The 142500-nt window shown below is 42.1% G+C and overlaps 8 protein-coding genes and 1 long non-coding RNA gene across 9 annotated transcripts in view; 4 read left to right on the forward strand and 5 right to left on the reverse strand.

The window, feature by feature from the left end:
• LOC306752821 (inositol polyphosphate-4-phosphatase type I A-like) overlaps positions 1-3437 on the reverse strand; it is a gene marked incomplete at both ends in the record, with an annotated part of 15656 nt that extends 12219 nt beyond the window's left edge. Inside the window, 7 exon segments of the mRNA XM_079236626.1 lie at positions 9-99; positions 343-454; positions 1150-1229; positions 1499-1615; positions 2392-2510; positions 2688-2732; positions 3323-3437. Coding sequence (XP_079092752.1) covers positions 9-99; positions 343-454; positions 1150-1229; positions 1499-1615; positions 2392-2510; positions 2688-2732; positions 3323-3437 — 679 coding nt within the window.
• Positions 3438-3443: 6 nt separating this feature from the next.
• On the reverse strand, positions 3444-13942 carry LOC306752822. The gene is made up of 3 exons (XR_013771230.1): positions 13821-13942; positions 7752-7826; positions 3444-3563 (listed from the first exon to the last, which is right to left on the reverse strand). It is a non-coding gene; the product is annotated as an uncharacterized lncRNA (long non-coding RNA).
• A 1069-nt stretch (positions 13943-15011) lies between these two features.
• Positions 15012-23566, forward strand: LOC306753090 (sodium/hydrogen exchanger 2-like). Its single transcript, XM_079236927.1, has 13 exons — positions 15012-15131; positions 15576-15901; positions 16507-16644; positions 17566-17816; positions 18435-18652; positions 19287-19486; positions 19683-19772; positions 19852-19922; positions 20024-20191; positions 20549-20654; positions 21626-21742; positions 21826-21919; positions 22654-23566. Exons 1-13 carry the CDS (start codon positions 15059-15061, stop codon positions 23022-23024), a joined length of 2223 nt encoding a protein of 740 aa, XP_079093053.1. The 5' UTR covers positions 15012-15058; the 3' UTR covers positions 23025-23566.
• A 3189-nt stretch (positions 23567-26755) lies between these two features.
• LOC306753102 (inactive dipeptidyl peptidase 10-like) lies at positions 26756-88580 on the forward strand (the record flags this gene model as incomplete). Its single annotated transcript, XM_079236939.1, has 27 exons — positions 26756-26815; positions 66791-66905; positions 67028-67123; positions 73277-73371; positions 75736-75810; positions 77453-77505; positions 77657-77738; positions 78835-78955; positions 80116-80270; positions 80901-80998; positions 81094-81217; positions 81309-81347; positions 81445-81552; positions 81641-81732; positions 82273-82320; positions 82397-82515; positions 82634-82681; positions 83254-83352; positions 83458-83527; positions 84149-84277; positions 84354-84419; positions 84884-84938; positions 85652-85751; positions 86164-86222; positions 88011-88083; positions 88213-88286; positions 88443-88580. The coding sequence occupies 27 exons, from the start codon at positions 26756-26758 to the stop codon at positions 88578-88580; spliced, it is 2391 nt and encodes a 796-aa protein (XP_079093065.1).
• A 7100-nt stretch (positions 88581-95680) lies between these two features.
• On the forward strand, positions 95681-98347 carry LOC306752799 (tubulin alpha-1C chain-like). Its single transcript, XM_079236605.1, has 3 exons — positions 95681-96082; positions 96753-96901; positions 97019-98347. Exons 1-3 carry the CDS (start codon positions 95719-95721, stop codon positions 97991-97993), a joined length of 1488 nt encoding a protein of 495 aa, XP_079092731.1. The 5' UTR covers positions 95681-95718; the 3' UTR covers positions 97994-98347.
• Positions 98348-101561: 3214 nt separating this feature from the next.
• LOC306752848 (tubulin alpha-1C chain-like) lies at positions 101562-106454 on the reverse strand. Its single transcript, XM_079236665.1, has 4 exons — positions 106373-106454; positions 103848-104070; positions 103133-103281; positions 101562-103015 (listed from the first exon to the last, which is right to left on the reverse strand). Exons 1-4 carry the CDS (start codon positions 106373-106375, stop codon positions 102041-102043), a joined length of 1350 nt encoding a protein of 449 aa, XP_079092791.1. The 5' UTR covers positions 106376-106454; the 3' UTR covers positions 101562-102040.
• Positions 106455-112751: 6297 nt separating this feature from the next.
• LOC306753086 (nuclear receptor subfamily 4 group A member 2-like) lies at positions 112752-116336 on the reverse strand (the record flags this gene model as incomplete). Its single annotated transcript, XM_079236923.1, has 6 exons — positions 112752-113421; positions 113562-113740; positions 113956-114155; positions 114244-114401; positions 114497-114626; positions 115467-116336. 6 exons carry the CDS (start codon positions 116334-116336, stop codon positions 113174-113176), a joined length of 1785 nt encoding a protein of 594 aa, XP_079093049.1. The 3' UTR covers positions 112752-113173.
• Positions 116337-120127: 3791 nt separating this feature from the next.
• On the forward strand, positions 120128-136784 carry gpd2 (glycerol-3-phosphate dehydrogenase 2 (mitochondrial); the record flags this gene model as incomplete). Its single annotated transcript, XM_079236498.1, has 16 exons — positions 120128-120229; positions 122594-122765; positions 123279-123403; positions 123498-123595; positions 124357-124520; positions 127822-127986; positions 128101-128245; positions 128743-128936; positions 129330-129464; positions 129545-129720; positions 131695-131826; positions 131908-132066; positions 132527-132639; positions 132736-132814; positions 132900-132998; positions 135457-136784. The coding sequence occupies 16 exons, from the start codon at positions 120128-120130 to the stop codon at positions 135580-135582; spliced, it is 2184 nt and encodes a 727-aa protein (XP_079092624.1). The 3' UTR covers positions 135583-136784.
• Positions 136785-141029: 4245 nt separating this feature from the next.
• Positions 141030-142500, reverse strand: part of LOC306753180 (fibronectin type III domain-containing protein 4-like) — a gene marked incomplete at both ends in the record, with an annotated part of 19045 nt that continues 17574 nt past the window's right edge. Inside the window, 2 exons of the mRNA XM_079237038.1 lie at positions 141030-141071; positions 142242-142408. Of these exons, the coding sequence (XP_079093164.1) occupies positions 141030-141071; positions 142242-142408 (209 nt within the window). The remainder of the gene's footprint in view (positions 141072-142241; positions 142409-142500) is intronic.

The following is a 142500-nucleotide window of genomic DNA, read 5'->3' on the forward strand; positions in this document are numbered from 1 at the left end:
GGTCGCACCTGAGCGCAGCAGCGTGTCTTTGCTTAGCGAGGCGTATTTTATCCGGACTCCCATGGACTCTGTGAGGCTCTCGTCGACGGACAGCATTGTCTGTAGACACACACACACACACACACACACACACACACACACACACACACACACAGTCATCAAACCGCCTCCACGAACAAAACCCACTAACGCAAGTCATTCTGAGGCTGTGCGACATGTTTATTATGACTTATTGTAGAATTATGAAGCGCGACACACAGATGCACGTAAACAGGAAGCACTACAACCTCCAGCGCTTCATTCGTCATCAACAATGTGCAGGAGTGACATGTGACCTCTCACCCGGCCGTTGATGCTGTCCGGCAGCCGGCCGGCCAACATCCTCTGATCCGCCCTCTCCTCCGTCTGCCAGGCGGCGACGGTGATGTTGCCCACCCGCTGGTTCTCTGCTGATCTGTCCACGGAGACACATTTACTTCACTTTCTTTCACGTGAATGAGACAAAAAACTACTACTGCGAAAAAACTAATATATTTAATTTACAAGGACTCAAAGCAGAAAAAAGTACCGAAACCGTAGATTTCTCCTTTCAGGAAACATATTTAAAGAAAGGGAAGGAAGGCTGTAATTATTAAAATAAATAAATATATATATATATATATATATATATGCGCGCATGTTGTTCGTTCTTTTGGTTGGAAGCGTAATAGATGCAAGTTTAAACTTTGGGCATAACAAATATTATTAGATAAGACAAGATAATCCTTTATTAGTCCTGCAGTGGGGACATTGCAGGATTACAGCAGCAAGAGACACAGTAAAATAAGATAAAAAACAAGTAATATAAATAAACAGTAAAGAATCCACAATAGCAGTATTATATACACAGATAGAATACAAATGTATTTAAAAATGTATTTATATTGCACCAGTTGAAGTAATTAAAGTGATTGAAGTGTTTTTGTGGTCTACTAGGATTATCATTAGGATGCAAAAGTCTCTCAAGAGGTATAAACAAACTGAATGATTTACCAGGTTTTTAAGTCGCTAAAAGACACGCGTCACATCTCAGTATCTATTTCTAAAAATAATTAAAAGCATTTTCTTGAGGCAGAAAGAAAGAAAGAAAGAAGCGAGAAGAGTTGTTACCTCAGTTCCAGCTGTAATCTGTGGCTCCTCTCTTGCAACAACTCTTTAACAGGAAAAAGTGCCGAGCCCAACATGTACATCTATAGAGACAGAAAGAGTTAGTGTATGTGTTCAGGCTCAGCTGTTTGCGTATCTCTTCTTATCAGACGTGAGCTCCAGAGAACAGATCTGTCTCTGCTGAGCTTTTTGCTTTTGTGCAAACAAAAAGTCCAACTGAAGAAAACCTCTTCACTTCGACTCGGAGGTTAAATATGAAACATAAACATGAACATGAACATAAACATGAACATGAACATGAACATGAACATGAACATGAACATGAAGCCTCCTGCAGGCCTCGGGGTCGTACCGTTCCCTGCGAGCGGTCCTTGACGTCGTAGACGGCCACCTTCACCTGCGTCTGCTGGTTGATGTTGGACTCCTGGAAGAAGGCCACGCTGCTGAGGAAGATGGGGTTACTGGTGCCCTGTGGGCAAAACCAGTCACACCAGTAGCGTTACTTCAGGACCAGTTTAATTAGAAGTTGATTTCAAAATCACTTTGTGCTACAATTATGCCGTTAAACCCTCAGGTAGTTAAAAGGTGACCGTTGCATTGTATATTATGCTGGAAACTATTCTGTTGCGGTGGGAATTATCACCATTTGATGGTATTTTATAAAGTCTTTTAGCTTTTTAATTTTCGCATTATGTTTTGTGCAAACCAGTGTCTTGTTCCAGCATCAAGGGTTTTGCTGCTTTTCTTTGCCTTAAGAGGTTTTGGTCTGTGCTCAAATTAAAGAAGCACGTGGTCGACGTTACGCAGACAATTTTATGACATTTCATGAAGCAAACTATTGATATTTTTAGAAGGACATTCTTAAAATACCATAAATAGTATTCTTATTAAATTATAACTACAGTTAATGCAATATTATGATGCTTTTTCATTAGAATGCATAACAGTAGGAACTAAAAGATACAGAAAAAAAAAAGTAAAACACTATTCCTAGTGTTGTCTCTTTCTAGTTAAATGTGATTTAAAGCAACGAGCTGAGGGCAAACTATACTCTTTTTTTTGTTTAATTGGCAAAAAAAAAGAATCCTAAAGTGTGTGGTTGCAGCTCAATGTATTCACTTCTCTCGTCCTCCGCCTCCTGATCTCCAGTAACAGCGTAGGAGAGGTGGAGTCAGAATTACACATATTTGACCTGTACATGGTCACATGACGCCCTACACCGTGACTAAGGGCTCGGAGTCTGACCTCGATGACCTCGGTCTGGGCGTGCTTGGTCCAGAAGGCCTGCGGCGGCGTCGTGCAGCTCACCGCTACGAAGCTGTTGGGTTTCCGATCCAGAGCCGGAGTCAGCAGGTCTGTGCAGGCTGGAACAAATAAGTGAGCCGAGAGGCATGAACACAGCCTTCTGCGAGATTAAATGTGCATTATATGTCCCTGTTTAGTCTGGAAATATATGATAAATAGACAGAAATTCTCATCTGAACTGAATCGATGAGTCCAAGCGACTCTCATCAGCTAAGAGCCTGAAGAGTGTGACTCACCCACGCTGAACTCCAGCACCGGCTCATCTGGGTCCTGACTGTTTCCTGGAAAGCAACCAACACGTCACCAAAACAATCTGATACGCACAATACATTAGATATTAAAGCCAACACGGACATTTATAAATACCACAAGGCGGTTTTATCAGAATTGTTGGTGCTCAAAGCCTCTATAATGATATTTACATGGCTTAAACCCGATTTATTTAAAACGCTTTAACATCTGGCTTTGCTTTGTGTGATTTTTTTAAATCATTGCTTGTATAAGCAGCCAAAAAATACAATCACAAGATCTCCAAATAATGAAATCAACACACAACATCTAAATGTAAAATATATAATATTTAAATAGAATTGGAGAGAATGAGGGACAGGAACCAATAAGAAAAGACGTACACAATACTAAGAAATCACGAGTACAAGTGAAATAAAAGCAGGAAATGACAAAAATGATCTGGTTTCCGCTTCTCAATTGTGAGGATTTGCGTCTTTTCTCAGTTTTATTTTATTGTAAACTTAATCTGAAAAACAAGATAAACATTTGTATCTATTTTTTTGCGACAATAAGCTCTAATCAGGATGTTTTTCTTGTGTTTTACTTCACTTTTAGATGAATAAAAGCTTGTTTTCCTCACCTGCGAGAGCCAAGCCGATCATCTCGCTGGACAGCTCGAAGGTGCTGGCCCGGTACACCGACCACGGCCTCTGGACGCGGGAGCCGCGGGAGCCGCGCTCTCGGACCCCCGCCATGCCTGTCCGGGAAGAGCGGGCGACGGCCGGCGGCCTGAACACACACCCTCACGCGCGCGGTCACACACTCCCATGGGAGGCGACCCGCTGTGGGCGCAGATCCACGTTCTGCTCCGGAAAGCCGATCTAGATGAGGAAATTAGGCATTTTGAATTATTAAAACAGTAGACATCTAAAATCTTCAAGTTCAACATTACATTTGTTTGCAGTCAAAGAGGGGGAAAGCTTTGTTTCTGGGTATTTGTGACACAAAGAAAAGAGGAAATATCACGGCTGTAAAAAAGGCAAAAACTGAAACTTGCATGCGTGAATTCCAATAAATTGATGTGCCGTGTGAACGTGTGAAAAGGAAAGTATGAGGAGAAGACAAATAAGGAACAAAGAACAGAAAGTGGTATAAAACTCATCAGGTCAAATGATCCAATAGTTATTTTCACATTCACCACAGACTGCAGCATGTGTTCATGTTCCAACCACGTGTTTCTCATTTTATATCAAACAAGAACTTTGAAATGTTTGCGACATGTCGAACTTCATAAAACCGGCTGCAGAATGTGTGAATTTGAATGAATGTTTAGGAGGAAAACAGGTCGTTAAGTTTTAAAACCCATCAGTAATGCAGCCGGTCTTCTACCTCGCTATCAGGGTGCAAAGATGCAAACACATTTATATTTATATTTATATACACACAGTTTCTTGCTTCAGTGGGTTGATTTGCATCCGAGTGTGTCATCCCACGTAGAAACTTATAAATTAGCATTTTATGTGCCTACTTCTTCTCCCATATGACGATGTTGCTAAGAGACTGGAGCTTTTTCTTTAGGTCCTCCACTTTGTTTTTGAGTTTCTTCCTCCTCCGTCGGCGTTTTTTGACTTTATATCCACGCGCCTCCGTCTTGTTTTGGAAGTTTTTCACCTAAAAACACTCACAAATCTAAAGTGTTTTTGCTCTGTTCCTCCCCGAAATGCCTGAATCTTTTGGGATCCATCTCCCTGAAGGCTTCAGCCTGTGGAGAAGCAACTTGCTGTCGCTCCTCTGTCCCATTTTGGTGACAAGCAATTAGCCCATTTGCAGCAAGGTAGCGAGCGCAAGGGACGGTAGCTGTGGTCTAGTTCCACAATACGTTGTAGTCTATTCCAGTCCCTCAATGTGTGTCAATAACTCAGGTTTAGGTCATTAGGTTATCGTTTGTATTGAACTGCAGCTCACTGGATTCTTTCTGCAGCGACATTTGTCTTTTCTGAGATTAAGCTCCGTTAGAAGCTGGACTCTGATAACTATTAAATTACAAATAGTTACAATAATTTGTTTCAACTCGGCTCAAAGCTCTAAAAACTCTTTCTGTCGCACCGAACATCTCCTCTCGTTAAGCAGCAAGCAGACGGACGGAGGGGGGCGAGCAAGTCAAGTCTTTCTCTGCGAGCAACGCCGTAAAACCTTTTGAGCCCCGATTTTTGTGAAAAAATTATATTTTCAACAACAAAAAAACACATTTATAACATATTTTGATCATAACTATGAACATCCAGCATGATATGAGCAAGATTTCCCCAAAATAGCTTTTCGAGCCGCAACCTACAGAGGAAAAAAATCACTATAAATATCAATACATCACAATAAAACAAAGCCTTGGCCTGTTACAAAGGAGTTTTAGTCCAGAAAACTGTGTCGTTCGGTTCAAAAATGGAAAGGTTATAACCTTTATGCCTAATATGCTAGGATTGGTGCATGCTGGGTATTATTCTTTGCATAAATGTCTGCTTAAGACGCGTGACGCGTTCTAAGTAACCTCCCCGATCACGGAAGCCGGCAGAGTCGTAAAAGCCGAAGGAGAGTAGGCGGGAAATCATACTTTATTAGACTCCTACAAGCTCATAGGGTTATGAGGAAGTGTTTTATATTGAAATCCGACTTTGTAAAGTGTGCTTATCAGTTATCAGCCTGTGGGCCCTTTTAGCTGCCTGAGTGTTTAGTAAATAGAAACGAGTCCAAAGACGTTGCATTGCAGAGGCAACTATCCAGTCTTTGCACATGAATGGCGATAGAAACATGTTCTTTTTGATCTACAGCAACACAACGCGTGCAGGAAGACAAGCTACAGGTGTGTCTGCTCCTGCAGGTGTTGTGAGCGTCATCACTACAGACGTGTGAATCCAAAGGATCAAAGAGATCTCAGTCGTCACGGCTCTGGTTCCTCTAATGTGTATAAGCTTCTAAAATAGGATTCCTTATGCAAAGACCTGCAGCCGGTTTAAACCCACATTTCTTCTCCTTTAAGCACTTATAGCAGCGAAAAATGGAAGCACAAGTACAGATGTCTCATTCCTGGGAATGATTAACACTTCTAATATAACCTGACCTTCAGAATAAAAGCGGTGGGCGGTGGGAAAGTTTCATAAACAATGCAAAATGTGTTTATGATGATGTTCGTTAGTTTAGTTAATCTAAGAGATGTCAATTAAAATCTATAACAACCCACACAACCCTAAAACAAGTCTGTCAGTGCAGCATGCGGCACATCAAAGTATTTCCAGTACTTTAGTTTGCCTATAAAAAAAACAAAATATATTCTGAGTGGAAGATGTATTTCCCCGGTAAAAATAGGTCATTCTTTCTGGGAAAGGTACAAAACACAGATGCCGTGTTTCTGCCTCCCTCTCACTCATCTCTGGTCTTTGTTCCCAAACCTAGAAAGAACTTTCCAGCATCTCAGCCAACTGGAGATACATTTTCCACTCCCAAAGCCAAAAAGAACAGCTTAAGACGAGCTTCCTCATCAAAAAGGTGGGTTTCTTCCCATCATGCATTGCTCTTTAGGGAGATCAACATCCTGACTTTATTTAATGTTACAGGGCTGAGTTCTGTCGGTACAATAAAGGAGAAATTTGACGTATTTGTGCCTTATATAATAAACTATATTGAGTTTTCCTCTGTGTATCCTCACACGTTCAGCACACGACCTGCAACAGACGACAGATTTAACACCTCAAATCAATCAAGTCATTTGGCGTGCCATTGTTTACTATCTCTCCATAACAGTCCAGGGATGCCAAAAATAAAATATCACGAGCAGCGAGCACGAGGAAGTCAACCTGAGCTCACAAACTTGACCGAGGGGGAAAAGCCGCCATATAAGGGCGCTCCAAATATAGCCCGACGTGTCAGTGAATGTGTGTGTGTCACATGAATTGGGGCACACACACACACACACACACACACACACACACACACACACACACACACACACACACACACACACACACACACACACACACACACACACACACACTATAGGCCGCAGTAAATCTGGGCCAGAGCTCCTGACACATAAAACCCCAATCCAGGATTCACAAAGTGGATTCTGGCTTATTATTAAGAGTATAAATAGGCTTAAAGATCCTCTAACAATAGCATTTACGGAGGGATTTAAAAAGTTAACTTAACAGGTTTTATTATAAATTCCACAACATAAAAAAAACCTCTTAAAATGTAAAGAATTCAGTCACCAAAAGAACCTGAATTACTCAAAAACCCTAATCTGGATAATTGCATTAGAACTCTGCAATGAATGTTGCATGTTTGAGTTCTTTACTATCGGAGGTGACTTGGTTTACGTCCATGCAACAGTAAAAGGAGTGGAAGTGGGTGGGAAGCGCGTGACCTTGACACTGGAGGTCGCAGTGAAATGTTGCGGCGCGTCCAGAGAGTTTCAAACAAGATTCATCATCCACAGGACGAGCTTCACGAGATCCTGCAGGAGAAGCAGGAAGAGGATCCCGGAGGTGAGCTGACGTATGTCTCCTGATGCATTGTGGGAGTGTTTGAAGCTTCTCTCTTGAGAGTGAGAGTCTGCTTGACCATACATGGTGAAACCCTGTTTTACAGCTTCCCCGAGCCCAAGGTGTGTGTGTGTGTGTGTGTGTGTGTGTGTGTGTGTGTGTGTGTGTGTGTGTGTGTGTGTGTGTGTGTGTGTGTGTGTGTGTGTGTGTGTGTGTGTGTGTGTATGGTCGCATCTCCTTCTCAGACTCCTTCTCCTAAATTCGGTTCTTCCTTGAGGCTATTCATGCAATATGCAACAAACTGAATAACTAAATAAACAGGCAGCAGATGGGACTAAAGCCAAAGCAACTTTTTATTTGTTTGTTTTTTTAGGAAAAATATCAAATGTTACTGATCTGGAAAAACTGTGAAGGACATTTCTCACTGTTCTTACATTTTATACAGGCCAGTTTTTGTGTGAGTTGTCAGCCTGTAAATATGATGTTTCCTGAGAGAGTTTATGGGCTCAATGATCTTTTGCTTTATCTACTCACAGTCTATTGGATGAAGGAGAAGAGGATGTAAGCTGATCCAGGGTCAGTGAGGAACGGGTAGCAGAAGTTCACGATCTGAAAAGAAAACATGAAACGGCAGTTTTACTTCTGAAAGAAACGATCTCTGCAAAAAAGGTCCAGATTTTAAAACTTATTACTGTTTTCCACCATTCATTTCAAGCTTGTTTTTGTTTTTTGTCCACATAATTTTAAATCTTTGAATAAATAAACGAGGAGTATTTGTCGGTCGGACATTTTCACTCACTTTCTACCACGGGAACAAAAATAAAGATGGACGTGTGGTTCCGTCAGAAACAGATTTGCCCCCGTGTAGCTCTATTGAGCCAATAACAGAGGTGTTCTCTGTCCCTGTGTGTGTGTGTGTGTGTGTGTGTGTGTGTGTGTGTGTGTGTGTGTGTGTGTGTGTGTGTGTGTGTGTGTGTGTGTGTACCCTGTGGGCTCGGCATTAGAATAAAGCATGAATAATTTCTTTAGAGGGACGGAGCAGCTGTAGCCCTTTCACATGAAAAGGAGAATCACCCACACCCTGCGACACACACACACACACACACACACACACACACACACAGCTATATTGAGTTTCGCCCCCTCACTTTCAGCCACATCACCAACTGTCTAACTTCTTGGACCCTAAATACACTGCAGCGTCAATATTGTGATTGCATTCAGTTATTGATACATCAATGCTGGTACATTTACACAAAGTAAGAGATATAGATTATATATATATATATATATATATATATATATATATATATATATATATATATATATATATATATACATACATACATACATACACACATATATATATATATATATATACATATATAAAATCTTCCCAGTTTACATTGAGAGCATTCACTCTAAACTCATCAGACCCTGCAGTGAAGTTCATCACTGTCACAGTGTTGAATGTGTTCACGCCAATGAAGCACAAAAGGAGAGTAAAGGCCTCACTGTGTGTGTGTGTGTGTGTGTGTGTGTGTGTGTGTGTGTGTGTGTGTGTGTGTGTGTGTGTGTGTGTGTGTGTGTGTGTGTGTGTGTGTGTGTGTGTGTGTGTGTCTTCTTGCTCAAGTGAGCGTCGCTTCCTGCAGTTGTTTCAGGAAGTGTCTCAAACGAGTCGCCCGGCTGTAACCTTCAGTCTGCTTTCAGCCTGTTGCACAAACACCTGGCTTCATGGACACCATCTGTAACGTGCGTCTCCTCTGAGTTATTATATTTTATATCTCTGGTACGCATGTACATGCATCGACTTACACCTTAACCCTAAAGACAAGTCTTGACCACTAGACAGTCCTGTAAAGAAGTGAGGATTCTTAAAGTCAATACAAATCATATTGTTTAGAGGATTAAATAGTATATTTACACTTTGAAACCAGCAGCATTATTACCAATCTCACAGAACAAGTGAAAGTGCAACTGCATGGGAGCAAATGATTGAAACCAATGATTTAAATGCCAGTGAAAAGCCACTGAACGCAGACCAGTTCCTCACCGCTGCTGCTTAACACATAGCTGGGGGATTTCCTGCCACAGACCGTACCTGGAAACAAAACTGAGGGTTGAATAAAACTATTTAAAAACTGTCTGAATCTGTTTAAAGAGGCGGAAGCAGAAGTGAGCCGGTGTGTTCAGAGTCTCTTTGATTCTCCCTGATGGAAAACTGCAGGCAGTTCCCACAAAGTGAAGGAAGCAAATCGATGATATTGATTGTTGCCCTGTTAGCATGCTGAACATCAAAGCACAGACAAAACTGATGATGGGGATGCCATTCAACCTGCAGGTATTCTGGTCTTTACGCCAAATTAGAATGTTGCCCTCAAGATGAAAAGCCAGAGGATCAACACGTATTTTACAATTGAATGACTGATCAATATCATTATCGTTGAAACATTTCCGTCTGCTCAGGAACAAAGTTATGATGTTTTCTGTATTTCAAGGTGTTGTTCCTCGAGTAAAACAAGTGAAAAGTTAAATTATTAACTAATCAGCTAATGAATCATCAACAACTGCTTACAGAGGAGCGAATGTTTCAGATTGCAAATGGTAGAACGTTTGAAATGCTTCTTGTAAAAGACAAAGAACCCTAATATATATCTCCTATAATTCAGAAAAGGCTGCCCTTTAAGAATGTAAGCGTTGCAACGAGCTCTGCTTCATGTCTTTTGTTCACATGAGAGCATCTGTGCCCCAAACGGTGCCGAGCAGACATTCGTCTGTTTAACATCACAGGGTTGCAGGAAAATAAAAAGAAACAAACAAAGCTCGATGTGTCACACAAACGTGCACACGCTCTTTTATTAACTAACGATGTTATCCTGCTACATTATGAGCATGTTTGTTCTGTTCTGGCAAGCCGACCGGTCGGTGTGACACAGCTTTATTTATTTATTTATTTATTACGTGCATTTAATTTCTCACTTCTTCGGTTTACATTTATCTGAACTTGGTTCAGTTTCAACTTCAAGCAGGTGAAGGGTCGGCGATCTACGAGGCAACAGCCTCACAAAGACAGCACTAGACTGTGGATGCGCACTAATGTCCCGCTCGGTAGTGAGCCGTTTCATTACATCCTGCAGCCGGCGTTTAGGAGACACACGATACTCTTTGAGGGGAATCAGCCGCTGAGGCGAGCAGAAATAGGCCACTAGGACTACAACTTGGTGAGTGGAAATCTTCACGTCCTCTGGGGCCACGATGAATATATATAACGGTAAAACGGAGAGGACCAATACCTGTGCCTCATGAGGGCGCTAACAAGAATCAGATGCAAAAAAATGAGTGGATATGTCTTTTTTTTTTAATGAAGAAAAAGCCGGAAAACTGCAGAATCTGGTCGCTTACTATTCTCCCAAACAGCCTTCTGAGGCCGCCCTTAAATATATGACGGCAGTCTGTCTCATGCAGACCTAATCCCATCACCAGAGCTCTCATCTCTGCAAACAAACTCTGCAATTGGTTAAAAAGACAACTCGGTAGCATCCAGCATGATTGTGCGTTTTCTCCCAAATGCCCACACACACACACACACACACACACACACACACACACACACACACACAGACACACACACACACACACACACACACACACGTACCCAAGGACGTCTGCCTCCGACGGATGTAAACAAACTGACGCTGCAGACGACGTCACGAGGCAGAGACTGCAGCCAGCCGGCGCCCACTCCTCTTCCTCCTGCTTTCCATCTCTCTCTCTCTCTTCCTCACTCTTTACTCTCTCCCAGTTCGCTGCTTCACAAACATTGAGGCTAATTAACTCTTTCCCTGCCTGACCAGCAGCATCTCTTCTACAAACACTGAACATTATAACGGTCATAAAGGGAGGATTTATTGCAGGATTCTAGAATGTTAAATGTGTAAATACAAGAAGACATTACAGATCTTCACTAAAGAAAAATAGGCAAAATATTGATGTAAATCAGGAATTATATAATCATCGAATCAATAAACAAGATTACAGATCTGACTTCTTTGGTATTTTACAGTCTGATACTTAATGCAATGGACAAGTTTATATCTGCTAAAGGCTTCCTGGATGAATGTAATCAATTATCAAAAAGTGATTGCATATTAGTTTTCAACTTGTCAATAAATACAATTGCTTGAGTTCTACATGGAAGAAGAAGAATTTGTTGTTCTCTGTGCTGTTGCAACTAAATGACAGGAAACAATCTAAACTGGTCATATCATAGGCTGTATTCTAACTATATTGACATAATAATAATAATATTTTTTACAGTGGAGAACACAGAAACTGAAGGGACATAAATCACTTCTTTTTTTGCCACACACACACGTTTCACTTTCCCTTTTGATGCTTCTCCATTTCCCCCCAGAGCCAGAAAGAAGCTCATCAATAATTAACTTGACTGTTGCATGCGAGCATCAGCAGTGAGTGTGTGTGTGTGTGTGTGTGTGTGTGTGTGTGTGTGTGTGTGTGTGTGTGTGTGTGTGTGTGTGTGTGTGTGTGTGTGTGTGTGTGTGTGTGTGTGTGTGTGTGTGTGTGTGTGTAAACCCTCTCAGCCGCACGCTTCTAGAAGCATCCGCATTGCATCTTATGTTCATAATTAAGCATAATTGTGTGACAAATTGTGTGGAAAAAAACACCTAAAGAAGAAATGTCTGACTGCAATATTCCTAATTTGAGTCTTGCACATTTATTCCTTCTTCTCATTTTTTTTTTGGAACAAATAAATGAGAAAAATAATATGTATTTTCTTTTACTGTGATGGGAAATAAACAGTTTTGGTGTGAAAGTCAACGTGAATCAATCCTGAAATGTAAAACTGTTAAAATGACTTGTTTATGTAATTTCTGTTCCAGCTCATCAAATGGAAATATTTCAAAATAAATATATAAAGATGCCACCATTTCCATTTGTTTTATTCTGCATTAATGGATTTTTCAACGCATTTGTTGTCGTATTTGTGTTTATGAAACAAGCCGACTGCATATCTGCATTTTGACAGATGTTTTGCTTCCTGCTCAAAACATAACGACGAGACCGATGAGTTATGAACCGATCCATTTCGGTTTAAAGAGGATGACACGTCTCACGACCCCGATCCGCCTCACATGTCACTCATCATCTTTCTCATCCTCCGTCTTTTAAAAAAAACAGACGAGGAAACGAGACCAACGGCTGACTAATGCTACTGAGAAACGTCTCTGTGTGTATGACGAGCGCAAGAAAGGCAGAGGAAGACACGGATGATCTGGAGCCGAGTGGGTTTGATGAGTCACCTCAAACACACACACACACACACACACACACACACACACTCACACACACACATCACACTTCATCAATCCAGATCTGAGTGGGTAAACAATAAAATATGCTTCGCCTGCCATCTGAAACCGGCTCAATCAAGCTAATTTCCTGACTGACAGACAATTAACCAGCAACTATTTTGATAACCGGTAAAAAAAAATGCTGAATATTTCCTGGTTCTGCGTGAAGAAGAAGAAGAAGAAGAAGAGGTTTGATGATGATGATGCAGACGGACTTTTGTTGACCAACTGTTGAATTTAAGACAAGAAAAAGGAGATTCAGTGACAAAGAAGTGACTGCCATGTTGTTTTTAGAGTAAGGAGAGAGAGAGAGCATATAGGCCGCATTAGTATGGTGTAATCCCCAAACATATGACTATAAATCAAGTCATGTGATGACACCTGAGGCAGTGAAATAAGGCGGCCAAAGCCTTTTAAACTCTCAAATTATGAAGTGTTGTTGGTTCCCTTGCTCAAAACTCTCACTTCCTGACTCAAAACTTCCCCACTAAGGGCCTCGCTCTGGGGCGGGTCACTCTCCTCCTCTTAAAAAGAGCATCCTCAGCTCTTGGAAATCGACGTCCAGATGACCTTGACTCTTTGCACAGCGAAACTCAAAACCACTCTGAGAGAGAGAGAGACTGCAGTGAAATGTGTGGACAACATGCAAACAGACACAGGACATGTGTGTGTGTGTGCATGCACAGTCAGCATCACACACACATATTGCACAGTGAAATAAAGACCTATCTGTGTGTGTGTGTGTGTGTGTGTGTGTGTGTGTGTGTGTGTGTGTGTGTGTGTGTGTGTGTGTGTGTGTGTGTAATGCTTTGCAGGCTTAGGATGCCATGTCATAAAATAAGGATGTCACAATCATGACGTGGCAATAAATACACACATTTGAGGGCAAATGCAGACCTTTCCTGTGACGTTGTGTTACGTAATAATAGCGGCAGCAGTGTCTCTCAGCCTGCCACACTCAAGGAAACACCTACAATTACACATTCACGTTTGAATACGTCACAACAGAGGATTATTCTGCATATTAAAATGGTGCTTGACCCTCATTACAACCCATATTCAGCCCTGTTAAGTTGTTGCCCCGTCCTGCTCTGGCGTTAGTCTGCTATTCTCAACATGTTCCGGTGTTTTATAAGTTACGTGCCAAACAATATGTGCACAATATCTCTTGTTTACCTACATGAGTGGCCACAAAACCCGCCAAAGCTTCGTATTCTGAGTTCAAACTCACCGTTATAACCCGCTACGTGCCGGTCCGGCGGCGTGTTGTGCCGAAATTTCCGTTTTGTCGGATGAAAAGTCAACAGTTTAGAGGAGTGTGTGTCCACAAAGTGCCGCACTGTTCTCTCTTTCTGGCTGCAGTCGCAGGCAGCAGCGTTGACCACGCCCCCTGCGCGCCACGTCGGTGACGTCATCACGCAGGCTCGCTCGTACGCACGACGTAGATATTTTTTCAAAACAATGAAAGAAATACATTAAAAACAACGTATAACTGTTTACTGAAGTACTGCTCTTAAATATTATTTAGATTTTACATTTTTTTATACATTTTTATATTGCTGTTTTAATGCAAATATTGTACATTTTACATATTAATATATAATTTCGTGTACTGCTATTGGCTAAATACTATTCACTACAAACAAAAATGATAATATGGAATTTTATAATTATGATAATTGAACTTTTAAGATGTCCATACATCCCAATACTGTTTGCAAAGTAGAGTTGAAGTTTATCGCCATCATGTGGAATTAATGTGGTATTACACGTCCCAATACTGGCACATAAACCAGCTGCTTCCATGTTTGTTATGGTGAATTTAAACACTGATTCACTATAAAAACATATTTTTAAAGAGTTGGATTTGTGTAAATGCAGGACTATCGCCCACAGCTATTTTTTTTGTGATGTCACCAAGAACATGTGGTTCTAATGGCCGACACCCAGAAGGCAGGGCACACAGGTGAAGAGACAAGCAGGTTCTGCAACAGTTGAAACCAGAGCTGAGTTGCACCTCAAACAGGATCCCATTAGGAACGCTTCAAGAAAGAGGACTTTCATTTAATCTAAATGACTCCTTTTTCACGTGAGACTTTGCTATTTACCTGCTCTGGGCATGGACTGGAGTAAAGGAGGTTATTTTTATCGGCCTAAATGACAACTAGTTGTTTTGAATGGCAACACCCTGCTGAAGCTGCACAATAGACTTTCAATGGGACTTCAATAAGACACAGTGGAACTACTTGAGCTCTGTGTTGACCAGTGGAGATGGGGTCCATGAGAGGAGTCTTCTCCGTGCTTCTCCTCCTCCTGCTCTGCTGCTGCCTTGGAGGAAAATGCGAGCTCCAGGAATCAAAACCTTCAGCGCAGCCGGAAGTCCAGACCGGTGTCGAACTTTTCCCCAACGTACTGGATGAGGCCCAGCCTTTCCCCGATGAGGAGAAAGCCCGCCTCCCCGTGTTCACCATGGACTACCCTCGGATCCAGGTCCCCTTTGAGTTCACCCTATGGGTGCTGCTGGCCTCTTTCGCCAAGATCGGTAAGTGGGGATGCATCACTTTGGTTTGTTTCACTTTCTGGTCGAAAGTACTCACATACTCAACTTAAGTACACATTTTTTAGGCACTTGTATGATATTTAGTTAAGTTTTCTGATACTATTTTAAGGGAAAATACTGAACTTTTTACTCCACTACATTTATTTCATTACTTGCTCTTTAGATTCTGATAAATAATACAACATAAATTCAACAAATAAATGACTATGTGACATTATTGATGAAAATAAAACTTCATTGATGCCCAGGGGATGCATGATGATACATACATTGGCCATTCTTCATGATCGTGTACTTTTACCGTTGGTATATTTTGACCCTAATACTTTTTTACTTTTGGTAACATTTTGAATGCATCACAGCAGCCTAAACCTTTGGGAACACGTCCAGAACACGAGTCCAATCTTCTCATCGTTTTCTCTGCAGGTTTCCACATTTACCATAAAATCACCATCTGGATCCCGGAGTCCTGCCTCCTGATTTCCGTGGGCCTCATCGTGGGCGCCATCATGCACTCGGTGAAAGAGGAGCCCCCCGCGGTCCTCAACTCCAACGTCTTCTTCCTCTACATGCTCCCGCTCATCGTCCTGGACAACGGCTACTTCATGCCCACGAGGCCGTTCTTCGAGAACATCGGCACGGTGCTGTGGTACGCCGTGGTGGGAACCCTGTGGAACAGCGTCGGCATCGGGATTTCCCTCTTCGCCATCTGCCAGTTCGAGGTGTTTGGAGTTCAAGATATCAACCTGCAGGTCAGTTAGATGCACAGGAAAGGTCAAAGGTCACGTGCAAGATTGTATGTCATTTAGCTTTTATTTTCCTATTGGAGCAAATTTGTAATATTGTAACTTTTGAGGGGAATTCGGCCCAGATACTATCTCTCTAATGCGATCTTCAGTGGGCTGAGAATGTCACAAACGACTACGTTTACCAACAAAACTAAGAAATCCCGTCATCATACTACGTCTGTGGGCTTTTGAGGGATTTTCCTCCTTGTTTTCATGGCATTTTGGGTTAAAAATGTTAGGAATAAAAAGCATAAATGTGATGTAAATAGCTCAAATGTTGCATCAAAACAAACACACAATAAATTGGAAAATGTAATTCTTGAACTTACAAACAGCAGCTGTGAAATCGATATTACCTAAAGATCTAGTTCAGCTGTTCAGGAGCTTTTTAACCACGTGTGTGCATGTGATGTGAAGCTGTTGTTCCTCAAGGTAATAAGTAAATAATAAACAAGTACTCATCTGCTCACAAAGGCCATGTCATGTGATCAAAAGCCTCCTTAGTGTCTCAGAAAATGGGAAGTGATGGATCTGGTCTTCACCTTTGCTCGCCGCTCACTCTTCTCCAGGAGAACCTGCTGTTCGCCTCCATCATCTCGACCGTGGATCCCGTGGCGGCTCTGAATGTGTTCGACGACATCGGGGTCAACGAGCAGACGTACATCGTCATATTCGGGGAGGGACTCTTCAACGACGCCGTCACTGTGGTGAGAACAGGAAATGTGCTCCAGAAAAATAGATCGCTTTGGGCGTCAAGTCATGGAACACTAATGAGATGAGTGGATATAGTAATATATGTAATATAGTCTCCTCCTGGTCTTAAAGCTTCTCTTAGAGTTGTGTTTCAATATGGGTGTAGGTACAGATCTGAACATAGCAAACTTACGGTATAATACAAGGATGTAATGTATTAGGCTACAATGAAGCATCCTCAAAAGTGTTTCCAGTTAGAAAACTTAAAAAATGTGATGATTCTTGGATGAGTTCTGCAGAAATATGGAGCGTTCTTTCAGTGGATTTATGGATGTTTATGAATGCACAGTCCCAAGGATAATAATACCCTCGGAAAGTTCACTGAATGCAAAAAAAAAACATTTCTATGTGTTCAGATTTGTTATCTGGCAAATATGCGTGTGAGAAACCTTTGAATCCTTCTGCAAGGCACCCCTCAGCTGAAGGCTGGTCTACTTTTATCGAGTGAAAGAGGGGGAATAGATCACTAAATACTGGCGGCGGGAAGAGACTCTTTGACTTTTGGGGGCTGAACGTTTCTCTGCTTGAATATCGTCTTGCCTGAGGGAGTCAACATGCAGCAGACCTGCAGGTTTCCCTCTCGTTGGCCTGTTCCTCTTTGTTGAGTGGAAACATGCCCGCAATTGGGAGCCAAGTTTCCCGTCACATTTTCTGGCACTGATTGTCTTCACGTCTCCAAAAGAAAAGCGTGTATTAAAAGCGTCAGACTCATGTTGGCACATGACCATCAGCCTGTGTTTTAACAGTTTCAACATTAGTTTAACTGGTTCAGATTCTCGACTGGTTCAACCTGCTGGACCACAACTGTGTGAGAACTGTTCACATGCAGTAACTTGATGGACACCTGCTGTGTTAAACTCATTTTCTTTCCCCAGGTGCTTTACAACATGTTCACCTTTCTGGCCGCGTTGCCCGTCGTTGAACCCACGGATGTGTTGGTGGGCACGGCGCGGTTCTTCGTGGTGGCGCTCGGCGGCATCCTCTTCGGCCTCCTGTTTGGCTTCATGGCGGCGTTCACCACGCGCTTCACCCACAACGTCCGTCAGATCGAGCCCCTCTTCGTCTTCATGTACAGCTACCTGGCGTACCTGGTGGCCGAGTGTTTCGCCATCTCCAGCGTGATGGCGTGAGTTCAGGCCCAACACAAACATCTACGCAGGAAGCAGCCGAAGAAGTGTTCGGATCCTTTACTTCCATAAAAGAATTGATACCGTAATGTGAAAACACTCCAATATAAGTACCTTTATTCAGACAAACCCTAAAACAGGATCACTTTTTTTGCCAACTTGAGTTAACTGATGAAAGAGTTTCAGCTAAGATAAGAGCTGATCAGATTCTTTACGAGCCAAGAAACTGCTTCACAATAAGATACTAATCTCAACCCTCTTGTTCGTGCAACTTGAAAAACTTGCTCGTCCACCTTTCCAAACCCTCCAGAGTTCAAAGTGTCATGTGACCGATCTGTCATTCACGTTCACGAAGGTTGACAAGGTGGTCGCACAACTTTGCCTCTGGAGCAGGAGAGGAAAGGAGATGAAGGCAAAAGGTTTCAAGAGCTCATTTACATTTTTCAGATCAGCCGATGGGTTTTTAATTTGCTTATTTAGCGTAAGAAGTAGTTTCACTTTTCACTTTGTCAACGTGTATAACTCTACTAATACGTGGAGGCCAGTATCTAAATAAAATATTTCATCATAGAAGTCATTATTGTCTGCTTATAATATATTTTCCTTCCTCCCTGCAGCCTTATAACATGTGCCGTCACCATGAAGTACTACGTGGAGGAGAACGTTTCCCAGAGGTCCTGCACCACAATCCGCCACGTTGTCAAGATGCTGGCCACCATCTCCGAAACCCTCATCTTCTTTTTCCTGGGCGTCGTGACCATAACGACCGAGCACGAGTGGAACTGGGCCTACATCCTGTTCACGCTGCTGTTCGCCTTCATCTGGAGAGGGATTGGTGGGCGGGTCTTAAATTAACAACCTTCTAAAAACCAATCCACCCCTAGGGGGGGCAGACTGAGCGATTGTTATATAAAACTCTAAATCATAGCTTGTTTTATGAAAAAAATAGCCCAAAACTGCTGTATTTGGATGTATTGAACACCATAAGGTGAAATAAGTGAAATTTATGGTTTGGTTTTCAAAATGAAAATGTCACAGATGTGTACAAATGCCCATTTTGGTGACCTCGCTTACATTTTCTCTGTACTAAACCCTCTAAATTTGTACAGCTTCACTTTATCAAAGTCAACCTTTGCAGAGAGAATGTTCACATATTGAGCTATGATTTGGGTTAGAGTTGGACCTTACAGCTGCATCATTTCAAAGGAATAATCATCCTGAAAGTGATTTTTTTTATAGGCGGACCTGAAACCTTTTAATTTTTTTCTGTGTCATCTTCATTTACTTCATTTACTTTTATTATAACACCAACATTATTCTCAGCCTCAGTGGTTGCAGAGATACACCCTTTTTGGTTTTGGTATGCAACTGTCGAGCAGAGGCCTAACAATAGATTTGTTTTCAAAAGGTAGAGTTGTCAGTCCTGTCCCCCTCCAAAAGTCCCGTTCTTAAACCCAAATGTCTTGCAGGCATCCTGGTCCTGACCCAGATCATCAATCCGTTCCGAACCATCCCGCTCAACTTCAAGGACCAGTTTGGCCTCTCCTACGGAGGCCTGAGAGGGGCAATCTGCTTCGCTCTGGTCTTCACCTTACCCGATAACATCAACAGGAAGAACCTGTTTGTCACGGCTTCCATCGCCGTCATCATATTCACCGTTTTCCTACAGGTGAGTCATACGGCTGCTTTATAATATTATTTATTGGAAGATTGAAAGTGACCAATATGTATTATTATAAGCATGTTAAAGGGACATGTATTTAGCGTTGACATTTGATCGTTTATGTAATAGTAATTTGGTCATACATTTAATTTAAACCATTAATTACACACAAAATTAAAGCTCTAATAATTGGTCTTTTCAGGGCATCAGCATCCGTCCAATAGTAGAATATATGAACATCAGGAAAACCAACAAGGACCTGAACAACATCAACGGGGAGGTTCACACCAGGGCAAGTCTCCTCCTTACTCTTTCTTATTTTTTAGTTTAGTCCAAGTGTGAGTTACACTAATTGTTTTTGTTTTGTGCAGATGATGGAGCACGTCCTCAGTGGCGTTGAGGACTTGTGTGGGCAATGGAGCCACTATTACTGGAAGGACAAGTAGGACCTGTCTATTAGTGTTTGTTTATTTGAGATAAATTTGGGAAAGTTCCTGCAGATTCAGTAGACAACAAGTCTCTATTTATTTGTCTTTCCGCCAGGTTCAAGAAGTTCAACGATCGCGTTTTGAGGCGCATCCTGATCCGAGACAACCGGGCCGAGTCCAGCATCGTGGCTCTGTACAAGAAGCTGGAGCTGCAGAACGCCATCGGGTTACTGGATGGACCCATTGGGGACCTCAGCGCGGCGCCGTCTATCATTTCTCTGCAGTACGTTCATCATCACGTCCTTATTATAAGATCTTTCTGTCAAATGGAAAAAAAAAATACTTTTCTATAAGATGCCAATAGCCAATATACATTTTTTTCTCTGCAACCCAAACGCCCAACCTGGCAACCCAAAAGTAGTACTTATTACTGCATTATAAAAGTTATTAGTGATGGACTATCTCTCTGAAACTGTATCTGCCACCTAACCGCATGAGTGCATCAGCTGAATGCATGTAACTAAATCTAATTTGGCTCCAGCTGATGATGCTGTCTCTCCCATCTTTATGTCGATAGCAATAACTGAACAAGAGCGTTTACATTTCCATTTTGTTTATTGCTCTCGCCTCCTCCTGTCAGAGACGAGAGGAAGGAGGCGACTCGACCCAAGAGGAAGTTCCTGGCTGCTGACGTGAGGAAAATGCACGACATCCTGTCAAACAACATGTACAAGATCCGACAGAAGGTAACAAACACCGGCAGAGAAACCTTTCTGAAGAGTCAATTATACTTGTAATACGATTTAACACTGTTTTACCACTTAAATTCCCATTAACTTCAGGTTCTATGATTATTTTATGGACATTATGACCTCAATATGTTTATTTCCCATGCTCTTTCATTTTCTTTGACAGTTGTATAAACCTTGAATAAAACACTAGTAGCGATGCAGTTAATGTGCTCAGATGCCTTTGGTTGAAATCTTTTAATCCTTTTAAAGCAATAACATTAAATATGAATGAGCAAGGTTTTTAATTGGTCAGAAATAATGAAACACAAGTCAGAATAAAACTGTATTATTCTGTTGTATGTCTATTCTGCTCTTGCTTCTAGAAGTTAGCTTAGCAGATAGCTAACAGCAGATCCCTGAAATAAACACCCAGGAATCTGGAGGAGAGTTTGGGGTTTTTCATGAGAATCTTGATTTTGTAAAAATGTGGAAACAACATTAAATGACCTTACAAACTGACCATATACATGAATATAAAGCTATGGTTTAGCATAAAGCCATCATGCCAGAAAAGTAAGTAGCCATTAACATGAGACTCTCCTGACCAGTTAGCGTCTAAGCTAATTTTAACATTGATGTTAATGGTGAAATGCTAATCGCGATTAGCATCTATTACTACAACACAAAGGTTATAATAAAACAAAGATGCAATTACATTCTACACCACTTGGTGTCTCTAATGCAACACATACAAATGTGGGTCAGAGCAATGTCTCTAAACACTTTCTGACCTTTCTCCTCTTTTGCGCTCAGACTGAGGCCCTGACTGAGATTTGTTGCTTGTGAAGATGTGCATATTTTTGGTCACAAACATATTGTTTCATCCTTAAAAAATGCTCATTAAGTTGGGACGGTGTATGTGGGATTGAGTTAAAAATGAACTACAGTGCGATGAAGGAGACATCAATGTCATACATGTTTTCCAGACGATGGGCTACACCACCAAATACAATCTGCCCGACGACAGCCGAGCCAGGGAGATTCTGATCCGCCGCCACGCGAGCATCAGACGCAGCGTCCGCGCTGAAAGCTTCCGCGACCTGGTGGGTTTCTGTTTCAGAGAACATTAAGTGAACGATACTTAACTCCACCACCTGCTTGACCTTCACTCTTCCTCCTCTTCCAGCCGTCACAAAACATCCCCAAGTCTCAGAAGTACTACTCGCTCCAACCGGGAGGAGATCTGGAGAACGCCTTCGCCCTCAGAAGACGAAGTCCCGGTGAGGACTCGTTTAACCTTCCTCTTGTGTTAGCTTTCTGTTAGCATCTTTTGTGTTAGCTTTCTGTTAGCATCTCTTGTGTTAGCTTTCTGTTAGCATCTCTTGTATTAATGGGTCGGTTTTGACCCGAGTCTTAAATCAGCTGTAAAATACACTGAAAACAATGATCTATCATCCAATTTGTTTCACATCTCTTGGTTAACTTGATAGGCTTCCTTATCCATAAACATATTGTTGTATGTTTTAATATTTTTGGTGTGGGCCTCTAGGCCTTTTCTTTGTCAGGATACCTCGATTTCAATTTAAAAAAAGGTAAAATGAACCTCAAGAGAATCATATAAATACATAAAAGGTTGTTGTGTTACCTGATCACTGAGGGGTATTAGAACACATCTCTTAAATACATTTGTTTTATATATTTTACTTCAAGAAAAAGGCTAAAAAGGCTTTTTTTTCAGCAATATAACTTTAATACAAACACAAAGTGAAAAACAGAACAAGTCATAACACAAAATATTGATTTGCAAGGTCAAAAAAACAACAACCAATCAAGCAAATCTTGTTTGGTTATAACACAAATTTTTATTTTTGTTGAAAAAGAAGTTCCTGACAAAGTCAAAAAGCCTTGATGCAGTAAACACATGTGGTTCTTTTATGCATTTAAAACCTAAAACGGGTCGGTGCCGACCTTAACACAAGAGAAAGGTTAAATGAAGTGAACATATTTGTGTTAGGTGGAAGTGGAGACGTGGACCGTCTCTCAACCTCCTCATCCCGCTCTCACGTCCCCATGAGGACGCTGAACACCATCCGGGAGGCGGGGAATGCAGGACAGCCAGCCGCCTCGTCCCAACCACAGTCCCCACCTCCTGGGGCGGAAGCTCTGGACAAGAGGGGTCCTGGAAGTCTGGAGGGTCCCCGAGGCAGGAAGGCACCCAAGAGGCGTCTTTCGGATCGGGTAGACATGGAAGGAGACCCCGCGGACTCTGAACCAGTGCGACCACCCCAGCTACCGCCACCTCGTGGCTGGGCCCCCGAGAACCTGGACCCCCGAGCAAATGAGACGCTGCTCAGGGACTCGTCATCGGGGTCAGGGAGACGATGACAGACTTTTACAAAGAGGAAGAGCTCCAATGAAGCAGGACTATAAAAACTAGAAACACAAAAGGTCAAAATATGAATGAAAATAATAATTAAAACAACTATTTATTCATGTCAATGTACAAAGCATCATCTTTTCTGGTGAGATGAATCTGAGGTTTGACATTATTTTTCCTCTCACCATTGTTTTTCGGCAGCTTTTATGTGTTTCGATGTCATGTTTGTGTGTGTTTTTGTGGTATTGGCCAATAAATGGGAGTCAGCAGAGTTATTAGTTTACTTTTTAATATTCAAATATACTTTTTAAAACATTTGTTTAAACAAATGTTGCTGAAAATACTGTAATGAGACTAAAAGTGAGTTTGCCTCATTTATTTAATCGAGTACAGTATTTAAAAAATAGATTCTGGACACCAGGAAGTGTCCAAAACAGACTTTACGAAATCAGGGTCCAAAGTAAAGTTGAGTGCTTTAAGTATATTTTAGTTGAGTGAGACTTATTTAAATGTAATTTAACTGTTGCCATAGTGTCATAAACTATGTTCCTGCTCCTCATCTTATCATTGTGTTGTTATTGTCTAACCTTCAGTGTTACATAAAACAAAGTAGATTCCCTTCAGGATATGGATCCAGTTACATCCCCTGATGCATTGGGACGTGGAGTTATATTTCAGTATTGTACTCCACCGTTGAACCAGAACATTTGAAACCAGTCAGAAGACCGACAGACTATTAAACTCAGGAGAGACGACGTGAGAGCACTCTCTCCTCTCGTTGGCTTTAATGCCCTCTTTTATTAGTCCATCCGACTCTCTGACGGCCGTCCACACCCGGCATCATCTTTCAAAGTTTACATCTCTAAATCTGTTTATCTGCCAGGCACAAAGAGCTAAAGCTGGAAACAATATATTCTTCCTTACAGCGCTTTGTGACAATCCTATTTCTTAAATGTGCTCAAAAAGAAGGCGTTCAAAGAAGCTATCTTCCTGCATTTAGTTTGCAAAAAAATTACATTTTTAAAAATAATTTCTATCTTTGTGTTGTATCTAAGCAATACGGCTGGTTGCTGCACTAAAACAAAAAATACTTGAAATAAAAGCAGAAGATTCACTTCGAGGACAATAAATTCTTGATAAAGAGATTTTTACAGTGTACTCATGATTGCAGGAAATTAAAACACATTGTATGTCTTAGCATTTATTATTAATAATAATAATAATGCATTTCATTTTTATCGCATTCCTTCAAAGAAGAAAGAAAGTCTTAGCATTTACTAGCTAACGAGGAACAACAGTTTTCATTAGTTGAAGTGTAAACTCTCCCCAATGGCAGATGTTCCACTGTGATTATTGCATTTCATTATTTACTGAAAATCACCTCAGTAAGTTTATTTATATTTCCTGTGTCCAGACATTTTTCTCATGTCTGTTCATTGTTATGGGTTCATTGCATCTTAACAGAGGATTTTAACTAAATATCCACTCATTTAATGTAAATACCTAATTTCTTGTTCCTCTATTTGAGAGGAATGAATCATGCAGAGTTTCATGTAAAGTTCTGCATTTTTACTGGATGAATAACTGAGCTATTACTTGTTAAATGTTATGCATAGGGCATCCATTCATCAGACTCATTCAAACAAGGAATACAATTACTGTAAATGCTGTATAAGCAATTTTTTTTATTTCCACCAGTTAAGTCTAATTAATAACTCCTGATGTAAAGATTAGAGAACCATAGTTAATGCCTTAATTTGAAGAAGTCGCTTGAAGCGTTGCATGCAACAAATTAGATTACAGAATTAAACGAGCTCCATGAAGATAGAGGGCAGTAAATACACAACTTCTAATAAACAAATTGAAACAAAGAAAATATTTCTTCAGAAATCAGTTTTTAATGCAGAAACACAACTTTACATGAGAGCAAATAACACAAAGTTGGGACATTCAAAATGGTGAAATTAGAACATAATACTGTTTTTATATGGAAATATATTAACCGAAAGAATCCTCACCAGAAAATCCTAAATAATTGTTTGTATGTGCAGCTATTTTTTTATTGTGCTATTTAAATACACATACATGTATATTTAAAGAATGACTGTTTCACAGTTTTGTATGTATATTCTGTGTCCCAGTTTATTTCCTGTTGCAGTGTTTGTGAATGATGATGATGATGATGATGATGATGGTGATGATGAATCAGCTGACAGGAAGTAAACATGGAACCAAGCTGTTGCCTCGCAACACAATTCCTTTCAGACAGAGCTTAGAGCAGAGACAGTATGAGGACAAAACTACGTGTTTTCTTCATATATTAAACACGTAAACATGGTAAAAAACAAAACAATCAATCAGCTCGATACAAATCAATAAAGATGTGGAAATAGAATATTGGAAATGCAATAGAAACTGAGTCGGTGAGAGTCTCTAATGTTAAAAGTGCCGAATGAAAGCAATCATACTGTACAATAAATATGATCAGTGGCATGGAAAATATAGCCAGCTCATCAAATATAAATCATGGCCATACATTTTTAATGGCGACAACATTTTACTGTAACAGATAACTATAATTCTGGGAAAGACTTAACGTGCATGCACACATATGGATGAAAATAAAATAAAATGAATGACGGCATCAAATTAAGTCCACGTGTTAATATAAATAGACTAAATAAATCAGAAAACATATCAGAGACCTGGGGGTAAATTCACAAGGTGTATAAAGTAATTAAAATGAGCTCCACTTTTACCAGCTGCAACATTAAAGTAATATATACATTAATGCATCAACTATAATCCGACAATATAATAAATATTATTCTGAAATGGACCGTTATGCGCAGTTAGAATGTTTACTTTTGGTACTTTAAGTATATTTAGACAGCACTGCTTTTGTACTCTTACATAAGAAACATTTTCAATGCAGGGCTTAGACTTGTTTATTTTATTTAACTTGTATTGATCCAGGATGGAAGGGTATTTCTACACAATATTTCTGTTGTATTGCTACTTTATAAGTGATCTGAGTACTTCTTCCACCTGTGCATTAAATACATAACACATGTATTCTGTCTTCTCTTCCACATCTACTCTTTTCCCATAAAGCTAATTATCTTTGATGCTTTTTTAATGTAACAAACGGCAGCAGGCTGTTTAAGTTTAAGCTCAACATCGGCGTGAACATCCTGTCAAAACATCTTTCATCCGAACGCTAAACCTCCTTCTGCGAGACGCTTTTGAAATAGAACGACGGCTTCAGATGTAGAAAAGCTCGAACCAAACGCCTGCAAATATCTTTGCCTCGAGCGCATTTGCATGCTGATGAAGAAGCGTCTTGGTATGTGGGAGGCACTGGCAAACATCCTGGTTTATGAACTGTCTGTCAGCTGCATATGAAGCAGCACACACTCGCTGTAGTGGGGAAGAAGAAGAAGAAGAAGAAGAAGAAGAAGAAGAAGAAGAAGAAGAAGAAGAAGAAGAAGAAGAGCTGAAGATGAGCATTTATTGCCAGAGAGAGAGACAAAGGAGGAAAAACAAGATATGTATTTGAATGTTTCTCCTCTGGTGAACCTTCAATAACGACGAGGAAGAGCATCTCTTTGCAGCCTTCAGCATCACTTTCTGCTTTGGTCCACTGGGAGCCGAGAAGTCGGGAGGGAAACTTTACGCAGCTTTAGGGATTTTATTTGATCAGATTCAAGGAGTATTTTTGTGAAATTGAGACGCAAAGATGAACCAAACTGCGTCCGTCTCTCATCAGATTGACTGTAAGCCCATGAAGGATGCCAAGGTAGGATGGATTTGTTCATGTTGCACATCCTTTTTCACACTTATTATAATCACTGCACCTTAAATATAAAAGTTGCCTACATTCTGACTTTATTCTTTGTGTTTTTTGAACCCAGCTTTAAATCAGTTGTTCCATCCATAGTTATACAGTTGTTGATCTCTCAGGGGCCTCGCCAGGCCGGTTAAGAAGAGGGAGGAGGGACCGATGACGCTAGTAAACAGTCAATAAAATATGTTTTTCAAAGGTTTGGATCATCGCAGACCACAAGAAGGCCTTGATCATACAAAATTATATGGTTGTATTGTCCACAACAAGTTATTTGATCAAATGAGTCATTTTGATCATGCATATTCTATTTTAATAATCATATTGAACATGTTTCACGTGTCTCTGAAATTGCTGTCCGCCCTGTCATTGTGGGGTAACTTCCCCTTTAAGAAACCCTCTGATGTTTTCAGTGACATCACTACCACCAATGTGTCTTTCTTCACTGAGGTGGCATGTTGCAGACTAAGTATTTACACTTATATTTTGTAGTTTTCATCACATTATGTGTGTAGTGTTATGTTGTCAAGCTTATCATGTCCACTGTCATAGTGAAATATCAATTCATATAAAAACCTGAAATTCTGAATCTATTTGTTAAACAGCACACAGTCACCTTGCTAACCATGTGCTCATTAAATGCTAACATTAGCCAAAAAGGTCAACTCTGTCATTGTCTACCCTGTCAGCAAGCCTTCCATTGTAGGGTGGACATTATTTGCATAATTTCATTATTATCCAAATACTTTTACCATCAAATAAAATCTAATGTTGAGAAAGGGACTAAATATCTTTCTGAAAATGTAAATTGTATCTCCACTTTGAATTTGTTCATGACAGGGTAGACATATGTGGCTGTTTGCATGTATATTGTCTACATGCAGTTAATTTATAAATTTTTTTTCCAGAGCTTAACCAACATGCATTTCTAACAGCATAACATTTACTTAATACATTGCATATGAAGTTCAATGAAAAATCATAGCTTTTTGGGGGTTTAGCTGTAGCTTTAGCCACGGACAGACAAACACAAGCACAAACTCACACACATCGTTTTTTGTGGATGATACAGTAAAACGCAGAGACGTAGTGACGGCATGAAGGCTCGGCCGTTCAAGAGCTTCGTTGTTGCTCAGTTTATGCAAAGCCAGACAGAAATCCAGTACAATCCTGTTCTTCAGCATGGAAATAGTCTGTCAGGAAGGTGTTCAGGAACTGGGAACCACAGGTAGCAGGACTCAAAAGCAGACACGAGGCTCGGTAGTCGGGTGCAAAAACAAGGTTTTACTTGAGCAAGGTTCGGTACACGGGGAATCAAAACAAGCAGAGGGAGGGGCAACAACTCACTGGGGAACAAAAACTGGTCGAAGCACGGGAAAGGCAAACTGTGGGAAACTGTGGTAAAGTCATCGGCACAGAGCAAGGCGTTGACACCGAGTAAAGACACAGAGGAAGGCACCGAGGAGGACGGTGTGAAACGAGACAAGGTGAGACAAAACTACCCAGGAGATCTGGACGCTATTTCTCGTACCTAGCTTACTGAGTTAGCGGGCTAATTGTCAGGATAAGATAACATAGGTCTGGCTTTCTCGGTTTCTCGAAGCAAGCTTAGATTAATCACCATAGCAACACATCCAAAAATGTAAACCTGCTCCCGGGCAGGCTTACTGAAATTCACTGGATAAGCTGAACACTCCCACGGACAAAAAAGGCAGCTCCCTTCCTCATTGATGAAGGAGCGATATTAGTTATATTAGTTTTATAGGGAGAGAGTTCTTTCAGATCACCAGGATCCATCCTTTACATTATCATGACTTCCTGTACGCGGCGATATAGATTTTGCCGGCAAGAAATACTTTATTTACGAGAGCTTCTCGAGCCGCGGACATTGATCAGCAGCGCAGCCGATCGCCCGTCTCAGACATAGACTCTCACCGCTGCATGCCGCTGTCCTTAAGTTTATTTAGTTCTTAAGAAACTTATGGATGTGTTGAAAGCACTCATAATTATATGACAGTGTTATTAGTACACCATACATATCATTATTGTAGAACATGATTAAGGTGATCATGATGAGAATACAGAGAATCACACATCATTTATTTTCACTGCTTCAATTGATTGACTTTCTGATTATGAATAATACATACATACTGATCCGCTCATACACAGTAGTAAAAGTTGCGTTCACGGCAACAACGTTGCAAAACTTTAGAATATTCGTAACGCGTTTGCTGTGAATGACTACGGTAATGACTTCCTCATATGCCTTCATGATCATCTCCTGCTTCTCAGTAGATACATAAAAAAGAGGTTCCTCTGAGTTTATTTGCCATTGTACTGTTAGAACATGGTGGTGTCAGTGCTCCATTATTATCCCTTCTGAAGAGGAGCGGGCGCATTTATCCAGATGACTGACGTCTGGCTAGAATTAACGAGACCGTTTCAGCACGGATCAGTCGTGAAGAAACCCAGATAGCCTGATGTCAATCATCTCGCTAATTTAAGATGGAGATTAGGACATTTGCTTGACTTTGTTTAGCCAGGTACGAGAACAGGGCCCTGGACGCTACAGGACGAGGTTAATTAATGCAAAGAAACCTTACATTGTGGTGCACTTTTTGGTTTTATTCATTGCCTTTTTGAAGAACTGAAAGGGCATCCCAAAGCCCCCCCAAAACAGTAATATATACTGTAAAATGAGATGCTTTGATGCTTTTCATGTGCATTATTTAGCCTGAGTGGTTTTAATTGTGTCATAAATCACAGCTCAGTAAACCACCGTCTGGTTTTAGCTGCTTCATAAATAAGCCGCTGCCTCTTGAGATACATTAGCTGTATCGGAGAATTTACCCACCACAAGGCGGCTGTTGCTGATGGAGAGAACTTCATTATTTATGTATTTATTTTCAGTGTTTTCATGGCTCGATTGGCTTACATGACCATTGAGAGTATTCAGGATTAGCCCATGGTTCAAGACCTTTGAATCACCGCCCATATCTCCAAATATGTGCAGCGACACGAAGTGGCAATTCAGTCTGATGGGGCCTGGATTTCCTCACAGGGTGTAAAACACATTTTTGGGACATTACATATCCCATCAAGACATGCTTCAAGACGTGTAACACCTGGGAAACATCACTGATGAGGAATAAAGTAGAAGAAGGTGAAAGAAAAAGCATTTGGAAGCGATATAAAAGGGTCTGCCCACACAGCGACCTGCTGGGGTTGAAGAGCGACCCCGAGTTAATTCACTTCCTGTGAACACTGCAAAATGAAGACGAAACCGAGCGGTTGCAGTGACCCTCCAGCCGGTATGCTGGAACAAAAAACAACCCCCAAACGGCATTTACAGCTCGTCAAACATCTCAAGCTCAACACAAATCAAAAGGTGCTCCGGAGGCGTGAAATCTAAACATAGTCATCATCAAAGCAGAAGCAACAAGTAAACTGACAGACGTCGAAAAAGAGGCACTAAATATGCATCACTAACTCCTTTAAAAAAAATCTGAAACAGTGCTTGGCTCCACAAAATGAGCATTTGTGTATCAATAACTCATCATCATGTTACTTTAAATTCTTGCATGCTCGCAAATCCCATTTGCACAGTCAGGAGAGTCTCCAGCTCTGTTTTAAAATGACAAGACACGTCTTCTTTCATCTCTACGGTGTTTAAATCCTGGTGATCGGTTAACACCTTAAAGTATGAGTCAGTAGCACAACATTAAAATGTCTTATTTTGTCTTTTTAATGCCGTGTTCACACCGGACGCGACGCGAATTTGCGGCGCCGCGTCCACCGCGGAAGTTTACTCGCGTGAGTAGAAAGAGGGCGTTCACACCAAACACGAATTCGCGGCGCGACCAAAGGGGCGTGGCTTAGCTCTGTTGCTTGCCTCTCTGAGAGACAAGCGACGAAGCTTTCATTTCCGCTATCGACCATGGAATAAATAACCACTAGTTCTGCTTTATACTTGTTGTGGAAGTCCCAAACATGTCGGAACATGAAACGCCCTCGTATTTGGGTTCATAACATCATCCGTAGCCGCACACAGCTCGGTGAATTTCACCGACTCCTCCAGGAACTGCGTCTCGCGTATCTCCGTAAAACGATACCAACTATGCCATCCACCATGGAAATAACCACCAGTTCTGCTTCATACTTTTTGTGTAAACTCCACATATGTCGGAACATCAAACTCCATGGTGTCTGGGTTCATAATATTATCAGTAGTCCCACAACAGCGTCTCAATGAAGCCGCTGGTTCAGGCGGAGCAGCAGCAAATTTGCGCCCAACGCGTCTGTGGATTGACTTTACATGTAAACTGGTCGCGCCGCAAATTTGCGTCACGTCCGGTGTGAACACGGCATAAGAGTCTAGCCTTGAATTTAGAGAGACATTAGGCCTGGTGTCACGGAATAGTTTGTAGTACCGCAAATATATAAATACTGCAATATTTTCATCATTGGGCAATAAGCAAAATCCCCATTGTGTCACCTCCTTTGGCGATAAATAGTGACGTACATAGCAGATATTTATAGAAATGCAAAGCTTTGAGATTCTGTCTTTATATCAGTGTTTATTTGACCTTTTACCTAATTTCACTGAGAGAAATTTTAGTCCAGTCAGGATGCCTCCTGGACGCCTCCCATTAGAGGTTTTCCAGGCACGTCCAACTGGTAGGAGACCCCGGGGAAGACAGAGGACACGCTGGAGGGATTATATCTCCCGGCTGGCCTTGGAACGCGTCGGGATCCCCCAGAATGAGCTGGAAAGTGTTGCGGGTGAGAGGGAAGCCTGGGTCGGCCTGCTGAACCTGCTGCCACCGCAACCCGACCCCGGATAAGCGGCTGATAATGGATGGATGGATGGAATTTTAGTCCACAAACAGTTGGATTTTTACTTCTTCATTTTATCCATCCATCCATCCATTATCAGCCGCTTATCTGGGGTCGGGTTGCGGTGGCAGCAGGTTCAGCAGGCTGACCCAGGCTTCCCTCTCACCCGCAACACTTTCCAGCTCATTCTGGGGGATCCCGAGGCGTTCCAAGGCCAGCCGGGAGATATAATCCCTCCAGCGTGTCCTCGGTCTTCCCCGGGGTCTCCTACCAGTTGGACGTGCCTGGAAAACCTCTAATGGGAGGCGTCCAGGAGGCATCCTGACTAGATGCCCGAACCACCTCAGCTGACTCCTTTCGACACGAAGGAGCAGCGACTCGACTCCAAGCTCCCTCCTGATGTCCGAGCTCCTTACCCTATCTCTAAGGCTGAGCCCGGCCACCCTGCGGAGGAAGCTCATTTCGGCCGCTTGTATTCGAGATCTCGTTCTTTCGGTCACGACCCAGAGTTCGTGACCATAGGTGAGGGTTGGAACGTAGACCGACCAGCAAATGGAGAGCTTCGCCTTCCGGCTCAGCTCCCTCTTCACCAGGACGGACCGGTACTTCTTTATTTTAAGAAAACCCAAATGTATGTGACAGAAATACGTAAACTTATTAGTAAATAAAGTTTGTGATATTTTTACTTTTTGCTTTGAGGTTCCTCCTTTTATTTTTTTCAAAGCAAACAACCCTAAAACGTGTGAAACTGAACAGATTGCCGTCAGTTCCCAATCGCAGTCAAAAATTCGCTGAATATTATCATTAACCCGGTGTCGTCGCTGCCATCTGTTACTGTGGAGTAAAAGGACTGTTAGCATGTTAGCCTTCGAGTATTTCTGTGCCTCATTTGCTAATTTAACCCCTTCCCACAGCCTGAATAATATGATCATACACTGAATGGTTGTCACTTTAAATGATTTGTTATGTAGAGTTGAGCTGGTTGCATTTGCACATCCTACACTATTCTGGTGTGAAAGCTGTGTGTGAGAAGAGAAGTCACGCTGCCAAGTTCCTGACTTGCACACGACAGTGTTGGAGGAAGTATTCAGATGCTTTACTTCAGTAAAAGTAGAGTGCTGTGAACATACTCCACTGCGAGTAAAAGTCCTGCATCAAGTATTAAATTAGAAAAAGTTCAATCAATCAAAGGTAAAAGTACTCATTCTGCAGAAAAATCTTTCCCTGTGTGTTTTACTATTATATATACAGGTAAAAGCCAGTAAATTAGAATATTTTGAAAAACTTGATTTATTTCAGTAATTGCATTCAAAAGGTGTAACTTGTACATTATATTTATTCATTGCACACAGACTGATGCATTCAAATGTTTATTTCATTTAATTTTGATGATTTGAAGTGGCAACAAATGAAAATCCAAAATTCCGTGTGTCACAAAATTAGAATATTGTGTTAGGGTTACATTTTGAAGATACCTGGTGCCACAAACTAATCAGCTGATTAACTCAAAACACCTGCAAAGGGCTTTAAATGGTCTCTCAGTCCAGTTCTGAAGCCTACACAAACATGGGGAAGACTTCAGATTTGACAGCTGTCCAAAAGGCGACCATCGACACATTGCACAAGGAGGGAAAGACACAAAAGGTTATTGCTGAAGAGGCTGGCTGTTCTCAGAGCTCTGTGTCCAAACACATTAATGGAGAGGCAAAGGGAAGGAAAAACTGTGGTCAGAAAAAGTGTACAAGCAATAGGGATCACCGCGCCCTGGTCAAGATTGTGAAAAAAAACCCATTCAAAAATGTGGGGGAGATTCACAAGGAGTGGACAGCTGCTGGAGTCAGTGCTTCAAGATCCACCACCAAGAGACGCTTGAAAGACATGGGTTTCAACTGCCGCATACCTCGTGTCAAGCCACTGTTGACCAAGAAACAGCGCGAAAAGCGTCTCACCTGGGCTAAGGAAAAAAAGAGCTGGACTGCTGCTGAGTGGTCCAAAGTCATGTTTTCTGACGAAAGCAAATTTTGCATTTCCTTTGGAAATCGAGGTCCCAGAGTCTGGAGGAGGACAGGAGAGGCACAGGATCCACGTTGCCTGAAGTCTAGTGTAAAGTTTCCACCATCAGTGATGGTTTGGGGTGCCATGTCATCTGCTGGTGTCGGTCCACTCTGTTTCCTGAGATCCAGGGTAAACGGATGGATCCAGAAACTCATGGACTCCATGCCACGCCGCATTAACGCAGTAATTGAGGCAAAAGGAGCTCCAACCAAGTATTGAGTATTGTACATGCTCATATTTTTCATTTTCATACTTTTCAGTTGGCCAACATTTCTAAAAATCCCTTTTTTGTATCAGCCTTAAGTAATATTCTAATTTTGTGACACACAGAATTTTGGATTTTCATTTGTTGCCACTTCAAATCATCAAAATTAAATGAAATAAACATTTGAATGCATCAGTCTGTGTGCAATGAATAAATATAATGTACAAGTTACACCTTTTGAATGCAATTACTGAAATAAATCAAGTTTTTCAAAATATTCTAATTTACTGGCTTTTACCTGTGTGTGTGTATATATATATATATATATATATATATATATATATATATATATATATATATATATATATATATATATATATATATATACATTTAAGTCTGTAGCATTTGGGGTGACCTATTGGCAGATATGGAAATAATATTCATCTAAATATGTTTGCTTTAGTGTATAAATGCCTGACAATAAGTTTTTTGCGTTTAGAATAAAGCGTTTATATCTAGTACATGAGTACTGTGCTAATCCTATTTCTTGGTCCCAGACTGGTCTGCACTACTGTCTAAGCTTATGGAGGAGCTTTTTATTTGATGTTAGTATTTAGTTATTTTATTCACAAGTAGTATTGTTTATTATTCTACATGTTTGCTCATTTAGGTTTGATTTTTTTTAAATATTAAGAGTGTTTTCATTTGGTAGTCTTTTTTTTAGTTTAATTATTTTGTTTTTAAGTATACTTAGTTTTTTGGTTTGTTTATTAATTGGGTATACACTCTGGGCATCTAGGGTTATTTATAGGAGTAGGCAGGTACAGGACCAGCAGGCCTATGTTTTTTAACCAGAGCAAGAGAGAAAGAAACAAGTTCCATTGTTACTTTAATTTTTTTGTTTTGTTTATTTAAATTTATTTCAAATATTATGATTATTATTTAGTTGTTTATGTTTGTTTTGTTAAATAAATTATGAAAAACACAGTATCCTGTATGGGCAATACATTAATTTGTAAAAAAAAAGAGAAAAAAAAGATTGTATTCTAAAAGAAAGAAATAGAAAGAAAAAAGGTTAAACAGGTCATAATTCCGATTAACATCTATTTCTTATTGCCATCCTGTTGTCATCAAGGATTTAATCAGTATGACATTCTGTAGGTCACATTACGTTTGATCACATGACCTGCAGACACCTGAGGTCACAAGTGCCTTTGATGTTGGCACATATCGAAGCTGGATATGGAGGCATTTTCAAAACTCCATTAAACCAGAGACACAGCGCTTCAACAACAGTTTAGCTACTTCCAACCAATACTTCAAGCATTTACGAGACATTTGGACAATTTATTCATTACAGAATACAGATGTCGAACACAATGGACGTACAATTCCACAATTTTGAAAGGATTAACCTGGACAGGGAGAATTGGGAGATGGTTGAATTGAAGAAAAAGAAACAAAAAATGTCTGAAGAGGAAGTAGACCGTAAAACTTTGGAGCAGGGGCAGAGTACATGGGAAAAGATTATGAGTCAAGATCAGGAGAGGAACTTTCAGATCCAGCTCCGCAGGACCGCTTTAGCAGGAGATCACATCCTGCAAATGAAAGAAAAGTCACTGCTGAAAGACCAAAAGAAACAGGAGAGCAAGAAAGACTTAGAAATGCTCGTGACCCTGGATGAACTCCACGCGCAGGAACTGAGACGGCAAGAGGAGCAAAAACTTCTGCGGAAGAAGATCGAACACAAAAACTGTCTTGAGGATATCTCCAGAAAGAACACCTACAGAAAGGAACAGGCAGAGATACTTTTGACGGAGGAAGAGCAAACCAGGCTGGCTCACATTGAAATGGAAGGGAAACTCCTTAAAAGAAAATCTGATGCAACAGTCAGGTTCACGAGGCACCGGTTGTCTGCAGAGACTGTGATTGAAAAGCTTGTGACCTTAAAGAAGGAACAAGCTGCTGCCATAGCTGAGAGGGAGGAGCAGAACCTTGTCAGCTGTTTGGCCAAGAGACGGGCCGAACAAGTGAAGCTGCAGAAGGATGCTGAGAAGAAGGCTGAAGCTCTTCAGTCCATCTCTGCCCACAGGCAGAAGATGATCCATGAGAGACAGCAGAGGGAAGAGGCCGATCGTCAGAGCAACGCGGACTGGCTTCAGGCTCAGAAAGACGCCGACAGCTCATTCCTGGAGGGGAACAAATCAAAGGCACAAAGCACCAGAAAAGAACAAGTCCAGATGCAAAACTTCAATGACTCCCTGAAAGCTGAGAAACGTCAAAGTCAAATTCAGCAGGATCTGACGAGGCTGGACCCCGGCACGGCAAGACACACACTCGGTGGAGGAGTGAGTCCTAGCTGTGGCGAGGGAAGTAGTTACATCACTGCAGATATCGCCGACACCACATTGATCAAGTACGGCAGCGCTATTAAGAAACGGCAGGAGGACTGCAAGAAACTGGAAGAGATAACATTCACAAATCCCGACTGCAATGTAATCCTGGAAGAAAACAAAGCTGTGGATATAAATGACACTAATGAACCGATGGAACAGGTCAAGGTGCTCACCCAGGTGCCTCTATGTCCAACTCCCCCACCAGCAGAGCTGAGGAAAGACTCCCAGAGAAGCATTCGGGTTAGAAAGCTGCTCAACAGGCCTAAGGCTGTGTCTGCCAACCACAGTTTAGAAAAGAGTCATCTGGACAGGGAGAATCAGGTGATGGCTGAATTAATGATCCCGAAACAAAAAATGGCTGAAGCAGAAGAAAGGCGTAGGACTGTGAAGGTGGCGCTGAGTACATGTGATAGAGTTCTGAGACAAGATCACGAGAGGAACCTTCAGTACGGGCTCCACAGGCATGCGTTGGCAGGACAACACCTCCTGCAAATGAGAGAACAGGCACTGCAGAAAGCCGAAGAGGAATGGCAGAACAAGAACGATTTGGAATTGCGCAGAAACATGGATAAACTCTACGCACAGGAACTGAGACAGCAGGAAGAGCAAAAACCTCTGCTGAAGAAGATGGAACACAAGAACCGTCTTGAGGATATCTCCAGAATGGACTCCTACAGAGAGAAACAGGCAGAGATACTTTTGATAGAGGAAGAGCAAACCAATCTTGCTCGCGTCGAAATGGAAGTGAAACAACTTCAAAGAAAAGCCGATGCAACAGCCTGGGTCACGAGGCACAAGTCGTCTTTAAAGATTGTTTACGATAATCTGGCATCCTTAAAGAAGGAACAAGCTTCTGCCAAAGCTGAGAGGGACGAGCAGAGCGTTTTTACCGGTTTGGCCAAGAGACGGGCCGGACAAGAAAGGCAGCGGAAGGAAAGGGCTGAGAAGAAGGCTGAAGTTCTTCAGTCCATCTCTGCCCACAGGCAGAAGACAATCCAGGAGAGACAGCAGAGGGAAGAGGCCGAGCGTCAGAGCAACGCGGACTACTTCCAGGCTAAGAAAGATGACGACAGGGCATTCCTGGAGGAGAAGGAATTGAAGGCACAATATACCAGAAAAGTCCAGCTGCAAAACTTCAATAACTCCCTGGTAGCTGAGAAACGTCAAATTCAGCAGACACTGACGAGTAAGGGCAGCGGAGATGAAGGACACACACTCGGTGGAGGAGTGAGTTTTAGCTGTGATGAAGGAGGCGGTTACATCACTGCAGGTACCGCTGCCATCCAGTTGGCCCATTACTGCAGTGCCAAGGGGAAGCAGCGGCAGGAGCTCAAACAGGAAGTCGTGAGCAAGATTGGACAGATCGATCGCTCTACGTTCACGGATCATACCCTCGGTGGAGGAGTGAATTTTAGCTGCGATGAGCGGAGCGTTTGCATCACTGCAGATACTGCCGGCACCCCGTTGACCTATTACGGCAGAGCTAACTGGAAGCGGTTCAACAAGCTTCCCCCCATTGCAAATAGGTTGAGGTAGTCCAAAAATATCGGATCTGGATATGTCTTGTCACTTCCGGTCTTTCCTTCACATCCTTCTCCTCTCACCCCATAGGGTTTTCTCCAGGTACTCCGGTTTATCTCCGGGTGATCCGGTATATGTAGGGCCTTCTCCAGGTGATCTGGTAGATGTAGGGTTATCTCCGGGTGATCCGGTATATGTAGGGTTTTCTCCAGGTGATCTGGTAGATGTAGGGTTCTCTCCGGGTGATCCGGTATATGTAGGGCCTTCTCCAGGTGATCTGGTAGATGTAGGGTTATCTACGGGTGATCCGGTATATGTAGGGCCTTCTCCAGGTGATCTGGTAGATGTAGGGTTATCTCCGGGTGATCCGGTATATGTAGGGTTTTCTCCAGGTGAGCTCGTTCATGTAGGGTTATCTCCGGGTGATCCGGTATATTTAGTGCCTTCTCCAGGTGATCTGGTTTGTGTAGGGTTGTCTTCGGGTGATCTGGTATATTTAGTGCCGTCTCCAGGTGATCTGGTTTGTGTAGGGTTGTCTCCGGGTGAGCCGGTTATCCCGCACACTATTGATCACTGCAAATAACAACAATAAAATTTAAAAAAAAAACAGAAATCAAATGTTTCTACTTTTATTTTAGGTGTTTTAAGTGACTCACGTGACCACACACACAATTATGTGTGCTGAAAAACAATGGAAATATTAGGTAAAAATGTTTACTGTATTATGTCTGTCAATATTTCCAAATAAATAAAAAAAATATCCTATGGTGCTTTCAGTTGATTTAATGGTGTTAAACTAAACCTTAACTTCTTACGTTTTGAGCTAAATATCGTTTTGATTATTAAAGTTATAGCTTTAGTCTGCAAAAGGACGCTAATACCGGTGAATTAGCCGTGCACCGCTGCGCCGTTTAGTGGCTAACGTAGTCCGAACCAGGTCTCCTTGATATGACTGTGGTTTCTATTGTGATCAGGACATTGCAACACATTGCAATAGGGGAGAAATAATGCTGACTGATTTTTGATATGCACGGGGATGAGATGACTCGTCAGTCCGTCATGTAGCCTGCAAGAAACATCGTAGATTATTCACAGAATATTTTTGTGTAGTTTATTTACTTTTAAGGAAAAGTTGTTTATCAATACCTTCTATGAAGGATATTACCCCTCTAGGGGCGTCCGGGGGCATGCTCCCCTGTAAGAAAAATTTAAATATTCCATATTTTAAAGCATCGATCTGATGCATTTTGAGATGCATTTTTTGCCAACCTGGGGAGAGCTGGAGAAACTTAACTTCAGCCATGAGTCAAACATTATTATGGCCTCCTTACTAAGTATTATGCAAGCCATTTCATGCCAGCCTGTCACTGGGTCTAACATTTACAGTCAGACCTGCAAACTCATGAGGGGTGAAAAAGGTGACACCAGCGGGGCGGAGGGGCAGTGACGGGCAAGTCAGTGCCGAACAGCGCCACTCGTCGAGAAGCTGACAAACTATAATCATTATAGGTTTTAATTCTTCTTTTGTCAATACCCAAGTGTACACACATATATATATATATATATACACACACACACACACACACACACACACACACACACACACACACACACACACTACCGTTCAAAAGTTTGGGGTCACCCAGACAAATTCAGTTCAGTTTCTTCGCAATTTCTCGCATGGAATAGTCTTCATTTCTAAGAACAAGAATAGACTGGCGAGTTTCACATGAAAGTTCTCTTTTTCTGGCCATTTTGAGAGTATAATGAACCCACAAATGTGATGCTATGCATAGGAAGGCCAGTTGTATAGCTTCTCTCACCAGCATAACTGTTTTAAGCTGTGCTAACATAATTGCACAAGGGTTTTCTAATCCTCCATTTGTTTTCTATGATGAGCAAACACAATGTCCCATTAGAACACTGGAGTGATAGTTGCTGGAAATGGGTCTCTATACACCTACGTAGATATTTCATTAAAAACCAGACGTTTCCACCTAGAATAGTCATTTACCACATTAACAATGTATAGTGTATTACTGATTAATGTAATGTTATCTTCATTGAAAAAAACAGTGCTTTTCTTTGAAAAATAAGGACATTTCTAAGTGACCCCAAACTTTTGAACGGTAGTGTGTGTGTATATATTTTGTAGACTTAATACTTACAATATGCAATACTGCTCTACTATCCTGAATATTGTTTTGCTACAACTACATTTCACTTCATAATATTACACTTATATGGCATAATATGTATAATGTACTAGCCTTTTTATTTGACCATATTATGTCATACTGTTATACCACTTTACTTTGAGGAGACGTCACTGTTAGTCTAGAACACTGGATAATGTTTCCACCAGTAAACCTGAACATGCACACCTCTCTTTGTGTGACAGCGATTATAACCACATAACTCTATAGATTATAATTAACTGGAGGATACACTTTTTCCTACACATAGATCTTAAACCCTTAAATATAAACAGTAGCCCGGCCACCCTACGGAGGAAACTCATTTCATTTTTTTTAAGTTGGATAAAATCTCCACTTGTCCTCTCCTTATATGTAGTCAGGTGTCGGTAGGTAGACCTGTCTGACGTCACACGCTGCCATGGACTCGTCGCTGCCAGTAATCTTACTTGCTGTCTCTCCAACAACGTTAGCTAACGTGATAGCAAGGTGACTAGCTTGCCAATAAAAAACTGGTGGGAGGGAAATGAAGCCGCTGTTGACATCTTCACGCTGATTGGCCAAGACTCGACACGGCAAAGATCTTCTATTGCTAAGATGATCACAACCTCAGTTTTTTTCCCGTGTCCCACTCCAATCTCAGAAACGCTGGACAGTTGACCCCCCCCCCCCCCCAAAACAAAAACTCTTCGGCTCTACACAATTCACGTAGGTTACCTATTTTGGTTTCAAAACGGGGAATTTCGCCAAAAGGTGAGGGATTTTCATGTCTGCACTAGAGTGCGGTCTAAGGGGCCGTTCACACCAGACGCGACTCTCAAAAACGTGTCGCTAGCAAAACCATTGTTTCCCTATGGTACGGCGCGCATAAAGCAACCATTCCCATTAAAACCCAAACAATATATATTATTTTAGACCTACTGCATACTATCCATCGTTAGTCAGCATTTTAAATGTATCAGCTGGTTCTTAGTATCTCTGTGTTTTTATTTCTGCTCACATGGACCGTCTCAGGTTGGACTGCTTTGAAATACAATTTTCCAAACCAAGGTCACTGCTGTGAAGGCAGCAGCCCAGAGGCGCTCACAAATAAAGCCACTCCGTCAAACTGGATCATCTCCACATCAACCAGATCAACGTGCATTCACGTATTGGTGAGCTCTTGTTTTTTGTGGATGATACAGTAAAACGCAGAGACGTAGTGACGGCATGAAGGCTCGACCGTTCAAGAGCTTCGTTGTTGCTCAGTTTATGCAAAGCCAGACAGAAATCCAGTACAATCCTGTTCTTCAGCATGGAAATAGTCTGTCAGGAAGGTGTTCAGGAACTGGGAACCACAGGTAGCAGGACTCAAAAGCAGACACAAGGCTCGGTAGTCGGGTGCAAAAACAAGGTTTTACTTGAGCAAGGTTCGGTACACGGGGAATCAAAACAAGCAGAGGGAGGGGCAACAACTCACTGGGGAACAAAAACTGGTCGAAGCACGGGAAAGGCAAACTGTGGGAAACTGTGGTAAAGTCATCGGCACAGAGCAAGGCGTTGACACCGAGTAAAGACACAGAGGAAGGCACCGAGGAGGACGGTGTGAAACGAGACAAGGTGAGACAAAACTACCCAGGAGATCTGGACGCTACAGAAGGAGGTTAATTAATGCAAAGAAAACCTTACACTGTGGTGCACTTTTTGGTTTTATTCATTGCCTTTTTGAAGAACTGAAAGGGCATCCCAAAGCCCCCCCCAAAAAACAGTAATATATACTGTAAAATGAGATGCTTTGATGCTTTTCATGTGCATTATTTAGCCTGAGTGGTTTTAATTGTGTCATAAATCACAGCTCAGTAAACCACCGTCTGGTTTTAGCTGCTTCATAAATAAGCCGCCGCCTCTTGAGATACATTAGCTGTATCGGAGAATTTACCCACCACAAGGCGGCTGTTGCTGATGGAGAGAACTTCATTTTTTATGTATTTATTTTCAGTGGCTCGATTGGTTTACATGACCATTGAGAGTATTCAGGATTAGCCCATGGTTCAAGACCTTTGAATCACCGCCCATATCTCCAAATATGTGCAGCGACACGAAGTGGCAATTCAGTCTGATGGGGCCTGGATTTCCTCACAAGGTGTAAAACACATTTTTGGGACATTACATATCCTGTCAAGACATGTTTCAAGACGTGTAACACCTGGGAAACATCACTGATGAGGAATAAAGTAGAAGAAAGTGAAAGAAAAAGCATTTGGAAGCGATATAAAAGGGTCTGCCCACACAGCGACCTGCTGGGGTTGAAGAGCGACCCCGAGTTAATTCACTTCCTGTGAACACTGCAAAATGAAGACGAAACCGAGCGGTTGCAGTGACCCTCCAGCCGGTAAGCTGGAACAAAAAACAACCCCCAAACGGCATTTACAGCTCGTCAAACATCTCGAGCTCAACACAAATCAAAAGGTGCTCCGGAGGCGTGAAATCTAAACATAGGGGCCGTTCACACCAGACGCGACTTTTAAAAGCGCAGTCGCTTCAAAAACGCCTTGGCAAAAACGTGCTTGGCAAAAAAAAAAAAACAGCCCGGTGCGCCTGTGGCGCGTGCCTTCGTGTGCACCCGGGCGATAAAATTTAATTTGCAAAATGGATTCAAGCAGACGTCGCGCTCTTGCCCTTGCTGTGTTGTGGGATGAGGAGGAGGAAGCCCCCCTCCCCCAAAAAGCGGAGGTTTTGGGTTCACGACATTTAAAAAAAAAAAGGAAAGAGTACGGTGAATACCACCATATATTCCGGGAATTGTGTCTCGATGACGAGCGCTTTCAACAGTACTCTCGACTGAGCAGGAGTCAGTTTGAGCGTCTCCTGAGCCATGGTGGGGCCAAGCATCGCGAGGCAGGAGACCAACTGGCGGGAGACTATCAGCCCATCAGAAAGGCTGAGTATTTGTCTCAGGTGAGTTTCTTCCAATAAATAAAAATATATAGTATATAGATTAGATTAATTAAACTTGAATGTCATTGCATAGAGTACAAGTACTGAGAGAACGAAATGCAGTTAGCATAGAACGAAATGCAGTTAGCATCTAACCAGCAGAGTATTCACAATGTATCGTGGTAATATATAAATAAATAAATACATAAGATATATACAGATGAGGTATATACAGTATGAAATAATATATATGTAGTATGAACTATTGATAGTATAGCTGTTTGGACCACTACACTATCAACATCAAAGGAAACACTAAGCTACAAAAATGTATGCATTCAGTAGGTATAACTGAGCATTGTTTTGTGAATTGCAGATATCTCGCCTCTGGAGACTCCTTCAGAAGCCTGGGATTCAGCTACCGCATCGGCTTTTCAACTGTGGCTGGTGTTGTGCAGTGTGTGGTCACAGCCATCTGGGATTGTCTGGTGACTGAATACATGCCAGTACCGACAACCAGAGATTGGAAGGAGATTGCTGGAGGTTTCCAGCAACTCTGGGACTTCCCAAATTGCCTCGGCGCAATCGATGGGAAGCATGTCCAGATCCAAGCCCCAGCCAACACAGGATCCCTATTCTATAATTACAAGGGGCACTTCTCTGTTGTGCTCTTGGCTGTGGTAGATGCTCACTACTGCTTCTGCATCGTTGATGTCGAGGCATACGGGAAGAGCAGCGATGGAGGGACCCTGGCTGCGTCTGCCTTTGGGAAGGCCTTATATTCCCAGACCCTTCCACTCCCCCCAGATGTCCCTCTCCGTGGTGCTGCGGATCAGAGCCCGTTGCCCCACGTGTTTGTGGCAGACGAGGCGTATCCTCTGCGGAGGGATCTCATGAGTCCCTACCCGGGACAGAACAACAGTAGAGAGAGGAGGGTTTTCAACTACCGGCTGTCCCGGGCCAGAAGAATGGTAGAATGCACCATCGGCATTCTTGCCACACAGTGGCGGCTGTACCGGAGAGTTTTGGGGGTGTCTCCACAGGTGGCAGAGAAGGTCATCAAAGCCACCTGCATTCTCCACAACTTCCTGCACTGGGAGACGGAGGACCGTGACCTTCCCACCCTCTCCGCTGTGGGGCAGAGAGCTTTCCAGCACCTGGAACGGGTTGGCAGCAACAATGCATCACGAGAAGCCCAGGGTGTGAGGGAGAACTTCACCACCTATTTCTCCTCTCCTGCTGGTGCTGTCCATTGGCAAGACGGCATTATTTAAATATTGCTATTGAAAGTAATAAAAAAAATGTACACACAATCTAAATGCATCTTTGAAATACTTGTATTTACATTCATTACATTGACATGAGATACTTTCATTTAAATTCATTACTAAACTTTTATATCAACAATAATTGATATACTAACAAAAAAGAAACAAACCGCTACAACAAAGGAACATGTCACCACTGCATCCCTTCATTTCATTTACATTTAATTCACATATTTAACATTTAACGAGGTCCAAATTCTGCTTCATGGAGCATTCTCTGGAAGCCCATGCGGATTTCGGACCTTGTGACATTATCGAGCCTCTGGAATGCGGGTAAAAGGCTCAGCAGAAAGTGCTCGTCCTCATTAACGGGCTTGTTTAATGCCCCAAGGTACTCCGTTAAGGTGCTATTTTTCCCAGGTGCAGCAGTGGAGGCCTTGCAGGAATAGGGATGGGGTCTCTTGGGGGTGTGTGTGTGTGTGGAGACTGACTGCAGTGTCTAGGACTGCTTCAGAGGTGAGGAGAGGCTGGGTAGAGGGTCCTGGGCTCTGTGTGTCACTCCATGATTCCAAGAGACTGCTGCAAGCAAGTAAACACATTCAAAATTACCCATGGTGTAAAGTTTTGTGAATACAACTCCTCCTGTTAAGTCTCTTTACTATAGTGTCAGTTACCTGGGGTAATTGTGTCAGCTCAGTGTTAGACTCCACTGGTATCAGATGAAGAGTTATCTGTTAAAAGACAAAGGACAGTTTGTTTAATAAATAAAACAAAAATGCAGGTAATATGTGTGAATTGATTAATGAAGAAGTCTAAGAAATCCCTACTTCTGTATCATCCTCCATGTTAGTCGTGGTGGCCCTCTCCTGTACATGGGGTTCCATGAATGCCATGATCCCCATGTACTTACATCTAGCTTTCTTTCCTCCCTCAGCACCACTTTTTCTGGGCCTCTCCTCTCTCCTCTCCTTAATATATTTGTCCCTGAAATATTTCCACTTTTTGTTGCACTCACATACTACACTCACACACACACACACACACACACACACACACACACACACACACACACACACACACACACACACACACACACACACACTTAATTTCCCTTGAAAAGTATCCATCTATCTAATCTCCTGAACTCCCCTTTCCTGCAGCACTGTCCCATAGCTAACTAGCCAACTAGCCTATTTTAAAAATATATTTATAAACGGCATTATACTCACCAGAGAGATTCACCTGGCTGCTCACACAGGTCCACGCATGTGTCCGCCGTATGGTATTGCAGTTGTATTTAGACTTTGAATTGTAAAGTTCTTCGTAGTTGAAGATCACTAATATGAATGCCTCGTCGGAGGTTGCCATTTTCTTTTGAAAATCCTGCTGTTCATACCACACGAAAACAGGAAGGAAGTGGTAAAGTAATAAAGCCCGCCTCTTGCTTCATCCGATTGGCTGCCCTGGCCGAGTGTGACATTGATGAGCTGTGCGACTCCGCGCTAAATTGAGAATATTTCAACTTTTAAGCGCACCGAAAAAACGCAAGAAAAACGCGTTGCGCGGCATTTAAAAAGCGCGCATGAAAGGCGCGCCGTACCATAGGGAAACAATGGTTTTGCTAGCAACGCGTTTTTGAGAGTCGCGTCTCGTGTGAACGGCCCCTTAGTCATCATCAAAGCAGAAGCAACAAGTAGAAACTGCCAGAAGTCCAAAAAGAGGCACTAAATATGCATCACTAACTCCTTTAAAAAAAATCGGAAACAGTGCTTACCTCCACAAAATGAGCATTTGTGTATCAATAACTCATCATCATGTTACTTTAAATTCTTGCATGCTCGCAAATCCCATTTGCACAGTCAGGAGAGTCTCCAGCGCTGTTTTAAAATGACAAGACACGTCTTCTTTCATCTCTACGGTGTTTAAATCCTGGTGATCGGTTGACATCTTAAAGTATGTGAGTCAGTAGCACAACATTAAAATGTCTTATTTTGTCTTTTTAAGAGTCTGGCCTTGAATTTAGAGAGACATTAGGCCTGGTGTCACGGAATAGTTTGTAGTACCGCAAATATATAAATACTGCAATATTTTCATCATTAGGCAATAAGCAAAATCCCCATTGTGTCACCTCTTTTGGCGATAAATAGTGACGTATGTAGCAGATATTTATAGAAATACAAAGCTTTGAGATTCTGTCTTTAAATCAGTGTTTATTTGACCTTTTACCTAATTTTATACACCACAAAGTCCACAAACAGTTGGATTTTTACTTCTTCGTTTTAAGAAAACCCAAATGTACATGACAGAAATAGATAAACTTATTAGTAGATAAAGTTTGTGATATTTTTACTTTTGGATTTGAGGTTCCTCCTTTTATTTTTTTCAAAGCAAACAACCCTGAAACGTGTGAAACTGAACAGATTGCCGTCAGTTCCCAATCGCAGTCAAAAATTCACTGAATGTTATCATTAACCCGGTGTCTTTGCTGCCATCTGTTACTGTGGAGTAAAAGGACTGTTAGCATGTTAGCCTTCGAGTATTTCTGTGCCTCATTTGCTAATTTAACCCCTTCCCACAGCCTGAATAATATGATCATATACTGAATGATTGTCACTTTAAATGATTTGTTATGTAGAGTTGAGCTGGTTGCATTTGCACATCCTACACTATTCTGGTGTGAAAGCTGTGTGTGAGAAGAGACAACCCTGTCTCCTAAAAATTACGTTCCCCCAGAACTAATACTCATTCCCAATTACGTTCGATCAGAAACGTATCTCCTCCCTGATCATGTTTGTGTTTGACGTATTACACATACGTTGATTAAACACGTATGTTGATTATACATGTATTTTTGTTTTATGTTTTTATGTTTGTGTTTGACGTATTACAAATACGTTTATAATCGTGTGTTTGTGTTATTGTTTTCTTGCTTTATTTAAGCATATTTTAATTTTTAAACTCTGCGGAGAAAAAAGAAAAGAGGGGCGGGGTGAGGCCAGTGACAGCCGGCCAGTGACAGCCGGCCGGGCGCCGGCCACACCGGGAGCCCGAGAATCGGCCGCACCGGGAGCCGAAGACCGTTTGCCTGCCGTTGTTAGGACGGTAATGGGCCGGTCTTCAGACTGCTTGCACCGGGGCTCGGTCTTCAGACGCTTGGCGTTGCCGTCAGGCCGTCGGTAACAGCCTCCTTCACGCCGGCTCCGGTCTTCTCTGAGTCGGGTTGTTTGTGAATGCAGCCCAAAGTGTGTGATAAACTCCATCTAGTGCAGTAAACCACTGCGATCATCAGCAGACACTCGGATCTCTGTGGTCACATCAAGTGCAGAAGCTGACGTAAAAAAATATTGAAACGGACGGAAAGAGTCACGGGACCCAACATCCGGTTTTCAAAATACTAACTGATATGAATGTGGTGCGGCCGACTCTCGGGCTCCCGGTGCGGCCGGCACCCGGCTGTCACTGGCCTCACCCCGCCCCTCTTTTCTTTTTTTCCGCAGAGTTTAAAATTTTAAATAAGCTTCATTATAATACGGGTAGATCAAATCAAGCATTCTGATTGGTTGAGAGTGAGTCACAAGGTGTAGTTTATTCAGCCATAAAGTACTGTCCAGCCTGTTTACATTTAGAGCGTTCCACATCAGTGCGCACTTAAAATAACAGGTAGATTTAAATTGCGCGACCGTTAGTTGTCATTTCAAGCTTGACAGTTACCAAACCTTTGATATTGTAAACTTTGATATTGTAACGTCCGCAGTAACGACTCAGACGTTGGTTTCCTTAACTTGCAGGTGTATTGCTTGAGTGTTCACAGTATTGCAACGGGGCTCTTCGCTAACAGTAACGCTAGCTCAAACAGAACAGCTAACAAGCTCACGTAGCATCCCCCACACTAGCATAACGAACGACAACACACACGTCACTTCCTCCCTAAAATGAGATGAGGAATGAAAAGGGTTGGACCACAAAATCATGATAATTTCTAGTGAGAGATAATTACGTCGGTAATTTCCTGACGCGAGGCAAGTTCTCTAAACATCATGGAGGAGAACAATGACGGAGAAAAGACGAACAGAAGCAGCGAGAGCACTTCTTTACATCAGTGGCTGCGTGTCATCCTCCACCCTGCTTCCAACCGGCCTGGTCAGTAAATCACAGATTTACTGACCAGGCAGTCAGTTTTATAGTCCCGTATATTTTCTCTGTCGCTGAAATGCGATACACAACGTTTGGTGGCTACAACTATTTTGTGCTGAAAGGGAGCTTACTATTACTATTTATAAAGTCGCAGGTACCCGTATTATAAAAGCAACAAGGTACTCGAGGCAGTACTGTGTCTACAATAATGTACTGTTCAAGGGAGTTGTTAGGCCCGGCGCGCAGCGGAGGGCCGGCAAACCCTTGAACTGTACATTATTGTAGACACAGTACTGCCTCGAGTACCTTATTGCTTAAATAAAGCAAGAAAACAATTACACAAACACGCGATTATAAACGTATTTGTAGTACGTCAAACACAAACATAAAAACAATAAAACAAAAATACATGCATAATCAACATACATGTTTAATCAACCTATACGTGTATAATCAACGTATGTGTAATACGTCAAACACAAACATGATCAGGGAGGAGATACGTTTCTGATCGAACGTAATTGGGAATGCGTATTAGTTCTGGGGGAACATAAGTTTTAGGAGACAGGGTTGGAAGAGAAGTCACGCTGCCAAGTTCCTGACTTGCACACGACAGTGTTGGAGGAAGTATTCAGATGCTTTACTTCAGTAAAAGTAGAGTGCTGTGAACATACTCCACTGCGAGTACAAGTCCTGCATCAAGTATTAAATTAGAAAAAGTTCAATCAATCAAAGGTAAAAGTACTCATTCTGCAGAAAAAAAATCCCTATACTTACATATAATATATATATATATATATATATATATATATATATATATATATATATATATATATATATATATATATATATACATTTAAGTCTGTAGCATTTGGGGTGACCTATTGGCAGGTATGGAAATAATATTCATCTAAATATGTTTGCTTTAGTGTATAAATGCCTGAAAATAAGTTTTTTTTTGCGTTTAGAATAAAGCGTTTATATCTAGTACATGAGTACTGTGCTAATTCTACTTCTTGGTCCCAGACTGGTCTGCACTACTGTCTAAACTTGTGGAGGAGCTATTTATTTGATGTTAGTATTTAGTTATTTTATTCACAAGTAGTATTGTTTATTATTCAACATGTTTGCTCATTTAGGTTAGATTTTTTTAAATATTAAGAGTGTTTTCATTTGGTAGTCTTTTGTTTAGTTTAATTATTTTGTTTTGAAGTATACTTAGTTTTTTGGTTTGTTTATTAATTGGGTATACACTCTGGGCATCTAGGGTTATTTATAGGAGTAGGCAGGTACAGGACCAGCAGGCCTATGTTTTTTAACCAGAGCAGGAGAGAAAGAAACAAGTTCCATTGTTACTTTAATTTTTTTGTTTTGTTTATTTAAATTTATTTTAAATATTATGATTATTATTTAGTTGTTTATGTTTGTTTTGTTAAATAAATTATGAGAAACACAGTATCCTGTATGGGCAATACATTCATTTGTAAAAAAAAAGAAGAAAAAAAGATTGTATTCTAAAAGAAAGAAATAGAAAGAAAAAAGGTTAAACAGGTCATAATTCCGATTAACATCTATTTCTTATTGCCATCCTGTTGTCATCAAGGATTTAATCAGTATGACATTCTGTAGGTCACATGACGTTTGATCACATGACCTGCAGACACCTGAGGTCACAAGTGCCTTTGATGTTGGCACATATAGAAGCTGGATATGAAGGCATTTTCAAAACTCCATTAAACCAGAGACACAGCGCTTCAACAACAGTTTAGCTACTTCCAACCAATACTTCAAGCATTTACGAGACATTTGGACAATTTATTCATTACAGAATACAGATGTCGAACACAATGGACGTACAATTCCACAATTTTGAAAGGATTAACCTGGACAGGGAGAATCGGGAGATGGTTGAATTGAAGAAAAAGAAACAAAAAATGTCTGAAGAGGAAGTAGACCGTAAAACTTTGGAGCAGGGGCAGAGTACATGGGAAAAGATTATGAGTCAAGATCAGGAGAGGAACTTTCAGATCCAGTTCTGCAGGAACGCTTTAGCAGGAGATCACATCCTGCAAATGAAAGAAAAGTCACTGCTGAAAGACCAAGAGAAACAGGAGAGCAAGAAAGACTTAGAAATGCTCGTGAACCTGGATGAACTCCACGCGCAGGAACTGAGACGGCAAGAGGAGCAAAAACTTCTGCTGAAGAAGATCGAACACAAAAACTGTCTTGAGGATATCTCCAGAAAGAACACCTACAGAAAGGAACAGGCAGATATAGTTTTGACGGAGGAAGAGCAAACCAGGCTGGCTCTCATTGAAATGGAAGGGAAACTCCTTAAAAGAAAATCTGATGCAACAGTCAGATTCACGAGGCACCGGTTGTCTGCACAGACTGTGATTGAAAAGCTTGTGACCTTAAAGAAGGAACAAGCTGCTGCCACAGCTGAGAGGGAGGAGCAGAACCTTGTCAGCTGTTTGGCCAAGAGACGGGCCGAACAAGTGAAGCTGCAGAAGGATGCTGAGAAGAAGGCTGAAGCTCTTCAGTCCATCTCTGCCCACAGGCAGAAGATGATCCATGAGAGACAGCAGAGGAAAGAGGCCGATCATCAGAGCAACGCGGACTGGCTTCAGGCTCAGAAAGATGCCGACAGCTCATACCTGGAGGGGAACAAATCAAAGGCACAAAGCACCAGAAAAGAACAAGTCCAGATGCAAAACTTCAATGACTCCCTGAAAGCTGAGAAACGTCAAAGTCAAATTCAGCAGAATCTGACGAGGCTGGACCCCGGCACGGCAAGACACACACTCGGTGGAGGAGTGAGTCTTAGCTGTGGCGAGGGAAGTAGTTACATCACTGCAGATATCGCCGGCACCACGTTGATCAAGTACGGCAGAGCTATTAAGAAACGGCAGGAGGACTGCAAGAAACTGGAAGAGATAACATTGACAAATCCCGACTGCAATGCAATCCTGGAAGAAAACAAAGCTGTGGATATAAATGACACTAATGAACCGATGGAACAGGTCAAGGTGCTCACCCAGGTGCCTCTATGTCCAACTCCCCCACCAGCAGAGCTGAGGAAAGACTCCCAGAGAAGCATTCGGGTTAGAAAGCTGCTCAACAGGCCTAAGGCTGTGTCTGCCAACCACAGTTTAGAAAAGAGTCATCTGGACAGGGAGAATCAGGTGATGGCTGAATTAATGATCACGAAACAAAAAATGGCTGAAGCAGAAGAAAGGCGTAGGACTGTGAAGGTGGCGCTGAGTACATGTGATAGAGTTCTGAGACAAGATCACGAGAGGAACCTTCAGTACGAGCTCCACAGGAATGCGTTGGCAGAACAACACCTCCTGCAAATGAGAGAACAGGCACTGCAGAAAGCCGAAGAGGAATGGCAGAACAAGAACGATTTGGAATTGCGCAGAAACATGGATAAACTCCACGCACAGAAACTGAGACGGCAGGAAGAGCAAAAACCTCTGCTGAAGAAGATGGAACACAAGAACCGTCTTGAGGATATCTCCAGAATGGACTCCTACAGAGAGAAACAGGCAGAGATACTTTTGACAGAGGAAGAGCAAACCAATCTTGCTCGCCTCGAAATGGAAGTGAAACAACTTCAAAGAAAAGCCGATGCAACAGCCTGGGTCACGAGGCACAGGTCGTCTTCAAAGATTGTTTACGATAATCTGGTATCCTTAAAGAAGGAACAAGCTTCTGCCAAAGCTGAGAGGGACGAGCAGAGCGCTTTTACCGGTTTGGCCAAGAGACGGGCCGGACAAGAAAGGCAGCGGAAGGAAAGGGCTGAGAAGAAGGCTGAAGTTCTTCAGTCCATCTCTGCCCACAGGCAGAAGACAATCCAGGAGAGACAGCAGAGGGAAGAGGCCGAGCGTCAGAGCAACGCGGACTACTTCCAGGCTAAGAAAGATGACGACAGGGCATTCCTGGAGGAGAAGGAATTGAAGGCACAAAGTACCAGAAAAGTAAAAGTCCAGCTGCAAAACTTCAATGACTCCCTGGTAGCTGAGAAACGTCAAATTCAGCAGACACTGACGAGTAAGGGCAGCGGAGATGAAGGACACACACTCGGTGGAGGAGTGAGTTTTAGCTGTGATGAAGGAAGCGGTTACGTCACTGCAGATACCGCTGCCATCCAGTTGGCCCATTACTGCAGTGCCAAGGGGAAGCAGCGGCAGGAGCTCAAACAGGAAGTCGTGAGCAAGATTGGACAGATCGACCGCTCTACGTTCAGGGATCATACCCTCGGTGGAGGAGTGAATTTTAGCTGCGATGAAGGTAGCGTTTACATCACTGCAGATACTGCCGGCACCCCGTTGACCCATTACGGCAGAGCTAACTGGAAGCGGTTCAACAAGCTTCCCCCCATTGCAAATAGGTTGAGGTAGTCCAAAAATATCGGATCTGGATATGTCCTGCCACTTTTTTCTCCGGGTACTATATGTAGGGTTTATCTCCGGGTGATCCGGTATATTTAGTGCCTTCTCCAGGTGATCTGGTTTGTGTAGGGTTGTCTCCGGGTGATCCGGTTATCCCGCACACTATTGATCACTGCAAATTACAGCAATAAAAATTTAACAAAACAGAAATCAAATGTTTCTACTTTTATTTTAGGTGTTTTAAGTGACTCACGTGACCACACAAACAATTATGTGTGCTGAAAAACAATGGAAATATTAGGTGAAGATGTTTACTGTATTATGTCTGTCAATATTTCCAAATAAATAAAAAAAATATCCTATGGTGCTTTCAGTTGATTTAATGGTGTTAAACTAAACCTTAACTTCTTACGTTTTGAGCTAAATATTGTTTTGATTATTAAAGTTATAGCTTTAGTCTGCAAAAGGACGCTAATACCGGTGAATTAGCCGTGCACCGCTGCGCCGTTTAGTGGCTAACGTAGTCCCAACCAGGTCTCCTTGATATGACTGTGATTTCTATTGTGATCAGGACATTACAACACATTGCAATAGGGGAGAAATAATACTGACTGATTTTTTATATGAACGGCGAGGGGATGACTCGTCAGTCCGTCATGTAGCCTGCAAGAAATATCGTAGATTATTCACAGAATATTTTGGTGTAGTTTATTTACTTTTAAGGAAAAGTTGTTTATCAATGCCTTCTAAGAAAACACATATGATCGTTCTGAAATAGAACTACTTGGTAAGTTTAGGGATGCAACACATTTTTTTGTCACTAGAGAGCAGTCTTACACAAGACTATAGTCTGCACTGCTGTCAAGGCTTGAGGAAGGAGGAATTAGTGACTGCATTTCTCTCAGAAATGTAACGGAGTAAAAGTACCATATAATATAAATACATAGGGGTTAGGTATGAGTACCTTAAACTGCACTTGAATACATTACTTGAGTAAAATGTACTTTGTTATTAAGTTAGTACTGAAATAAAGCAACCATTCCCATTAAAACCCAAACAATATATATTATTTTGCTCCATACTATCCACCGTTATTCAGCATTTTAAATGTATCAACTGGTTCTTAGTATCTGTGTGTTTTTATTTCTGCTCACACGGACCGTCTCAGGTTGGACTGCTTTGAAATACAATTTTCCAAACCAAGGTCACTGCTGTGAAGGCAGCAGCCCAGAGGCGCTCACATCCCTGCACGAGAAGAAGCCGTCTGTATTCAGAAACAGCTGAACACTCTGACATGTGAGAAAATTTCAGGTCTCAGATACGCAACGTGGCGTTCAAGGTCAGGGTTGCTTTTCATTATCTACTCTGTACTGAATCGTTAAAGAAATAAGATCACCTGAAACACATGGCATGCTACAGACAATTAATAATTTTGCAAGTATAACAAAAACACAGAATTGAAGGTAATAAAGTAAAATCACAAAATAAGTCATATAAAACATACAATAACATACTGTAAAATGCACAGTGTATTGTAATGTTAATAAAAATCTACATTTTCCTCGTACATGCAACATAAACGGTATGATAAATCACATTTACACCCCAAAATCTTGATTTTTCTTCACAGTCAGTATTCGCCAGTAAAGGTGTGACGACAGTGAAAGAACATGCAGATTTTAAGTAAATGGCCAATCACAATCGGTCCGGTATGGAGCTGAATAAAAAGCACTGAGACAGAGATAAGGAGCAGCTTCGTAACGCCTCCGACTAATAACATCTTTCCTCTTAATCAGTAATGAACTGGTGATCCATGGCTTCGCTCCAGGTGGTAATATGTGAGGTTAGGGAGCCAAAAGAGTGAATGTGGAGACTGTAAAGAGCTCTTACTTTGAGAAAATCCTTGTTAATCTCCACCCTCAAATCTTAATTGGACTTGAGTTACCTCAAAGGAATTTAAAAATGTTTTTACAGTTGTGATAATACAACTGTTCTTCTTGGCAAACACATTCTATACAATATTTATTTTAAACCCACTATAAACTGATTGTCCTTTCAACACAGAAACCGGGTGAATTTGGCTCAATAAGCCTCAAATTCCCCCTCGACACAGAATTAGATTATCAGAGTAACGACGCCAAGTGAAACTGGGTTGGCTGAATTTTTTTTTATACTTATATTAATGACACCATTTTTTTAAGTGGTAACATCAGAACAGAGGGGTTTTGTGAGTGTGTGTGTGTGTGTGTGCATGTGTGTCAGACGTCTGTTTACACTGAAGAGAAAAGTCAGGCAGAAAAGACTCTGCTGGCAAGTGCAGGAGGGGAGGCTATCTTTTCCTGGCTTGTTGTGGGTTTTGCTGGAGGAATGCATTTTCTGTTGTTTTTGGACAATACTGCCCACTTTTGAGGCTGCCGCCTGAGTGTGATGCTCCACATTTCAGTGTTTTTGACTGACGAGACGTCGACACGATGGACCCAGAGCTCAGGTACCCAGAGGTGAGGCGTCAGTGCGCTTTTATTTATAGAAACCACAACACTGTGCTTCTTGAAGGAAGGCGTTGAGTGAGTGTTTTGACATGCGGGGCCTTCAGCATGGCTGAATATGTTAATGCAGAGAGAGAGAAAACGTCCTAAAGTTCTTGTCATAGCCGGAGAATCAGCGGAGAAGAGTGACGCTTGTGTTTTATCGTAAAGTCCCAGGAGAGTCTGCTGCCTCCCGGGAGAGTCTAGGCTCGGAGAAACAGAAACGCATCCTTTGGGATTTAAAGTGTGTCAGCCGGTTGTGTGTGTGTGTGTGTGTTGACTGAGAGTGTTGACTGTGGCTTATGGGAGATTTGAACACAGCACACTGAGGTTGCACGGTGCACAGAGCAGCCAATGGAGAAACAGGAAGCGCTCGTCTCCGCTTTATTTGGGGAGATGTGGGCGTCGGTATCGCGTGACGAAGCAAAGAAAACTGGAAATGAGAGCAAAGATTGTATCCAAAACAATAACATGTTCATGCCGTTCTGTTTGGGCTTTAATTTATTTCATCTTATAGCAATTTTCTAATTGCTTGTGTTGTCCGAGCAACGCTCCCAAAATTCAATTTTAATATCACATAAGACAGAGACAAGCAGCAAATTTGAGCAATTTTAAAGCTGCAAATGTGCAATGCTTGTTGTTTTTTGTTGCTTAAAAGTTGACAATCAATTAAAATAGTTTCCAACGATAACATTTGTTTCTATTTATGGTTGCTCCTGGAGGTCTTTGTGTCTGACGAAGACCTGCAAACTAATGTGACTAATAACTAATATCTCTGCAGGCCGAGACGTCAGTTTGTTTTTGACTGTTTCTCTGGACGCCCGGCTGGCTGAAGCCCCGTGGCGTCCTGCCTGCTGGTTACTGGGTCAGTTAGGAAACCCTGACCTACTTTTTTCTGGGTCAAGGTAGTGGATCTGTTCACTCTGCGGTCCACTGACTGATTTGCTTCGTCTTTCGGTCACGGAAGCTTCTATTAGCGGCCGTGTTTTTTCAATTTTCATCTAGAAAGTTCACGCGTGGTTTCGTTTTGGAAACCTGCCGTGTGAATTAAAATATGCGTGTGTATTTTCATGGTGGTGATTAATCTGTTTTGCAGGTACCTGCTTTCATGTGCCAGCTGCACCACTCCCACACACAGCTTATTGTCTGCGCCTCTGCTGTTTGCAATTTAGCATTTTTATAAATGGACATTTCGGCCTTGAGCAGATTTAAAGCATTCCTCTTCTGCTGCAAAACACACGGAATATGAATTAAGTGCTGTTAAGTGGTGTTTCTTTTATTAGGATTATTTACAGGTTGGTCCTTGAGTCTATGTCATTTCTTTATGAGCTGTCAGACAATGACTTTTGCATTTTAGTTGGCTCTTTGGGAAAAGCTTTTTTTTTTTTTTAGAAACTGGAGGAAAACGTGAAGTACAATCTAAAATATTATATTCACACCATTTCCCTCTTATTCTCAATAGTGTCAAAGCTATATATATATATAAATATATATATATATATATATATATATTTGTTTATATATTTATTTATATGTATTTACAAGGGACTACAGATGCAAATTAGCTGTAGCTACAATCTGGTACAGTGCATCAAATGGTGACATTTATGTTTTAACTGTACATGGTCCCTTTTAAATAGGGCATATATATATATTATTTATTTATTATATATTTGTATGAAAACACTGAAACAACAAATATATATATTGTTAAATTTGTTGAACATTATTCAGCAACCTCCTCCTGCACAGCCACTTGCTCAACACCAATAGAAGACGAGTCTGCTGCCCCCTCAGCCTCTGGTGTTGACAGGACCTGATGAGAATAATAAAACAAAATGATATAGCTTTGCATGCAGCTTTAAACAATGTTGTTTGTTAAATTAGTCAGACATTCTTCACACTGTGCACAAACCTCCGCCGGCGCATCCATGTTCTCAACACTGATAGGTGAGTGCTTGATTGACACCTCCACAACACATGGGGCTACCTCCACCTACCAAAAATGTAAAAGAATGAACTACAGACTAATACAATCATGTTTCTTTTCATGGTGTCATAATTAAGTAAAATTGCAAACATGTCATTGCTGCTCGTCACTCAAACTGTACAACACACATTTAAAACAAGTCATATATTGCATGATCTGAAAAGTTTGCATTTCATAAATAGCTTCCCTTTGCTCATTACCAAGGTAAACTCTTTAGTAATATGACTTTAAATAGCTTCAAACAAACAAGTAAAGTGTGCAAGCCATTACCTTCCTGCCCTGCCCAACATGTGTCCACTTGGAGGCGTCAGCTTGAGGCATGCTGACTTCTGCCACAACAATGATTTGTGGAGTAATCGGTGGCAGTGATGGAGTAGGTTCTGGTTCTGGTGCTTTGTCAAGCGTTTGCTGATAATGACAACAATGTCAATTGATTATATAGCTGAAAAGTAGAAAGTGTCAACCAAACAATCAAAGTGTGCAAGCTATTACCTTCCAGCCCTGCACGACTTGTGACCACAAAGGCGGGGCCATCTTGGTGTGGCACGCAGCCCTTTACCACATCAACGATTTGTTGAGTGGTCTGTGGCGGTGATTGTGTGGGTAGAACCTGTGGTGTAGGTTCTGGTGCTGGTGGTTGGTCCAGCGTTTGCGCATAAGCGTGTTTCTCCAGCAAATCCACCAAGATCTTCATCCCATGGGTATCACTGAGGTGTATACCATCTCTAGCCCAGAGTTCCAGTCGGCCCAATGGGAAGTACTGCGCAATAGAAAAGTACTTCACCTTTTGCAGTGCCGCCTCGGAACGAAACTCCTCTCGCATGTGGTTCTGCAAATCCACAGGCATTGTGAGTCGTGGAGGAAAGTCTAGAACAAAGACGTTAGGACAGCGACAGCGGACGCTGGCCAGGAGTTTGCCAAAGTCGGCTCTTGACTTGGCGATGGGCTTCCAGGATGTTAAATTGTTGGTCGGTGCCAGGACACAGATTGCGTCAGGTGTTTGCTGTAGCGGAGCAGCATGCTCAAATTCAGCTGTAAGCTGAGCTGCGTCGGCTCCTGGCGTTGACGTGATGCCGAAAGAAAGCCTTCCTTCGCGCATCTTCACAAACCCATCTGCAACAGCTCGCAGATGGGAGGCCCCAACGAGAAGAACAAACTGCAATAACAGAAGGGTGATTTTGAGAATTCAAATAGCTCTTCTACGGCAGTAGTTTGTGAATAAATTGTATAACAGTGGTACCTTCTTGTCTGGAGCCTGGGCAGGAAAAATCACATCGTGGTATTTTCCAGTCCATTGGGAGGTGTCCCATCGCAGCACACGGTGACGGTACCCAGTACCGTCTATTTATAAAAAGATGAAATTAAAGCATTAACCCCAATGTAAATATATAATAAACAATTACGCATATGCTTACATGTAAACATTTACAAAACAGAGGAGGGGAAAGAATTGTGCAACAAAAAATCATATTAGGAAAACATTTATGGGACCAAAGATTCAATACATGCATGCATAACTGGCATTTCCACGTTGTTGTTGTCATGAGTAACTCTGATTTTTCACTGTAAAGTATTTGTACAGTCAAAAATACGACAGCCCTGCTTTTTTTGCACTGGTTTCACAGACATACACATATCATTGTATATATATTGTGTTTATATATATATATATATATATATATATATATATATATATATATATATATATATATATATATACACATATCCTTGTATATATAATATGTTTATAAATATGTATTTCATATGTATACAGTTATATATTTATATAGATACACATATAATTGCAAAGAATTCGGTCAAAAGTAATAAGACACCGCTGTAGTTCAAAGTAAAAGTAAAAAAAAAATCTTAAGTTATAAATCTTAACCTTTCCCTCAGTCAAACTGATTTAATGTGACTGTGAATAAATAATAAAATAATAAATATTGCTCGATAGATCCTCAAAACTGAATTATAACTCATGTTTAATCGATACGGAGACATCGGAGCCAGCGGATCATTTCAAAAAGTCCAGCCGAGATCAGGCTGCTCTCGGCGGGCAGCAGAGCGCTGACGGCCCGTGCTGCGGGGCTCACGGTCCGCGAGCAGGACCTCAACCCGTCGGCGTATCTTTTTAAGTCGGCTGATTCTTGGGAAAGCGACCACAGATTTGATGCTTAAACAATTAACTTCTCGCCTGAAAACATCCTAAAATTAAATGTTGTGACTCAACAACGGTAGTATTCAGAGAATGTCAACTTTCAGTTGTGAGTTTTCTCATCCATCATTGTTCCCCGTTTGCTGGTCCGAAATGCATTCTGGGATATTGGCTCTCTCAAGTACGCTCAGGTGTGCTCTGATGCATCCCCGGTAAAATGGGCGGATCCGGGCATTTTCACCGTGCTTGGTGAGAAGCGGACTTTTAAATTGGAACAGTACTTGGGCCGCGACTGATGGCGTTTCACGAGTCCAGAGAACACGAGTACAGAGAAGAACGCTGATTGAGAAACGGCCAAACAGAGGTTACCTACAGGTGCACCCTTATCACCCGTCCGCCGGAACCAATAAACATGCCGTCAGTTCCATGGCGTTAAACTAGCGTTAGCACAATGGCCGTAGTATTAGCAGGCTTGTTTAGCTTCGTTAGCCTCTTGCTGATGACACACTGTTTGTCATTGCCCACAGGTGCATGCGCATCACCCGTCTGCTGGAACCAATGACTTAGCCGTCAGTTCCGTCTACTTGCAGTGCGCACGGCGTTAAGCTAGCATTAGCCTCTAGTATTCGTTAGCCTCTTGCTGACTACATGCCGTTTGCGATTAACGTGCTCTTCTTCAAGTTACGTTATATACAAGTGACGTTATATACCAGTATTAGCAACTCACGTTACTGTAACAACGTTGAAAGATTCACAACATGATAGTACATACAATTACCCGTAAAACATCGGGTTACTCACCGATAATACCTTCGGCCAGTGTCAGCGTTAGTTTCCCGCTCTAGTCAGCTAACTAGCCCTCACCCCGCTAACTTCTGCTAGCTCCCCGACAACCACCGAAGGTATCGGGACCAGGCTCGACACCCGACTTGGGCAGAGGGGACGCGGGCTGTGGCAGCGGGCAGTAGCAGCAACGGTGGCCTGTAGCAGCAGCGCGAGCTAGCTAGTGTAGCTAGTAGCGGCGCTAGCTAGCTTTTTAAACACTGTTTGGTATGAAACGGACAAAGCGTTTAGGAGAAAAGTGCAAAATCGTATTTTTCACTAAATCCAAGATGGCGGAAAATATTCATAGGCGGACTTTATGGGTCTGAGAGGCTTTTTTGTAGAGCAGGTGGAGATGGACATGTGTGATTTTTTTCAAGTCAAAAAAACATTCTGGGCAAGGGGCGTCGCCGGTCCACCGCTAGAGAGTCATTTTTTGGAACTTTTTCCCCCGGCTTTAATACATCACGTTTTTCACCAGGCCTAACAGGTGTTCCAAATTTGACGCTCGGACCCTAATTACAAGGCTAACAGCGAGGGTAATAAAGTCAGAATAACAGGTGGTTTTCACAGCATGGAAGCAGCGTCGGTCTGAAGAGCTCTTAAGAAGACAATCACGTCCAACTGAGTAACATCGGGCTAATTAAGTGACACTTTCCTCCAGACTTTAACCAGCTCTTATCAGGCCTTCACCTCGGATCCTTCTGGGTCAATAAACCCACTTAGGAGCCTTCCTTATCTAAAACACACTATTAAACCATGTGTTGCTGGCTCCAGACTCACAGCCCTGCAGGTTAATTACATTCACCTGGCGTCCCAGGTGTCCAGCAGCTCCTGATTAGGCAGCAGAAGTGGTTTGGAGGTCTGAGGAAGAGGACTCCGCACTGTTTAGCCGTGCGACCCATAAAAACCTTTAAAATAAACCTTTTTAAAAAGTGCTGACTGCTTGCTGCCTCTGGTACAGGCTGCAAAAATACAAGTAAAAAAGTTGAAAGGTTAAAAGTGAAAGAAAAACATCTTCAGGGGGTTGCATTTTTTCATGTAAACAACCTAATATGTGACAGGAAACGTGTGATTTAATCGTTCTAACCTTCTCCAATCAATCAATACGATGGCGATACAATAATTTGCCTCCATATCAGAAGCTGCTACAAAGCAAACGCACACTCACAAGTCATCGTTTAAGCCAGAGGCGCGGAGGCCGGTGCACAGAAACCCGTGCACACGCAAACGTGCACGAATGCTTGGAGTGGTAACGCACGAACAAATGCAGTCGCTGGCTTGTTGTCTGAAGAGTTCAGCCTCTGGGACGTTCATGAACTTCCCAAACGCCCGCAAAGGTCAGAGAGAGAGCGATCATTTCCATGTGCTCTCTGATTCCCTTGTTAAATATTTAATGAAGAAGAGTCCAGCACGAGCTTTGAGGATCTTATCCCCGCTCTCTTCCTACCTCCACGGCTTCTCTCCTCCACCCTTATACGCTCTCTACTTCTTCCCTCTCCACTTTTCTCCAGTCTTCACTCGAGCAGAAACACTCACCAGTAGCCCTCCTCCAGCCTTCAATCCTTCAAAATGTATGCCTCAGGCTCTAGGAGGATGATATAATCCAATGTAGTACTTTTACTTTGGGCACTTTAAGTACTGCTGGTACCTTTCTGCACCTTAAAGTACAGTAAAACGAGAAGATGCACACATAAAGGGACTAATACCCACTGGCTGCTTTCTCCTGTGTCGTCCATTTTTTATTCCCCCCACCTCCTGTTACCCTCATTATTTTTGGATAGTTGGCTGGAGGTTTGTGTCTTCGGGGCTTTTCTGCGTGACACCTATCAGTTTGCATCCAGTCACTTGGCAGCAGGGAAGGCCAGCTGGTTACGGTTATCTGCTCCATTGTCTCGCTTCGTTTCCATTCCGAGGAGATTTCACGCGCAGCCTCGGGCGCGCTTCATTCTCCGATGACGCGCACGGCGATAAGCCGGTTACATAGTCCCTGAAGTGATACTGTAGGAGTAGTGGATGACATCATCAGGGGTAAAAATACCACAAAGGGCAAGATCGAGTCCCTCTGGGAATATTACACTGCAATACAAATACTTAGAAGAAAACTATAAATATGAATACCATGTGATGGGATGATTTCATAATTAAATGAAGACGTGTGCAGCATCATGTGTCAGTAATAGAGTCATTAAGCAACAGATGTGAGTTTCAGTTTAATTAATGACTAAGATAATGACCTTTTAAATGTTTTTAGCTCCTGTTGCAGCTTTAATGAATCAGTCTGTCTCTGAATATGAGTTTATGGTTGGTTGCCTTTTGGAATTTATCTTCCTTACCGGTGATTACTAAGTACATTTACTCAACTACTGTTATGAGCTACTGGAGGTTGTCGGCTACTTTATACTTCTGATCCACTACAAATAAATTGTAATTTTTATTTAACTACTCCAAATACTCCACTGTATTATTGAATACCTTTAGTTACTAGTTACTTTGTAGATTAAAAGTATATTTTGATGGCTGGACTTCAAGATCTTTGTACTACTACTACTACTACTACTACTACTACTACTACCACTGTTTCTTACTTATTTTATTCACGAATAAATTGCTGTTGACGTTTCAGTACTGTTTATTGATTCCTATTCAATATATATATATATATATATATATATATATATATATATATATATATATATATATATATATTGAAAGGATATATATATATATATTTATATATATATATAGGGTTTTAATGTATATTTATATATAGGCTTTTATTTTATATAAATATTTATTTATATATAGGCTTTTATTTTATATATTTATATATAGGCTTTCATTATATATAGATATATTTGTGTATATATATATATGCTTATATATATATATATATATATATATATATATATATATATATATATATATAAAAAAATTACAATATTTATATTGAATAGGAATAGCAGGCAGGGACACCGGATCTTTACACACATTCACAAAATAAAAGCCTAAGACAAAATAATTCTATCAAAATGTAAATTGAATTACTAAAGAGTTAATCTAAAATAGGTCTGGTACTATTCTTCTATTAAACCACAATATATATTGTAGATCTTTAAAAACAACTGCATCGTTGTGTTACCAGAACAGCGAAACCCTGTATTTATTTTGAAAGCGCCACCCGGAAGCCGTCCACGTCATGACGCACTCTAGCTTGCCGCTCGCGCCGCTAAATTGCCGCGCCGACAGGTTTGGGATCTTATTACCGGGAGAGCCGCTGCAGTGAAGGACCGGGACCTTCTCACCATGACGGCGTCCAAAGACCCGACCAAGAAGAAACCGAAAGAGGCGCCGCAGGACGAGGTAGAGACCGGAGAGCTGCTCTCCTTCCATTCATTCATCTGAGAGGACATCCTGTGAAGGACACCACGGGGAACTATGCCTAGAGGATGGGGATATTATAGTCATTCATAGTATATTTAAATAACCTGCAAAAATGCATCAAAGTGCATTCATTATTACATTTTTCTCTCTCTGATTTGTCCTCTTGTTGCATGTAAGCAATGATTTAAGGTGTAGATTTATTAATGCAATTCATGCACAGACTATATGAGACTTATGAACTGCTTTGGTGTCCAAATATTGTCGCGTTTTCAGGAATGAGTTCAGTCTAAGTTGTCAGTTGTGTGTCTAGCAGGTCAGCTGGTTGATGATGTCTGTGTGAGTTCACCTGTCTGGACCTTCATACAGTTGTGTAGCTGCAGAAAACCCTTTATAGCAGAGTAATGACGATTTTGATGTAGTTTAAATAGTTGAGTATGTTCATGGGGAGAGCTGAAGGCATGCCATTTTCTTTATTGTTTCAAGTTTTGCAAGGAAATCATATTTTCAAAGGAATTAAATTATTTGGCAGTTGTGTACATAGAAAGGGATTTAAATATTGAAGAAACACAAGTACAATTAAAAGACGCATGTAAATACAAGTCGAATAAAACAGTATCGAAATAATGTAAAATCTAATAAAGCAGGGGAGTAAAAGTGCAGTTAAGAAAGTATACGTCAAACTCTTTGAATTTAACTTTTATTTTTGGTTAAAAAATAAGTTCACATTTATTTCAACATTTTTATCCCTAAACATGCGTGCACTTATGTGTTTGTTCAGGTAAAAACCTGCATGGATTTCCATCTAAGAGTCTTCTCTCCTCTTCACATTGTCGATCCATTTCTGAGACTTTATCCCGTTAACTCAATACACACACACACACACACACACACACACACACACACACACACATAAACACAAACACCGACACACACTCTTGATTTCCTCGCCTGCTTTATTTTCCACTAAAGTGAGTCTGATCAACAGACTGTTGCAGTGAAGTGTGTCTGCTAAACTTGCTTTTGAGACACACACACACACACACACACACACACACACACACACACACACACACACACACACACACACACACACACACACACAATCAGCAGTGGGTTGAGCCTTCTCTGCACACCACTGAGCCACCGACTGCTCTCTGAGAATTAGTTCAACATCTCGGAGCTAATTCTCCGCATGCTGGCTCTCTCTCTCTGTGTGTGTGTGTGTGTGTGTGTGTGTGTGTGTGTGTGTGTGTGTGTGTGTGTGTATGTGTAAGAATCAGTGTCTCTTGCTTCATTAATTAAACAGTTTCCTCCTCACCCAACAGAACATGAGATACAGATTGTTCGGGACACATTTGTGCCTTTTTATCTTGATGATTATAATCCTTCATTGACTCTGAAGTCAGTACTATGTAGTAGTAGTATTAGTAGGATTAGTACAGTGTACTCTTCTGTGTACATGATGTTCTTCAATAGTTTGTAGCTTGGAAGCCAAAAGGATTCAGGCGGTTTCAAAAGACGTATGTATATTAAAGTTCCTGCAGTTTTTGTGCAGATTAAACAAAGGGTGATATGCTAGCTGTTTCCCTCTGTTTCCAGTCTTTGTGCTAAGCTAAGCTAACCAGCTGCTGGATGTCTTTATATTCAGTGTGCAGCCTCAGGGCCTCGATTCATCGACCGTTCTTCAGATTAAATTTCTTCCCCAAACCCACTTTTCATCGTTATCTGAAATCTTATTTGGCACATTTACACTCAAATGAGTGCTGTCAGGTGTACAAATATAATGTGTTGTTGCAGTTTGTGCAATTGCATAATATAGCATTTTAAAATGACATTTTCCAAAGGCCAAGACATTGTGAAAACCAGAGACATAACCACCGTTTTCCATGTTTTATTTATCTAGAAGTCAGTTCCCATCAGAAGATGTTTCTGTCTCCAAAAGAAGATCGAATCCCTTTTTGCTTGCTCTCTTGTCCACATTGAGGTTTGACGCAGGAAACAGTCGGTGCTTCTGTAAAAGAGTCGACATTAAATTGGACACGTTTGATGTGAGGAAGAGGCTTCACACTGTCTTCTTTGATGTATCACTCTGTCTTTTGCTCAAGCTCTGAAGAATGGTGAATCAAACACCTTATGACAGCTACCTATTATAGTTCCCTGCAGCGTCGCTGCTGGACAGCTCGTGCGCGGCCCGGCTTCTCGGCAAATCCGGGGGTTGAAATAAAGAAAACCCTCATTGCGTCATTTTGTTCTCTTTTTTAAAGTCTACAGGTAACTTTCATCCCTCTCGCCTGAAGCGAGTGAACAGAGGAGTCCAAGAGGAATGATGTAACCGGTCGCTTCTCCAAAGGGTCACAGATGTCGTCAGAAAAGTTACAGATTTAAACGCCCGGGAGTCTTTGGTTCAGATGAGAGCGTCGACATGTTTCACGTTAAACAAACTAAAGAAGATTTATTCTCTAAATCAATTCATCTGGAGACGTCTGCTTGAATCCTCACGTTTTAACATCGAATTTCGCCTCGTCGTATTCCAGAGAACTAGTTCCTCCAGAAATCAAGTTACCTTTTATTCCACTTGCTTTCTTCGACACTGGTCTTATAATCGGATGTAGGGGTTTGACTGTGGCTCAGTGGTTAGCATGCCCGTCTTCCAATCAGAGGATCAGTGGTTCAAGCCCCGGTTCGGCTAGTCCTAGTCGATGTGGCCTTGAGCAACACACGTAACCCTTAATTGCTCCCCGTTACTGTGTATAGAGCAAAAATGTAAGCTTTAGATAATAATGTACTTTTTTTTTAATGAAGCGCAGGATGTTCTTTCTGTGGCAAAGGGAGAAGTAATACAGGATTACGGTAATCTGTCAACAAAGAAAAGAAAAAAAACTAAAAATATGTATCTTTTTGAATTAACTGAGCTGCTGGTTTTCAGATGCCTCTGAGAAGCACAAATATGCATCAAACCGCTGTTGAAGACACATCTGACTGACGTCCACCTGTCGCTTTTTCTTGTTTTTTAAGTCAAAACCCGCTGATAAAATATGGTTGTCATAATATAATCCTGCACATGATTGCACCGATGCTATCTTTGTAATGTTTCCCCGTGTGTGTGTGTGTGTGTGTGTCTGCAGGAGTTTGTGGACGTCAGCCCCGCTCAGAGAAACTGGAAGGGCATCGCCATCTCCCTGCTGGTGATCGTGGCGGTCTGCTCGCTCATCACCATGTCGGTGGTCGTGCTCACACCCGGTACGTCGTGGCGTGTGTGTGTGTGTGTGTGTGTGTGTGTGTGTGTGTGTGCTAGTTCTTTGGGGACGAAGCGGTTGAGAAATAGATTTGACTTTGAGTTCACTGTGCTTTTTTTCTCCCAGCGGAGCTCCCCAGCAGCGGCCAGTCCAGGCTGACTGTGGCGGATCTGTACAAGCCAGAGTTCACCGTCCACGACCCCGAGGCCACGTGGATCAGCAGTGAGTACTGCAGAGAGAACAATAGCATTCACCAAACCTATCGATATGACATTTGCATTTTGCAGCAGTACATTTTGTATACATCGTCTCATTGTTGTCACCGTCCTCTGTCCATGTGTCCATGTGCAAATATCTGAGGTGTGGACGGCATCTCGATGTGCAAACAGCAATATGGCCGTCGCATGTGGTGACTCTGCTAAAAGCTTGCACTACGTCTCCCAGAATGCACTTGACCGGTCCCCAGACGCATTTGGCATTCAGCTGGAAAGTGACGACAAGATGAAAGAAATGAGAGGAGACATTCATGTCACCTTGTGTTTTAGCTGCAGTGCATTCTGGGTGATCAGTCAGTTGAGCCGCAGAGCATTTTGTTGCTTGTGAAATCAACTTTTAATTCATAAGAAATGTTGAAGTTATCGTCTCAAAAGTGGCATAGTCTTGCTTTAAACGGTGAAGCTGTGAGGAGAAGTCGGTAATTAAGGCTTCAGCAGCAGAATAAACGTGGCGGATAAATCCAGCGGTGTCGCGTCGTGCAGAGAGTCAGAGGCACGGAGGTGAGTGGAGCTCAGGAGGAGACCTGGGAGGTGAGGACAGCGTGACATTGTGAGGAAAGGAGTGATGATGATGATGTAACAGAGGAGAGCAAAACAGTGTGACAGCAAAGAGGTCACGTCTGAGAGACACGGTTTGGTATTTTTATCTTCTGGAAATGGAATATTTGTGCTGTCTTGTCAGGTGCTGGGAGGAACAGCTGGTCATGTCAAGTTAAAACAGTGTCAGGTTGGACGGCTGGTCTGAAATCAGTGGGGTTTTAACACCTTTTGCTCTCGTTTCTCACTGAGAACAGACGTTATGAGAACACGGCGCTGACTTCCACTCACATGTGAGTTTAATGAAAAGCCAAATATGGTCCAGATGAATCCATCAAACCTCATGAAGGCCACGGTTCTCCCACCGGGTCGGAGGAAAACCAGTCAAGTTCAGAGCCCTGTGGGAAGAACAGTCAGACTCCATAAACTGTAAATTACAACCTTTTATAAAAGGATCTCATAGAGAAGGTAAATCACATTTCATATAAAGAGCTGGGACACTTTTAGGAATCCATGATGTATTTGAGGTCACATGCAGGTTTTTAGGGAGGTATTGAGTTTGCAATTCATAATAAGTATGTTTAATTTATAAATGCAATGTTTCAGTTGTATTTCCTGTAAGATCTAAGCATTTATAATCAAATTGAATCACGAATTACTGAAAGTTGAAGTCCACTTTGATAAAATAAAATCAGAATACATATTTTTGCATTGACTAACTAATTAGATTTAATAACAACAGATAGATGTAAATATTCAATGTTTGTTATGCAAGACATACACTATTTTGCAGCCAATTAAGAGTTTCTTTCAGCCCTCAGGATGTTGAATTTAGTTAATTTTTTGAATCTCTCTGTTTTTTATTGCTACACTCTTTCGCATAAACCCCTGCTGACCTGCACATTCACACACAGATGGCTTCACAGTAGACGGGAGCGTCAACAGCCTGCAGAGCCTCAGGGTCGTACATCCTCCCACCTTGGGATGAACCATATTAAATAAACAATAATAATAAAAACAGCAACAACAACAACAGGGCTTATTGGTGTGCAACGGTCACAGGGAACTTGATCCTGTGCTTATTGCATCTCCGCTACATACGCATGCAGGGTTTAACTAGGCCTGGATTACATTTAATATGAAACCCCAGCCTTTGGAATAATAAAAGCAGGCCAGTGAAGATGCATTTATAAAAGAGAGTTGACTCAGAATGAGCTGGATAATCTGCTCTTTTCTGGTAATTTATTCCAGAGTCTTCAGCTCGTGCAGATGCAAACCGGCAAGCATGAAAAATAAAATATTTGAATCGTGTCTCTAAATTTTACTGGAAGCCAGAGGAGTTGGAAAGCTGCATTAAAATAGCAAAACGTACCTGAAGTTAATGCACCAATACATCTCTTCTCCCAAAGATCTACGTCTTCGGGGGACGTCAAGAATAAAGTTGAAATGTTGAGAATAGGGTCAGACTTTCAGTATTCGCGCCAGACATTATACAAAATAAATGATTTATTAATACGATTATTTATTTTTAGTCAAATGTCGAGAATAAATATCAAACTTTTGAGAATAAATCAAACTACATACACTGACATTTCAACTTTTATTTTCTATCTTTTGACATCAAGGTAGCGCCTGCAAAAATAAAAGATGGCGGACATTTGCACACCGAATGGCAGCAGATAGTCGTGTAACGTTCACAGTAAAATGCAGTAAACTCACAGCTCTCCCGAGGTTTTTTTCTGTTGCTTCCACTCGAGTCCGCCGACCTTTCTCGTCCCCGATCTTCCACGTCGCCAACACCTCCTTCATCTCCTTCACCCGTTACGTAAGATGGAGGTGTCGCAGCTGTGGCCCCCGGGGGACTTTGTTATTTATTCTGTTTACCAAGAAAGTGTCATTCCTCCTCGTCGTTCATACGCTCGTCCAAAATGTGTAGGATCTCAAATGTCATTTATCTGGCGTCTCGACAGCGGAGACAGATTGTGTTTGCATTCGAGCTCCGAGAAGAAGGACGGAAAAAAAATAAGAAGATCAAGACAGAAAGAGGAAGGAAAAGAGCAGCTGTAGCTGCAGGAGCTGAACATGACACCCACATGATAGCTTTAATGGATAGTTTAGGGGGGAAGATGACTGAATATATGTCCACAACACCTTTTCTGGGAGTGGGACAGTGAGAGATGATACTAATGACTAGTCCTGTGGCTTCTCATTAAGGGCTCTGCTTGGGACGGACCCTATCTCTCTCACACACACACATGTGTGTTTAAGTGTGCTTGTGAGGACCGTGTTTCTATCCTTGAAAGCGGGGACACATATTTGATCTCAACAGGATTTCAGGGTAGCACTTTGTAATAACTACACACTATTTAGCATTAGTAAAGCATGAATAAACACTTAATTCATCATTCATAAAGCATTGTTCCAACATCATTATTATGCGTACCATAATAATAATGTTAAGGATTTATGGATTAGTTAACATCTGCTTTTAAAACGTGTTTTAATACTGCAATAATTGGTTTGCATTTTATATTACTAATTTACAAATGTGGAATCCATCATTTAAATAGTATGAAACCCGATTTCAGATCACAAGTCGTCACCCAACTCAGTTGTATGAGGCTTAGTCAGCGTCTTTGAGCTAATTGTTTGGTGTTGTATGTTTTTCCCTGCTCGGTGTGCAAATCAGGTGCTTTTGAGTAATCGGATCGATAGCTCTGTAATGAAATGATGGATTGACTATATATACATATTGTTAGCTCGCTGGTAGCGGAAGGTTTACATCACCTGGGAGAGTAAGAAGTAACTTGTTTGGGAGCACAATAATGAATGTTTCAACCCAACAGGGTCAGCTGTCCCATTATTACCTGCTTTTATTGAGATTGACGATGAAGTTGGGAAATTACCGGCCGACGTGTTTCGTGGTGTAAATCTAACGTGGGCCGGGCGATGAGAGCCCACGAGTAGACGAAACGTGGTCTGGGCCTGAATGTACTGCTGGGCCTCTTGGAGGTGTTGTGGATGTAATTCAAACATGTCTGTGATGGAAATCTCCCCTGACAACCTGCAACTCATTTCCTCTCCTCCAACATCTGACTCTGGCTTCGATAGTCACTCGGCCCTGATTTCAAGAGCACAAGAGACACTTACGGAGGAGAGACGAGAGGAGCTCGAGGTCCCGAACACTTGGAGAAGCCAAACAATATGAGAAATAAATGAAGATTCGAGATTAGAGCTGCTTGCCGGATATCATGGCGATAAACCTGTTAGAAAAATCTCACATTAAATAGAAGAAGAGCCTCTCTTAACAGCATGTTCGCTTCATATGTTGAGATAACAAAAAAAAAAAATCCATATTTATAGTTGTTTTGTCTTTTTTGCACCTTCTGTCAAATATCAATTAAATGTCTGAAACAAGATTTGTAGTGAACAAAAGCTGGTGCTGATTTTAGCGTTTTATTTTACGATGTATAAAATATGTCAGTAAATATCCCCCTCGGGAATTCTGAAGCTTTTATTTGACTTAAAAAAGGCCGTCATAGCTTGCAAAACAAAAAAAGTTTAAGTATCATAAACGTTTGTTTATCTAATCAAGTCAAGGAAAAAACAAAAATACTTTGGGGAAATGTAATGCAGGTTAAGTATATTTGGTCTCCTTGTTTCCTGATCTGTTTCCTGTTTCAGTTTCAAAATAAAAGCTTTGGCATTATTAGTATACAGAAACCCATCATGGGCTTTTAGTGTGGCCATGTTTGCACTCATCTGAAGAACAATAACACGACAGATCCAGACCTGCAAAGTGCAGGAAATAGAAGGATTACATTGTTAAACGTTGAGATGGAAACAATCACATTATGCGGACTTGAATACCAGCTTTTATTTGACACCTATGAAGACAAATATCAACGCTCTGCAGGCCTCGGTGTCGGCGGTGCAGAAGCATGAAGCGGTCCCGTATTTCATACTGCTTCTTATTCATGATCTTCAGTATTATGGATGCTACACTGACTCTTGAACCAGATAAACATATTTCAGTGTATGGTTTCGTTGATTATTTCTGTTCCCAGACGCCGCGTGTTCACAGGGTCAAGGTCACAGTGAATTATTCATGGAGTCATATTCCTAATGTACCGTTAATGTAAGCGGAGCTTGTTTGTATCAGATGAAGAAAACAATCAGTTTTCTTACATAAGAGAGACATATAGTGTGTGTGTGTGTGTGTGTGTGCGTCCAATCAGAGCGCGGCATGGATGAGTGCTCCACGCTGCTTAGCTCGTCATCCGTGATTGCTAATGAGGTTTGCACAAACAATAGGTTGCATCTTTAGCAGTGACCCACACGAGTAAAACGGCATGAATAATACATTCGTTGTGTTGTGTATAATATGTGGTGACAAGAAGCAAACAAAACAACCAAGAACAACTCTTTCTAAAACCACGTTTAGTTCTTATTGAGCTTTCCAGTGTTGAGAGTGATGCTACTGGATTTTTATTTAAAGAAAATTAAACACTTGTTTTCAGAAGATCTAGATAATTGAAAAGGAACCAACAAAAAATAATTTATTTGATGCTTTTTCACATGCATATGTACTTTTTCACACTTCTTTATCAATGCACATTCACGCCTGTTCTCCTGCAGCAGTGAGTGGTTTTCTTCTTCTGCAATCAGCTGCAAATTCACTCCAAATGAGTTTAAGGAGTCCATCAGGGAGGAGAGGGAGGAGGCACAGCTGCTCCTGGATCAGTTTGATGAGGATCTTAGGGACGGGAAACAGTTTGGTATTCAAGACGTTTGAAGTGGAATATTACATCCTTACATAAAGAGTGTGTGTGTGTGTGTGTTCCCAGTGGACAGACGGTGAAGTTCAGAGCGATGGCCGATGAAACGACAGACTCCCCAGAGGAATGGAAATCACAGAGGAGAGAGTTCTTCTTCTTCTTCTTCTTCTTCTGTAGAAGCGGCAGCTGCTTCCTGTTTAGAAAAACAAAGAATAGCATTAATTATCATATGTCTGGCCTCACCTGCTGATTGATCTCATTTTATTTTCACCTTTAAGTCCACCACATGGAGATCCAACATGTAAATCAATGCATTAAATGGCATTTTATGTCATTTAAACACAATTAAAAACTGTTACATGGATTCATTTACCATTAATATGGTGCATTTTTGTTTGTTGAAGTAAAACATCTTGTAAAACTGTCAGAAACAGTACTGGGAGTCTACAGTTCATTTAGACATGTTTAAACAAAAAAAAAGATATGCGACATTATCATGTATGTTTATTTATAATAATTGCCTTTCTACGGTGTGTGTGTGTGTGTGTGTGTGTGCCTAAAAAGGGGTTAACGCTTAAAAACCATGTCTAATGAGTACAAGTCTTAATGAGCACAATTAGTTCCACCTGTTCAGCTCAGCTCTATCTCACTGCATCATAATAAGATACACATTTTACACATGCAGTGTTTGCACGTTGTGTTTTTCTGTCTTACAGCTGACTTCGGTCGTTCTTTGAGCCGCTGTTTGTGTTCATGAATACGTGTGTCTGTGTTTGCGCTCTCAGATTCAGAGGTGGTGTACAGGAACCGCGACGGCCACGTCATCAAGTTCAACTTCGCCTCCAACGAGACGGAAGTCATTCTCACCAACAGCACGTTTGTACGTTGTTTTTAAACTCCTTTTTTAAGCTTTTCCGTTATTCAGAATATACATTTTTTATTTTTGTACTACTATATAATTTGTTGCGTTAAAGCCTCGTTGCAACCAGTTTAGCTATTCCTGTTAGCATATAAATGCTATTTGGAAAGGAGGACACAGTCATGTTTAAATATTAATATTTGTATTTGTTATATATTATTTAAAACTAAGCAGCAACCACAGGTCCTGAGAATTGTAGCGGACGCAGAAGTGCCAGAAAACGCAGTTCCTAAAATGGCCACTTGGGGCTCCAAAAGGGAGTCGATCCCCAAATGACGAACTTTACAGCAGAAATAAACATTTACAGCCTGGTACACAAAACATGTTTGTTCTCTATAGCGAGAGCCGGGAGGAATTATTATAAAACTCCCCCTTTTTAATAATGTTAATGCTTAAAATAAGTCATAATTAAGGGCTGGGTCGCTTTGAGTGACAGGTGGGCGTCGTCTCCAGTCGCTAGCTTTCTCCTCAGCTCCTCCACCGACCCACCTCTTTAACTCAACTTAAACTTAAAATGTTTTATCTTGCAGTCATGTGTTTTATAGAGTTCCCACAGGCTTTAGCATCCATTACAGTACATAAAACATAATAAAATACGAGTAATACCTGTACTAAAATGTTCCACACATGCCCGATATACCACAAGCCCCATGTGCTAACAACGGATCAATATTGGGGTAGTTAGCTGTTATTTTGTGCAGGATTATTAGTACATTTGACACGGTTTATGTGAGAATATATGCGTCTGAACTTGAAGTGATTGGATCCCCAGAGTAAAGAGAGGAAACGTCTCAGAGCTGCCGGCAGACTCACAATATGATAATATCCCGCTGAGAGCGTCGCGTCCCAAGAGCGCCGGCTTTGTGGACGCTAAATCTGCTCGCCTCACCTCAATTTACCTCAATCCGCAAGAAGAGAGCGTCTCGGTTTGAAACATAATGCCTGTTCGCCTTCTTGTTACGCAATCACTGAGCAGTCAGGGAAATGACCACATTTTCTTTTAGATCACCTTGTAATCTGATTATGTTTTCAGTTATATTGTCAGTGTAATTTAAGCAGGACTGCTTGTTAAAAGCAGGACAGATTTACTCATTCTTCTGCTCTCACCTTCTCTGTGAAGCATCTTTTTTGGCTGTTTCCCTTTTGCAGGAATTTAGCAGAATTGATTTAATGGTTGCATAAAGGGGATTTGATGAGGATTTCTGGTCCTGCGCTAAAAGCTTGTCAGACTATGCAGCAAAACCAAAAAGCAGTAGTGAGGAAGGTAGGAAGTCACTGATTTGACCCCCAAAACATGTTAAACGCCACCAGCTGCAGCACAGGTCCAGGACTAGAACTCAGCTGAATTAAGGACTTTTTAATATGTATTATTGCGCATAAAAAAACACTTTCAGAATTTACAAGTGCAAGAACCAACATTTGTTTGTTGGTCCATACAATATCTGTCCACCTCGTCCTCTCCAGAAATGTCACAACCTGCTGTGGCTCCCTCCGCTGTGGCGTTATGGCCTTTTTAGTTGCTAAATAATTGGTTCTACATGCTGTGTTTTATGTCATTGTCATGGAAGTATGAGGAATGCTCGCTGTCACAAAAAGAGCAATCTCCACCTGTCGAAGATAAATCAGCTCACGTGGAGATTCACTTCTTTTTTTTCTCCTATTTTCATATTTTCTACTAAAATGAGTTTGCACGATGCAAATATTTCTATAGTTTGGATCTTCGTGTCGGCTTTTCCTCTAGAAGGTGGATATTTTAGATTTTTAGTGAAATGTCTCGTCAACGATTGAATGGATTGCGATGAAATTTGGGAACAAAAATTAATGTATTTTGAACAAAAACCTGAAAAAACTCTTCAGCCTTAGCCGCATTTTGTGTTTGGTACAAATGTGAGCACGCGAACAGATGTTGACCAATCTTTACTAATATTTAGACTAATAATAGTTCCAAAGTAACAAGTCATTGTTCAACATTCTGGACTTTCATATTAGTTCTACTTATTTACTTTGTTGCTGTCAGGTTTATTTGTGTAAACAAAATCTAAAAAGTTCAATGTATCTACAAAATAGATGTATCGGTGTATCAATGTATCGGTATATCAATGTAACGATGTATCAATGTATCGATGTATCAATCTATCAATGTAACGATATATCGATGTATCGGGAAAAGTTCATGTCTCTACGTATTTACTTTGTTGCTATCAGCTTTATTTGAGCAACTTTGTCAATGAACGTCATCAAGGGGTGAAAAGAAATGTAAAAAGAAAAGTGTAAAGTCTAAGAAATCCTCAGTGGTTCAACTAATTTTTTTTTCTTTTTTGTCAGGTGGCTTTTAAGGTGGTGAAGTACTCGCTCTCTGCAGATCTGAAGTATGCGCTCTTCGCTTACGACGTCAAACGGGTGAGTTTCACGTTTAAATCCTGAAATCAAAAGCAACAACTTTGCATGAACCCTGTGTTTGTAATGTCATTTCTTCAAGTGCTTCATATTACTAAAATATGTACAACCTCAGCAAAAAGCTTATATACATCAGTAAAGCATGATAATTCAGACAAGGATTAGAAAATAAAACAATCTGACATGTTATAAACCTATAAAACAACAGATTTCCAAATGCTGTTTTTTAAAAAGGTTAAAAACTCACAAAGGGTTGTTGTGCTTCGATGAGCGGCCGCTTCACGCTGCGACCGGACTCGTGCGTCGTCCTCTCCGCCTTCACTTCCTGGCAGGCTGTTACTTACACGGGGGCTCTTTCGCAATACCCCAGAGAGCTGTCACTCGCGCATTAGCATGCACAAGCAAGCCCACCCACTCGAGCGTATTTATGCTCTTTTTGTTGTCTGAAGAGCACTTTGCTGCTCTCCGTTTCTTCAAATTGGAATCGACTTGAGTTAAAAAAGATGAGCTCCGATGAGTCGCTCCAACAGTCGGGAGGACCCGGTTCCCGTTTTGTTATTTTCTCTCACGCGCGTGTTTTTCTTTGTGCATTCTCATTTTTTCTGCCCGTTAACATCCATTCATCCACAGAGAGGCTTTCTTCTCTCCGCACATTCAAGGTCTCATTGATTTTCACATTTGTTTGCAAAGAGAGATTTAGAAACCGGAGGAGGACGTCTGTGTATCTGTAATATCGAAACCACGTCTTCTCTTTCTGGAAACGTTATTGTCTCACTCCTCTTCTGCTTAATTGATTGCATTCCAGTTTTTATTAGTTGCCAGGGCAACGTAAAATCCCCTCGAGGTACGATTAACGCAAACCTGCTGAGATTTTCAGCTGCTGAAGATTGAATTTTCTCAATTCCGTGCTGTTATTAAGGATGAAGGGAACTCGGCTGTGAGGCGTTTGGTGGGGGGGGTTTGGTGAACATCCCAAAACGTTTCTATAGATGTCTCAATTTGTGGAAATGTGGATAAAACGATAACGATGCCGAAACTAAATAGTTGCTTGTTGTTCAGTCTCCTGGAAAAAGCAACACTGGATTTAAAGATGTTTTGTTTTCCTCTGCAAAGCTTCAGTGCCGGCTCAGAGTCATTATCCTTTTGAGAAATAAACCCAATTTCTCACAACTTAATGCAAGAATGGACCGCTCACTTCTCAAGTTTGCACCAGTCAAAGAGTTGTACATCTCTGCCGATCACAGATATGTTGAATATTGTTTTTGTGTTTGATTAGTGTCGTAATATATCGAGTGACCGAGATTAAAAGTTACAAAGTATAACAATTGATACATTGCTCGTTACATTGCACAGTTATTGCCTTCTGGAGTTGTGTTGCCTAATAGTTGCACAGCGTTACACACAAGGCATTGTGCGTTTCCTCAAAGCGTGATACGAGGCTGATATGAAACATATTTTTTGGTTCCTGTGGTTTGTAGAAACAAAAAAGCCAACATTTATTTTTCTTGCATGGACAGTTTTACAATTTCAATAAAACTCCCCCTAAAGAGTAGGGAACAGTAAGTAGTACATTAAAGGTTTTACAAAATAAACTGACTGACTGGATGATTGTTGGCATGAATGACGAGCTGAACTCTCGTTGCAGATGTACAGATATTCGTACACGGCGTCGTACATCGTCTACAACATCTACACCAGGTGAGCCGCTGGTTTCCTCCACCGGATTCAGAAGCAGATGGTGGTTTTTACTATACTTTATGTGTGTGTGTGTGTGTGTGTGTGTGTGTGTGTGTGTGTGTGTGTGTGTGTGTGTGTGTGTGTGTGTGTGTGTGTGTGTGTGTGACAACAGGGAGGTCTGGGAGCTAAACCCACCGGAGGTTCACAACGCGGTGCTCCAGCATGCAGCTTGGGGAAGACAAGGACAACAGCTGGTGTGTTTCTCTTTGTTTTGTTTGTTTTTTATGTCTTTCTTTCTATCGCTTCTCCGTCTTTCTTTTTAAACTCACGCTGCCTGGTCCGTCTTCTTCTTCTTCTTCTTCTTCTTCTTCTTCTTCTTCTTCTTCTTCTTCTTCTTCTTCTTTTTATTCGTCTTCTTCTTCTGTCTGTTAGTCACATTACACTTATGAGGTCAATCAAACACAGGACTTTCACTCAGGCGACCACTGTTCATGTCCCATGTATTTCACTAGTTTTGTTCCATAAACATTGCTGTTAAACATAATTATTTGAACCCAATCCATTGCCTACATAATACCAATAGGTTTTGCTGTGTCATCAAACCTACGTTGGAAGTTTATTTTGGGAAGACCGCATGCATGTAACGAGCAGAAACTGTTCATATCCTGTGAATACAGTCTTCTTTAACAAGTACATGCTAGATGGGAAACGAGAGCGTCATAGTTTGAAGATTAATTCTTGTTTTAAGGTCAAATAAAACATCATGCTCATTGTTTTCAATGAGATTCTTTGATTTATAGCAGATTGCTTCTCGAGCATTAATATAATCAATCTGGGAAGAAGGAGATTTTTTTTGCATTTGACCTTTTAAAATGAGCTGCTTTGTAATGTTTGTGCTTTATTAGCAGTTTTAAAGTATACTTTTATCATTTTGTTGTGTATTAAGTCTCTTCCTGTCTGTCGGTGTTGCACTTTCCTTTCGGCTAACACCTCTCATGATAAATGTTGTATTCGATGTGTCTTCATGCGGCACAGCCGAAGCTCCAGGTAAAGTTTCCCAACTCAAAATGGCCGCTGTGTGACTAATGGATATTCAGAGCCGGGGGGGAAATAAATAACTCCTCAGGATATTGGTGAACCTGCAGGCTGATCCTGTTTGTATTTGCAAATGCAAATATTAAAACACTGATGGAAGAGAAAGGACAAACACACACGTTGTGCTGTGAGATTAAACCAGGAGGGAGGAAATCAAAAAGAAAGAGCTTTGACGTTGACGGGGAGTACCCGCATGACTGATGACATAAGCATTGAGTCTTGAATGAATACCTCCATGTTCTCCTCTCTCTGCAGGTCTACATCTTTGAGAATAACATCTACTACCAGTCAGATGTGAAGAGCAACTCTCTGAGAATCACCTCCTCCGGGATGGAGGGAGTCGTCTTCAACGGACTGGCCGACTGGCTGTACGAAGGTGTGTGTGTGTGTGTGTGCGTGTGTGTGTGTGTGTGTGTGTTTTAAGTAAGATGGTTTGGCTTGATATCTAAAGAGCTGACAGAACGTTTCCAAAGTGTTTAATCCTGATTTATTTATATTTAAATTACTGCGAATGGAAACCCAATATTTCTTACTTTCAAATCAAAAGCGTTCAACTGGCAAAATGCTGGCTGGCTTTTATTGTGAAACAGTCACAGGAAACACAAAGTAATCGTCACAGAAATGATCAATAACAGGTCAAAATATGTAAACTACATTCACTCTAGTACTGTACATTTTATTTGTTATATTATATACTTGTACTACTTCACATTAAATATTATTCTACTTGGGAAATTTTACTCTTTATTTACATTTAGTTACTTTTTAAATTAAAAAACACACAATATACAATACAACTGATGCAGTACTACTAATGTACTCAGTAGTTAAGTGTCTCAAATTGTCATTAACAGACTACAACATTAAAACACTCAATATATAATAAACACAATATTCTATAATAAAACCCTTTTGCATGATAAGTACTTCTACCTTTGAGACTTTTGTATTTTTACTTCAGTAACATTTTGAATTCAGGACTTTTCTATTTCTACTTTTGCTGAAGTATCTGAGTACTTCTTCCACGACTGCTACTCATTTTTTATCGTGTAATAAGTATATTTTTCGATGACAATAAGCGTTTTTTAAAGCTTTGTGTGATTTAGTGGTCGAGGAAGTACTCTTGAGAGTTAAAATGATTCAGAGATTTGTTTTCTGCTTTAAAAGAGAAGCAGACAAACTCTGCAGAATGAATTTAAATCAACAACAAGCCATCCATTAAGTCGCCGTGCAAACAAACTGGGTGATGTGCTGATGGTCTTTGCACAAACACAGACTGGCAACGCTGGAGAATAATTTCTGTTTACTGCGTTTGTGTTTTGTGTTTTTGCTTTAATGAAGGAAAGAGCAGAATAAGTGTTACGTTCTCTATTTCACCAAGAAAATGAGCAACCAGATGGTTTCCCCCCTCAAATGATCTGTTTTAAGAATTGTTCTTGAGCACAGGTGCAGAACACATCTGTAGTAATAACAATAATAATAAATACATAAAAGAAAAAGGATAAGCAAACGATGATTGTGTGTGTTTCTCTCCAGAGGAGGTCCTGCGCTCTCACTTGGCTAACTGGTGGTCGCCTGACGGAGAGCGGCTGGCTTTCCTCACCATCAACGACTCACTGGTTCCCAACATGCTCCTGCCGCAGTTCACTGGGAACGCCTACCCCAGAGGACTGCAGTACCCGTATCCTATGGTCAGTCTGCTGCAGGTGCATTGTGGGAAATAGAGTCCAGACATCATGTGGGATGTTTGAGAGAAATGCAAAAACATTTTACTCAGTTTTGAGTTGTTTCCGTTCTTTCTTCTTATTTATTTATTTTATTTTGTCAATAAATTGTTTAGTCTTTTACACTAAATTGCTTATTTTTGATAAAGCAAAGAAATCAACCAATAATTAATTATAGATTTTTTTTAATTTAATTTTAAATCTGCAGTTTCTGAATCATTTCCTTTTTCTAAAACGTTTCCCCCCCAAAAATGTATTTGGTAAAAAGGAAGTCAGTGTTAAATTAATCTACTTCCAATTTATTTGGGTATAAATACATTTTTTGTCTTTTAAAGAAACCAATTTTATCCATATAAATTGAACCAAATTACATACTTCTTCTGCGGAGAAGTTCAAAGCAAAATAAGAAATGTAATTACACTTTGACCTATAAAATTAAGTGCCATTTTTTTATTAATAAGAAATAACTTAATATATTCTGTGAAAGTGCAAAAACCTTTTACTGTGCTGAGTAGATTTAACAAATTAAAAAACATTTTTATATATTAATATTCAGAGGACAAACCACTTATTTAATAACAACCTCTCCGCCTTCAGGCCGGTCAGAAAAACCCTGCCGTCAAGTTGTCGGTGGTCAACCTGTTCGGAGCGACACACACTCAAGAACTGCAGCCTCCTGATCAGCTCAGGCTCAGGTGACACACACACACACACACACACACACACACACACACACACACACACACACTGAAGGCCCAGAGTGAGCGTCCTCTCTGTGTCTCCTGTGCAGGGACTTCTACGTCACCATGGTGAAGTGGATCAGTAACACTCACCTGGCGGTGCGGTGGGTCAACCGGCCCCAGAATGCATCACTGCTGACGGTGTGCGACGCCACCATCGGCGTCTGTCTGCAGGTGGGTGTTGCCGACGACGACAACGACAACTTCTCGAGCTCACATCTGTCAAATAATATAATCAAAGTGACTTTTCTTCTATTTCCTTCAGAGACATGAAGACTCTTCGGAGACGTGGCTCTCCATGCAGGTAAACCTCGTCCTCACACCTTTACACACCTGTTCCCCTCACAGCTGTGTGTGTGTGTGTGCAGCTTAAAGTGTGTCACCTCTGTTTGTCTGTGCAGAGACAGGAGCCGCTGTTCTCCAAGGACAGGAGCCGGTTCTTCATCTCCCTGCCGGTGAAACAAGGAGGTCAGGGAGACTTCCACCACATCACCATGTTCTCCAGAAAGGTAGCGAGTCGCCGCTCTGCGTGTTCTGATCCTCCAAGGGGGCGGGCGGTGTGTATTTCCTCCTGTTTTCTTCTTCCTTCGGTTTCAGTTACGGAGTGACCAGGATGAAGTTCGCCACCTGACGTCAGGAGACTGGGAGGTGACGAAGATCGCAGCTTACGATGAAAACAACCAGATCATGTACGTTTGAATGACAACCACATGGAATACAAACAAAACAACCCGTCTCTGCCTGAATTTTAACAATAACAGTTTGATTTACTCTCACACAATTCTCTGAAATCTAAATACATTGTTACTGGACATTATTCTGCATTCATCAGCTTTAATTTGGCTCAGAGTTTCATCTTTTGGCTGATTGTTGATCTGCAGGCTCGTGACTCCCAGGAATGAATTCAATATTATGTCTTCTGTGATGATAATATTGTGTCCCCCACTTCAAACTGATGAAAGAAGAAAACACTTGCATGAGAAGCCTCATTTTCATCCTGATAAAGGCCATTTTCAAGCAGGCTTTTGCTTCTCTGTCTGCAGAAACACTCACCTGCTACTACATCAGCTGCATTCTGCAGAGGGAGAGCATGTTTTTAACCCTGCTTTAAGGCTGCAGGCTCCGTGACTGTATAAGTGTGTTTCTGGTTGGTCAGCCACGCCGCACACTGACTCGTGAAGTGGATCTCTGACCTTGTCCTACTTTAGCTCTGCTTTCCCTCCACACAGATACGTTCTGAGCACAGAGGACGGTGCACAACAAAGACACCTCTACAGGTAAAATACCTTTTCTTTTATTCGTCGTTTCTCCAATATTTTCCTCCACTGAATCGTCATCTCCGTCCCCCGACAGCGTGTCCACCCTCGGCCTTTTCCCACGACGATGCCTCACCTGCGGCCTGAAGGAGGACTGTTCGTTCTTCGACGCCGACGTCAACCCCGACGCGCAGCACGCCATCCTGCACTGCAGAGGTCAGGGTCCAGGAACTCAACATGAACGTTTAAGTCCGAAATGTAGATTTGAGATGCCAAATGTCCAACGCAGGATGCAGATTCATCAGCACTAAATATTGTATTCCCTCCATCGCAGGGCCTGGAGTTCCAGCCGTGCTGCTGCTGAGTTTGGACGACGTGGACTGTGAGTCGTCTTCACTCTGCTCTTCAACGTGCAGCCAGTTTGCGTTGGTGATGTTCTGTGTGGGCGAGCAGACGGGCTTTCTCTCTGAAAGGGGAACTAGTTTGTAGCCATTAAGCACCGTCATGTTGTATGAAAACATCGGCAGCTGCTGGATTTGACTCCGCGACAAAAAATGCAGCGGCAATTTGTTCCTTTTATACGATTTTGCTTTTGAATATTTATCAATATTCATCTGCTCCATTGTGGAGTCGATACTCGAAATGTAAAAGTTCGGATTCACATCTGGTTAAAAGTGTGTTATTATTTGTATAGAAGGCCTGCCTTCCGTGTGGATTAGTGGCTACAAAATAAAAACGGAGTCGTGACGTTTCTCTGGATGAAGCGCTGAATATTTCATGTGAACTGTTGTCCATATTTATTTATTGCTTCTATGCCGAGAGGAAACATGAATATATGAGAAGTTTTAGGCTTCTTAGATATTAAGAAAAGCACTGCTTCACATAAACTGTACATGCTGATACATTTTAGTTTAATATACGTGTATATAATAATACTTGTATTTATTTTAACAGCGTATTTCATCTTGGAGAACAACCTCCCTCTGCGGTCGGCACTGGAGACTAAAAAAAGGACCCAGACTGAAATCAGAATGATCACTAATGACAACTTTGGTAGCCGGTGATGAATGACGTGTGTGTGTGTGTGTGTGTGTGTGTGTGTGTCTTCCTGTCTGCTCCGTCTGTCCTTCAGCTAATGTCTCCGTCTTGTCCTCGCAGAGCTGCCGCTGAAGCTCATCTATCCTCCCGACTTCTCCGAGTCCTTCCTCTACGGCCTTCTCCTCATTGTGTGAGCCAGAACACTTCACGACATTTACATCTTTCCACCATTTTACATTTACTGTGAGCTTCAGAGGACACTTTGCTTCTCTCCACCTGCAGGCTGTTCAGCTTAAAACACATCAGCAGCAGTTATAAATGAACTAAATGTAAATGTAGCGATGGTTTTAACGTCCTAAAATCCTTTTTGGGATGCAGAGTAATTTCAATAAATATCACAGTCATTTAAATCCTACTGTCGTCCAGAAGTACTACCCATAAAATGCACGTGCATCGTAACTACTTCATGTACAGTTAGCTAGTGTATTGTCGTGGTTCTCAAGCTGTGGGTCGGGCCCCCCCAAAGGGACACGAGATACATCTGAGGGGTCGTGAGGTGATTAAGAAGAAAAACGTTCTGCTGCAGAAATTTGTCATTTCTGGTGTTTTTAACTTTTAGATTCTCACAGATATATAAAAAAACACACCTGGTTTAATCTTTAACATACAGCACATATGGTGGTAATGCATTAGTAACAAGTACAATATAAAGTAGTGGAATTGTACTGAAGCACTTGAGTAAAACGATTCAATACAGGTCTGTTTGTAAATGCCAATAAAATGACGTTCATTTTGGGGTTCTTCCTCCCAGCGTGAGCTCTCCGGGCGACCAGGCGGCGACGGAGGAGTTCAGGCTGGACTGGGACTCGGTGCTGGCGGGGTCGGACCAGGTCATCGTAGCGCGACTGGACGGCAGAGGGTCAGGGTTCAGAGGTCAAAGGTACCGGACGCCCACATCGATCCTCGCCATGCGGCGGCAGTTTAAATGTCTCATCCTCGTCTTCGTCACTCCTCAGGGTTTTGCAGCAGCTCCATCGGAGGCTCGGCTCCGTGGACGCAGAGGACCAGATCGCGGCTCTGGAGTAAGTCTTTCTGTCCGGTCCTGTTTGCACTTTGTGACGCTGCTTCTGTATTATTTAGGATTTCATGCAGGGTTTTATTAATGCAGCATCCTGTGCCTGAGCAACTCATCACGAAGGGATAAAAACAACTCTTAAAACCTGCAGTGCGGCATGATTTTTGAATAATTGTAGGGTTTCTGTTTTCCTTAAATCAAATTCATGCTTTTTTACTTTGAAGATCCAGATTGTTTGTTAATGTTGGCAGATTAATTGTTACTCAAAGTAACGCTGCTATACTTTTTTTAGGCGGTTCTTTAGGGTGAAAAGGATCGGAAGAAGAAATATATTCAACTTCTGCAGCGAGTCCAAAAAAATTGTTTATTTTCCCAGCAGCGCTTTCTCAGCCCGTGACCTTTGACCTGCGCATTGAAACAAACAGTCCAGTTGTTTATTAAGTGAAACACTTTTTCCTCTGTGTGCCTCAGATACCTGGTGACGCTGCCGTTCATCGACCGCACTCGTGTGGGAGTCTTCGGAGAGGTTCGTCTGTGCATCTGTATCTGTACGAGGCTCCAAGTGTATTCATAAATTATGAGGCCAGCTATGAGCCTTAATAAAGGTTACTCGTGGTAAAACATCTCTACATTAATGCAGATAGCATGTCATGAACAGGGAAAAAATATTCAAATCTCTACAATCCCAGAATCCATATTTAATCTGTTAAACTATTTAGATGTTATCTTCAATAATGGACGATGATAACGACAATACAATCCTGTGCATTCCACATAGTAATATATTCAGGTTTCTTACCTATTTATTTATATATTTATTCATTTATTTATTTATATATATATGTATATGCATGTACTCCTGGCAGCAAAAAACTGCCACCTTTTCCTAAAATCGTGCATTCAGCTGAGACAGAAGCGGCTAAAACCAATTTCTAGAAATGCTTGATATGCTGATGAAGGTCCATATTACATTTTTTTAAATAATTACACTCACTGTGGGACAAATATGCAGGAATTCGGACACTGAACACACCTGCATGAGAAATATTGTCTGTGCAATGTCACCACGTTTTTTGGGGTACTAAAAATCAAGGAATTATTTACTTGCAAGAGTTGTTTTACTTGGATGACTTGCAGAACCGAGCAGCTGTAGTAGTTGCGTAAAGCTCGGCTACCTTTTTCAAATACAGGCTTAATATTCAGGCGTCAAAAAGAGCTGGTTTTGCTTTGGCCCAACAGGACTACGGCGGCTTCCTCGCGCTGACGATGCTGAAGTCGACCGAGAAGCTGATGGGCTGTGCGGCGGCTCAGGCTCCCGTCACCGACTGGTCCATGTACGGTGAGCTGATTAAAGCACACTTCTCTTCTTCAGCTCACACTGCAGGGACGCGGAGACGTGCAGGACGTCTCCATCCTGCGGGGTGTGTTGTCCGGGTAATGTGACTTTAATTATCCTTCGCTTCTGCTTTCGGGAATTCAGGCTTATTGAGTTTTTAGGATGAAAAGCGAGACGAGCTACTGTACAGCTGAAGATATATATATATATATATATATATATATATATATATATATATATATATATATATATATACTGCTGCATGTGGACTGAAAGCTCCGAACGCACATCATGCAACATGTAGAATCTCATTTAAATATGATATTATTTACGTTGTAAAGCTGTGAGGACATTAACTGCAGCTCCAACGTTTGTTTCTCTTTCTTAAAACATGATGCAACCTTTTCTTCTCCAGCGTCTGCGTTTTCGGAGCGATACCTCGGATCGCCTTCAACTGAGGAGAACTCGTACCAAGTGAGCTGCTTTTACCCATAATCCATCTGTTGCTCGGCTTGTTTTCTTTCATATTTTATGTTAAAAATCTTATCTTGTCCTGAAGTCAGACACATACATTTGAAAAAAAAGCAATACATCCTCTAATCTGACACACCATCCATCAGCAAAGACAACTGAAAAATCAACCAAATATATTAGTTTGTGAATAAAACCTGCACCCAAAAACATAAATAAACATGAATACATATGAACAGAAAGAATATGAAATGGAAATCAGAATAGTTTTTGAGTCTGACCTCCATGACCCTCAGCTCTCGTTTGCTCTCAACTTAATCACCTTTACTGGCAAATGTAATCAAACCAATTATCTGACACTGGCTGCGCTGGTAATAATGGTTTATTATGTCTGTGAATTTATCATTATGACCGATTCACCATGCATATACAAATATCCAGTTTTTTATGCAGGAAATAAGCAACAAGTCTTAATTGTTAAAGTCTCCTGTATGCTGTAAATCTTCTGGAGACCCCTGAAGTGTATTTGGGACCTTTTGCTGTAGAGAAACTGGTTAGTTGATGCATGATTTTGGCAAACGAATAGTTGGAGAATGAATCTCTAAAATCTATTTTACTGCCAGACTTCAAAATGAAAGGTTACTAACTAAAATACTGCAACTAAAATGTACTTTAATTTCAAATTCCTTACCTTTCTTTTCACAATATCTCTTTTATAGTTTTTTTATGTCGAGGCAAAGGTCACCCGGCTCTCTCAATGAAAACGCACTCTGCTTTGGTTCACTTCACAAACAGAACGGTTAATATAAATAAAGGAGAACAATGTGGCCACAAGCATCTCGGGGCCCAAATCCTGCGAGTGGAAAAGAAAACAAGGAAAAATGCCAGAAGGTGTCAGCTAAGAAGAAATCGCACATTCGCCCTCTACGTGAAGGTCGCAGTCGGAGTGTTTTTCCTCCTAAGTGGGTTGCGTTTTAACTGGGACGGCTATTTCTGTGACTCTCAGCAGGAGGGGGGGCGTCTGCTTTTAAATCGTCCAAACAGGAAGAAATGTGGCTCGATCTGATCAGACAATAATCAGCGGGACGTCGTCACTCATCCTCTGAGGCGGAGAGAGAAGCAGGCGGGTTATTAAATGTCCGCTTGTTGACGAGACGCAGGAAATCTCCCTCGTTTGAATCCCATCTGGGGAAAGAAAGTGAATGATGAGGTGGAGATATCCTCTAATATAACCGCCACCGTCCACACTCCCCTGAGCAATATAATTCAATCTGGCTTCTTGTTGCAGAGAAAGAGGAAAAATACAAGAGCCAACAGTTACTCTGCAAATGTGAGCATGAAGTGCCTTAAAAGCATCCCTCCATGACCTTTCAAAGGCCCATTTTCTCTTGTTAGAGTTCATCATCACAACAGGAATTCACCACTATTGTACTTTACTGAAGTATTCCCATTCTATGCTACTGAAGACTTCTCCTCCACTACATTTATTTCACAGCTGGAGCTACTTTCTTACCATTTTAGGAAGCTTTTCTTTCTACACGATAAGGTTCTGCACGATACGAGGTTTAAACCAGTTAGCTTAGCTCAGCACAAAGACTGGAAACGGGTGGAAACAGCTAGCATGGCTCTGCCGAAGTTAACGAGAGACTTTGTGAGTGATATCAATCATCTCCCTTAACTCTCAGCAAGAAAGGGAGAACACATTTCCGAAATGTCAAACCACCCCGGTGAGATTTAAACAAGTGATGACATTTATGAACAACGTATTGATAACAATAATTTGTCTTGCAGGCATCCAAAGTGCTGAGCAACATGAAAGGTCTGCAGGGAGGAACTCTGTTTCTGGCTCACGGCACAGCGGACGGTACATAAACGTTGTGTCCTTTTTTAAATGAAACGATGCAGAGCTTTTTAAACTTGTTGGACGAGAGCCACAGCTTTTGTATCCAGCAGATGAAGCACTTTATTTATTTAGCGTTCGTTTTGTCCACAGCTAACGTTCACTTTCAGCACTCGGCAGAGCTCATCAAACACTTGATAAAGATCGGAGCCAACTACACGATGCAGGTGAGTAAACAACAAGTCGTGTCCAGTAATGAAAAGTCTGGAACAGGGAATTGTGTTGCAAACTTTCTTTTGCAGCATTGAAACAAACTCCAGAGGAAAAAAGACGTGTATTTTTAAAGACGATGCTGATGATTTTCATATCTTTTCTTTACTCAGATCTACCCGGACGAGGGACACTTCCTGTCAACGCGCAGCCGGATTCAGCTGACTCACTCCCTGATTGGTTATTTTAGAGGATGCCTGCTCGCCGCATCATCATCACCGGTCGACCAACACCAACGGGACGACGAGTGAGAGGCGACATGCTTATTGTGTGTGTGTGTGTGTGTGTGTGTGTGTGTGTTTTATACCTGTAGCGCAACATGTGATGGACAGAACAAGCTTCTCCTCTACATATCAGATGTAGTTTCTCAGATGTAGTAAATGTTGCATCTCTCTCACTGGCGGAGCAGAGAAAATGTTCAATTTTTTGTTTTTAAGAGTCTAGAAAGTGTGGGGGATGTTTGCAGTAGGAGGAGATTAAATGTGTCTTTTGGAAGCCAACTCTCTCTGAAGCGTAACAGGCACAGTCTCCACAAAACCTTTCCTAGTGTTATGTAAATGTGTTTTTAGAAGCTTATTATATTGATTATGTATCGAGCTCTTTCTCTAAACATTGATCGAGAGAGAGAGAGAGAGAGAGAGAGAGAGAGAGACTAAAACTGGAACCAGTGTGTTAAGTGTTGTGTGTTTATGTGTCGGCAGCGTCGCTGTTTCACTAATGTGGTGAAGTCATTAAGCTTTTAATTAGACCGCATTAGTGCTAAACAGATGTACTTATTTATTACAGTATTACATGAGATTTATTTATTTGTTTATATTTTTTAAAGATTTAGCTTACAGGGGCGATAAGTGAAATGTTTGTTGTCCCAGAGCACAAAAATGTCACTTTCTATCTGCAGTAGCTTCATGAGATTGTTGAGTAAACTGCGGCAGTTTCAGGTTGTTTGTTTTTAACGTGATAAACAATGTAACCTTGTTTTTAACGTGATAAACAACGTAACCTTGTCACAATACAATGTAACCTTGTTTTTAACGTGATAAACAACGTAACCTTATTTTTAACGTGATAAACAACGTAGCCTTGTTTTTAACGTGATAAACAACGTAACATTTTCACAATACAATGTAACCTTGTTTTTAGCGTGATAAACAACGTAACCTTGTTTTTAATGTGATAAACAACGTAACCTTGTTTTTAACGTGATAAACAACGTAACCTTGTTTTTTAACGTGATAAACAACGTAACCTTGTTTTTAATGTGATAAACAACGTAACCTTGTTTTTAACGTGATAAACAACGTAACCTTGTTTTTAACGTGATAAACAACGTAACCTTGTTTTTTAACGTGATAAACAACGTAACCTTGTTTTTAACGTGATGAACAACGTAGCCTTGTTTTTAACGTGATAAACAACGTAACCTTGTTTTTAACGTGATAAACAACGTAACCTTGTTTTTAACGTGATAAACAACGTAGCCTTGTTTTTAACGTGATAAACAACGTAACCTTGTTTTTAACGTGATAAACAACGTAACCTTGTTTTTAATGTGATAAACAACGTAACCTTGTTTTTAACGTGATAAACAACGTAACCTTGTTTTTTAACGTGATAAACAACGTAACCTTGTTTTTAATGTGATAAACAACGTAACCTTGTTTTTAACGTGATAAACAACGTAACCTTGTTTTTAACGTGATAAACAACGTAACCTTGTTTTTTAACGTGATAAACAACGTAACCTTGTTTTTAACGTGATGAACAACGTAGCCTTGTTTTTAACGTGATAAACAACGTAACCTTGTTTTTAACGTGATAAACAACGTAACCTTGTTTTTAACGTGATAAACAACGTAGCCTTGTTTTTAACGTGATAAACAACGTAACCTTGTTTTTAACGTGATAAACAACGTAACCTTGTTTTTAACGTGATAAACAACGTAGCCTTGTTTTTAACGTGATAAACAACGTAACCTTGTCACAATCCAATGTAACCTTGTTTTTAACGTGATGAACAACGTAACCTTGTTTTTAACGTGATAAACAATGTAACCTTTTCTCAATACAGTGTAGCCTTGTCACAAAGAGTCTGCGTTGAGCTCCGGCTGTAATGTAGCCGCGTCTCGTGCACATGCTCATGTTTTAGTAGTTGCAAGGTCATATTTTATACTTTCTACTTGTTGCCAACATGGTTTATTAAAACCTCTTAATGCTCCTTTTTAAATCTCCCGGCTTACAAAACGTACCAATTTTATATTTTTTGTTCTGTAAACTTGTGTCTTTAATTTGTTAATTAAATTGCGTTCTGGATGAATTATAGATCACGTGTTGTTTCTCTCGTGCACATCCCTCAAACCGCCATCGACACACGAGGAGGAAAAGCATCTGTTAATCTCAAATTGTCAATTGTGGGGGGCACCGTCGCATTGGCTATTGGTTGCCATGCCAACGTTTTTGGTAGCCTTGGATACAGCCGCTCTCTGGCTGGTGACGCAACATCCTCAAACATCCATCCTCGAATACGTTTTTATTTAGTTTTTTTGGCTGTTTTTAAAATGAAAGAACAATGAATGAGTCTTGTTTTGTGGATGTGTTTGTGTCTCACAGAGGTGGAGGAAGTACTCAAGATCCTTTACTGTAGTAAAAGTAGAAATACCTCAATCTAAAAATACTCCGTGACAAGTATATCCACTCATAAACTTCTCCACCTCCACATCTTCTTTCTTGTCATGAAGCGTTTCCTCTTTGGCCCTTTTCTTGGTAAACCTGTCTTTGTGGTCATTATGTGTCTCTCTATGATCATTTTGTGTGTCTTTGTGGTCATTTTGTGGTCATTGTGTGTGTCTTTGTGGTCATGTTGTGGTCATTGTGTGGTCATTGTGTGTGTCTTTGTGGTCATTTTGTGGTCATTGTGTGTGTCTTTGTGGTCATTGTGTGTCTCTTTGTGGTCATTTGGTGTCTTTAAGTGGTCATCTGTGTCTTTTTATTGTCATTTTGTGAGTCTTTGTGGTCATTTTGTGTTGTTTTGTTGTAATTGTGTCTCTTTGTTGTTGTTGTTGTTGTTGTTGGGTTTCTTTGCATTTCTGTTAGTCATACGTCTCTTTGTGATCATTTGAGTCTCTTTGAGTGACATTCTGTTGGTGAAGGTGTGTGTGTGTGTGTGTGTGTGTGTGTGTGTGTGTGTGTGTGTGTGTGTCCTGACACTTCTGCACTGATGCAGGTGCCCTCTGCTCTGCCTCTTTTAAACATGTGTCCGGACCCTGGTCGTGGTCATACGAACGCCTCGACATCCTTCTTTTTAAATCCTTACACAGAAGGAAATGTCATGAAATAGGAGACTAAAAACATTTATCTTTCCCTCCGTCCTCCTTACCCTTTATAAACCCCCTGTCCACGCTGCTTAAATTCAGCCTTAATTACATCAAAGCAATTACAGCCAATATGAAGGCCTCGTCCTCCGAGGAAGGAACAAGTCCAGCAGCAAACTCCAGATACTGCGAGTTAAGGAAATAAGTCTGTCTCTGGTGGACCTGCACAGAAAATCTATACAGAAGGATGCTCTGTAGCAAAAGAGAATTAAATGAGTATTTAACAGTAATTACTCAGCACTACACACATAGATTCTAACTGCTTATTTAACTGGAAGTACGCAGAAAAACAGCAAGAAAATACATAAATAAAATCATTGATTTAGCCAGGGTTGTCCTTTTAGTGCATGTGTGTGAATAGTGTGCATGGGAGCAACCTCCCTTCCTCCCTTGTCCTCTTTCCTGAGCTCTTGAGCTTTCTCAGTAAAGCAACACTGCCATCTGGTGGTGAAACACCCGCAGCTCACCGAACAAGGAGGAAAACCACACTGTCTTTACTCCACAAATTGAAGTCCTGCGTTCAAAACTCCCCAAAAATAAAGGTAAGTTTAAATGGTACATGTGCAGGTTTTCACTGGATGTTAAGGGTCTGAATGAAATGCTCTTGAGTTCCTGTATGCACACAGAAACTACTCAAAATATCATGAGTCTCTTTTACGTTTATATGCATATAGGTATATTATATATATTGTATTGCTTTCATTTTATTGTGTAGTTTGAAAACATGAGGGAAATCCACTTTAATGTGAACATCCAGATGTTTGGTAGCACTTTATAATAAGTACAAACTATTTAGCATTAGTAAAGCATGAATAAACATTGAATGTGTCATTTATAAAGCATTATTCCAACATGAACACTCATTAGTAACTCATTAGTATGCAATGCATAAACAGTTATGGAGGAGGGGGAGTTATCTGAGGCCAGAGAGAAGGATTAGGAGGAAGTGGGCATGGCGTGATGGCCGGGCGTAACAATGGACTCAGTTGAAGAGGATGAAGAGGGGGAGGAGTATTAGAAAGTATATCATTTATAAGTAGCGCTGTTTTAAAGAAAGGGTAAAGTTGGCTGCGTTGACGTCTTTGGGCACCACGGAAGCCTCCCTCCTGATGCACCATCATATCTTAAGGAGCTTAAACCGCTTGCAAGATCCTCTGACTGATTAATCACTGTACATGTTTATGTTTATCCACACTTTACATATTTCATACATAACTTGCATTTTTGCACACGCTTTATACCCACTGCAGAGGGCGGAGGCGAAAGAGGAGGAGCCAATGACAGGCGAAGCACCTGGGCTGAGACACCACTTCCTGTTGATCCCTTTCAGAGTAAAAGCAGCACTTTAATTTAAGAGAGAGAGAAATTAGATCAGATTAGATTAGATATTTCGTTATTATTCCGTTCAAAATAGTTATGTTTATTCTGTCGAATATATATATATATCTATCTATCTAGATAGATAGATATATCTATAGATATATATATAGAGAGATTTCCCCACTGCGGGACTAATAATGTAATATCTAATCTAATCTGATCTCATTTCTCTCTTAAATTACAGTGATGCTTTTACTCTGAAAGGGCCCAACAGGAAGCGGTGTCTCAACCCAGGACAAAGCTGCAGCTGTTATTGGCTCCTCCTCTTCCGCCTCCGCCCTCTGCAGCGGGTATAAAGGGGTCTGCGTCGCACGCAGCCAGAACTTCATTCACAGAGATCTCATTATAGGTGCCTGTGAGAGCCTGCAAGTTTGACTTCCCCTTCCTTACAGGACAATCAGAACAGCAAAAATGGTGAGTATTGTTATTATGATTATGATTGTGCGCCTGAAAGGAGAGCAACACGTGCGGTGTTATTAATGTATATCTACAGTGTGACACAGGAAACTTGTACTCGTAGTTTTCCTATTGTGTCTGCGTAGTTTCCCTCCAAAAACCTAGAACCTTCAACTTTGCGCCTTTGGTTTCAATTCGATGGGCCTCGACCCGCTAGTGGAACGACATTTGGCAATTTATCCAACACTCTAAAAACATTGACCGTTTCTCAATATGCGTTCTTCTCTATATTTGTGATCTCGTGGAACGTCATCAGTAGCGGCCCAAGTACGGGCCCAACTCAAAGTCCACTTGCTAAGCACGGTGAAAATGCCCGGATGTGATTTGATCCGCCCAGTTTACCCGCGATGCATCGGAGAAGACTGGTGCGCACTTTAGACAGCCGTTATCCCAGAATGCATTTCGCACCAGCAAACGGGGAACAATGGTGGATTAGAGAACTCGTAACTGAAAGTTGACGTTCTCTGAATACTACTGTTGTTACGTCACAAAATGTAATTTTAGAATTTTCTCAGGCGATAACTTAGTTGTTTAATCATCAAATCCGTGGTCGGTTTCTCAAGAATCAGCCTACTTAAAAAGATACGCCGACGGTTTGAGGTCCTGCTCGAGGGACCGTGAGCCCCGCCGACACCGGGCGGTCAGCGCTCTGCTGCCCGCCGAGAGCAGCCTGATCTCGGCGGGGCTTTTTTTTTAAATGATCCGATGGCTCCGATTTCTCCGTAGCGGTTAAACTCTATATATATATATATATATATATATTAAAAAAAATTTACACACAATAGAAACCAGAGCCATATTTTGTTTGACTGTAAAAAATACTTTACTGTGAAGAGTAAAAAAAAATTCCTGACAACAGCTGAGGTGGTGACGTCATCACGTCACCTGCTGTTCCAATTGAAGAAAGACTGTCCTGTCCTTCAGAGTACACAAGGCTGTGACAGCTGGTGGCAATTATATTTGGTAGGGCCATCTAATCAATTCCCCTCTGAAAGAGTCCTGCACTTGACTGATTTCAAATGTATTGATAAATTCCCAAAACCAACTTAAGAGCTGTGTACAAAGCCACAATAATTATGTTGGTTTACTCCTCGTTTGCATTAATAGCACACACGGAGCCAACACTCACGCCAATTTCCTTCAAACATACACAGTTATTACAACTTTAACTAACCTTGGACACTTTTTTAATACAAATTAGTAATGGTATTAGCATATTTTCTGTAGCTTTTGACATACAATGAGACTTCCTTTTTATAACAAGCCGCCTTCAAAATAAAAGCACCTCAACGCATGCAAACAGCATTGATTGACAAACAGTTTCTAAAGCAGAACAAAAATTGGGTTACTTGCATATCGTATAATAAACGACAGCATGCCTTCCAACAGCTCGTTTTGTGTCGTCTTTGACCTGCCGCACCGGCGATGTTAACTTAGCTTGATATGCTAGCTTAGTAGCTTGACGGAGTTACCCATGTGTTCTGGTCTTATGTTTTCTTACTTTTTCCGACAAGTGCTTCATGTCCCTTACACTCTGAAGCAGGCAAGGGTTAACTGTCTCCTGTAGAAACCCACTCAACCCGTCGGAAGTCAACAACTACAGACCTGTCACTCTCCTTGCCTTTCTTTCCAAAACTCTGGAGCGAGTTTTGACCGTTCTGCTGCCTTTGACACAGTGAACCACCGTGTTATTTCCTCCCTCCAGGACCTGGGTATCTCATGCTCTGTGCTCTCCCTCCTCTCCTACCTCAACGACCGCACTTACCGGTTAACTTGGAGAGGATCTGTGTCTGAGCCTTGTCCTCTCACTACTGGGGTCGACTGGTCTTTTACCTCCTGAAACTCGCCCACACTACTCCGCTCCCTTCACTGGTTACCGGTGGCCGCCCGCATCCGCTTCAAACATTGGTACAGCGAACAGATTGGGCCCTATCGACATCCAGTACATGGTAAAACCTCACACCCCAGCTCGTTCACTCGGCTTCTGCCAATCGGCTTGTAGCTCCGTCCCCGGAGCTAAACACTCAAAGCCACGACTGTTTGCTGTCCTGGCTCCTCAATGGTGGCATGAGCTCCCTATTGACATCCGGACAGCAGAAAGTCGCTACGTCTTGTTCCGAGTTTGTACTCATGGTTGAATGCACTTATTGTAAGTCGCTTTGGATAAAAGCGTCAGCTAAATGTAATGTTAATTACCTCCACTTGCTTATTTAGCTCAGTGTCACGTCCACTCACGCACTGTGATGGAAATGTGATGCGTTCTGCAGAAAATGAGTATCTTAAATGCTTTACATGTATATTTAAAATCTCTTTTGTTCCTCCGCAGCGCGAGTGTATCTCTATCCATGTCGGCCAGGCTGGAGTCCAGATGGGCAACACCTGCTGGGAGCTGTACTGCCTGGAGCACGGCATCCAGCCCGACGGCCAGATGCCCAGCGAGAAGCCCAAAGAAGGCTACAATGATTCCTTCACCACCTTCTTCAGCGAGACCGGCAACGGGAAATACGTCCCCAGGGCCATCTTCGTCGACCTGGAGCCCACTGTCATCGGTGAGGAGGCGTGACTTGTTTGTTCAAGACTTTCAGAGTTGAAGCGTTCGAGAGGATGAAGCTATACAGATAGCAATAACTAGTGAGTCAGTCATTTATTTTTAGACCAAAGTTCATTTCAAGTTGGCAAATCAGCAGTCAAGTTCTATTTTGGCCACGCCCACTTCAGTTAGAATCAGCCAATCGGATCTCAAAGCTCATTTTTCACTACCGAGTCTTACAACACTCGGATAAAGTGTTTGAATACATGACTCTGTATCTTCGACTGCTAAAAGTCCACGCAACTTTATTTATCTGTTAGACAAGACACTTTACATTAAAGAAAAGGCTAATTAATCTATGTGGAATTGGTAATGCATGCATTACTACAATATTATAACTAATGAGGCTGTAATAAAGCATAACTAATCTATATATAACTAAAATCTTTGAAGAGATCAGCTCTTAACAAATATTGGCAAATGCATATTAAACAATTGACATGTTTTGTTTAGTTTACATGCATGTTATACATATTTAATTATTTCATAGGTTTCTGCTTTTGGTCATATTTTCTATTTGTCTTGTAAAGTCATGGTTCCTCTAGAGTTGTTCAAAATTCAGTATAAACCATAAATGTCAAGCGCATTTGAATTTAAAGCCTCAAACCTCCCTCTTCTCTCCTCTCCAGATGAGGTTCGCACCGGTACGTACCGGCAGCTTTTCCACCCCGAGCAGCTGATCTCGGGAAAGGAGGACGCCGCCAACAACTACGCCCGCGGTCACTACACCGTCGGAAAGGAGCACATCGACAATGTACTCGACAGGATCCGCAAACTGGTACGAAAAAGGGCCCAAATGATGATTTTAAGTCTTTATTGAAGCGTCACAGCTGTATAGTCTTTACGTCTGTTTTGAAATATTCGTAAATGTTAATATCTACCGTTTCTCATCCAGTCGGACCAGTGCACGGGACTCCAAGGGTTCCTCATCTTTCACTCCTTCGGCGGAGGAACCGGCTCTGGCTTCACCTCCCTCCTGATGGAGCGCCTCTCAGTAGACTTTGGCAAGAAGTCCAAGCTGGAGTTTGCCATCTATCCGGCGCCTCAGGTGTCCACGGCCGTGGTGGAGCCCTACAACTCCATCCTGACCACCCACACCACCCTGGAGCACTCCGACTGCGCCTTCATGGTGGACAACGAGGCCATCTACGACATCTGCTGCAAGAACCTGGACATCGAGCGCCCGTCTTACACCAACTTGAATCGCCTCATCAGCCAGGTCGTCTCCTCCATCACCGCCTCTCTGCGCTTCGATGGCGCCCTGAACGTGGACCTGACTGAGTTCCAGACCAACCTGGTGCCCTACCCTCGTATCCACTTCCCCCTGGCCACCTACGCCCCGGTTATCTCGGCAGAGAGGGCCTACCACGAGCAGATCACCGTGGCCGAGATCACCAACGCCTGCTTCGAGCCCGCCAACCAGATGGTGAAGTGCGACCCTCGCCACGGTAAATACATGGCCTGCTGTCTGCTGTACCGCGGAGACGTGGTGCCCAAAGACGTCAACTCCGCCATCGCCACCATCAAGTCAAAGCGCAGCATCCAGTTCGTGGACTGGTGCCCCACCGGCTTCAAGGTGGGCATCAACTACCAGCCCCCCACCGTGGTGCCCGGCGGAGACCTGGCCAAGGTGCAGAGGGCCGTGTGCATGCTGAGCAACACCACCGCCATCGCAGAGGCCTGGGCCCGACTCGACCACAAGTTCGACCTGATGTACGCCAAGCGGGCCTTCGTCCACTGGTACGTCGGGGAGGGGATGGAGGAGGGGGAGTTCTCTGAGGCCAGAGAGGACATGGCCGCCCTGGAGAAGGATTACGAGGAGGTGGGCATGGACTCGGTTGAAGATGATGAAGAGGGCGAGGAGTATTAGAAAGTATATCATTTATAAGTAGTGCCGTTTTAAATAAAGGGTAAAGTTCTCGATCATTCTAACCAGTTTACGATTTTAATAATGTTACTGCTGAGCAGCGATTTGTCTGAGCTCAATCCCATGGTGTTAAAAAATGACTCTCCGGTGGGAGAGACTGCCTTTACATCCTTTTCTAAATATAGCTGTTAAGACCAACTTCTTGACTCCAAGATTAACATCTGTATGGATTTATTTTGATTTTCTTTATCACCTTGTTGTCTGCTAATGAGTGTTCAATAAACTGAACAAAACCCAAATATGTATTTTTACGATGATGTAAAGAGAGAAAATGAATAAATCTCAACGGAACTAAGATCTTTCTGTCACGACTGTTTCTTCGCGTTGGAACTTCCACAGTAACAAAATCATAACAGTTTTCATGCATTCATTGTTCCATTGCAGGATAGCTTTTCACCTCATCAAAGGTTATATTTGAACTTTATGTCTTCAAATTGAGTTACAGTACGATCATTAAATCTGGAAATGCACACGTTTAACTTCAATTTAGACGAGAAATCTGGATGTTCACATTAAAGTGAAACTATTTTTGTAAGTGGATTTCCCTCGTTTGCAAACTACACAAAAAGAAAGCAATACAATCAACATGCATATAACCGTTCTACAGCTCTTATGACCATGATATGAATACCAGACCCTATTGTCCTTGATCTCTAACAAATCTGCAACTCCTTGCCTTTAAAAATAAAATACCAATTGTTTAGACTTATTTTCAGCATAAATGCGAGCAAGATTCCCCAAAAATGGCTCCTTGATTGCTCCCAGAGTTTCTTATTTGTATTGTTCGGTCCCTTCTCATCATCCCACATTAATACTGTACACATCTTTAGAAAGATTACGACCCAAATCTGCAATAATAATCACCATAAACACAAGCATTGATGTTAGGAAGCATATTCAGTCCAAAACCCGTGTTTTTCGGTTCAGAAATTGAAAAATGATGACCTTGACAAACTGCATATGTAAATGACCGGCTACTTCCGCATCTCCCGTGTGACGCGCTTTCAGAAGAGTCCGAGGACCAATGAGATCGCAGGATCTCGGAATGCCCAAAAAAGCAACAAAAAACAATTCTGTTCTCGCTTTGCAATTTTTCAGACACTTATACTGGTCAGAAAATGATCTAGATTGATTTATTAGACTCCCACAGTCTCGTAGGTTACAGGGATGTGTCTTTACAATCCACCGTTGTAAGGGGGACTTATGAATGATTTAGTGAAACGTTCTAAGCGCTTAGTCATTTTAAGGAGTTTACAAACCCTTCTCACAAGGGTTACGCAATTTAAATGAATTCAATCGGAACTGTGGATGAGGAGATAGCACAGTTTTAGTTTAGAAAAAAACACAATTCTCATTTCCGGGAGACAGAAAAAAGAGCTGCAGGCTTATATTATAATAAGGCTGAATTTAAGCAGCGTGGACACGGGATTTATAAAGGTCAAGGAGGACGGAGGGAAATGTTTTGTGTTTGGGCCACCATACAGCTTGAGCTTCTGTGCAGATGGCTATGCTACACCAGGACGGTTTGCTAAGCTAGCTGCTGGATGAAGTCGTGCTAACGCCGTATTTTACTAACCATGCTTGCTTTTTAAATCGACGGGGACCGATCCAGCATGGACAGATACGAGAGTAAGGGACACGAGGCACTTGAGAATACCAGAACACATGGATAACTCCGTCAAGCTACTAAGCTAGCATATGAAGCTAAGTCAACATAGCTACCCACAGACGCCGGACTCTGGTGAAGAGGCAGCTCAAAGGCACGACACGAGCTGTTGGAAGGCATGCTGTCGGTTATTATGTGATATGTAAGTTACCCAATTTGTGTTCTGGCTTTAGAAACTGTTTGTCAATCAATATTGTGGTTTTTGTTCCATGTGTTTTACCTGCGTTAAGATGGGATGCTTTTATTTTGAAGGCGACGCAACGTTTATAACGCAACGTTATAAAGGAAGTCTCATTGTATGTCAAAAGCTACGGAAAATATGGTCATTTTTTAATACAAATTATAAACTGTTACGGTATTAGCACTCTACAGAAGAGACACAGGGTTAGTTAAAGTTGTAATAACTGTATGTTTTAAGGAAATTGGCGTGAGTGTTGGCTCTCTCTCTCTCTCTCTCTCTCTCTCTCTCTCTCTCTCTCTCTCTCTCTCTCTCTCTCTGTGTGTGTGTGTGTGTGTGTGTGTGTGTGTGTGTGTGTGTGCGCGCGCTATTAATGCAAACGAGGAGTAAGCAAACATAATTATCGTTTTTGTGCCTTTTGTGGAATTTATCAATACATTTGAAATCATCAGTGAAGTGCAGGAGATATATATATATATGATCAGTATAATATACTGATAATATAATATATAAATATAATATAAATCATTACATGTAATGATAGTGACAATGACAATAATACATGTAGTGTATTTGTGAAAAACATTATAAAATAGATATAACTTTGATTCTGTTTAGGCCAGCAGACAAGGATTAGCAGGCCCTGACGGCCCGCCACTGATTATAATATCCTGAATTATATTAATAAGATGTACTTATGTCAAAGTGTTGGAATAAATGTTAAATATTTAACTGCAAAGTAATCCGAGATGCCTTTTTTTTCATTGAATCAGACGGGGATGTTTGCTGAACTTGATTAGATGGCTCTACCAAAAATAATTGCCACCAGCCGCCACTGAATTACAGCCAATATGAAGGCCTCGTCCTCAGAGGAAGGAACAAGTCCAGCAGCAAACTCCAGATACTGTGAGTTAAGGAAATAAGTCTGTCTCTGGTGGACCTGCACAGAAAATCTATACAGAAGGATGCTCTGTAGCAAAAGAGAATTAAATGAGTATTTAACAGTAATTACTCAGCACTACACAAATAGATTTGAACTGCTTATTTAACTGAAAAAAGGCACGGAAATTACAAAAGAGCACTGATTTAGGTATGGTTGTCCATTTAGTGCCTTGGCGCAACCTCAGTGCCTTCATTCCTCCCTTGTCCTCTTACCTGAGCGCTTGAGATTTCTCAGTAAAGCAACACTGCCATCTGGTGGTAAAACACCCACAGCTCCCCAACAAGTAGGAAACTCACATCGTTATTCCACAAGTTGAAGTACTGCATTCAAAACTTCCCTAAAGTAAGAGTTAAAGTGGTACATGTGCAGGTTTTCACTGGGCCCGAATGAAAAGTTCCTGTATGCAAACTTGTCAAAATCTTAAGTTATATGCATCTGGATTGTATGCTTGCATTTTGTGTAGTTTGAAAACAAGGTAAATCCATTTAGAAAATAAAGTGTTTCACTTTAATGTGAACATCCAGATGCTTCTCTTCTAAATGGAGGTTAAACATGTGCATTTCCAGGTTTAATGATCATACTGTGAACTCAATTTGAAGACAAAGCTCAAATGTAACCTTTGATGAGGTGAAAAGCTATCCTGCAATGAAACAAGTCTACGAATGCATGAAAAAGGTTTGATTGTTACTGTGGAGGTTCCAAAGAAACAGTCGTGACAGAAAGATCTTAGTTCCGTTTTATTCATTTATCAAGCCGGTTCCAGCCTCACAATTAAGATTTGCTCATTTTCTATCTTTACATCATTGTAAAAATAAATATTTGGGTTTTGTGCAGTTTATTGAACACTCATTAGCAGACAACAAGCAACAGGGTGATAAAGAAAAATAATCAAAATAAATCCATACAGATGTTAATCTTTGAGTCAAGAAGTTGGTTTTAACAGCTTTATTTAGAAAAGGATGTAAAGGCACAGTCTCTCCCACCGGAGAGTCATTTTTTTTAAACCGAACACCATGGGATTGAGCTCAGACACATTGCTGCGCAGCAGTAACATTAGTGTTTAGAGGTCTACATACAAGTCGTTGAACAGCACATTGACACTCTGCATGCTTCTGGAGGAGATTTAAAAATCATAAACTGGTTAGATTGAGCGAGAACTTTACCCTTTCTTTAAAACGGCGCTACTTATAAATGATATACTTTCTAATATTCCTCCCCCTCTTCATCCTCTTCAAATGAGTCCATGCCCACCTCCTCGTAATCCTTCTCCAGGGCGGCCATGTCCTCTCTGGCCTCAGAGAACTCCCCCTCCTCCATCCCCTCCCCGACGTACCAGTGGACGAAGGCCCGCTTGGCGTACATCAGGTCGAACTTGTGGTCGAGTCGGGCCCAGGCCTCGGCGATGGCGGTGGTGTTGCTCAGCATGCACACGGCCCTCTGCACCTTGGCCAGGTCTCCGCCGGGCACCACGGTGGGGGGCTGGTAGTTGATGCCCACCTTGAAGCCGGTGGGGCACCAGTCCACGAACTGGATGCTGCGCTTGGTCTTGATGTTGCTGATGGCGGAGTTGACGTCTTTGGGCACCACGTCTCCGCGGTACAGCAGACAGCAGGCCATGTATTTACCGTGGCGAGGGTCGCACTTCACCATCTGGTTGGCGGGCTCGAAGCAGGCGTTGGTGATCTCGGCCACGGTGATCTGCTCGTGGTAGGCCCTCTCTGCCGAGATAACCGGGGCGTAGGTGGCCAGGGGGAAGTGGATACGAGGGTAGGGCACCAGGTTGGTCTGGAACTCAGTCAGGTCCACGTTCAGGGCGCCGTCGAAGCGCAGAGAGGCGGTGATGGAGGAGACGATTTGGCTGATGAGGCGATTCAAGTTGGTGTAAGACGGGCGCTCGATGTCCAGGTTTCTGCGGCAGATGTCGTAGATGGCCTCGTTGTCCACCATGAAGGCGCAGTCGGAGTGCTCCAGCGTGGTGTGGGTGGTCAGGATGGAGTTGTAGGGCTCCACCACGGCCGTGGACACCTGAGGCGCCGGATAGATGGCAAACTCCAGCTTGGACTTCTTGCCAAAGTCTACTGAGAGGCGCTCCATCAGGAGGGAGGTGAAGCCAGAGCCGGTTCCTCCGCCGAAGGAGTGAAAGATGAGGAACCCTTGGAGTCCCGTGCACTGGTCCGACTGGACGAGAAACGGTAGATATTAACATTTACGAATATTTCAAAACAGACGTAAAGACTATACAGCTGTGACGCTTCAATAAAGACTTAAAATCATCATTTGGGCCCTTTTTCGTACCAGTTTGCGGATCCTGTCGAGTACATTGTCGATGTGCTCCTTTCCGACGGTGTAGTGACCGCGGGCGTAGTTGTTGGCGGCGTCCTCCTTTCCCGAGATCAGCTGCTCGGGGTGGAAAAGCTGCCGGTACGTACCGGTGCGAACCTCATCTGGAGAGGAGAGAAGAGGGAGGTTTGAGTTGAGGCTTTAAGTTAAAATGTGCTTGACCTTTATAGTCGATACTAAAGTAAATCTGAGGCAATCTGCTGGATCCGGAGTGGATCTCTTCAAAGACTATTATGTTATATATGGATTTGTTATGCTTTAGTATAGTTTCATTAGTCTTATATTTCAGTAATTTATTCTGGCTTGCATTAACAATTCCACATACATTAAAGAAAAGGCTAATTAAGCTAAGTGTGTTGGTCCGACAGGGATAAATAAAGCTGAGTGGACTTTTAGGAGTCCAAGATACAGAGGCATGTATTCAAACACTTTATCCGAGTGACTCTTTATTTATAAAGTAAGACCACTGAGAGCCTCTGTGATCTGATTGGCTGATTCAAACTGAAGTGGGCGTGGTCAAAAGCAAACTTGACTGCTGATTTGCCAACTTGAAATGAACTTTGGTCTAAAAATAAATGACTGACTCACTAGTTATTGCTATCTGTATAGCTTCATCCTCTTGAACGCTTCAACTCTGAAAGTCTTGAACAAACAAGTCACGCCTCCTCACCGATGACAGTGGGCTCCAGGTCGACGAAGATGGCTCTGGGGACGTATTTCCCGTTGCCGGTCTCGCTGAAGAAGGTGGTGAAGGAATCATCATAGCCTCCTTTGGGCTTCTCGCTGGGCATCTGGCCGTCGGGCTGGATGCCGTGCTCCAGGCAGTACAGCTCCCAGCAGGTGTTGCCCATCTGGACTCCAGCCTGGCCGACATGGATAGAGATACACTCGCGCTGCGGAGGAACAAAAGATTTTAATTATACATGTAAAGCATTTAAGATACTTAATGATTACCTTGCAGCTGTGTGAAGTGTCAAAATGTATTCATGCAAACCAAATCCCATTGGAATTTACACATATTTAAGTGAAGCAATTCTGCTGGGTAACTTGGTGGAAATAAAAATGATTTCTGTGGATGCAACTTTACAGAAACGCGTCACATTTCCGTGAGTGGGCGCGACACCGAGCTAAATAAGCAAGTGGAGGCAACTAACATGTTCTTGTCAGAGTGTCCGCAGCATCCAAAGTGCTTCCACACCCTCTTGAAGCATTTCTAGTTGCTTGTAAATGCTGTGGGTGGAGCAACGGCTGCACGCCGACTGAAACAAGTTCGGTCTCATCTGCTGGAGAGATTTGGCCCGAGGAGCTAAAGATGAATCATCACTCGTGAGTTTAGTTAACTGACCCGTGAGAAGGAGTGGAAAGCGATGCAAGTGTAGTAGAGAGACCAGCGTGTAAAAATAAATCCAGTATATTACGTCACCAACACTCCACTCCGTATAGTGATAAATGGGGCGGCAGCAGCAGCTGACCTCTGACCTCATTTAGAGGAAACTAAAGAGCCAGTGAAATATGTTGTTGAAATTCCTGTGGAAGGCGGCAGCAGAGCTTCAAACATCATGATAATATTAGAATTGTGTGACCTACTTTTCACATTACAACAAGCCTGTGTTCGATGAATTTAGTGAGCTACATGTGCTATAAAGGAGTGGTTGTAATAATAAATCAATGTAATCATATCCATCTTAGATCATACATGGAGATATGACTTATTTCCTCAACTGATACTGTTTAATGAATTACCATGTCATACATCATGTTAGAGATATGAAAGGCAGTTGCTGTGATAGAGTATTCTGGCGTTGACAGTCACCTGAATGACTCAGCAGTAGCTTATCTAGGAACTTGTTGCCTTAAAGGGTTGAGCAGGCTTCTGCCTCAAATGACGTGACCCTTCACCCTAAACTGCGACAACACACCGTTTTTCAGCTTCATTGTGGGCTTTTGTTTTGAAGCCTCCCCTCCCCCTGGAGCAGCTCGTGATGAGGCCAGAGGAAGGGCCCCCGTGGGAGCTGCCAGCTATGGCGATGGCAGCTATTTTAAGTACACGGTCCCGTCTGCCCCACTGACCCGACGTGCTTCCACTGCATGATAAAATGACGCAGACTGCGCAACACCCCCCCCCTCAAAAAAAAAACACGCTTATTCTGCTTTTTCTTGCCTTTTTTCGTCGTGTGAACTAAAAAACTGCGACAGACAGGATGTGAGCAATGTGGGCGTGGCCGTGTCGCAACATGCCACATTGTAGCGCGCTCACTACGCTACACTCTAGCAATGGCGGCGGAGCGAGTGACTCCACTTCCTGCATCTTGTCCTGGAACTACGTCACAGCTGACGGGGCCTAAACACAGAGGAGCTTTTGTGTCCCCCTCAACATTAAGTCATGTTTACTGACATGTATTCATGTTTGCTCGTCGACGCGCAAACGGCCCCAACAGGAAGTGTCAGACCCCCCCAAAAAAAGTTGGAGAACCAGCTTCTCCCACTAAGCCGCCTCCACGTTGCGCAGTTTGCTGATTAAACTTGTGAAGAGGAAGGGCAGCTCCGGCTGAAGATTTAATCTTAATCACCCGTTAAAAAAAAAGTTGATCCACGTCACGTGACCGCCCTCATGTTTAACATGAAGAACAGGCCTCGCTTGGTTTTATTTTAATTCACGGCTCTGCGTCTGACGGGTGCTTTCACGGCAGCTTTCGGGCCCGACGCTGCAGGAATGCAGCAGCAGCTTATCGGCCCGATGGCGTACAGCAGAAATAGACCCGTAAAAACACACAGGCGGCCTCTGGGAGCCACATCAGCATTCCCAAAACTGGGCAAACCAGCACGCCCTGCTGGAGGGGCACGCGCATATGGAAACGGTTAACCTTTCCAGAGCTGGAAACCACATGCCCGTTAAGCCACTTTACGCTCAATCCCCTTATGGACAGCGAAGTTATAGCATTTTTAAAAGTTATGTTTTGAAAGTGTTGGATATATTGCCAAATGTCGTTCCAGCAGCGGTTCGAGGCCCATCGAGTTGAAACCAAAGGCGCAAAGCTGAAGTTTCTGGTAGGTTTTTGGAGGGAAACTACGCAGATGCAACAGGAAATCTACGATTACAAGTTTCCTGTGTCACACTGCAGATATACATTAATAACACCGCACGTGTTGCTCTCCTTTCAGGCGCACAATCATAAAAATAATAACAATACTCACCATTTTTGTTGTTCTGATTGTCCTTTAAGGAAGGGGAATTGAAAATAGCAGACTCTCACAGGCACCTATAATGAGATCTCTGTGAATGAAGTCCTGTCTGCGTGTGACGCAGACCCCTTTATACCCGCTGCAGAGGGCGGAGGCGGAAGAGGAGGAGCCAATAACAGCTGCAGCTTTGTCCTGGCTGAGACACCGCTTCCTGTTGGGCCCTTTCAGAGTAAAAGCAGCACTGTAATTTAAGAAAGAGAGAAATGTAGTACTTTTTACTTACTTTTAAAAGCATTTACTTGACAACTGGAGATACTTTTCGGATTAAGATTTAAGTAAAAAAAAACAGTTTATGAAAATAAAGGACATGTTGCATCATTACATATATTTTACTTCAGTAAAAGTAGTGACACCAAAGTATAGATGTCCTGATGTCCTGCAATGTAAATGCTTCTTAATTAAATATTTGCATCAAATGTGAAGTAGAATATGTCTCTCTTAAATGTAGAAAGGTACTTGAGTAATTGTACGTGTATTTCCGCTCTGGTCAACACTAGCTTTAATTAAGCTACAACAACAATACAGTACAATAATACAATAATAAACACGTTTGATACTTCATGTTATTTGTGTTGCAGATACCCCCAATATGCATATATTTGTTTACTTGTAATAGAGTACCTCTACATGATGTATTGCTACTTTTACTTGTGTAAAATGTGTAAATACTTCTTCCAAATGTATATCAAAAGACATAATGTGAGAGTGTACATTTATAACAATGCATTAACCTGGGGGCCACGGAGCGTCGAAGACGCTGGAAAAGAAGACTAGAGCGACCCAAAAGACTGTTGCATTATGGGAAATGTAGGAATGAAGGGATTGCAAATTACTGGAGTACAAATGTAATAGATTTATTAATGAAATCAATTAAATCAAAAGTGGGGAAATACTCATAAACCAAACAGAAGAAAAAAGAAAAAAATGTAACGTGTTTGTTTAGATATCTGAAAGAATACAGACTCGGTAAAATATTTTGTTGGACTCCATCTAAAAAATATTTAAATTGAGAAACTATCTAATTGTAATTCACCTGAAACGGTAATGCAGGTTTCAGCCACTAGATGGAGTCCTTATCATTATGATGTTGTGCAGGTTAACTCTTCCTCAAACATTCTTCAGTTTACACCATGATGAGGAGGAAATATATCAGAGTCTTTTATTGGGTCAATTTTATTGCAATCTAGAAGGAAATTAAAAAAGAAAAAACAGAAACACACTGAGGATTATGCATGTCACAAGCAATAGTCAAGGGCATAAAGACTACGATAAATACATTAACCTGAAAAAATACACAAAACAAATCCAGCCAGATCCTGTAAGTGGAAGATTATGACCAACACCAATATAGAGCCAAATGTATGTCAGTATATTAAAGCGTTTACTCAATTATATCTTATACATTCCTCATTTTAGCGAGCTGCAGTCTCTTATACGTTTGTTCTATCTATCTCTCCAGCTGCAGACAAGGTTTTGTTTACACTGTGAGTCATTATATCCTAATTGTGTTGTTTGATTTTTGATTTCACACATTGATTTCTCCAATTAAAGTGCAATAATGTGTTAAAAATGTGTTTTCATTATTAATACAGCAGCATTATCAGTGCGATTAAACAGCTGCACTATGAGGCTTTTCAGCATTTATGTTTTCACCTCTCAAATGTTCTATATTTACTGCGTGAGCGCCGCCTGTCCATCACTCTTTACAGGAATGCAGAGCTGATCCAGGAGCCTTCAGAGGCCCGAGCTCATCGCACCAGGCCTTCGCCCCTCAATGTGAGCGTCCTCATAATCCTCAAACAAACCCCTGAGTCCTCCAGAGCCCATCTAGCCTCATCCCCTCTTCAAATACTCCCCATAGCATCTTTTTAGGGGGGGTGGAGATAGTTTGCGATAGTCGGATAATGGAGATCTTTTTCAAGTGTTGTGTTTCGCCTCCTCCCATCGGAGCGCCACAGATTACTTTTCTTTTACATCTTCCTCAGCGGTGAAGCTGTTTCTTTCTCCTCCCTCCTCCTGACACTTTGGCAGCTTTTTTTTTTTGACCTATTCTTGAATGCGACGAGGACACTTTGTGCTAAAAAAAGGTCTCCAACTTAAGTTATTTAGTAAAGCTGTGCATTTGTAGAACAAGCAAAGACACACACGTTCATACTGATTACATATATTTAACATTAGCAACAGTGCTTTATAATTCATTTTGCATGAATCAAATGAGGTCACATTATACTTTTAATTTAATTTGTTTGCAGGAACCTTTCCATCCAACCAAAGGAAATAACACAGCAGTATAAATGTATAAGATAGATAGGAATTTAATTCTCTCCTTAATTTATCTTCCCAACACTTAATCATTTAATATTTCTCATATTCTCAGGAGGTTTTCAACCTTCTTCCATTCTTCTTAATGTACAAACCATAATTCACTTTGCTTGAGGGCGTCAGCCAAACATGTAAACATGAATGTATATGTAAATATAAATGTGTGTTCTCACTATTTATGTGTGAGAACACACATGTATACATTAGAGAGGAATCTCATTTATTTTGTGCAGCATTGTTTGACCTGACAGAGCAAATAAAACCACTGCAGCAACAACATGAATCTTCACATTAAATTGAAGGTTATTTAAATGTTGCAGCACAAACCGGAAGAGGGCGCTGTGCCTTTCAGAGTAAACTGAAGCAGACAGAATTCCTGTGATGAAGAAGTGAAAAGTTCTGTCCAGAAATAACCAAACCTCTGGTGTCAGATGGAAGCACTTCTCTCCAGCATGGTCATTACACAATATATTAGTTATATTGTGTATAGAATTGTCAATGCAGCTTGTTTACGACTATGTTTTTGGACGGAAACAACCCAATGAAAGTGACGTGTGTGAAGCCTGATCACACACTGATGTTTGATGATGCAGCTCACGGGTTCCTGCCGTTGTTCTCATGCATACAGATATAAAATGAGATGTGTCCGTCTCCCCGAGTCCCTGAACCTGCAGGAAGGGAAAGCTCTGCTCAAACAGCAACCTGGACAGACACAAACATGATGTGCACACATCCTCCTCCAGATTAATCAATATCCAAGTACAGTTTGATCAGAAGTGGTGTTGTGGTGCATTACGGCTCAAATGAATACAGCAAGAGGAGAGAAACCAAAGTACATTTAAAATATGTGAGATAGAAATGTATATATTCTACAATGAGAAGATGCAGCGCTTAAAGTCTAAATGTGTGCAAAGAAAAACCTTGAGATTTGCACAAATGTGCAGCGTCATATTATATTTGCATATTTTTTATTACTTTAACGTGTTTTCATCCAGCAACAAGTTGATGCTTTGCCATTAAATGTCATTTAGCTGGAGACATTTTGTGATTTTTCAGTTAAACGTCTCCACTTTGCTTTCGGGAACAGATATCTTCAAGATGCTCGGCCTCAGCTGTTTGGAGCCGATCGTCTTCTTCCCGAAAACTGTAAACACTAAAGTCAGATTACGTGTACAAAACATCTCCAGACAAACTTAATTTGGCATTCCCAGTAGAAAAGATGCGTATTCCTCTCATAATGTGATGCTACAAATCCCTTCTTCACAGGTATAACTCATCTCTGGGACGTTTGCGGTTCCTCGGGGATCCTCTGTGTGCATTACATCCTTCGTCTCAGGGCGTAAATAATCCAATGCATTGATTCAAGTGTTCAGGCGACTATTAGCCGTTAGCAGAGAATGCTAATTTCACTGAGACTCCCTGAAGGATTTCCCCTCAGAAATAAGGAAATCTAATCCTTCCAATTAGTGTCTGTTGTTTCCACGACAGGAAGATTTAGAGAAAGAGTTTCTAAGTGGACCCTTCATCCTGACTAAATCTGTTTTCAGACTCATTTCCTAAACACACCAAGCTCTTACAGAGAGTCAAGTCGTTTGGAGACGGGTGTAAAAGGACCCGTTGGTCCACCGGTTCCACTGGTTTTTCTGACAGGATGATTTATTAGCTTTTATGAGAAGAATAGATAAATAAAATGTCATTTGTGTGGCTGCCAGCAGATCAATTTAAAGCTACAGCTATTGAAGCATCTGATCAGTAATCTGTAATAATCTGTAATGGATTACATGTTGAAGGAACCCAGGGTCCCCGCCTGTAATTCCCCCTCGATGCTGGCGGTCTCTGGGCTGCCGGTGATAAGGGTTAAGCTGTATTGAAGCTGGATGGATGCAGAGATCAAAGGCGGCGGTCAGAGCCTCAAAAAATAAATAAAAAAATTGCGCTCTCCAGATTAAAATGCAGCCTGAGGGCCGGGAGGCTTCAGGAACCCCAAAAAACACCTGTTTCTGGTTGTTGCTTCTTCAGGGGCGTCTTATTGGTGCTTGTGATCAATAATATTCTAATATTTGTGCCCTATTTAATAGAATATAGGGAATCCTCATACACTTTACACCCATGTGTGATTATTGAGCTCCTGTTTGCTCCACGCTTCTGGTTTCAGGCGACCAGCCGGGTGTTTTGTACCCCGGCTGAGCCGACCAGCCTGCAGCCTCCTGGAGACAAGGAAAGGTCGGGAAAGAAGAACTAGAGCGTTTATCGTGGCCTACACGGTAATATGTTTGAGTTTTTTTATGATTTAATGGCTTATAGTTATTGTAGAAGTTGATAACGTTGCACTGGAGACATCACATTAAGCATGTAGCCATAAAAAGCTCAGTAAAGTTAAAAAATATGAGGATTATTTAGACTTTAAACTCATTTATCCCATTTTTTATACAAATTTGAAAGAAAATATGTGGAAGTATTTAATAAAAGTAGAAATATCAAAGTGTGGAAACTCACAGATAAAATCCCCTTCAAGTAAAAAGTACAAAAGCATTTTCACCAAAATTTTCTTCAAGTAAAAGTACTCGAAATACAGAATTACCTATTTCAGAATCATATATATCATAACATTCTATCGTAATTATTGATGTGTTAATCACTTTACTGTTGCAGCTGGTAAATGTGGAGATTATTTTAATTCCTGTATACACTGCTGGGTATTTAAATCTATAATAACACATCTTCATTTATTAGTTAATTATATTAGAGTTGTCAGATGAATGTAGTGGAGTAAAAAGTACAATAGTATGTACTTCCTACCACTCGCTAATTTGACTTGTGCAGTCTTTTAATATCCACACCTATAATATTGTCTGTGCTGTGAAGTATCTGGTGTTGTATTAAACTCCGTCTCCACCTGTCCATCACCGGCATTATCAGAATAAATTGGACGTTTCTCCGATGCGGCCATCGATTTGATTCTCTCTCAGCCGCAGTATTGAACAGCCTCCATATTGATCTGCAGGCCTGTTAAAACCTCGTTGGAATCATCATCCTATTTCTTTCCTCCCTTATGTATATAAAAGACCATCAAATCCATTCTTGCCGCCAGATAGAAGATGTCACATTGTGGCCGACAAGAATGAGGCTGAGTGCAAATCAGCTGGGAGGATTTCTGCTGATTTCATTTGTTCTGTTTTAAAAAAGGCTCCGGATTTAAAGGATTGTAATTTAAACCACACTGGCAGGCCTCTGCCATTTAGGAATGAAGAGCAGGAAGCCTTTACATGTAATTTAAAACTGTGCTCAGCCGCTGCACGTTTATGTATTTTGACTTTTCTTGGTGAAAGGACCTTAAATGGCAGCAGGAAGTGACTTCTTTAATGCCAGACGTAACCAAAGGGCTGCGGAAATGTCAGGTAGCCAGCAGCCATAAAACACACACACTCACGCACACACACACACACACACACACACACATAGACACACCCACACACACACACACATAGACACACTCACACCCTGTTACCCTCCTGTCTTGCAAAATGATGTATGAAATCTGTCAGCTGCCTGACTGCCTGTGAGATATGAGGGCTGACCTTTGACCTCGACACACGGATGCATGCACACATGCAAATATGTAGATACGGTCGTCCTTATCGAGGCGTTTGTTAATTAACCTTTAATGCAAAAATATACGTCACTTATATACCATATTGTATTGTATACACTAGAACTATATATATATTAAAATGTCATGTTCTTAAACCATAAAGTTACCAATATTTAATTTGACTGTAAAATAATAATTTGTCTTTAAATAGGAATTGTATGCCAGGGAACAAATGTTATGAATTATGATTCAAGTTTTACAATTTTCAAAGATGTTATTGATATTTACGAGGAATAAATCATTACAAGAAAGAAAGAAAAAAAGGGAAATTAAGTTAAAAACAAACAAACAGTCCAAGAGCAATAACGGTCATTTATTTCTTAAAACATGAACAATGACAACAGACCATGATGGAGTCTACTTAATATGTATATTATATTAATCACTATGTGTTACGAAAAAAAAAAAACATGATGGGAAACATCTCGTATCAAAACTGCCTCTAAGAGTGTAAAATGGGTCCAACATGTAATTCACAAAATAAGACAAAGCAAATGAAAATGAGTGAATTAAAAAGTATTCATCCATTCTTGCAGACAGTAATAAAATTGGCCTTTTAGATCATCGCGTGATCTGAATTTTTTCAAAGCAGTTTCTCTGACATTATGATAATTACCAGCATCTGGTCACAGTTATTGAAACAAATGCAGTTTGTATTCTCATCTTTACTCGTTTGTGATTCAACAACTTGATATTGGATTTCAAAATGTCCCTTTCAAACCGTCAGGAATGACTGCGTGGAATCCAAAGAAGTCTGGAGGAACGTTCTCCGTCCGTCTCTAAAACGGCAGCGTGTCGAGGAATAACTTATCTATGACTGCGGGCGGCGGCACCAAATCCTCCAGCTTCAAGTAGAAAATCCTCTGCAGGCCCTGGATGCACAGCGTGCGAAGCTCCCGCAGCTTTTCCAAAAGTCTGGACAAGTGGTTGGACCAACAGTCCGACAGTCCGTCGGCGTCCTTCAAGCTCTTGACGATGTTGTTCTGCAGCTCCTCCACCTTCTTCTGCTCCTTCAGCCCGTGTCGCTCTGCTGGTCCCAAACCACCACAATGGACAAGAAATGATGAAACAGAATTCACAAAAGCTTTGATTTTAAGCTGCATCTCTGTGCATAATCTGATTTCACCAACACTCAAAAGGCTATAAATGTGCATGAAAGTATCTCACCGGTGACCAGGGCCAGTGTGCATATGCAGGAGAAGGTGGACACGTCCAGGTTCATCCTCTGCAGGTTAGCGGAGAACTCCACGATGCTGTCGATCCACTCCCCGAAGCCCCGCAGGCACTGGAGCCGGTGCCACACCGAGCCGTCGCAGAAGACCAGCTTCCCTTCCTCCGGGTTGGACCTGAAACGGTGCAGATCGTGCTCAGATCGTTGGCCCTAACAAAGGACCTTTTGGGGGCCTTTACAGCTGTTTTGGGCCAAAAGTGCTGGAAAAAGAAGTAATTGGCAGACCCCTCTACGAACATATTTACATGTTAACTCAGGGTCTGAATGGGCTGAGAAAAATCAAATATAATGCAAGTAGTTGGACCCCTTTGGCTCTGTTTTGTTCTGTACCTGTACGACAATCGCAAAACAAAGAGCTCCAGGAAGGCCGAGTAGAAGAGGAGGTCCTGGTCGTGTTTGGGGAGAGACGTGAAGCCCGGGATCTTCTGCGCCCAACCTCGAATCACCTCCATCGATCGGGTCAGGAGGTCGTAGAACTGCCGCACATGCTGAACGTCGTCCCCCGCTGGACTTCCTGGACTCTCCTTGAGCTGAAAGATAGAGAGAGAAAAAACCACGATTAAATCTCTGCTATACCTTTTTTCAAACGTGTGTGTGCGTTCCACACGCTCTGCTTACTTTGAAGTAGTCGAGGCGAGAAGGAGGAGGGTTCGATTCCACGTGCGCCCTGACGAGCGCGCTCAGCAGGGTGCTGACGGGAGGCGACGAGTCCGGAGGAGTTTTGGGTTTGGACGGCAGGCGACCCCGGCGACCTTTCAGGCCGTCTGTCCTCACCACTGCGGGACACGAGGAAGAGAAGCCAGGAGATCATGTTGGGGTCACAGTCTGATCCCTGAAGGTCGGACGGACATGAAACTGGTTACTGGTTTACCTTCTTTGACCATTCCCACCACGAGGCACTTCTGGAAGCGACAGTATTGACATCGGTTCCTCCGGCGTTTGTCCACCGGGCAGCTTTTGGCAGCCAAACACACGTACTTGGCTTTTTTTTGTACCGTGCGCTGAATGGAGGAAGAAAATAAAGTTACAAAATATAAAAATACCTGCACCTCGGACGCTTGATAAGAAATGTGAGGTTGATGCATACATGTTCTGAACCTCATTACGATCCATGAACACATTTTTGAAGGGGTTCTTTTAAACAGAACTGCACCCAGGAGCACCCGTTTGCTCTTTCGGATGCATCTTTGAGGAACCTTTAAAGAGGAGCGGTCTCTGTTGAACCAATATCAAGGCGCAGCACTGTCCTCATGAGATTTAATATATGGGCTTTCTCAAGGTGATCTAATCTGGTGGCAGGGGAACCTTTTTTTAGGAGGACAAGTCTCATTTTTGTCAAGACTGAAGTACAAAGCCTTTAATGGTCCTTTTGAAAATGACCAGCAGCCCTCTCGCTCCTAAGGGCCATCAGAGGCATTCAGCAGGGCAGTCTGGGTAAATACCGGGTCGTGGCCATTCATAATTTGGAGAATCGCCCCGGGAATCTCCCTCAGAGAGGAGAAGGGTACGTTTTTTATTCATGGCACGTCGGTGGCCGTTTTAATACAACATTTGGCCCTAATACGTGTCAAGAGATCAAAACGTGCGCATGGAGCACAATGTGCAATTTAGGAGGCCAGTCAGGGCTCCTGTGGGGATTGTATTGTAGCTTATTACTGGAAGTTAGCGTTTCATTAGGCAAGAGTACAAAACGTCTACAAAAAAGTGAATACATCCAGTCTCGTATTTTCTGTTTGTGAGCAGCTAGAACTGTATAATTTAGACTTCTCCTCTTGTAAGCCTGCACATATCCAAGTTAAAATCCTATTTGTTCACGCCGCTTTATGGAGTTGAGCACAGACCTTGAAGAAGCCCTTGCAGCCCTCGCAGGTGCGCACCCCGTAGTGCTGGCACGCGGCGTTGTCCCCGCACACAGCGCACAGACCCTCCGCGCTCAGCGGGCCTCGGCCGGGAGCGCAGGACGTCTGGTAGTCCATGAAGTGGTGGCCGTGGCCGTGGCCGTGGCCGTGGGCGAACTGGAGCGGGAGAGGAAAGCCCACTCCGGGCTGCTTTCCGTGGGAAGAGGAGCCCAGACCTCCGGCGCTGTCCGGCGGCTGGTGCGCTCCGGTTCCGTCCAGATTCATGGACACGTGGAGCGACCCGTCGAACTTCATCCGGCAGGTGGACAAGCTCTGGCTCCCGTGTTGCGCGTGTTTGAGTGAAAACAGCGAGAATCTGGACAGCGTGTTTTTCCTGTGCGCCGCCGCCGCTGCCGCCGCCAAATAGTCTTGTCGAAAACTGTACAGAGAGCCGGAGTCCTCCCATATGTGTCCCGGGGTTTGGAAGTTGGAGGTGATGGGTGTGTGCGGCGACGGGGAGCGGTAATAATACACGGATCCCGGGGAGGAGAGCAGCTCGTCGGACTGGTGCGGGTGATGCTGAGTCGGCTGATAGCGCGGACACCCGTGCGCATCCTCCACCTTGACGCACGGGAGCTCTCCCTGCGCCGGCATTTGGAAGAGACACGGGGGCTTCGCGTCGTACCCGGCGCTGTAAGTGTCCCCCAAAGGGCCAAAGCTGGGACCCGAAGTGGCCGCTGAGATCTCGCTGTTGGTGAGGTCCATGCTGAACTTCACGAACTCCGGCGTGAGGAAGTCGCAGCTGCCGGCGCTCTGAGAGGCCGGGCTGGCTCCCTGTGGAGAGGAGCCGCACTGGGTCTGGACGCACGGCATGGCCTGCAGACACGCGGGGAAGAGACACAGTACATGCTTTTGCGCTTATACATGATTTTTAAACACTTTCAAATATTTTCCTTGTCATTTTTGATCCAATGGAAACTGTTAGAAATGCCCACTTGTTGACATTAGATTTAATTAAACGACCTGAACGTGTAGAACAACATTATAAACCGAGATGTCTTTATTACCTTAAGGTTTAAGTTGTCTTATTTTCCAGAGGAGGTTATTTTCTCGCTAGTTTGTCTGAAACAAAATAAAACATCAGAAAATCACTTGCAATATTCCCACTGCCATGCATGATTGAGTTCTTCCTAAACGAGGTGAGAAGCACGAGATCACACAACACCTCAGAGCTCCGTGCGGCGCAGGAGGACAGTGAGCAGTAATCCCATCTCTCTGCTGCTGCTGGCGGATCTAGTAAAGCTCCAGAAAGGTCCGCTCTCTGTCTGCAGAGCAAAGGGAATGTTCTCCTCTCCCTCTCTCGTCTTGCACACTGCTGGCCGTGACACCGACAATGTGCTTTTGTTTACGCGCCCTTGTGCCAAACCCATATTACGCACGAGCCACAGAGGGGAGGGGTGTGCGTGGGCACAACAAGTTCATGGAATTCGAAAATAATGCGTGCACTTTCTTGCAGTTTGCATCATCGACCTTTTAAGGACATTTATTGTGATTTTTGTCAGTCAAACTATCCTATAGGGCTTTTACACAAAGCATTTATGTTGGCATTGATTGGTAGTAAGATTAAAAGTCTTTAAATATAAGTATCATCTTCGACAACTGTTTTTTAACCTGTGGTTTATTAATAAGGAGCATACCTTTCATCTTAAAACACGTGTAGAATAAGACATACTGTATAAAATGCCAGTCTTTTATGTATAATGTCGGCTTTATTTCCTCTGTCACGCCTCTTGTGCTGGACCACAGAAAGAAAACGACAGCTGGCGGCCCTTCTCCCTCTTTATTATTATCCCGAAGGAGGAGGACGAAGGGGAGACTACCGTTGTGCAATCTTTACCCTCCACATTACGTCACCAGCGCGGATCCGCCTCCGCTCGAACGCCCATTGGACGAGCGTGGCCAAGCGCCGTGTTCTGATTGGCTCTCCGCGGCGTCGCTCCAGGCAACCCCGCTTCCTGGTTGTTGCTGTCAAACACAAGCTGCGGGTCTGGAGACCGACCGATGTCCTGAGTCGCCGCCCTGAGCGAGTTTTAATCGGCCGCAAAACAAGGAATCCTGTAAGTGGGAATGTCTGCTGAATAGCCGAACTGTTTACGCCATGTTTACGTGTGTATTTGTTGTATAAACCCGTTAAACGGCTCCATGTTTCCTCTCTTCCGGTGGAGGTATATAACAGGTCTTTTTTAGTTTTTTTCTTCCTGTAACGTAAAGCCGTTAAAACGAAGCAGGAAACAATTCAAATAAAGCCTACTTCCTCTTGTGTGGTGATAGATTAACGGAACAATATAGTGCTGGACATCATAAAACAACATGCTACCACCTGCTGTGTGGTGTGTGTCAGTGACGCAAACAGCTTTCCTACGCCTTTTCTTAAAAGTGGGACAAAGTCAATGGACCCTGGCAGACAGGAAGCCCCTACTTCTGCTGATTAATTATGAATTACGTGTTTATCGTCACCAGGAGGACTAGTGTAATATTGCTGGTCGTGGTAGAGCTGCTCAGAGCTATTGATCCAGTCACAAATGTTCCTCAGGGCTAATTATGGTCTGTTTCATGAGGGTGTGGACTGAGCTATGCTGCGGAATGAGTTTTGATCATGTGGGGGTTTTAAGAACAATACACTGGGTGGATGTTGTTAAGAACTGGCTTTGAGGAAGATAAGGAACAACTTTTGTCTTTGCATGAATAAAACAGTCAAACTTTAACCTTGAAGTAGCAGAAGTTTGCACCGATGAGCGTCACGTGTTAATCCTGCTTTCTCATTGGATGTAAAGTGTCCTGATTTGGAGGAAAATAGCAACATTGGACTATTTTGTTGAGGCAAATATTTCACATTTTAGAAATATGTGTCAGCCAGTATTATCTTACTGCCGCTGTATTGTTATTGGTGTAGATGTTGCCCGATACATAACAAGAAATGTAGGTTTTAGGTATTTACGCTATTGCATTTGTCCACCAAAGGTCACTGATGATGTTTGTTGTCTGTGTCAAGGTTGTTATCCGATATGTCGTGATCAGGAATTGCAAACTTCTAAATATGTTAAAAACTCAGTGGTTGAGCTCTATGACTATATGTTAAAGCTAGAAAAATATAACTAGGCTTTACGTATCACTCGTATAGCTCGTAGCTTTAGCATCGGCTAATGCAGTTGTGGTGTGATAGGCTGCACAGAAAGAGAAGCTTTTTATATACATCCTCTTTATAGCCGGTTAAAAAAAGAGTCTAATTAGCAGATTGTGTCATCAGGGATGCACGGACATCCCATGATCCTTCTGTGCGTTTGTTTGTGCAAAAATGTTCCAGTAAATGATCAATTGATGAGGTTGTTTTATATCCTTTTAGTTTTGACAGTTGTATAAAGGGATAAAAGCAGCAACACAGACTTCTGGTGTCTGCTGACACAACACAGTACTGACGTAATCGCTCTCGTTACTCCAAACTCATCACGGACACTCGAGCCATCTGTAGCTGCGTTTCATTAAAATGCATCAGAAGCTGCTCCCTGGAAGCCTTTATTCTCAGTGCGTTACAAGTACCTTTTCGGGGCCGACCCTGGAGGGAACCGAGGCCCTCATCCGGCTGGATCTGGTCTCATGTTCAGCTCGTTAAAACAGGAAACGGTCCTCTAACAGTTGCTTAATACTCAACTGCAAACATTCTGTATATTCATTTCCTTTAAATCCCTTTGAAGCAAGATGATGCTGCAGAGTATTAATATGTTTTTGGCCTATTGACATAAAACCTTTACTTGGAAACTTCTTCAATACGTAAATATGGATTGTAAATAGATTAGAAGGTGAATTCTATGCAAAAAACATAATTTTATGATAAAAGATGATGCATATTCCCAGTAGTATTTAATGCTACGAACTCTTTGGACGCATTGCACAGAACCTTTACGATCAAAGTAATGAACTGGGTTCTGCGTGGTTGGACAAACATAATGATCCTGCAAAAGGTGCTGCTAACAATCATTTTCACTATTGATTAAACTGTCAATTATTTATATATATATATATATATATATATATATATATATATATATATATATATATATATATATATATATTTTAAACTAATCAATCTGTTTGATCATGTGGAGTTTTAAATGTCAAAACTAATTACAAATGCCCATCACAGGGAAAATGTGTCCTCAAAGTGCTTATTAGTGATTATGTAATGAGCAATTACCTTTCAAAGGTCAAATAAGTCATTTTACCAAGCAAAACAAAAATCCAGATATTTGATGGTACCAGCTTCTCAAATGTGATAATAATCTGCTCTTTCTCTATTTTATGTCAGTGTTGATAGTAGATGGTTATAATAACGTTACAACCACACCTTTCTTCATAAGGTAGCACTTTCAAAGCGAGGGCCACGCCCAGGTATTATTAAAAATTATAATTTCAAGTTACATCTTAGGAGCGTTCCTCCGCCTCTCTGCACCGTCTACCTGAACTCGTCTACTTGACTCTCAGCTTTTTGGACCCTCCCACCCTCCGTACTTCCTCGCATGCCTCCTTCACACGATCACCTGTCATGTCACAGCCTCATTATCCCCGGCGTGTCCTCACTGCACTGTACTTTGGCTCCCACAGGGACGATGGCGTTCAGGAAGGCTCTGAAACGGACGGCGATCATCGGCGGCGGGTCGATCGCCACAATTTTTGGCCTTTCGCAGCTGATCGAGTACAAGAAGACACAGGTGAGCGGATGGAAGATGCTCACCACTGAATGTTTGCTGCTGCATGAGTTCCAGTTCTGCAGGATTTGACTGACGGCACATTTATGTTTATTTTTTGCATCTCATTGTCCATGTTTATGTTGCTTCACATGCTTTTTCACCCTGACAGGTGTGAAATTAAAGGAGAAAATACTTCAAATGTAATATTGTGGATGGAATTTTTGTTTTAATAAGTCGATCCAGCAGGGAGGGACTCTCTTTCAGGGCATGTCCGGTCTAGATGTTGGAATGTGCGTCTTTAAGGTGTTTTATTGGCTGCGTTCCAGCTGCTGTGCAGGAGGCTTCAAGTCACTTGGAAACAAACCAACGCTGAAAATATGATGATAAAAAGATTGTTTTCTTTCTTTTCACATTGTTGTTAAAGCTCTCCTTCTGATTGTTCTCCTTTCACTTCCTGGTCCAACACAATGTGCAATGTTCATAAAGTGTAACTGAGGATCTGAGGGACAACTTGTTGTCTGAGTAAAAGCGGTGTGGCTGTTTGTCTATTTATATTTATTCAAAAATAAACCACGTGTTTGTCACCAGTGTTTTCTGGAAAAAAAGAAAGAAAAGCGTAACATTTTGGGATATGATGTTTTTCACGTTCCTGCTGAGCGTTACATGAGAAGATCGATACCAATCTCCGTACACTAGCAGCCTGCTAGCTTAGCTTAGCATACAGACTGGAACCAGTTGCTAGAAAGCCAGTGTAGACACCAGCATCTTACTGGTGCCAGTCGAGCAATAGTATGGCAAGCAAAACACTTATTAATAGTTTTTTGCACAGCTTATAAAGTGTTAATTGTTGAGCTGTAGAGGTGCAGATGGGCAAATTTAGTTACCTTTGCAGAGCCGTTTCCTGTCTTTATGCTAAGCTAAATTAGCCGTACAGATTTAAGAGCGATAATAAACCATCTCTGCAAGAAGGGAAATATGAAACGGAGCCGCTGATGGTGTTCACGAGCACTCACTGTATTAAACCACGCGGCTTCCTTTTGAAAGGGACAAGCAGCTGTTTCCCCCGACCTCCGACCTCCGACCTCCGGCTCTATTTCAAGCAATGCCGCACATCTACATACCAGACTTTATTTGACTGTGCATCCTAATGTGAACTCTGTTTTTTGTCCTGATGCGATAATGTCTTCTCTTGCCCACCGTCGTCCTCTCAACCAAGCATGGATTGGTAAGCAAGAAGTCGACCCTGATGAAATATAATTATTTCTCACAATAGTTTGTAATCATGCATGCCTCTAATCCCAGTAATTGCAACGCTGATGAGCTGAATGTCCGTCTCCTTTAAGCAAGGGCACATGGCTTGGAGAAGTTTTCAAGGCAGCGGCCGATTGGCTATTAGCGCGGGTCTTGCTGTGCCATTCACTGACTTAACTTGATTACAGGGGCGCTCGCTGCTTAATTCTGTGGCGGTGTTCGTCTGTATGCATCATCAGAAATAGACAATGATTATATCATCGTCTCGCTTGCGGCTGCAGAGCTAAATTACAAACGCCTGCTATTATTTGCAAGTCAAATGCCACGTTTGCTTCAAAGCCGCTTGATGCAATCATTTAGCTTGAGCTGCTAAGTAGAAGAAGAAGAAGAAAAAAGAATGAATAAATCATTAGAAGTGATTCTCATCCTCGTATCGGAGGAGAGCTGAGTGTTTTTTGTTGTTGCTTTTATTGTGTAAATTCATTATTTTGCTCATCATTGTGATTTTTATTTTGTTGGTTTTGCAAAAGTTGTGCAGCATGTTGCAGCAGAAGCGTTCCTTTGCTACTAATCACCTATATGTTTATGCTTCTTTCTTTTTTTAGCAACACTTCTAAAGGTGAAAATGAGACATCATAAGCACTTTTAAAAATATCTTGGATTTGAGATTAAAAGGTCATTCTTGGATTTAAAAAAACATTTAAACCACATTTGGGGAAACAAGTTAAAATAATGAAAACTCTTTTTCTTCTAAAAGGTGTCCTAAACTTTTTAAAATAGTAATCATACATACATGCTCCTGCGTCCATTACGACACAATAATGCACATTATGTACATGATCTCATTACAGTGACATGCATAATGTATTAAAATGATTGCACGTCATTATGCATGATGTCACTATGAGATGATTGTAACGCATACACACATTTCTTGCAGTTAGCTTATGATGTTTCAAAATGCACCTCAAGGAAAGTGTTGCTGTATTTTTTGGCTGTATATCGTTTAAGACAATTAACATAGACTTTTTAAGTAGAAATTAACTCAGAAACTTGTATCTTTGCACCATTCGGGGCCGGTTGAAGCCGCTGAGCCGCGCTCTCCTCACCGGGTCGGTGTCTGTGTACCTGCAGGCTCGGTTGGCCCACGTGGCGGCAGAAGCGGAGCTGAGGGTTCCCTTCGGCGACGAGCTTCCGGCCCGGCAGGCCCAGCTGGCGGCGCTGCAGAACACGGAGGAGTTTGACGTCCTGGTCGTCGGGGGAGGGGCCACGGGGGCCGGATGTGCCTTAGACGCCGTCACGCGCAGTGAGTGAGCCGCTCGGCTCTCAAGTGCATCACTGTCCCGGGACACTGAGGGTCTCAAGCTTATAATGTTCTCGCTTCAGTATGTCAGCTGCCATTGTGCACGCAGAAGCTTAGCTGTACTGGAAATACTCCTGAAATATATATATGTGTGTGTGTGTGTGTGTGTGTGTGTATATATGTCTATATATAGTGCTTGACATTTTGGTTTCACACTAATATTTATATTATGCAGCTAATTATCTGCAGCGATTGACATGCTATTTTAATTGCATTGCCTTCATGTATAGATATCTGAACAATTCAATATTTTCATATCCTCGTTCTAAAATGTAGTTACACTATAAATCTAGGTGATCTTTAATTGTTACCGAGCGCCCAAAGCTTTGACACAAGAGACGTTTGGAGACTAACTAGATTTAGCCTGAAAGCAGTGAAACTAAATGCAGTTATCAGTCACTGCTCTATACAGTTCAGGTTTATCTTCACACATCCTTTGTAATTTTTTCCCTGCAGACCTCAAGACTGCTCTGGTCGAGAGAGACGACTTCTCCTCGGGGACGAGCAGCCGGAGCACCAAGCTGATCCACGGCGGCGTCCGCTACCTCCAGAAGGCCATCATGCAGTTGGACTACGAGCAGGTTCCTCTTCTCGCTGTTTCTTTTGAACGTTTCCATCTCGTTTTACTCGCTCTTTCTCTGACGTGAACCTCCTGTTTATTTTGCGTGGCGGCAGTACATGATGGTGAAGGAGGCCCTCCACGAGAGAGCCAACCTCCTGGAGATCGCGCCTCACCTGTCTGCACCGCTACCCATCATGCTTCCTGTGTACAAGTAAGGCTAACCTTAATAACCCCAGAGTCCCCAAAAATGGGGCCTCATCGATCTCTCAGGCCATACCAGTCCATATATGGGCCTCTGGTGTGATAGAGCAAAAAAAAAAACACACGCACATCCTGGCTTTACAAGTCAATATAAGTCAATTTTGTATGTTAGCATAAACCATTAATATGACTTGAAGGGACTCGAGAGGGACTTGGGAGAGCACCCCGATTTCTGAAAATATGACTTTTCATATCGATAGCATGGAGCTAAACAGGATTAGCATACAGTTTTGGAACCTTTGCCAAGATACGCACAACATTGCCATTTATGTCCAGCAAAAAAAAATGGAAATTGACTTACTTATGGCTGAAATATGATTCATCACGGCCTTTCTTGGTCTCTATGGCTTCGTCTAACCCAGCAGCACATGGCTAGAGTGGAGTCGAGGACCGTTCAAGGACCTTTTTTCAGCGTTCGCAAATGTAGTTACAATAAGAAAAATCAACTTTTCTTTTCTTTAAAATAAATAAATATATAATTTGTCCTTTTCTGTGTACTATCATAAACTAATATACCGCTAACACATATATGTCCTAATTATCTATGTTTATAAGGGGTTTCTGTATATTATAGCTTTTTAAATTATTCAAATAGACCTTGGGGTTGAGGAGATAATCAGTATTTAATATTTACCAATTTTCTCAATTTTGGCCATTACATTGCTGGGACAATAACTGTAGTGACAATGTGCCTTTTTAATCATTTCCAAGATGGTGGCAGTTGCCTTACTACTGGGCCGGGATCAAGATGTACGACTTGGTGGCCGGGGTGCACAACCTGAAGAACAGCTACATCCTCAGCAAGACGAAGGCCCTGGAGCACTTCCCCATGCTGAAGAAGGACAAGCTGGTGGGAGCCATCGTGTACTATGACGGTGAGTGAAACCCCACGGAGGCCTCAGCGCTCCGGCGCCCGTACGTGTGGACGGTAATCAGAACCAGCGCGCTTCCTTTGTTGACCCATTACTCATCTTGGTGTTCTCTGTAAACACGAACAGAGCAGCTGAGTCAGGCGCGTTGCTGTCGCCCTTTTCCGGCTGTTTTCCTCCCCGCTTCTCTCCAGTGGGAAGGAATCGCTCCAAAATTAGTACGAAATCTGGCTGCCATGATGCAAACAACAACCGCAACTGGGTCACATGACTTATCGGAGGGGTTTTTCTTCTGGCTTTTCTCTAATTACTCATTTTCCCCCTGTGAAATACATAACATTCACCATTTTAACACTCTGAAAAGTGATTAAATGGAATAATTTGAGCTCTTCGCGACTAATTGGCAAAGACGGTGCTTTTGTTTTAACCTTGAGCGCCCGGTCGGCTCCTCTGATTGGAGTCACAACGGCATCAAAACACACACACACACATGCACACACACACACATGCACACGTTTAATTCAATCTTCATGAGAGGTAAGAGTTTTCTTCTTAGACCATTATTATCCCTCAAATATAAGTAAAAAAACAAGCTTTGTAGCATCCAATTTCTTTCTTTTTTTACCATTAATCTCAGAAAGTCTCGTCGATATAGTTTTTATATTACTTTTATATCTCCTCTGTGTATTCATAAAGAGAGATATTTGCTCTGTGTTGAATAGCCGGTGGACATACAGACCAAAAATGAAAATTCTTCTCTTAAATGTCACGACAAAGGAGTGAAAACCAGGGCAGAAAAAAGTAAAATAATCATAAAAGTAAATATTCCTGCAACATCATTGAGCACTAAGCTTTCAGAATTATGCAACTTTGCATTTTTAAAGGAAATCCTGGCTCTAATTAAATTGTGATATTGTATAAATTGTGTAGCATGATTGAGATAGAGAGCGGCTCTTATGGAGACGTTGGCCTCCTCGTCTCCACTGGGGCCGAACTAAACGTGTTGACAAGCTGGATGCTCGTTCTTCCCTGTGGCAGTAAACGCATCACGCTCCCTGATGGTCACAGAGGAGAACCAACACATTGAGTACCAGGATAAGAGGCTTTTAACGTTTCTTATTTATGGTTTTCCACTGTCAAAATCAGTGTGATTAATAGCAGAAATTAAAATCCATGCTGCAGTTTTGTTAACGTGAATATATTTATGAAAGAAACATTCAGGTTTTGGAAGCAGTTCGCCACCCTGAGAGCTTAATTTACATGCAATTATGTATGCTTCATAAATACTGCATACTATATGAAACAAAAAGCCTTTTTGAATCTCAACGTGAAATAAAAGTGGCCAAAACTGGATTTCCTGCAGAGTGAGAGAAAGAAGAGCATGTCCTTGGTGCAAAGCGGCATATGTTTGATGTCCACTCCCCCTCCCATCATCTGCTCTGAGGGGGGGTCTGGGCCAGGATGTTGGAGGAGCAGCGCGTCTTTTCTCCAATTATGCCGTCTGGAACAATCACGGCGGTGACATTTCGGAATCTGACCTTCTCTCCCGGCGGTGTCGAGCGTCGTCGTCGTCGTCGTCGGGCGGCTTTTTCCTCCTGCTGTCTTGGTTACTCCCGCTGCCACCAGCTACAGAGGCACTTTCCCTCTGCAGCACATGTGCAGGCCTCATGCTCTCATTGTGATCGGGCTGGGTGGTAAATATGCTCTGAAACCCAGAGTATGTTAATGCTTCACATTACAACAAAACGGGGCATTCAGGGTCAGGGCCGCAGGGAATGGGAGTGCTTTCTGGTAATAATACTAGCAAACCCTTTTCATTGAGTCACAAAGCAACAGTTATTTCTGTTCTTTCAGCTTCTTTCAATCATTTTACCTCTCAAAAACCAACAACAAATAAATACAATAAACAAATCATACCTGATGCATAACAACCAACTATACGAACAGTCAGACCAGGACAGAAAAACACGGAGATAAACCATCATCCTCCATATTGAACTATATTGTATGTATTTGTATTTATCTCATTCTTCCCAGCATTTTATTCTCAATTCATACAGGCCACTTGTGTTTCAGCTCCTGACATTTAATTTACATTTGAATTACATTACATTCTCGCGTAACAGAATGTGTGTTTGCAGAGTAAAATGGAGAAGAAGAAATATATATTATTTCATGTACAATAACAGGATGTCGGGGCGATGATTCTCCGTGGCAAATATTTCGATATGTATATATATATGTATGTTGATATGGAAAATAACATCAACAGCAGTGACCTGTGCACTAATGAATCCACATTCTGCACAGAGGAAAGGGGGCGGAGCCATCGAGTGCAGAAACATGAACATTTAATATCCTCAGTTCTTTTGCACAAAACTGCAAACACAAAACTAAAATGAGCTATAAAGAGTGAACCTTTGACACAACGACATGTTTAATATCGGCATATTCGCGAGGGTGAGCATTATTATGAGGAATAATTATTTATTGGTCACCTTCTGAATAATCAAAAATCAATATCAAATAAAAATCTGTAATATACAAAATCAAATAAAGCAAAGTTTTGTTCTAGCAGCAGATTTGCACCCAAATATCATGAAATTAAACCTAAGTTGTTGTTGTTGTTGTTGTTGTTCTTCTTCTTCTTTCTCCTCTTCCTCATCTATTCTTCTTTGTCCTCTTCCTCCTCTCTTCTTCTTCCTTCCTTCCTTCTTCTTCCTCTCTTCTTCTTCCTCCTCCTCCCCCTCTCTTCTTCCTGCTCCTCTCTTCTTCCCTCATATTTCTTCTTCTTCCTCCTCTCTTCTTCTTTCCTTCTTCTTCCCTTCTTCTTCTTCCCTTCTTCTTCTCCTCTTCCTTCTCCTCTTCCTCCTCCTTCTTCTTCTTCTCCTCTTCCTTCTTCTCCTCCTCCTCCTCCTCGTCCTCCTCCTTCTCCTCCTCCTCCTCCCCCCTCCTTCTTCTCTTCCTTCTTCTCCTCCTCCTCCTCCTCCTCCTTCTTCTCTTCCTTCTTCTCCTCCTCCTCCTTCTCCTCTTCCTCTTCCTCCTTCTCCTCTTCCTCTTCCTCCTCCTTCTTCTCTTCCTTCTCCTCCTCCTCCTCCTCCTCCTCCTCCTCCTCCTTCTTCTCTTCCTTCTTCTTCTTCTCCTCCTTCTCCTCTTCCTCTTCCTCCTCCTTCTCCTCCTCCTCTCGTTCCTCCTCCTTCTTCTCTTCCTTCTTCTCCTCCTCCTCCTTCTCCTCCTCTTCCTCCTCCTCTTCCTCCTTCTCTTCCTCCTCCTCCTCCTCCTCCTCCTCCTCCTCCTCCTCCTCCAGGGCAGCACAATGACGCCCGTATGAACCTCGCCATCGCCATCAGCTCCGCCCGCTACGGCGCCGCCATCGCCAACTACACCGAGGTGGTGCGCCTGCTGAAGACGACGGACCCGCTGACCGGCAAGGAGAAGGTGTGCGGCGCCCGCTGCCGGGACGTCCTCACAGGTGAGGCGTTGTCTTCCACGCGAATCCAAGTTAAAGCCGCGCGTTTTGGTGGAATACGTTGTGTGACTTGTGCGGTATTTCCTCATGTCTTCACCGTCGTTCTCCTCCTCACAGGAAAGGAGTTCGACGTGAAGGCCAAGTGTGTGATCAACGCCACCGGACCGTTCACGGACTCCCTGAGGAAGATGGACAACCAGGAAACCCAAAACATCTGCCAGCCCAGCGCCGGCGTTCACATCGTCATCCCCGGTTACTACAGGTACCGACCCGGCCTTTGAAACCAGCGTTTCTTCCTTACTAAAGTGGAGATATTTCAAAGGCATTCACTACATATTGAATCCTCAGTGTTTTCTCATTTTAATGTGTAAATACTCAACTATTACCTGACCTATGCTTACATGCATGAGACCATCTTCTCTGGTTGAGATACAGCAGCGCAATAGAGTAGTTTTGTTGAAGTAGGCCGTTTTTTAAAGTTCAGCGAAGCTTATTGAGCGAAACCCGAGGGAGCGCGAGCCCTTTGAACAGCGCCAGAAATGCCAAGCACCTAATTCTCCTCGTCGCTCGTCTTCCTCCTGCCGCTATCTGTGCCCTCCCCCACCTCCTCTTCCTCCCACACATCTGGGTTTTTCCATTTGTGCCTCTTCTTCTTCTTCTTCTCTGTGTTTCTGTTGCTCTTATCCACAACCTTGAGACAGTAAAGATGGTAAATGAAACACTAATAAAAACCCTCCTTCCTCCTTCCTGGGTCCTCAGCCCCGTCAACATGGGGCTGCTCGATCCGTCCACAAGTGACGGACGCGTCATCTTCTTCCTGCCCTGGGAGAAGATGACCATCGCCGGCACGACCGACTCTCCCACCAGCGTGACGGCTCACCCGATCCCGGGGGAGGACGACATCAACTTCATCCTGAGGGAGATCTGCAACTACCTCAGCCCCGACGTGGAAGGTACCGGTCACGCTCTGAGGAGCATGCAGGCTTTTTTACGATGCACCTGTCCAATCAAAGGTTTACTTTAAAGGAGGACATTTAGGGTTTGGTTTGTCCTGCTCCATATGATATAAACGGCTCATTCAAAACACGACGAGTCTTATTTTTAGCTCATTTCTGCTGAAAATGCTACACATTTAAATGTTTCCGAAGGCCGACGTGAAAGCGAATTCTCTAGAAGTAAGAAAACCTCATTGACATTTGTCATTTGTCAGGATATCGGCTCTTATTTCCCTTAATAATCCTAAAACAAGACACATCTTCTTGCACAAAGGGTTTCTGTTAGTTAGTGCTCCGGCTCACAGTGAAGCATTCTGGGTAGAACCTTGACCGCCTCTGTGCCGTCCGCAGTGCGCCGAGGAGACGTGTTGGCGGCGTGGAGCGGCATCCGTCCGCTGGTGACCGACCCCAACTCCAAGGACACGCAGTCCATCTGCAGGAACCACATCGTCAGCACCAGCGACAGCGGACTGGTCACCATCGCCGGTCAGTTCCATCATCTGGTGACGGCCCCCATGCTTCTGGGTCAAGGGTCAAGCGTCATATGTGTGTGTGTGTGTGTCCAGGTGGGAAGTGGACGACCTACAGATCCATGGCCGAAGAGACGCTGGACGCGGCCGTTAAAACCCACAGTCTGCCGGCGCAGCCCTGCAAGACCGTGGGTCTGATGCTGGAGGGAGCCAAGGGCTGGACGCCGACCCTCTACATCCGCCTGGTGCAGGACTACGGCCTGGAGAACGAGGTGACGCGCGCTAGAAACGGCATTCTTGGGGTTTTATGAAGTCATTTCAAGTAGTACAAAGTGACAGAAGTAGAAAACGTTGTATTTTCAGGCCTGTGCCTCTTTAAATCCACAGAAATGTGTTTTTTTTATTTGTTTTTTTTATCAAATGTTCCCGTATTTTCTTCTGCTCACCGTCTGTAGGAAAAGCAGCAAATACTGCATATAAGTACAATGTTGATGTACTTATATGCTACTTCATACATCTCACCACATTTCAGAGAGAAAGATTCTACTTTAAGAGCTATTGTTACACACAAAAACCAAAAATCAGTTTCTAAGATATGACGCACTGTTAAAGATTAAACTACTACTACTTACACATTAATGTCACTGTGCCTCTTTTCATCAACACAAATTGTTTTTTTATTTGGTTTTCTTCCGCGTGAACTTTACTTGTTTAGCTATCAAATGTTCCCATAATTTCTATTTATATATATATATAGAAGAAAATATTCATAAATAATAATAAATATTCATAAATAATATTCATATATGTCTGTAGGAATAGCCAACAAGTACACTTGTCATTTTAGATTTAAGAGCTGTAGTTTCTATTCAATTTAAGATTTTACACAAAAACAACATAAAATCAGTTTCTAAAATATGACGCACTTACACATTAATGTAATTAATAATGATCCCGTATCCAGGTTTTTATATACTTTTGTTGCTGTTACTTCTGTACTTTTCCTCACAAGAGTATTTCTACCTTGTGGTATTGCACTTTCAGTGTTGAAGTAACTGATGATAATACTTCAGGATGCTGCATCATTCTTCCTGTGGAAGAAGAACCGGCGTGAAACGTAAACTATTTGTTCAAACCTCCAGCAGCAGTTGGACTTCCTGAAACATTTTTTTTTAACGAGCTGCAGACACAGCTGTAAAAGCGCACACACACACACACACACACACACTCTCTCTCTCTCCAGCGGCGGCGGCGCGGCTGACATTAAAGCCGCCGCTGTAACAACGCTGACATTTCTACGACACAAAAGACTGGACACGCGCTGCACTGCACGGTACGCTGTGCGGTTTATCAATGGCACCAAGCAAGGGCACATTGATTTACATCGGCTACAAGCCATCTTTCCAATAATTAGGCTGTGCCTTTTCATTAAACCCTGCAGAACAGTGTTTCATGAAGAAAAAGTCCTCGTGCGGCGAGTGCCTTCAGTACACTTACTCCTCATTAGAGGCGTTCTGCTCCGGCTCCGCCGCTCTCTCCGATATTCCTAAAAGGTCACTGTTGGTATTTGGACGGCGTTTGCCCTTTCGCATGATCGGCGGGCCGACGATCTGAATGGCAAATAGCCGTCCCGTGTTGTGTAAACACGTGACGCCTCGTCCACAAAGCGGTCGGTAACGGTTATCGCTCAGCTCCGGAGAGGGGGGATCGATCCCGGGGATACCAGGGGCCGCCGCACGAGCTTTAAACTGAGATTTTGATATTGTTAGAGAAGAAAAGTGAAGAAGAAACACGATACAGAGGTTCATAATTCAGAGAGCAAGATTTAGTTTCAATTAGTTAACTGAGTAGTCGATCGATAGGAATCTGAATCATCAGTACGAGTCTTTTTTTAACGCTTCTTACAGAAACTTTACTTCTTTTCTCACATTTTATAGACCAAAAAACATATTGAGGAAAAGAAAAGCGAAGAGATTTATTTACGTCCTGCGAATAGAATAAACAATAACTGCAATAAACCAAAACCACGCTCATTAAGAATATAGGATGTGTTATGAAATAGTGCCTGTTCTGTTTCATAAAAGTGTATTTTATTGATATTAAAAGAGGTTTAAACCGTATAAAATGTGTAGTTTTGTGTCGTGTGTTCATCTGTGGATGAGAAGGAATCATTGAATGAATAAATGTTGTATTTCAGTTTTACTATATTATTTTCCTGTAACTTAACAGCTGGTGTTTGTCTCCAGGTCGCTCAGCATCTGGCCTCCACGTACGGCGGCAAGGCGTTCGACGTGGCCAAGATGGCGCAGGTCACCGGGCAGAGGTGGCCTATCGTGGGGAAGCGACTGGTGTCGGAGTTCCCTTACATCGAGGGCGAGGTAACGCCGGCACTTCCGCGCTCAACGTCGCCCAAAAAAACCGAACTCAAACAGCGGCTCATGCCAGCCTTCTGCCCTCAGGTGCTGTACGCCATCAAGGAGTACGCCTGCACCGCCATCGACGTCATCGCCCGCCGGACGCGCCTGGGCTTCCTGAACGTGCAGGCGGCCGACGAAGCCCTGCCCCGCATCGTGCAGATCATGGGGAAGGAGCTGGACTGGAGCGAGGAGCAGAGGACGGTACGGCGTCACAACAACACAACAACACAACAACACAACAACACAACGTCTCCTCAAAAGTCCACAAGCTGAGGATTCTCTCTGCCCCAGAAAAAAACCTGCTAAGTCTGACATAATGCTTGAATCCCCGGTGGGTTTCTTTCCTCACACAATAGAAAAGGTCCACACCCTTCATCCCAGAGGAGGAAGCCGTTTGTGCGTGTGTGTGTGTGTGTGTGTGTGTGTGTGTGTGTGTGTGAGAAAGAGATGAGGTGATACGAGTGGAGTTACGTGTGCATGAAAACTGAACTCTCAGTTATTGTTCCACTTGTCTCTTCCTGTAGAATATCATGTAAACAAAACGCGTGAACAGTCCATGCAGGGTTTACAGTGAAATGCACGTTTTTATTCTCCGTGTTCTTATGGTGTTGCTGCTCTGGTGTGTGTTATTATTATATTGCATGCGCTCACTGACTTCCAGGCCGAGCTGGAAGCAGCCAGGAAGTTCCTGTACCTGGAGATGGGCTACAGGTCTCGCTCTGAACAGCTGACCAAGACGACCGAGATCAACCTGGACAACCAGGAAGTGGCCAGGTGACGCTTCCCCTGTTATGATCGCTCTCTGCTGCGGTGAAGTAAATGTGTAACCGGCAGTGTGATGACAAACAACGTGTGGAATCTGTGCGACAGGTACAAGAAGCGCTTCCACAAGTTCGACAAAGAGAGCAAAGGATTCATCACGACCGTCGACGTCCAGCAAGTCCTGGAGGTGAGTCTCCTTTCATCCGCTCTTCTTCACGCTCGTCTTCATCACGCGCTCATCGATCCCTCGTCTGCTTTTCTCTCCTCTGCAGAGCATCAATGTCCACATTGATGAAAACGCGCTGCACGAAATCCTTAATGAGGTGGACCTCAACAAGAACGGACAGGTGGAAATTGACGAGTTCATGCAGGTACGTAACGCGCAGATTCATACAGTTCACACGTTCATGTTTGGATATTTATTAATATTACAAATAAGCTTCGTTCTTTACGTTTAACGCTATTTAAGCCACACGGTTTTTGTGAATTCCACGATGGAGAATTATGCTCCCTTTTTTTGACCCTTGACCCTATTTTAGTTTTTTTAAATGCATACATTTATGGAAATAAAAAGGTGGAGTTTTACAAAGAAATTAAATGAAATTATCCTCTTATCCTCACTCCATTAATCCTCTTATGTGATGATTAAGTCCTAAAACCTTATTATAAGTGAAAATATGAAAATGTTTCCAATATTAATTAATTTGTTGCAAGAAATAATTTATGCAGGTTGATGGAAAGAATCCAGATCAAATGAAACATGCTTTAAAATGACAAATATTCTTCTTTTACTGGTACATTCTTTCACTTTTTTATATATATATATATGTAAGAAACTGAGACTTTTCGGGACATTTCTTCATAAAAATTAGATTTTTGCAGAAAAGACTGAAGATAAAAACGGTCTGAGTGCACGTAAGCAGCGGTGTGCACGTGAACAGAAGTGTGCACGTGAGCAGCGGTGTGCGAGGAGAGGAGCCATTAATGCCAAACACCTCCGTCAGTAGCAGCCGAACAAACCGGCCATGAAGGCTGATAATAGAAACCCAGGGGAATGCGATCGTTCAACACACTTTCTGTTTTTTTTTTTGCAGCCATATTCCTGTTTTTAATCCGTTTTCAGCCTTTTTGTGCTTCACAAATTGTTTTTATACATCTTTTCTCATGCAATGCACACAGATTTGATGCAGTTTTAAGCAGGTATTTGTAGGTCAATGCATATTTATAGATGTAACATTACATATATATATATATATATATATATATATATATATATATATATATATTTTATATAATTGCATAAAGTAATTTACACCTCCCTCATCTGCATCCTATACAGTAATGTACTCTATCATTAAAAAAAGAGACCATTGTCCACCTGTGATGTGAGAACAGTGTTCATCCTGCAGACAGGAGGTGTGAAGTCTGACTAGATGGAGCTAATTAGAAAGGAGCATCGTGTGTCGGCTTCCGTCCGCCGCTAAATAAATTAGTTTCTCACATGACAACGAAGTGCAGGAAAAAGAGTCATTAAAGCCGAGCCCGGTGACAGCCGATGATTTGGTCTTCATTAGCGGAGGAGACGAGCTGATGGAGAAATCGGCCGAAATATCTTTTACCCAGACGCATTTCTTTTTGTTTCCTTGAAGTATTTATTCCCGCATGGTGCATGTTGTGATTCTCCATGTCTGTTTCTGCTTGTGTGGACACCCGGCCTGCACGTGGATGACTTAGGGACAACAAGCAGGTAGCTGATGGGAGACCTGGTGATGGGAAACCAACGTGTCGCGAGAAACTCTCACATTAACAAAGAAGTTACAGACTTTACCAAGTCCTCTGGTGGCTGAAGGGGAAAAACACTAAAAAGGATCCAGAAGTGTTAAAGCTGCGCGAGGAAACTTTAAACACCGCTGACTGAGAGGAAGAGCGTGGTGATGTTGTGTTTTCTTATCGTCAACAAATCCCATGAAAAGACCAAAACCAATAATTAATGTATTCATCTATCATGTAATATCTCATATATCTTCTTCCTCTGTGCCATCAAAGTCCATTTTTGTCCCAAAAAATACTATAAACACAAGTAATCGATGCGCAAACTGTGTATTTTGTGTATTAGTATACACATAACACACTTTTCCACATATTTAAACTGAAGCAAAACACATGTAAATCATATTTTTACTATAGTATAGAGAAAATATTACAAATCAGAACCCATCAAACAAAGTAAATTAGGGGACAGGAATCTACTAAAGATGCAGGAAAGCAATATTTGAACACATATCAGACAAATGGAAAGGAAGAATATAAATAGATAAGAGTCCTTACTGTATTATATAATTTATTCATAATCCGCCGATAACGGAGACAATAGAAGGTGTCTGTATGCCGAAAACAATGTCAGATTTTTGCAATTTTTCTCAAAACTAACAATCTTTATTTTTTAACATTAACATTTCATTTCATTCCGTCACATTAACCGAGTCATGAACGTTTTGTTTGAAGCATGCTTACCGCCATTTTTAAAGAACTTCAGTAGAGAGAACCTGCTTGTAACACATCGTTGATGGGGTTTGTTGACAATAAGAAAAATACAGAATAACACCGTATTTATCCTTTTGGAAACTGTGAAGGCCGCTTGGACTTAAATCTCTCTCTCTAAAAGGAGTGGAAGCGGCTCTTTCTCCCTAAAGCGCCTTCCTTCGCCTCCTCGTGCAGCTTTAGCGCGTGAAGAAGGCGGCTGGTGTCGGGCTCACTTCCTCCGGTGACGTCTCTGATGATGTCACTTCCCCCGCATGTTAAACCTTTCCTCCTGCTGTCTGTCTGCAGCTGATGAGCGCGGTGAAGAAGGGCCAGGTGTCGGACAGCCGGCTCGCCATCCTGATGAAGACGGCGGAGGAGACGCTGAATAAAAGAGGCCCGGTGACGGTGGACCGGAGCGGCGGAGGATTCTAACCCCCGATGGTGCCAAGGAAACAAACCCAGCCTCTGGTGCTTTCTTTTTCTTTTTAACAAAAGGTGGCGTCATGCAAATAAGGCGCTATTTGAATGACAATGATGCAATCAGGCGCGGCGGCGGGGGGAATTTGTCCGAAATCAAGCGTCATGCGTCACTCCCGAGTGTTTTGAGTGAAATCGTATTTAAAGATTGAGGCTTGTTGTTGTTGGTTGTCTGTTTTCTCAACATCTGGTGCCTCTGATGTTACACAGCACATCTGTTTTCTACTGTCTTTTAAACTTTCATAGCACGATCATTCACACTCCGTTATTTTTTTTTAACACAATGATTGTTGATGCAGCTTTTTCATGTTGGCAACTGGCAATGCATTTCTTAATAATTCTCTTAAAGTTGACTGGAAAGGATAAAAGTAACCTGGTCCCAATTGTAGGCAAAATAGAGACTAAATACAACTTAAATGACGAATTAATGGAGATTTAATTGGTTTAAATTGATCCTATTTGACCTGCAATCGGTACTAAATCACCAATTCTTTGCAGCCCTTTATAGAGCCCAGCAGAGCTTTGCATTGTCTCCTTTCTGATCTTCGCATGTTACGATTACTCGCCGGGTGATATTTAATGGTTCTTAAAGCACTCTGAGAGGTTTCTGAAGTCCTTCTCCTCTGGTCTGGGTTACATCCTCTTTTATTGCACTACCAGCAAACTACTAAGGTTTACACGGCGAGGTTTCCAGCTTTAGCGTTACTGAGGAAGAAGCTTTTTATTCTGCTCTTTCCATATATATATTATTTATTCTTTTTCCTTATGTTACTGCAGCCGATTATACACAGAGATTTAAACACGTTGCACGAGAAAAACAAGATTTTAAAGGATTCCTTTTTGTATTTGCATGCTCCATGTTTCTCTAAACAATGTAAAGCAAAATAATTTCTACCAAGTGCATTTGAAGTGGAGTTCATGCTCTTATTGTTGTGAGCAGAGAGAATGTAAAGTAGTCCTGCATGCCGTCAGCGGATGTTTTCATTGTCTGTGTGACAGCATGAGTGTGTGTGTGATATGTGCCTCCATGTGCCTAAGATGTGACCCACTTCTCCCACAATGCCACACACCGCGTTAACTAACACAGGAATCCATGCTAAAGAATGTTAATCTATTTAAATCAGAGTTGTTATATAAAGAACGGTTTTTAAACTGTATTTGTTTGTTTTGTTTTTTTAGAACGGAGCTCGTGAGAAGGGACGTGCCGCCATGTTGGGTTTTAAATCCACATTTTATTCAGGAAAAGTTCTTTTACCACAATTTATTTTGAAGGTTTTGCTAACTTTATTGCGTAAATATTTTAGTTTAACATTCTTCTGCAGTATTTCTGCTCTTTGGCGAAAAAAAAAAAAAAAAAAGAAAAGCGGCCTTCGTGATCATTCTCGAGGGTTTTAAGCAAAGTACTGTGTCGTGTTTTGGCCTCTGAGAAGCCTTCAAACTGGACTTCATCTAATGTATTTTGTGTGATGACCAGTTATAATAATTTCACTGTGAAGAGCTCCCACACCTTTTTGAAAAAGGAAAAATAGAAAATGTTTTTATTCCTCCAACATGGCAGCAAGTCCGTCCTCAATACAGACCTCCTGTAAAGGTTTTATATTGTACTCTGTGTGTGTGTGTGTGTGTGTGTGTGTGTGTGTGTGTGTGTGTGTGTGTGTGTGTGTGAGAGAGAGCTTCCTTATTGCCTTCATATGATGCTTTATATTCACCTTTAACAGATTGATCTACATGGACTTATTCTTATGCCATAAACAATCATTCCACAAGGTTTCCTCCCATGAACCATTACTGTAACTGTGTGTGTGTATGTATGTGTGTGAGAGACTGTGTGTGTGTGTGTGTGTGTGTGTGTGTGTGTCCACGCCGAGGACCCTTCAAACTGCCAACTGCTCGTCAGGAATAGCTCGTGGGCTCCACGTTAAATCCCGATGTTTGTCTCCTGTGGATGAAATTTCATCTTCATCTCGACTCAAAGAGAATCCTGTTTCATAACCTGTAAGAACACTGTCAGGTAAAAAAAGAAGAAGCAATTATCTTATTAAATGTATCTAGTTGCTTGCAAAGCTTTGTTGTGTTTTTTGTGTTTCCTATGTGAGCGTCATAACCGCAGAGAGACGTGCCGTGTTTATTACTGTATGAAAGGATCGTTTATTTTGATTTGGTTTAATTTTAAATGTTGTGAAATCACTGAGGACTTGAGGATAATCTTGTGTCCCCTGAGCAGCGGCTCAGTGGACTTGAGTCTGGACTTGAGACCCGATCTCCTGCCTCCATTGTTTACACTGAAAACCAGCGACTGGACATGAAGGAGCTGTGACTGTTTCTGATGCAAGTGTTACCTGCTGGGTCGGGTTACACAGAATACCCTCGCTCAGATTGGTTCTCACAAGTATAGAAGTACACACACACACACACTCACACACACACACACACGCACTCACTCACACACACACACACGCACTCACACACACACACACACACACGCACACACACGCACTCACTCACACACACACACACGCACTCACACACACACACACACACACGCACACACACGCACTCACACACACACACACACACGCACACACACGCACTCACACACACACACGCACACACTCACACGCGCACACACTCACTCATATACACACACACATACACTCACACACGCACACACTCACACGCACACACACTCACTCATATACACACACAGATACACTCACACACGCACACACTCACACGCACACACACTCACTCATACACACACACATACACTCACACACGCACACACTCATACACACGCACACACTCACACGCGCACACACTCACTCATATACACACACACACACACACACACACACACACACACACACTGAAGTCTGCTTCCTGCAAACTGTGTGAGGAACAGCCTTTTCTCCCGAAAGGTCACGGTGAGATTTGAATGACAGCTTTGAGTCCGTCGTTCATATTACAGTCTGCAGCTTCCTGGGAAAGGCCGGCAGGACGGGGAAGCAATTAATTGCAATGAATTATGGGACAAATCTGGCTGGCATATGACTGCTAATGCTCCTTTCTTTCTCCTCTGGAGGGTTTCGGCCACGCTGAGCTGTCTGCCTGCACACTAATTGAAAAGTGTGAGGAAGATGCTGTTGTCTTCCTTCATTTCTTTTTCTTTTACTTCATCTAAAATGTACAATTAGTCTGCAAAATCAAAAAGGTGTTTATGCATTTCCATTGTTCTGCTATGCAACACACACTGCAGGCGAAGGACGATTTGGACAAAAGAAAAGTGTCAAATGTAAATAATTTAGCCTGAAAAAACATCTGGAACAGAATTAAAATGCTATTTGTGTGTTCACTAATAGTACTTTCATATTATATATAATGTGTGTACTAATGCAGCCCAGTAATGGTAATTAAAAACCACCATTCTCCTGGTTTACATGAACGAGTTGTGGCAAAAAAATAATGATGTTCTGATGAGTTTTAATTAGAAGTGTGAGTAAGAGCACTGGGACCAGCTCACTAATTCAGCTCATATTCATGGTAAATAAGATGATAATTAACTGGGAAATTAATGACATCGACCTGTTGCAAGCAAGTAAAAGTTCAACTATTGATATGGGAGAGGGCAGGTATTTTAATGTATCAGTACCGGGGGTTATTTGCGCCTAATTGGGAGGGAAAGTCGTTAAATAAGGAGGTTGTTTTTGAAAGTATCCTCCAGGGTTCTGTCTCAGACTTTGAGAGGGAAAGAGCATCCGAATGCCTGCTGAACCCTGAGAATCACTTTATGGGGTGAAATAATGGTTCAAACCTTTCCGAACCTCCTCCGGTGGAACAAAGAGCCATCTTGCAAGGTGTCCTGACATTTGCCTGCTTCATTCACCAGGATGTGGGCAGGAAGCTCTTTCAGCTGCACTTCAATGGACAGCTGTCAATCACACGAGACACGGGGAGCATCTCAAGCTTCATATCCGAGAAGAGGAATATTTACAGCAGCAGCAGAGACTCTTCTCCTCCGGTAAAGAACCCGTGTGTCTCAGAAAATACATCATTTGTGTGACATATTTTACTTTGAATGTTTTTATTGCACATGTTTCTATTTCATGTTTATGATTCTGGACTTTCGTCTCTTTTCTTCTTCTGTGTTTATTGTTGCGCTCTAACATATATAAGTCCAAAACTCTGATAGAGAACTACATATTTTATTCTTTTATTATTTTGTTGATGTTGTAGCCTTAATGTTAAACACGGAGCCAGGAGGTTGTGGGTTTACATCTCATGAGTCTCAGCTTCTTTTGATGCCGGATAACCACATTAAGTCAAATACACCAAAACACCATACAGGTGTATCAATAGCTCAGACTGACAGACAATGAAAAGACTGATATAGCTTCATACCTGGTATTGAGAACACCATTTATTGTCACGAGTCAGAAATTATAATCAGACGCTTGATCCACGAACACAATCTCTTTGTTTAGTTTAATCTGGAGCAACGCAAAAAAAGATACAAAGTTTGATCTAATTACGACGTTAGAGAGAATATTTTGTAGCTTTCAATGTACTTTAAGTTTTTTAATTCACTGGTACATTCAAGAAAGAGCTGTCGGTGATAACGACCCAAACATCCCATCATATGTGAACAAACGGCGCCCTCTACAGGCCAAGACTTCTTCTACGTCCTTTTACAGAACCTGGAAAATGTCTAACAATCAGTTTTAGTCCGTTAGTCATTAAATATAACTTTAACTAAATGCTACAATTATAAGTTGATTTCATTAAACCGATTGAGAAAACTGAGTGTAAATGAATCCTAATATACATTAAAATATTAGTTCCCATCATACTTTAAATACCAATACTTTCAATTTGAACTATGTACATATTTATTTCCATATATTACACTTTGTTATGCTAATGCTGTACATCTACTTCTTGATTAGGAGATGAAAGACACAGATGAGGTGAATTAAAATGTAGAACAGCACAACATATTTGTAATGTGAACCCACACACACACACACACCCCACACACACTTGCATCCATATGTAAAAACAAAAGTTGTCTTGAACTCGGCACACAGAGCTTTTTGAATTAATTTGAGGCCGCCATGCAAATATTCACAGTTAGTCTTTGAAGGTCAGAACGGTCCTCTTGGATGAATCCTCCAGGTGAAGCTGCTCCATTTAAAGCCGCCGTCTTCCGCCACTAGAGGGCGGTAGTCACACATTTACTCCACGCTGTCGTTAGCATGGAGCGCTTCTTACTTTTCCTCCTATTTTACAAATATTTAGACTCTCAGTCGAGTCTATAAATTCTCCGTCCGTCACGATAATCCCACTGAAGTTCCTCAGACATCACCGACTTGAGAAGCTGTCGTCTCAAAGCCAAACACCTGAACTCAGACTCTAATGATGCTGATGGAGGAGGAGGCTCTGTGCAGCTGAGAGAGAGAGAGGGAGGGAGGAGGAGGAGGAGAGAGAGAAAGATACGAGTGCATGAGTCACGAACAGAGAGGGTCACATATGAACATGACTCATAAGTGGCGAGTGGGCCTTCTTCACATGCACGTCATGCACGATGTCTGAGAGAGATTTACAGGCCAGTGCAAGCTGGACATTCTCACTTGATTGTGTTCATGTTTTGGCAGGAAAGATAAGAAGAAACTCTAACTTCTGGGAGGACGACGAGGCGCCCAGACATGAAATAAATCATGTTTTGCACATCTTGTTTTGTTCTGGTTTCCCCCTCGTTTCTGCCCTGCGGCGACTTGTGCCGAGATAACAACTTTTGAATGGATTTCTCCTCAAAATCTGACATTGTTTTTCAATAACAAGCATCCTCCCCGCACACGTTAAGCATTCATTTGAACGTTACACCCGGGTTATGTAATTAATCATGGTGCAGCTTAATCTTTAACCTTGTTATGTCATTATGAACTTCATTCAAACTTTCATAACTTTGGTTTAAATTCAAGCAGAGATGCCACAACTTCCAAATACATCAGGCTGAATGTGGGTGAAATGTGTATACAACTACGTACAAATATATAATTCATAAAGAGTTATGATAGAGAGTGGAATGAGATTATTTTTCTCTATCTAGAGCTACTTAAGGGGAAAGTTAAAGACATTAAACGGTTAATAATCCCTCATTAAGCTCATTATATTACAGAGCTGAAGTGATTAATAAAGGAGTCATTTATTAGAGGACGGAGAGACTCATCAATAGGAGAGTCATCGTTTAAGTAATCTTTTTGAAAACAAAACTAATTAACAGAATCTGATCAAGGTCATATTTGGTTATGAAGCCACGCTTTAAGTTTTACACTCTACATGTTCACTCTGCAAGAACTGCAAGATTGATTTAGACATGCACAATGAGTGAGTGTAGAATGAATCCATCTCCTATTAGACCCAACCAGCTCTCCGCTCCCAGCCGGCTGGCTTTATATTTAGCCGCGATGGCAGCAGCTCTGGTTGCTATAGAGATCTCTGATGGAACTACAAAGGCTCTTCGGGAGGAGAGGAAACAAAACACTCCGAGAACGATCATGCATTATAGAGCGGCGACAGAACGAAGACGATGGAGAGGATGTGTGGAGGAAGTTCACCCGGCTGCCGCGCACATCTCCGTTGTGGTAGACGGGCGAGCTGCCGCCGGACGCGCTGTAGTAGGGCGGCGGCGCTCGGACCAGCGGCCTCTTGCCTTTGTCTTTGCAGCTGTTGGAGTCGTTGTCTTTGATGATGTCATACTGCCGGCAGAAGAGGGCGATGACGGCTGGGGAGGAAGAGGATGAAGACGTGGAGGGCAGGAAGGAGAAAGTCAGTATTTATCCTTAAACACAAGTTAACACGTCCTTATTGTATTAA

Source organism: Taurulus bubalis (assembly GCF_910589615.1).
Source record: "Taurulus bubalis genome assembly, chromosome: 21".
Lineage (NCBI taxonomy): Eukaryota > Metazoa > Chordata > Actinopteri > Perciformes > Cottidae > Taurulus > Taurulus bubalis.

Bases quoted from the DNA above. Each gene is read 5' to 3' on its own strand.
- LOC306753090 (XM_079236927.1), top strand. From the start codon at position 15,059: ATGGACTACCCTCGGATCCAGGTCCCCTTTGAGTTCACCCTATGGGTG. The intron at 20,192-20,548 runs GTACGTTCATCA...TCCTCCTGTCAG, and splicing joins CCGTCTATCATTTCTCTGCA to AGACGAGAGGAAGGAGGCGA. The intron at 20,655-21,625 runs GTAACAAACACC...CATGTTTTCCAG, and splicing joins TGTACAAGATCCGACAGAAG to ACGATGGGCTACACCACCAA.
- LOC306752799 (XM_079236605.1), top strand. From the start codon at position 95,719: ATGTTAATTACCTCCACTTGCTTATTTAGCTCAGTGTCACGTCCACTC. The intron at 96,083-96,752 runs GTGAGGAGGCGT...TCTCCTCTCCAG, and splicing joins CCTGGAGCCCACTGTCATCG to ATGAGGTTCGCACCGGTACG. The intron at 96,902-97,018 runs GTACGAAAAAGG...TTTCTCATCCAG, and splicing joins TCGACAGGATCCGCAAACTG to TCGGACCAGTGCACGGGACT.
- LOC306752848 (XM_079236665.1), bottom strand. The intron at 103,282-103,847 runs GTGAGGAGGCGT...TCTCCTCTCCAG, and splicing joins CCTGGAGCCCACTGTCATCG to ATGAGGTTCGCACCGGTACG. The intron at 103,016-103,132 runs GTACGAAAAAGG...TTTCTCGTCCAG, and splicing joins TCGACAGGATCCGCAAACTG to TCGGACCAGTGCACGGGACT.